This window comes from Micromys minutus (genome assembly GCF_963924665.1).
Source record: "Micromys minutus genome assembly, chromosome: 33".
NCBI lineage: Eukaryota > Metazoa > Chordata > Mammalia > Rodentia > Muridae > Micromys > Micromys minutus.
Window position 1 is genome coordinate 4,939,376 of NC_137968.1, and position 144,179 is coordinate 5,083,554.

The 144,179-nt window shown below is 45.7% G+C and overlaps 1 protein-coding gene and 2 pseudogenes across 3 annotated transcripts; 1 reads left to right on the top strand and 2 right to left on the bottom strand.

Moving 5' to 3' along the window:
• Positions 1 to 8,699: 8,699 nt before the first annotated feature.
• Positions 8,700 to 9,270, bottom strand: LOC308414128 (small ribosomal subunit protein eS7-like; annotated as a pseudogene). Its single transcript has one exon. The product of its transcript is annotated as a small ribosomal subunit protein eS7-like (transcript).
• Positions 9,271 to 28,376: 19,106 nt separating this feature from the next.
• On the top strand, positions 28,377 to 93,876 carry BAALC (BAALC binder of MAP3K1 and KLF4; the record flags this gene model as incomplete). Its single annotated transcript, XM_080909494.1, has 3 exons — positions 28,377 to 28,536; positions 81,752 to 81,918; positions 93,744 to 93,876. The coding sequence occupies 3 exons, from the start codon at positions 28,377 to 28,379 to the stop codon at positions 93,852 to 93,854; spliced, it is 438 nt and encodes a 145-aa protein (XP_080765620.1). The 3' UTR covers positions 93,855 to 93,876.
• LOC308414188 (ADP/ATP translocase 1-like) lies at positions 37,794 to 38,646 on the bottom strand (annotated as a pseudogene). The gene has a single exon. The product of its transcript is annotated as an ADP/ATP translocase 1-like (transcript).
• Positions 93,877 to 144,179: the final 50,303 nt, after the last annotated feature.

Genomic DNA, 144,179 nt, shown 5'->3' on the forward strand with positions numbered 1-144,179 from the left:
TATATATATATGTATATATATATTCGTTCAAGAGGTTCTGGCTTCAGACCCAGCCCCCTGCCTCCCGTTCCAGGCCAACCACTGCCAGCTGCGAGGCTGGGAGGTAGTTATCACAAATTCACAGTAGTAGCTCTGGTTTGGTGTCACCCTAAACCGAGTGCTTTAGTCATCAGCTCATTTAATTCTTAGAACAGCCTTGCGGTGACCGTCTCAGCCCTTCCTCCCTGCCACCCCTGCACTGCCCCTCCCTCTCCCCTCTTCCCCGGTCACATCAGTCCTTTAGTCTGCCTGGCTCCAAAGTTGAGACCCACCGACCGGGTCCTACCACCTCACCATGTGGCAAATTACTTTTCCTTCTGGACTCTCAGTGTTGGTCTGGAAAGCAGCCAAGTGTTTGTAGGAAAAGCTCTTGTTCTGAACTTGGAGGAGTCAGGAGTGATTATTACTCGTGATCTGAAGAGAGAGGAAAAAGATTCTGTGGGCACTCTGGTTTGTTCTGAGGTCCCCGTTTGTAGGAAGGCAACCCAGTAATCTCAGCAGACGGCTTTGTTACCACTGATGGTATTTAGGGGAGACATTCTTATTTTCAGACTCAAGGTCTTTATCCCTCTCTTACAAGTTCAGGGCAAGGCCGGGAGGGAGGAAACTTGGATTCTAGCCCTGGCTTCTTTACTTAGATGGGAGCATCTTCAGCCTCCTAGAATCTTCTTGGAAAATTCAGGTTATTTGGTTGGCCTCCCTCAGAACTCATATTGGGCAGGTCCAGTGTTGCACTGGTGGGCAGGGAGGGCCTCTGTGGGGGGCACCAGCGTGTTCCTGAGGGAAGCAGCCGGCATGGCCCCCCAGAGAAGAGAGCTCTGCAGAGGGATATTTTTGAGACTGATGCAGAATCCTAAGCAGTGACGTCTCCGTGACTCAGCTGGTGGGTGGAAGTGATTTTAAATAATGACAGTATCACTATGTCCCTCCTCCTACAGCATCGCACATCACCAGAGACGTGAGCACTCGCCCTGAACCCACTGACTCAGCTCCCCGAGCACTACAGGAACGGAATGAAGGCAGGTCACAGGCTGCCCTTCTGAAGTGTGCAAGTCATTTTGCATGTGGAGAGGAACGCCAAATTTTTCTCCTTCCTCTTCCTCAGAAACAAACACAGAAAAAAAAAAAAAAAAAACCCCAAAAAACAAGGGCGGAAGGGGGTCACCTTGTCTGTCTGTCCTCCAATTGTACAACAGTCCTCTAGGAGTTAAGTAGAGCATAATTACAGGCGATTACCAGGAAGAGGCCACTTGAGTTAATTAGAAAGGGAAGCCACCCAATTGCAGTTAAAAACATGTAGAGCTTGGTAGCGTTTCTTTGAGAGAAAGAAACTGCAGTGCTTCAGTGGGGCCATTTACAGATGCCTTTTCAGACAGAACAACAGGAAAATCAGCTTAGCTAAGAAGTTCAGGTCACGCCCGTGCTTGGAGCTAATGAGTGACCAAAACAGTGACTGTCACCAAGGCAGTCTCTTGTGTCCTCCCTGACCCTGGGTGCCCCCAGAGGTAAGGGGCCAGTTAAGGACGTTTCTGGGGCTTGTGAAGGATTGCAGTGACCCCAGCAACAGCAGTGGGAGGAAGGGAAGGGTGGTTTCCTAGGAGCCGCCTCATGAATAAACATGAGTTTGACTTAGAGAGGGTTGTGTTGAAACAGGTCTGCCAAGTATGGCCATAGTTCACCGCTTGAGCCAAAGGCTGCAATGGTTAGAGGCTCCAGCCTCACCCCTCACATATGCCGAAGTCTGAGGCTCCCATTGGAGACCTGGGACCTGGAGGCTTCTTTAATGGGCATTGTACTGAGAAGCATTTGCAGTGGGCTGGGGAAAGCTCATTGTACTCCACGCTCTGCGTTCTAGTCCCACAACCACTAACTACCCAACAAACCAACCAGCCAACCACTGACGACTGTAAGGACGCATACAGATTAAAAAGGTTAGGTTCTTGCTGAAAAGAAGAGTTGGGTGGGTGTGGTGGTGAATATCTGTAGCAGCTGCTGCAGGCTGAGCAGGGCGCCTCAAAGTGCACACCGCGAAAAGCCTTCTCTCCCCTCTTTTCCTTTCCTTTCTGTTTCTTTGAGCATTTCCATTAGAACTCAAAACTGTAAATCCTTTCCTTCTTAGAAATGTACATAAATCCTTGGAGAACCTACTACTATTTAGTCAGCTCTGTGACCTGGAAATGTCTCTCAAGCTGGTAGAGGCCAGGAAAGGGTGTCAGATTCCCCCAGAGCTGGAGTTACAGACAATAGCCTGACGCCGGGAATCGAACTCTGCTCCTCTACAAGAATAGACAACTCAGCTCCTCTACAAGAATTCTCTTAACTGTGGAGACATCTCTCCTGGCCTACATTCTTTTAGTTAATATGAAAAAAAATCTGTCTCTCTGCCTGCCTGCCTGCCTGCCTGCCTGCCTGTCTGTCTGTTTGTCTGTCTGTCTTCCAGGATGGTTTTAAGCTCACTTAGCAGCCCAGACTGGTCTTGCTTTCCAGTTCCTCCCACCTCCCCTTCTGTTTTACAGCTGTGTGTCACCATGCCTACCTTAATTTTTTTCTCTCTCTCTAGACCATGTCACTGGCTGGAACTCTGTAGATCAGGCTGGCCTCAAACTCACAGAAATTCTCCTGCCTCTCCCTTCTGAGTGCTGGGATTAAAGGTGCACCACCATACTTCCCACTAGCTATATTCTTAAAAATTCGGTCTTCTCCACTCCTTGGTGTATACACCAGGAGGTCGTGTACATGTGCCCACAGAAAGGCTTTTACATCGTGTTCACAACAAACTGGAAACAACCCAAGCACACTTATCAAGAGGAGAAAGGATAAATGAATTGTACATCTATATAACAGAATACCATTCTGTCATTAAAATCAATTAGCAGCATGTAAAATCACATTAGTGACTCTCAAAAACAATATGTTGCTCCAAAGAAGCCAGACAGAAAGACTACACATGGTGCTTTCCAATGGCAAATTAATCTACCATAGAAGAAGTGCCTGAAAGGCCTGCTGCCTGAATCAGAAACAGGAGGATCTGAGTGCAGTGGGCAAGAGGGACCTTTAAAAATGATGGTGTGACCTATATCTTTGTGTGCACGTGTATGTGCAGGTGTACAAGACCAGAGGCCAACCAGGGATGTTCCTCAGTTGATGCCTACCTTGGTATGTTTAATTTTGTTGTTGTTTCTTTCTTTCTTCTTCCCTCCCCCACTCCCTCCCTCTCTCTCTTTCTTTTTTCTTTCTTTGAGACAAAACTATGGCCTGAAGTTCATTGACTAAGCTAGGCTCGATTGCGGCCGGTCTCTGCCTCTCTGGTGCTGGGATTTTACTAACCACCCTCACCCCCTTTAATGTTGGCTCTGGGGATCAAACTCCAGGTTTGCAAGGCAAGCACTTTCTATTGACAAAGGTACTCTTCCCCCATCCTCATGTTCTATCCTTCTTGTTAGAGTGGAGAGTGAATTAAGTATATGTTGAGTGGTTACAATGTATCAGTATTGTAGAGAGCACTAAGTATATGGAGAGTGGTTACAATGTATCAGTATTGTAGAGAGTACTAAGTATATGGAGAGTGGTTACAATGTATCAGTGGTGTAGAGAGCATTAAGTATATGTTGAGTGGTTACAGTGTATCAGTGGTGTAGAGAGCATATCAAGTATATGGAGAGTGGTTACTATATATCAGTACTGTCCAGTGAGCTTACACTTGAACTGTGCATAGAAGTGGCCATCTTTACCCATTCACTGAAATACCTTGGACCAGGTACCTTATCAACACTGGAGATTTAGTTCTTAGAGTTCTGGAGTCTGGAATCCAACTCCATGCTCCCATGGCACGGTCCCGGGAAGACTACTTTGACATCTTTTCTCTGTATCCTCACTGAGGTAGGGGGCCATTGAGTTTTCTGGATCTCTTTTTATCAAGGTATGAATATTGTTCATGAGGACTCTGTCTTATGACCTAATCACTCCCAACAATCCCACTTTCTGATGCCATCATCTTGGGGCTTAGGTTTCAATAAGAAATGTTGATGGGAAACACTTATACTCAGCCTCCAGCAGTGGGCATATCTGACTGAATGTAGAGTATATACGTAAAGTTTATTCTAAGAGGTAACAATACATTTTTCTTTGACAGATTTTGGAGTTAAAAAAACAAAAGCAATTTCTTTCTTAACCGAGGGGAGGTCAGGTTCACACAGTGGCCTCAGGGTGGATGTCCCAGTGTGGAGTCTTGTTTTGTTACATAGTTGCTAAGCTTGCCCCAGGTTTACTCCTAGTTTATTCCTGGGCTTTGTAAAGATGCAGAAGGTCAGTTCACAGCCAATGGCCTCACAACTCCCCAGGGAAGGTCTTTGCTGTCAGGATTACATGAAGCCCACAGTCATGGGTCTGTGATGAGTCATGATTATCTACCTACAGGGATGAAAAAGCTCGTGCATGTCAAGGTTAATGGGAATTTTAAAGGGTTTCTTCCTCGGGGGAAAATAGAAGAGTCTGTCTTTAAATATTTCACTTCCTTTGAAAGATGTCAGATCAGCTTCTGTTGAAGCATTGATTATTCATTCATGTTCATCAGTATTTGGTTAAGGACCAAAAAAAAATTTTTTTTTTTTCTTCTTGGAAAGATAGTGAAGGGCTTAGGAAAAGAAGCAGATTCTTGTCAGTGCTTATGAAATGCAGAGAGAAGTCTGCTGCCTTTCTGTCATAATAGCACTGGTTCTGGCTTCCAAAGTTGGCGACATGGTTGTACCTACCACCCAATGGGCAGGTAAATGGTTTACCTGAATTAATAGCTCATTGCCACTAAGGACTCATTGCAAAGTTGGCGAATATCAGAATGGAATCTCAGCAAGGTTTTGGAAGCCTGTTTTGTACAATGGCCAGATATCCATTCCCTTAAGGCTAGAGGAGAGAAAGGACAACAGCCGTGATTGCTAGTCCAAAGATCCTGCTGGCCCGATGGCTTAGTCAGTCTGCCAGTCAGTCCCAGAGTGAGGAAGGGGAGGAGTGGAGAGAAACTAAGGTGGAAGACGGGATGGAGAAGGGGAGGAAGAGAAGGAGAGGGAGGTTAAAAGTGTGGGGCTTTCCTGCAGCCTCCTTTGCCTTTAAATAATAGCAGGGTCCTGGTATATTTATTAAAAGGCTTCTTGCACTATAGCTGGACAGGGTTTTCATCTGTTCTACCACAACTGCACTGGCCTGGCCCACCTCCCAGTCACTTTCCAGCCATGTGGTATTACCATCTCAGTCTTGCCTTGGCTTCCTTCTTCATCCTGTCTCATCCTCAATCTTGACTCTCCTAGGTCCCACATGGTGACCTTCCTTCTTTCTTCTTTTCACCTTGGGCCCCAACACTGGGATGGGAAATTCTGCTTCCAATCCTCCTGCCCAGCTATTGGCTGATCAACTCCTTACTTATCAACCAGAGGTAGTAGAAAACAATATTTTTACAATAAGAGTTATTTGACAATGACAACATTTGGACTGCAACCGGCTCTCTGGGCACAGTAATCAGCATTTGAATTTTTGGTGCACAAAACCATCCCCCAACATGTGTGTATGTGAAAGTTTGTAGGTATGGCTAACACCAGCCTGGTTAGTATATAAAGCTGCTTCTGGGACAACTCAGAGCCCACCAAGCTCACCCTCCCATGTTAGACTATGAGTCTATGAAGTCAGTGACACCTTCAAATGTTTTCAGAAGAGTTGAGCTTATATCAGTAGGCACACATCCACCTCAGAGGCCAGAGTAACTGAGGAAGGAATAGGAGACATGATAAAAACCAGCTCTAAAGATTCCACTTTCCTGGGCTTAATGGCAACCCCAAATTCTCATCTGTATTAACTAGGTAATTTAAAAGAGAAGGAAAATCAATTTGTTATTGTCTTAGGATGACTGCTGCTGTGATAAAGCATCATGACCAAAGCAACTTCGAGAGGAAAGGGTTTAGACAGGGCAGGAACCTGGAGGTAAGAGCTGATGAAGAGACCACAGAAGAGTGCTGCTTACTGGATTGCTCCCCATGGCTTGCTCAGCCTGCTTTCCTATAGAATCAGGACCACCAGCCTAGGGATGGCTCCACCCACAATGGGCTGGTCCAGGGATGGCTCCACCCACAATGGGCTGGTCCAGGGATGGCTCCACCCACAATGGGCTGGTCCCACCCACCATGGGCTGGGTCTTGCCCCATCAATCACCAATTAAGAAAATGCCCTCTAGGCTTCACTACAGCCTGATGTCATGGAGTCATTTTCTCAGTTGAGGCTCCCTCCATTCAGATGACTCTAGCTTCTATCAAGTCGACACAAAACTAGCTAGTACAGTTATGAAGTGATTAAATAATTAAAAAGACAAGGTAAGCCAATTTGTTATAAAATAAATTTTATTAGACACGAGAAAGCCAAGACTCATCCCCTCCTGCACAAATAGGCCCACCACAGAGCATTTTAGATACACTAACATTGGTAACAAACTGGTGAATGGTGGCTGAGATATATAAAAGAAATGGGAATAACATCTCTAGTCCAAACATGCTGATGCCAACAGTGAGAGTAGTTACATTTCTGAATGGCAATGGGGTTGGTCTTCAAAGGTCTCTCTGTAAGGGAAGTGGTGTCATCATCCATTCTGAGAAAGACACTAGAGGGTCTGAGTGTGTGTGTGTGTGTGTGTGTGTGTATGTCACAGACTTCTCTGTCTGGTAGCCCTGGCATCAGAAGTATCCCCTAATGAGAAGCTGTTCTTGTTTTTCAAGGAACAGTATGGCTGGCACCACAGCACTTCAAACTGTCCTCCGACATAACACACACATACAAGCACACATACACACACACAGACACACAAAGACACAGACATATACACAAAGACACACACACACACACACACATGAGCACATGTGTGCACACACACAAACGTATGTATCATTAAATATTAGAAAACGTAAAAAGCCCCATGCCATGCTAGTGCCGGATTAGGCATTGGTGGGCTGTTTCCATCTTGGCAGACTCTCTGGCCTGGTGCTCCCAAACATCCCACCATACTTGTTAAATTCCCGTGGTGGGTCTCTGCCATTCTAGCTCCATGCAGCGGCCCACCTATCTTGTGGCTCTGTTGCTGCAGTCTCTGCTCAGTCACAATTCCTAGCAACCCAGTACATTCAAAACTCTTGAGGCTTGTGATTTACCAATCAGATTTATATCAGTAAATTCTCACCCCGCAAAACATCCATACAATGAACTCAGGGCCAGTTGATATTGATATAAACTGCCCACCTAGAAAAGACAAATTGTCCTGTAATAATCCATCTCTTATAAGATATTCATAGCTACCTGTGGCTATTTAAAGCCACACAGATCTGAGTCGTCCTTCTTCTCCATCTTCTTCTCTTCCACTTCTTAAGAACTCTGTGCCCACCTCCTTTTTTTACTGTCCAATCACAGGTCTTGCCTTATCTTGTGCCCGCCCTCACCTGCATATAGACATCAGTCTACAGACATACACAGAGTGAGAGAAAGGGTGGATCGAAGGAAGAGGGATCATTCTGTAGAGTTGCAAAGATGGAACCTACTTGCAGTGTGGACTGCAGACTGTTAGCAATGGCAGGACCATGGGGCAGTACCCCAAGGAAGGGTGTGGGTGTGAAGAAGAACCAGCTCTGGAGAGAGGCCATGTGTGCCCAAGCCTTTGGTGCACAGGCATTTCGTCGTGATCTCTAGCTGCTGGACATGGAGCTGAGGAATTCGATGTCTACCCTATTGGGTTGTGATGTTGCTCGAGTCTGATCTTCCCTTTTTATGCCCCCATGTCTCCCTCTTTGGTGTTATTAGAAATACAGCAAATCAGTTTTAGCGGTTGTAGAAATTGGCTTAATCTTCTTAGGATGTCAGTTCAAGTAAGCCTTGCTAAACTCTGCTGTGAGTAGTTAAGTGTGATCAATATGTGTTAAGGGTTATGCATATTTGATGATTGACAAGTATCCGCTGGTCCCCTTTCTGTGGGGCAGGATCTTATTTTCTTTAACCGTTTCTCCAGTATTTTGTGTATTGCTATGCTCCAAAATACCCCGCTAACCCTACAATTTTCTCAACTATGTGGTGCTTTGGGACAGTTTAAGAAAATACATGTTAACCTGAGTCATATGGTCCACTAAATGGCAACTGTAAGAATATTGTGTCTTGTTATATTTTCCTAAATATGCCTATAACAGTCTTTCCCTCCAAACATGTTCTTTTAAAACCATGCTATTCCTTCATCAAGAAGCTGAGAGCCTCCATTCCTGAGCCTTTGATTCTTCTTCTTCTTCTTCTTCCTCCTCTTCTTCTTCTTCTTCTTCTTCTTCTTCTTCTTCTTCTTCTTCTTCTTCTTCTTCTTCTTCTTCTTCTTCTTCTTCTCCTTCTCCTTCTCCTTCTCCTTCTCCTTCTCCTTCTCCTTCTCCTTCTCCTTCTCCTTCTTCTTCTTCTTCTTCTTCTTCTTCTTCTTCTTCTTCCTCTTCTTCTTCCTCTTCCTCCTCCTCCTCCTCTTCCTCTCCCTCCTCTTCCTCCTCCTCCTCCTCTTCTTCTTCTTCTTCTCCTTCTCCTCCTCCTCCTTTTCCTCCTTCTCCTCCTCCTCCTCCTCCTATGATTGACATTTTATTTAGTCTTCTTCTTTTTTTTTTTTTTAACAACTAAAACTCTGGGAATTCAAAATTAACATCCTTGCCTGTGAGCTTCTTGTACACACCAGAAAAAGTTCCAACCTTGTGCTCCACATAGTTCTGCTGTGCTTTGTCTAAATGAACTTTTATGAGCCGGCTGCCATTCACACGGATCCTCTTACCCCACAATTCACTTGGGAAGACCAAGTCCTCAAGGATGGCGTCGTATACCATCAGGGTGAGGCTTCTGGGGGCGCTTTTGCTTATCTTTCCTACGGCTTTTCCGGGTTGGCCTGGGCAGAATCCTCCTCTGAGCAATGAAGGCCACATACTTCCCACTGAACTTTCTCTCTAATTCATGAACCAGCCGGACTTGGATTTTCTGGAAAGATTTCAGCCGAGGAACTGGTACAAAAATTATGATAGCCTTCCTAGCACCCCCGACCTCGATTTCCTTGGCCGCGGTGATGTTGAGTTCCCACAGCTGCGCCTTGAGCTCTGAGTTCATCTCCAGCTCGAGCAGCGCCTGAGAGATGCCAGACTCGAACTAGTCGGGCTTCTCGCCATTGAGCTGCACAATCTTGGCGCTCGAACTGAACATGGCTTCGTCCTTACGGAGTGCCGGCTTCGAGCCTTAGCTCCTTATGCAGGCAGTCGTGAACAATGGCAGTCTTTTTGCCTGTCACCCCTCTTACAGTGGAGCTCTGAGCCTTTGTAAGAAAGCTGGCCACTCAAAGCTCACTGTGTTGTACGCCTGAAGAGAGAATTTTGGTTTCCGTAAAAACCCATTATGTTCTATGAATATGTTTTTGTTTTAACTCCAGGGGTGGGAAATGGAGGTGCTTCAGATAGCCCACAGCAGCAAACTAGGGTTTGTCACAAGCTCTGGAAGCGGTGTGATTCTGTCAGCTGAAGATAGTTTGCATTTGGAGTTCCAGGGATTCTTAAGAGTGTATGTAAACGCCAGAGGGGATGGTGGCTACTGATCTCCCTGCCGCTGCTGGTTCCTGCTGTCGTGTTTGCTGTTTTTCTGCTTTTGCTGGTTGGAGATATCCTGATGATGAAGATTGGACTTGTCCCTAGGAATTCAATGCCGCTAATGGGCCGGAAATTGTCTAAAGAGATCTATGTCCCTTTCCCCTCTAACCTTTCTTGCCTACCTAGCATCTCGGGGGTTGGAAGGAATTAGGGTGAAGAAGGGTAATAGAGATAAGAACCCAACAAAATAGCCAAAACGTGTGTTTACATATTCCTTATGGCAAAGTGACAGGGACGGAGGTCTGGAGAAAGGAGGGTGGGGAGGGGGGTAGGGAGAGAGAGAGAGAGAGAGAGAGAGAGAGAGAGAGAGAGAGAGATCATTGCTGTTTATAATTTAGACCCTGTTTCAAACTAATTCTGTTATGCAATCATGTTGAGGACAAGTATATTGGATGCTAGGTGCACTGTGGAGATTAGCCTATTTAATTCTGATTACTGCATAAGCATTTATAATCATTATAAGAGACATGGTCTCTCCAAGGTCACATAGCTGTGACCTGAGACCAAAGACTCAATCACTGAGCACAGCACCTAAGGTATCCCTGTCTTCTGCTGGGTTACAACATGTTCTCCGAGTCAGTTTTTTATTGCCCTGTCTCCCAGCAGCCAGGAAGCCGGGAAACTATAGAGTGGGCAGAAGGATTCAGCAAACTTCATGCCTCTAACCGATGCCTGAACTCCAATATTACAGTCTCATTCTTCAGGTTTAACACCATGAGTTGCTCATAAAAGTTCCCCGTGGTGGTGGGATGTGTGTGGGTGAAGAAGTCTCTCAGGTTAGTCATATGTAACTTGCGTCTGAGCTTATAGGAAGTTTTCCTCTTGCAACCCTTTGGTTTTGTTGTTGTTATCAAATAAAGAAATGGGTTTCACTGTGAGGTTCACATGCCTACGCATCTTTATACTTCCTTCTTGCTCATCCCGACGACTGGCTTCTGTCCACCTCTCCCTTTTGCTGGAAGCTTTTAATGACGGCTGAGGTAGGAAAGAGCAAGCAGACATGGGGTAGGAGGAAGGAAAGAGAAACAGTGAGAGCAGGAGTGTGATGAGGAGTGAGGCACAGCTGCACTGGAGAAGGGGTCAGGTTGGGCTGCCCAGTAGGAACGATGCTTGCTGACAACATTTAATTGGGGCTGGCTTGTAGATTCTGAGGGTCAGTCCATTATCATCATGGTGGGAAACACCGCAGCATCCAGGCAGGCCTGGTGCTGGAGGAGCTGAGAGTTCTACATTTTGTTCTGAAGGCAAACAGGAGAAGACTTGCTTCCAGGAATCGAAGAGGAGGGTCTCAAAGCCATGCCCAAAGTGACACACCTGCTCCAACAAGGCCGCACCTCCTAAGAGTGCACTCCTTGGGCCAAGTGTATTCAAACCACCACACTGTCTACCACCTGCAGCAGCCTGACGCTGTTCTTGCAGAGACCTCTACTCAGGCAAAGCTGGGACCCTGGGCTCTGCCACAGTGTAGCAGTGAGTTTGGGCTATAGTACTTTGGTTCCCAGAAGATTGCATGTGCTCACCAGCCCAGGAGCTTTCTCTCTCTCCCTATCCTCTCCTCCTCCACACCAGTTAATTTTAAAATGCCTTGGCTACCTCAAAGGTTGGGCACTCCTAAACCTTCCCTTGCTACCCCAGGCCCAATCGGGGAAGTGGCCAGTGGCCACTTAGCCTAATTCTTACATGGCTGGTTGGCTCTCTCTCCTGCAGGTCTTACATCCCTCTGTCTCCCAGTGTTCCATGGCCATCTCTCCTTCTCCCCACTGTGGCCTATTCCATACAACTCTAAGGGTCTTGTCCCACCTCCCTTTTCCTGTCATTGGCTGCTGGCATCTTTATTGATCGAGCAAAAATCAGCTGGGGAGAAGGACCATTATTGTTTGGACACACAGATTCCAGATTGAATCAAAACATTAGAACCAATCTCCAACATGCAGGAAAAGAATTCAGCCTGAGTCAGTAGGAAGCAAAATTGGACTTTATTATGAATTTTACTATAGATTAAAATAGGCTTAGGGAAAGGACAATATTAAACTTATAGTTTGAAGAGTTTCTAAGGAATTTCTCTCTCTCTTTTTCTTTTAGTGAATTAGATCGTAAGGTAGTCATTATTATTTTTAATCTTATTTTATGTGTGTGTTTTGTCTGTGCTCTATGTGCGCGCAGTGCCTGCAGCGGCCAGAAGAGGGCACCAGGTCCTCTGTAACAGAGTATAGAGGAATGTGAGCTGCCGTATGGGTGCTGGGAACTGAACCTAGGTCCTTTGGAGTAGTAGCCAGTGCTCTTAACCACTGAGCTGTCTCTCCTGCTTTCATGGGGTTGGTTTTGAGACAAGATTACAGCCAATAAGGCAAACTATAGATTACAGAGGTTGAGAGAATACATGTTTTATAAACACACACACACACACACACACACACTTGGTATACAAAAACATGATTTTGTGTGTGTGTTGTGTCTGTCTGTATATATGTGTATATGGACATGCATATACGTGTGCATCTGTATATAGACAGCAACACTGAGTGTCTTTTCCTGTTTCCACAACTCCTTTATGGTATAAGGTCTCTCACTGAACCTAGACTTTACCATTCTGACTGGACAGGCCTACCACCACGCTCTAGGGATCCTCTTTGCTTCCCGGGCCATGCCTAGGTTTTGCCACGGATACTAGGGATCTGAGCTTAGGTATATAGTGCTTGTGTGGTGTAGACCATCTCTAAGATGCATGTTTTGGCTATAAATAAATTTTATAATATATTTTTTTCTCTTTTTGAGATAAGTTCTCATCATTTAGCCCTGGCTAGCCTGGAACTTGCAATACAGGCCTGCGGCCTGGAAACCACACCTGCCTACGTGCCTATGTCTCTTGAGTGTTGGGATTGAAAGGCTTGTGACGTCACGCCCAGCCTAACTTCACACTCTCGTGTGGCAGAGTCTCAGAAAGATTTTCAGCTTTTAGGAAAGGAGTAAAGTTAAACTCAGAGGTAACGTGCACTTTGACCATAAACGTGGCTCTTTGCTGTTTCTCTTCTCACTGTTGTTATTTTTATTTACGCATGTATGTGTATGTGTATGTGTAGGTGTCTATGTGTACACATATGTATGTGTGAGTGCTCCCAAAAGCTAGAAGGGGACATGAGAGCCCCTGGAGCCGGGCTTACAGATGAGTGTGAGCCTCCTGACATGGAGGACAGAATTGGGTTCTGAGCAGTGAGTGCTTCTAACCTCTGAGCAGTGAGTGCTCCTAACCCCCCAGGAGTGAGTGCTCCTAACCCCCCAGGAGTGAGTGCTCCTAACCCCCAGGAGTGAGTGCTCCTAACCCCTGAGCAGTGAGTGCTCCTAACCCCCCAGGAGTGAGTGCTCCTAACCCCCCAGGAGTGAGTGCTCCTAACCCCCAGGAGTGAGTGCTCCTAACCCCCCAGGAGTGAGTGCTCCTAACCCCCTGAGCAGTGAGTGCTCCTAAGCCCCCAGGAGTGAGTGCTCCTAACCTCTGAGCAGCAAGTGCTCCTAATTGCTGGGCTCTGCCTTTATCCTCTTGTTAATAATTCTCATTTGCAATACTACTACTACTACTACTACTACTACTACTACTACTACTACTACTACGAAGTAAAAAAGTGATTGTTTCTATGTAGGGAATCATCACAGCAAATTTCATTAAATGTGCTAAAATTCTTGACTCTCAGGGGTGAAAGATTTCAGCCAGACTTGGGGGCAGGATGCTCCTTTCTCTCACCTTAGTTTCCCCTGATGCTCCATTCTGCCTTTCTTCTGGGAGAGGATGTGTCTCTGTGTGTGTCTTTCTGTGTATCTCTGTGTATCTCTGTGTGTGTTGTAAGCATCCATGTGTGTGTGTCTGTGTTTGTGTCTCTGTGTGTGTCCGTTTTGTATGTACATGGGTTTACGCTTGTGTTTGTCTTTGTGAGCATCTATGTTGTGTGTCTCTATGTTTGCGTGTCTGTCTCTCTCTGTGTGTCTGTGTTTGTTGTGAGTGTGTCTCTGTGTGTAGGGCACATAGCTGAGCTCAATCTTGAAAGCCCGGCATGAGCGGGAACAAGATGTCTCTGACAGATTCTGAAGGTAGGTCTGCTCCTGCCTTCTACCAGGAGTAGGCGAACTACAGAGACCTCCAGGGCCTCTGCACCTAAACTCTTGAGGAAAACTGTTTCAGAAGGTGTTATGAGACATGTTCATAAGGAAAACTGGCTCCAGAGAGCACACTCAGGTTCTGGGACTCTTTCATATGTTAATTTTCAGTCAACAGCAGACGCCTTTGTCTGCAGAGCCCGAATTCTGTGCTCTGTGGAAGATGCTGTGGACTTGCAGGTAGTTCCATCCTAATCCAGACATTGTCCTTGCTGCCCATGAATAGCTTCTGGTATGTTCTATCCCCTGGGGTGCAATGGATACCCAGTTCAGTGCAAAGAGGCTGAACATTCATCGCCCTGGTTACTGATGTTAATCAGCATGCTGAGGCAGGACTGGAAGACAGGAAAATTAAGTACCGTGGGAAGGAGAAAGGAATCCAGCGGGAGCCTCTCACCAGTGGAGAGTCAAGAATTCTACCCGGATACCTTCTGCTGTGAAGGCTGCCAAAGACAAGCACATGAAATAATGAACACTTAGAAAACCAGGTCTGTGTGACTGTTGAGTGTGGCCTTCTTCCTTTCCCAGATATCTTCTGGGAGTCTCAGAGAGAAGACTAAACCTTTGCTTATAGTAAACACGTCTTAACAAGTCTGTGGCCTTTACTTCATCAGCATGAGCCAACACCAAACGCTTCAGGGACACTCTATGATTAAAAGAAGAAAGAGAAAAAAAAAAAAAAGAGAGAAAAGAAAGAAAAAAAAATCTTTGGCAACCTTGTGAGTTCAAATGTCAGAAATCACCAAACCCTATGGCTGCTGTAGACACTTAATTTATACTTCCCTTGGAGAAAGAAGCCCACATCCATGACCTAGGGTGTGTCTTGCCCTTTTCTGATTGCCTGTCTTTCTAGCAACGTCCATATTCAAAACCTATGTTCAAAATGTCTGTTATGGTTCAGTGACATGGCTCAGTAGGTAATAGTTCACTGCACAAGCTGGGTGACCTGAGTTTGACCCCTAGAACACACAGAGGAAAACACAACTGACTTGACTCATTTTCTGATCACGTCTACCAGCATATAAACTCACAAGTGTGAGTGCACTCTTTCTCTCTCACACTCACACACACACTCACACACACACACACACACACACACACACACACACACACACACACACACGTATGTGTACACACCATGCATACACAGAAACATTATTTTAAGATGCAGGGTTGGAGAAATGACTCAGAAGTTAAGAGAACACTGGCTGCTTTGTCATGAGACCTGAGGTTTAGTATTAGCACCCGTGTGCTGGCTCAAAAGCCTCAGTAACTCCAACCCCAGGGGAATGCAGCACTGTCTTCTGGCCTTCCTGAGCACCAGGCATGCACAGACATATATGCAGGCAAAATATCCACACACACAAAATAATTCAATACACTTTAAAAGAAGGTCTAAAATGTCTTGAAATTCTCTGTGGTGAAGTTTTGTATTCAGCTTTACCCAAGAGGATGACTGTGTGTAGGCTTAGATTTTTCAAAACTTTTGTTATGGTTCTTTAATGATTCAACTTCCCTTCTAGGTCACTACTCACCAGAGAAAGGGGAAAAGAAAGGTTGTCAGGAAATAGGTGTTGTGTATCTATTTACAAATAGTTCTTTAGGACAATTCCAAACTTTGTTGTCAGCAGTTCAGTCCGCTAGCAAAACACCAATCATCAATCAGCAGCAGCAGCTAGATCCAGAAGAAATCTCGACGCTCCACCCATCTGCCCGAGTCCAAGTCCACAGAAGTGGCAAGAAGCAGCCAGGACACCATGACAAGTTCTTTGGTGTGTTTATCTCTATGAAGTCACAGCGAGCAGAGATCAGCGAGGAAAGCTAGGCAAACCAACGCCAGAGCATCACCCGCAAAGCCCAACGATTACCAGCAAGAAGTTGCAAGGTGAACCAATGCAAGAGCGTCATGCACTGTCTGTTGGGTTACTCTTACACTTTTTCCAAAGTCACAGGCCTCTCAAAGCATCTGCTCCAGCAAAACATCACACACCCTTTCACGAAGCAACCTCCAGAAAACACCACCTGTCTGTTCTCAGCAAAACATCCTCTCATAAGAGAGTTTATAAAAAATAAAAGCTTCACCCGACACAACTGAGATTCCAATGATGCCAGAAATTCACACTTCAGTTCTGACTTTGTCTCTGCCCACCTCTGGCCTCGTGGGTGTAACAGGAGAAGATGTGTCAGCAGGAGAGCTCTATGCTATAGAACAAGCCAGAGACGGTACAAACTAGAATCTCAAGACGTAAGTTTTGTTCTCCAGCTACTGCTGATGTGATGCTGGACAGTTCAGGTAACCTCAGTTTTCTCACCTGTAAAATGGGAAAGCTGCTGATATTGCTTACTTCAGGAGGAGACCAGTGACCCAAGAGATGTGAAGTTGTTTTTGAAGCTACGAGTCCTTAGACCTGGTTCTTTATCACCATCTCCCTCCAAAATGAATCAGCCTGGATCTAAGAATAAGATCACTTTAACAGGGTCTCTGTAATACCAGCCATACTTGCTCAGCAGGGATCCTGCCCACTCAAGTGCCTCCAGTTCCTGAGCAGGAAGCAATCACGTCGGCGTACAGGTCCTCGTAGCTCCCTAACCTGTCCCCTACCACACTAGCTACACTTGGTAGATGAAGACTACGGGGATTCATGGCTGCTGGCTGTGTACTGGGAACCCCGCTCCTTTCCAGTTCAGCTTTCTGGCCTCGGGTGTAGTCAGATTGAGGCCAGCACGGTTGGAGTGGGTGATGCTGGGTACCTCAGGGAGGGAATTTTCCTCACAGGCTTGGTGCCTGGATCACAGATGGAGTTGCACTACCTCCTGCCCTTCCCAAGGTCTTGCTTGTCTGACTTGTGTTTCTTAAATATCTGATGCTCCAGTGACCCAAGGGTGTGGCCGTTTCTCATAGTAAAAGGATTCTGACTCACAGGAGACTCTTAAGACACAAGGACAGAGTAGGGTTTGTTCTAAGAGTGGGATTGCAGTCAATGTCTAGGGCCTGGCCTAGCAAAGCAGAGTTACAGCACCTCACACAACAGTGGGGTCCTGCAGCCAGGGGACTAAGAGGGGGAGCTCTTCGTGTCGGTAGAGTGAACTGTAAAACGTCCCTAACTGATAACATTTGGGATGGTCTGTATCAGCGCTTCTCAGCGTTCCTCGTGCTGTGGTGACCCCTCAGACAAGGATAATTTCAGTTGCTATTTCATAACTGTAATCTTGCTACTACTTTAAATCATAGTGTAAATATCTGTTTTCTGATGGCCTTAGACAGTCCTGGGAAACTGTTGGTCATTCATGAACCCCAAAGGTGATACAACCCACAGGGTGAGATCCACTGGTCTATACAATCAGCCATCAGTTGGGTTGTAGTGAGAACTCAATACCATATCCCTGGACTCACACATACTCTAATAACTCTCAGGAGGAGGGGGACAAAGCCCCACACTCCCCCAGTAGCCCTAGGAGTTCTATCCTCTAGGGACCTCCACTCCAGTAAAACTAGATATTTGACAAGCTTTGGAAAAGAATTTGGAAAAAGTGTAAGAGTAACCCAACAGACAGTGCATGACGCTCTTGCATTGGTTCACCTTGCAACTTCTTGCTGGTAATCGTTGGGCTTTGCGGGTGATGTTCTGGCGTTGGTTTGGAAAAGAATTCAGGACAAGTCAGAAGTGAAAGCAAAACTGGTGGGTTCATTACATAAAGGTAAACATCCACATACTTCGGATCCAAGAACAGTCTGCAGAGGGGCCTGCAAGACACCCAGGAAAAAGACAACGCACAGCTACAAGATATGGTGCTGACTTCTATAGGGAGAGTCAGTCACCCACAGGTATCTTTGTGATGGTTCTATATGCAGTTCTGTGTGTCTAAATCACGTGCTCACAACTACAACAAGGCTTAAAGATAAACTTAAAAACTTAAAGTAAAAAAAAAAAAAAGCTAAAAACAAACAACCCCACCACAGGAACCCCAAACAAAACGAAACAAAACAGAACTGTCTTACTTATTTTTTTCATCCTAAAGAATTTCCATTTGTAAAGGAAGACACAAATTTCATGAGGTACATTACGTGGGCTTAGGCTACAAACATTCTGTCCTAAGTAAGCACATGTTTTTGAGGTTAATTTTTATTAGTTTTAAATTATGTTTAGGTGTTTGTGTGTGTATGTTGTGTGTGTATGTATGTGTGCTGTGTATATGTGTGTGTGTGATGTGTATGTTTGGTGTGTGTGTTGTATGTGTGTGTGGTGTGTGTGTATGTGTGGTGCATGTATATATGTGGTGTGTATGTGTTGTGTGTATGTGTGGTGCACTGACTGGTTTTGTGTCACCTTGATACAAGCTGGAGTGATCACAGAGAAAGGAGCCTCAGTTGAGGAAATGCCTCCATGAGATCCAGCTGTAAGGCATTTTCTCAACTAGTGATCAAGGGGGGAGGGCCAGCCCATTGTGGGTGGAGCCATCCCTGGCCCAGCCCATGGTGGGTGGAGCCATCCCTGGCCCAGCCCATTGTGGGTGGAGCCATCCCTGGCCCAACCCATTGTGGGTGGAGCCATCCCTGGGCTGGTAGACCTGGGTTCTATAAGAAAGCAGGCTGAGCAAGCCAGGGGAAGCAAGCCAGTAAGTGACATCCCTCCATGGCCTCTGCATCAGCTCCTGCTTCCTGACCTGCTTGGGTTCCAGTCCTGACTTCCTTTGGTGATGAACAGTGATGTGGAAGTGTAAGGTGAATAAACCCTTTCCTCCCCAACTTGCTTCTTGGTCCTGATGTTTGTGCAGGAATAGAAACCCTGACTAGGACATGTGGTGTGTATGTGTGGTATGTGTGTATGTGTGTGGTGTGTGTATATGTCGTGTGTGTGTGTGTGTGTGTGCCCATGAGTGAAGGTGTTATCAGAGGAGGAATTCGATCCCCTGGAGCTGGAGTTGTGGTTGGCTGTGGGCCGCCTGACTTGTGTCCAGCGAAGTTTTGTTTTTGTACATCCTTGTCTGAGATCCTTTTAGAGAGTAAACTCCATGTAATTTCTACTTTTGTGTATTCATGGTGTGTGCGTGTGTGGGTGTGTAGGCACTCGAGTGTGTGTATGTGGAGGCTAGAAATCCACACTGGCGTCTTTCTCTATTGTCTCTGCCCTATTTATTTATTTATTTATTTATTCACAAGACACAGTCCCCAACCTACCACTTTATTTTAATCAGTTTTTTCCAAGTCAGGGTTTCTCTGCTTTGGCTGTTCAGGAACTTACTTTGTAGCTCAGGCTGGCCTTGAACTTGTAGAGATCTGCTTGCCTTTGCCTCCTAAATGTTGGGATTAAAGGTGTGCACCACCACTGCATGGCTATTTTTTAAATTCATATAGTTGTACACACACAGTCTCACCTACACATACACACAGTCTCACATACACACACACACTCACACGCATACACACATACACACACTTATACATATGCATATACACACATACACACCCACACACACTCATACACACACAGTCACACCCGCTTATACACACACTGATACACAATCACACACACATAAACACATACACTCATATACACACACACTCTCACACAACACTCACACACACATACACATACACACACACTGACACACACATACACTCATATACACACACTCACACACATTTACACATACTTGAACACACACACTCACGAACACACACTGACACACACACTCCACACACACACACACACACACACACACACACAGAGTCAGAAGACGACTTGCAGGAGTATATATTTTCTCTCTCTACCACATGGGTACCCTAACCTTTTGAACCATGGCTTAGACCTCCACCTTTTTGTAAGTACAGGCTCTCACCGCGTGGTCCTGGCTAGCCTGGAACCTGTTGTAAAGATCTTTGAACTCACAGGGATCCGCCTGCCCCGCCTCCTGCGTGCTAGAATTAAAGGTGCGCTCCATGCTCAACTTTTCCACCATATTTCTCGAGGCAGGGGCTCCCACTGAATCTACAACTTGCCATTTCAGCTCCACTGGAAGAGCAGTCAGTGCTCTTAACCACTGGGCCATCTTTCCAGCCCTTTAACCCGATTTCTAGTAAGTCTTCTGATTTCCTCAATTCCAGATTGGACCACTCACAGCACACAGTGCCTAGAGAGCCCTTTGCCATCTTAGCTGCCCCATCCCTAACCTCTGACTTACAGGAAGCCGAGTAGGTTTCCCACAGTGGGACTGTCGAGGGCTCCTGGAATATTCTCCGCTGGGCGCTGGGACTAGCAGCTCCTGGGTTGTGTATGGTGCCTCCAAGAGAACAGCTTTAAATTAAGAAACTGACATTGGGGGGCTGGAGAGATGGCTCAGTGGTTAAGAGCACTGACTGTTCTTCCAGAGGTCCTGAGTTCAAATCCCAGCAACCACATGGTGGCTCACAACCATCTGTAATGGGATCTGCTGCCCTCTTCTGATGTGTCTGGAGACAACTTCAGTATACTCATATATCATAAATAAATAAAATTATTAAAAAAAAAAAGAAACTGACATTGGAGACCCGGGTTTAAATGCCGCCCTGGAGTTGACATTGGGCAACTCACCTGACCTCACCTCGGTTGTGATAACGGGTCTCCTCCTAGTCTTCCTCTGAGGGCCGAGTGCGATAATCCATCTTGGAAGTGTTTATTACACAGGGAACAGAAAACATACATGGCGCATAGATGTGAGAGATTATCGGTCACAGGAGCTGTGGGAGACCAAGTGTGCCTTGCTGGAGTATCCCTTTCCCAGCCTGGAGCGTGACACGCGCATCCTCTGCTTCCCAGCCCAGTGTTCACCAAACAGGACACCCTCTTAGGAAGGGGCCACTCCAGTGCTTTTCCTGTCAATAAAACGCGACTGAATCTGCGGGCGCCAGATTCTCCCTTTGAGTTTGGCCTCTATAGCCAGAGCGAGGCATAAAGAGTGACAGAATTTAGTGTTTCCAGAATGGCACCGGGGTTCTCATCGTTTCTCCCACTGTTTGCCTTCTTCAGAGAATGACAGGACTTTAAAAACATTCTCTCTCTCTCTCTCTCTCTCTCTCTCTCTCTCTCTCTCTCACACACACACACACACACACACACACACACACAGAGCGGGGAAGGGAGCGAGGGAGGAAGGGGAAGGGAGGGAGGGAGAGAGGGAGGGAGAGGGAGGGAAGGAGGGGGAGAGAGAGAGAAGGATATGTGTGCTGTACTATGTTGACAAACACAAAGGTGATTCACCTGCCTTCGCTGGTCAAGAAAGAGAGGTAGAAGAGCAAAGCCCACGATAATCTTTGATTTCGATATTTCCACACTCTGGCAGAGTCAGGTCAGACCACCTCTCAGCTAACACTCAAACCAACTACCTCAGGAGCTAACGCACACGCACACGCAGACCACGTTCACTTTTGAGATGCCCCCACAGTCCATCCCAGTGTGGTGCCAGAGTCGGCTCTGGCTTTCTGGGGAGGCCCCCCTTCCCTGGATAATCACAACGAAGGGCCTGGTGTCTGTCTACCTTGCTCCTTTTTCCTGTCCCCTTACTTTACTTTCTTTAATCAGGAAGTCACTCCCCCTTCCCCCATTTAGGATAAGTCAATTACTCTTCAAGTGACTGAAGACCTTAAAAAAAAAAAAAAAAAAAAAAAAAAGAAAGAAAGAAAAAAAAAAGAAATAAAAAGTTTTGGTTATCAGGCAGGTGGGGCAGGAAAGAGGATGGTGTTACATTGTAACAGGGGTGGGGACAGATGGACGGGTGGCTTTACACTGTTACAAGGGTGGGGGCAGAGAGGGAGAGGTGGCTGTCCTCTTCCGTCTCTCTCCTTCTCTTCTGCATGAATCATAACAGTGACCCGCAAATGGCATTGTTGGGAAAGATGACCAACCATGTGCTTGTCCAGGCTTTGCTCTGGGGTGGTCTGACGTGAGTCACGGAGTTAGCATCCCACCCATTCTGAAAAGCAACGGAATGCACTTTATTTTGTACAGGGGCATAATCTCAATTATCTGACCTACTTCTCCATACATGGACATTTCTGAGTGCCTTCAAGGAAACAGTTTGTCTTCACGTGCAGGCTGTGTCTAGAGGTGAAGAGAACACTCAGATCACTCTTTGACACGTAACCCTGGAACTGTAGGGCAGTGTGGAGACTGGAGGAGTTCTACAGTTTCTGCCTGACAGCCTGGCTCCTGAGAAACCCTGCCTTAAAGGAATAAAGAGAATGTTAGAGCAGGATGGCTAGCATCTTCCTCTGGCTTCCTCCAGGGCATACACTCAGCAATCCATGTGCATATGCACACACACACACACACACATACTCACACACACACCCCCCCCACACCCACACACACATATACCCACACACACATACACACACACACCCATACACATACCCACACCCACCTACACACATACACACACACAATACTCACACACACACACACCCCCACACACCCACACACACATACACCCACACACACATACATACACCCACACACACCCACACACACACACATACACACACACATACACACACATACACACATACACACACACACACATACACCCACACACACATACACACATACCCACACACCCACACACACACCCACACCCCCACACACACACATACACACACACATACACCCACACACACATACACACACACACCCATACACACACCCACACCCCCCTACACACATACACACACACAATACTCACACACACACACCCCCACACACTCACACACACATACACCCACACACACATACACACACCCACACACACCCACACACACCCACACACACACATACACACACACATACATACACACATACACACACACACACACACATACACCCACACACACATACACACATACCCACACACCCACACACACACCCACACCCCCCCACACACACATACACACACACATACACACACACATACATACACACATACACCCCCACACACACCCACACACACATACACCCACATACACACACACACACACACACACCCACATACACACCCACACCCACCCACACACACACACCCACACACACACCCACACCCACACCCACACACACACATCCCCACACACACATACACACACACATATACACACACACATACATACACCCACACACACACCCACACATCCCCACACACCACACACATACACACACACACACACACACACACACACACACACACACACCTTTACCCGGTGCTCTCAGAATCCACTTCAGAACAACTTATGTGGGAATGTGTCCTTCTGAATCTACCTTCACTGTTCTCAACCTTTCCTTCCCTCCTGCCATCAACCTGTAAACTGAAGTTTCTCATAAAGATGACCATCGTTTCGCCCTGAATTCTTTTGTGTATATGTAGCCCACATTCTTTTCTTCAAGAGCAGCTTGGCTTTCCTTTGCAGCTCACCCATGTGCTAGCGTAACTCCCACCGAAAGGAGAGACGATAAATCCGGACACTTGGAAACATGGGGATAGCTTCTCCCTGCTCTAATTTGGGGTGCATGATCAAGTGCTGCCCGATATTAATCCGGGCACCAAGAAGACCTTTGCAGTCTCTTTGAGAGAACCCGTCGAATTGCTCTAGAACCAATTTAAAGGAGCTAGCCATTCTTCTCATGAGAATTGTTCGGTTTAAAGATTACCAGGTGGAGGAAAAATTAACCACTCAGTACTAGATTTAATACTCAAATTTCAGTTATATCGATAAATGCTCTGTGACAACCTCAGATCCCTCCCCCACTCCCTCCCCCCTTTCCTCCCTCTCTCTTTCCTCCATTTTCCATCTTTTCTAGGCTTTTATACCAAGTAACAATCTTGCATTTTTTAATCAGTTAATTTATTTTATAATATATTATTACAGCTCACAAAATTTGTTATATAATAATATATGATGGACACACATTTTCCCCTTTTCCTTTTTCTTTTCTTTCTAAGAATGACTGAGGTTTCCACGTTTTGGCCTTCCTTCTTTTTGAGCTTCATACGGTCTGTGAGTTGTTTCTTGGGTGTTCAGAGCTTTCTGGGGGCTAGTATCCAATTATCAGCGAGTGCATACCATGTGTGTTCTTTTGTGACTCAGTTGCCTCACTCAGGATGATATTCTCTAGTTCCATCCATTTGCCTAGGAATTTCATAAAACCATTGTTTCTAATGGCTGATCTTGTAATTTTTTAAAATTTTAGTTTCCTTTCTTCAGATCCCATGTCTGTCACAGAATCTACCCCTTCCACTACCTGCATCCCGGGCGTACCGTTCACTTCCTGGGAGGTACAATTAAAGGCCAGACATGCAGGAGGGGCTCCTGTCAACCAACACTGAGTCCTTTGAATCGGCTTTATGCTTTGAGATGCTAATTTTGGCTTCCCTTTCTTCATAACCAAATTATACTTTGTAGATCAACAAGGCGCCATCTGCTATCCAAGTCTGAGGACCTGGAAGGCTGTTCAGTGGAAAGTTATTTCAGCCCGTGGCGTGAGGGCCTAGGGCTGCGGTTCCTGTATGCTCCCTGAATCTGGAGCGGGGAGGCAGGTGGTGGTGGCAGCGGCGGTGGTGGCGGTGGTGGTGTTGGCAGCGGAGATCAGAAGTATCAGAGGCTGGGGCTCCCTGCTTGGGCCACCTCTTCCACATAGGGCAGGTCCTGAAGGCAGGCTAGGTTCCTGCTGAGCCCTGTCTGCTGTTCAGATTGTCTGCCACGCCAAAGGTCTCCTTGTTTGTGACAGTTGAACAGGGGCCGGTTGTGCAGGGCCAGAAGCATGAGAAGTTGGTGGGGGGAGGGCTTTATGCCCTAAAGGTTCATCTGGGTTCCCATGGAAACAAGCCCTGGTGGTACTCACCAGCTGGGGTCTTAAAGCCATAGATACCTTATTTAGAGATTCCCATCACATAACAAGTACCCTTCAAGAAATATATATATATATATATATGCCTGCATGTATATCTATACACCATTTGTGCCTGGTTCTCAGAGAGGTCGGATCCTCAGGACAAAAGGTTGTGAGCTGCCATCATGTGGGTACCGAGTGTTGAACCTGGGTCCTCCGGAAGAGCAGCTGCGTTCTTGACCACTGAGCCATCCCTCCAGTCTCTTCAGCAATAATTCTGAACACAGAATTTACTCCACTGCTCTGAGGACTTTTGATGAAGTTTTAAAAGTTCCCAGTTGCAGCCCTTCCCACTTTACAATTTTTCCTCCTCCTCCTCTTTTTCCGCTCTTGAAGTAGTGTCTCAATGCACGGCGGGCTGGCCTCCGTTTTACCATGTAGCTGAGAATGCAGAGAGGAAACCTTGGATGCTGAGTACTTGCTCGCACCTCCTGAGGGCTGGGATTGCAGGAATGAGCCACCAGCCCCAGTGCTGGGAATCGAACCCAGGGCTTCATGCTAAGCAAGTGCCAACTGAGCTAATAATCTACGGGAACCTTCTCCCTCCACTCTTCCCATCCCTCTCCCCTTCCTTTGTTCCTCCTTTCCATTCCTTCCTTCCTTCCTTCCTTCCTTCCTTCCTTCCTTCCTTCCTTCCTTCCTTCTTACTTCCAGATTTTATGGAAAATGATGGCTAATTCATGGTAGTCAGGTAAAAGATTCTGAACAGGATCCGGAACGGTAGCCCACCCCTTTAATCGCACCACTCAAGAGGCAGAAGCAGGCAGATCTCTGGTCTACAGACCTAATTCCAAGGCAGCCAGAGGTACACAGAGAAACCCTGTTTCGAAAAAACCAAAAAAAAAAAAAAAAAGAGTCCGAACATGTATTTTATGATAATTTATGACATTTACTAGGTTTTACACAGTTACACTTAACTTATTAAAATGTATTACTAAAGGCTTGGGAGAAAATTGAGTCTCAGCTAGAGAGAGGTCTGGTTGAAATGTCACCTCTGCAAAGATAGCATGTACCTCCTCTTCCTGTTCCTCTCTCTGTCTCTCTCTGTCTCTCTCTGTCTCTCTCTGTCTCTTCCTTCCTTCCTTCCTTCCTTCCTCCTTCCCTCCCTCCCTCTTCCTTCCTTCCTTCCTTCCTTCCTTTCTTTCTTTCTTCCTTCCTTCCTTCCTCCCCCCTCTCAACGGGGTTTCACATGGCCCACGACGCTGACCTTGAACTCCCCTTGAACCTGAGGATTACCTTGAACTGGTACCATCCTATCTCCATCTCCCAAGATCTTTGATTACCTGCACGGACCGGACCGCCATACCTGGCTTCCGGTGTTGTTAGAGATTGACCAGGAGCTTTGTGCTAGGCAAGGGCTTTAGCAGCCAAGTTACAACCTCAGGCATCCTTACTTGTCTTATCTGAGACAAGTGCTCACTGTATAGTGTGGGCTAGCCTGGGGTGCTCTTCCTTTAGCATTCTATAAGCCAGGCTTATAGAAATGCAGTGCTGTGTCTGACTCCACAAGTCTTTCAGTTTGTTGGTGGACACAAGGACAGATTGTCTGTTCTCTAAGTTTCATGGGACAGACACTCTCTCGGTCTTTGGTATGAAACATCAACAAGAAGAGAATCCTTGGAAAAAACACAACTTTGCCCAGTAGAGGATTATGTAGTAATGTCAGGAAATGTTATTTGTAGGAAGCTCATCAGTAATACTAGAAGGGAAGGAAAAGGAAAGTTGGAAAAGTAAACACTACCTCTACCAAACTTTAGCTCCGTGCCAGCCAAATCCACAAGCATTATCTTGTGAGAACAAGAATTTCTGGGGTTCTCTTCTCCAGAGAGATGCTGCTGTTGTGTGTCTTGTTCTGCAAGGGCAGGGACAGTAACACAGAGTGCTTTCCACACGCCGGGCGTTCCTCTAAGCCCTTTGCAGATACTCACACAACTGTCTTCTGGATTTGCAGTCACTGATTTTAATGGTGAAAGATTTCGTCTTTCTTAGAATGGTACATGACTGTAACATGAACTGTTCATTGCACACGGCTGTTTCGGACTTTGACTGCAGCCAGCTAAACAGTGAAAAGAGCAACAGCTACCTCTCCACACATCTGTCGTCTCTGGAACTTTGCACCTACTGGGCCCCTCTAGTCCTCTCCTTGGGGGTAACTGGTCATCCCCTCATATCCAGACTACACTGGCCTCTCAGTTCATTTATTCTCCACCTACTTTCTGAGCGGCAGTTTCCTGGAGCCAATCTGATAATGCCGGTGAGATGTGGTTTAAAGCTTTCCTTTGTTCCCTGCCCTGAACTTTTACAATGAAGTCGACGTCTTTTCCTTTGGTCTTTCCTCCTTGCCTGGCTCCAGCCACAGTTTCTTTTGTTTTCTCCCACCCCATTCCCCTCAGCCCACCCCTCCCCACTCTGTCTCAGTTCCAAGGCCTTCTTTTGATTTTCTCAAACCTTACAACTCAAGCACTTCTGTTCTGGCCGATTATCAGGGGTTGTCCGTCATTGCTGTGGAAGGAACACAGGCTTTGTTAGAGTCCGAGGGGCTCTCTCTCTCTCTCTCTCTCTCTCTCTCTCTCTCTCTCTCTTTCTCTGAGAGGAGGTTTTTCTTTTTACATCATCATCAATTTGATGTCGCAAACTGAGCACAGGACCTTATGAAGACTCAATTCTTTTTATACCAAATTATTGAAGAGGCTGCAGAGTCCTGTTAGGGCAACCCCGGCTTTGTCTGGGGTCTCCAAGCCTACTTTCTGCCTGTGGCAGTGCCTGCCCCTGGGACCTGCATTGGAGGCAGGACTTTTTGGCCCGAACCGTGGTCAATACAGAACGGTGTATTCTTTACTCCTATTTAGTAGGTGTTCCCTGGATTCCTCGCTGATGCGTGGTCCTGCTGGTCTTTTGCTTTTTATGAGAACAGAGTTCGGAATATGATGGAGTTACAGACCTGTCAGGGGAGTTAGCGGCAAGTGTCTAAATGCACAGCCTGAAATCACAGGGCCCTGCTTTCTCCTCGTAAACAGGCACTGACTCTAACTTAACTTTCGGCGACAACTCCGCTCCCTGTTTGCTAGTGTTCGTCCATTGCTTTTAGAACAAGTGGCCAGAAAACTTGGGGAGGGGGCTTCCAGTGAGCTTCAGAGCTACTCAGAATGGAAAGAAAAGGTGGTTTTGGAGAAGGATGGATGGGTAGAGGGATGACAGGTCCGGTGGGTGGATGCATGGGTGGACAGACGATGGATGGGTGGGAACCAAGGAGGTCGACTGAAGACTGAAGAGGGACCCCCCTTTTCTTCCCACCACCTGTCTGCTACTCTGTAGCACGGCTTCTGCCAGAACGCTGAAGGAGGAACTGGCTGTTGGGTGGTGGGAGAGGCAAGGTTGTGGGGAGCCGGGGAAGGAGGGTGCAGAGGAGGAGGGCCTTGGAGGCAGAGAGGAGGGGCGGCGGGCTCCCGGGGAGCCTGGTGCTGGCAGCTGCTCCGGCGGGTAGGGGACCGATGTCGCTGCCGCCGCCTCCTCCTCCTCCTCGCGGGCCCGAGCTGCGTCGCCCGGGCTGAGCCGCCGCAGCCGCAGCCGCGAGCCGAGCGGCCGCCGGGCGAGCCCGCGACACGGGAGGATGGGCTGCGGCGGGAGCCGAGCCGATGCCATCGAGCCCCGCTACTACGAGAGCTGGACCCGGGAGACCGAGTCCACCTGGCTCACCTACACCGACTCGGACGCGCTGCCCAGCGCCGCAGCCACGGACAGCGGCCCCGAGGCGGGCGGCCTGCACGCGGGTGAGTGAGCCGGAGCTGCGGGGGACCCCGGGGGAGCCAGGAACCCTATGGCGAGCTTGTGGGTGGGGTGACAGAGACAGAGGGACAGCTGGCATCCTCCAGCCCAGGAAGCCAGGTCAAGGAGAGCAGCTGCCCAGAGGACTGGGCTAACCCTTTGCATCCCTGCCAACACAACACTTCTTGGCCTTTGCTACCAGCGCATATGCGTCAGCTCCGGGGTACGGATGGTGGCTGGGAGGACAGTCCGGCTTCACCCACAAACCTCAGCTGGCTCCACGTTTCCCACCTGACCCAGCTCGGGTCCAACTTCCCCTCTGACCACCTGTGTACTCAGCCGGGTGATTCTCCGTGTACTGGGTGGGCCGCTGGTCCTCACACCTTCGGGGCGTGAGCAAGAATCTTGGGCAGGATCGCCTGCGAGGAATCCTGTCTCCTCCCCAGCCCTCCTGTTGGGAAATGAGCTCCATTGTTGGCCTTCAAAATCCTGAGCTAGTTCGGCCCGGAGCTCACTTTCCAAGCAGTTATATCGTAGGAGAGGACTTACCTCCTTATTCCAACATGCTTGGATGCTTTATATGAAGCCGGGCGTAAAAGATCTCGACTATAAATACTCTTACCTAGGTCATTCCTAGGCAGAAATCTGACAAGGATACGCACAGAACTTCTGGTTTAGTCGCGAGTCAGGACTTGATTTTAAACCAGGCACAAAAACATTGCAGATACTGTTGAATCAGACTGACCTTTGACCCTATATGTGTTGCTGGCATCGAGAGGAAAAACAATAAAATCTCATCGCTTCTTACACAGACCAATGCTTAGGTTTTTTTTTAAAGTTCTAACTATTGCTTGATCCTATTGTGTTGGCATATATATATATATATATATATATATATATATATATATATATATACACACACACACACACACACACACACACACACACACACACATATATATATATATATATACATATATTAGGACACCAGATATGGCTATATTGTCCAGATTGGTCTTGAGCTCCTGGGCTCAAGTATTCTTCCTTCTCAAGTCCCTCCTACACCCATCCCAAGTAATAATGATAGGCATTAGCCTCCCCTGCCTGCCTGGAAAACTGTGGTAACACTGGATTTATTTTAAGCTTGTTTGACTCTCAGTGACCCCCATGGTTAATTTGGTGCTGCTGGGCTGGTATCCTGGTACCCAGCAGGTTCCCAAATGATGTACTGGCTGAATTCAGTGTCAGAGGAGGATAAGACAGGAGCCTCTGAAGGCTTTGGAAATGTTAGCTGTTACAGCATTTCCAAGAACGTGTCATACTTCTCTGCGGGGTCCAAGGCCAGACAGTAAGTACCGCAAGGAAAAGACTCAGCATGAGAAAGGACAAGTGCTGCTTCTTGGAAGAGTTGTTTTGGTGGCACTTGGGGGTGTGTGTGTCAGCATGTGTGTGTGTGTGTGTGTGCACGTATGTACATGTGTGTGCTTATGTGTGTGTGTTTATGCACATGAGTGTGTATGCATGCATGTGCATACATGTACCTGTGTGTATGTGTGTATGTGTATGTGCGGGTGTCAGAGTTGTTTCGGATTGGCTGAATAAACACACACACGTGTTCCTCAAATCTTTCCCAACATTCATTATTCTCACTGTCTTTATATCATGAGGTTGGGTTCCTGCAACAGGTAAGGCATAGGACAGCCACACTCATTGATGGAACGTTTCCAAACATGGGAACAGCCTTACAAGGTGGGGGTTCAATTCTAGTCCAGGGAGAGTGGCTTAGATGGCCAACAATTTTTTTTTAATTTACATAGAAATTTCAGACAGTAGAGGAATATTTCTGAAGATCAGAAGTGAACAAAGTTTGCATGCACCTAAGTTCTATGGAGTGACTGTCATCAAGTGGGGACTGAAGAGGGGCTTGGTTGCTGGGGTTCTGCAGTCTGAAGATAATAAATGATCATTGTTAGTCAGCTTGGGTCATCTGAGAAGGTTACAAATCTGCTGATTTTCTGCCACCCCAGACCATAGGCAGGATTGCCCATCTTTTCCTTCTTCCAGTTTCCCTGCTTCATGTGTCCCCTGTGGCATCTCTGGTGGACCTAACCCCGTGTCCTATAATGGCTGTGCTGCGTAGGGAACTGGGATGTCAGTCTGTGTATAAGTTCTTTTCTGATGGAGACAGTCAAACGGAAGAGCCAAACTCAAGAGAGTGTAGTGGTAAATAACCAAAATGCCTTTGTCCTAGGATCTGGAGCTGTTGAGGACCTTAGTAGTCATTTGTCCAGGGCAAATGGACTCTTGGATGAATTGTCCCCATTTGGAAATTCCCACAACCACGTAACCTCTAGTTGTTCCCTCAGTAGTTAAGAATTCCTTCTTCTTGGGGTCCTGGTCCCTCTTGCTTAGTGTCAAATGGGAGGGACACTTCTCTTGGAGACCTTAGCCTTAGGACAGACAAACTTCTCTCTGTCTTATGTGAACAGGGCACCTGTGATACTAGGTTGGGGTTTCATGAAGGTTTTCTCCAGAAGGCTGAGAATCAGCTGTTGAAGGTTTTGCCCTAATGAGCAGGCGCTCCGTCTAACCTTGCCCTTTGGTTGCTTCAGCTATTCCTATATTCTCTTCCTCTCTTCCTCGAAGTCTTTGCCACTGCACACCCCTCAACCAGAGTCAGCTTTCTGGGGTTCTCCCAAGTGTCTTTCTGACTCTACAGCTTCCGTTTTAAAAAGTCTTTTCCCAACTTTACCCACCTCTACGGAAACTCTGGTCCAGCCTAAAGGATTCATAGGTTCGGCACGTGTCAATTCTACAAGCGTTATCTACTGAGAAGCTCCACTCAAGTACCATTGCCTGAGACGCTTTCTTCAGCTGTCTCTCACCTCCCAGACTGAGGGCGTGCCACATGACAAATGATCCATCATCATTTGATAAGAGTTCTGAATTTTACCGTGGGCGGTGGGTGGCTTATTTTTATACCAGTTCCACATCTGAGTCTCTTGCCCGCCTCCCATCCGTCTCACTTACAACCGACCCTGAGGCTCTGCTTCCTGGTTTTGGAGGTTGTTTCCAGTAGCGAGCAGAACGCAATTAAGATTTTAGATTCCGCTATTAGTAGGTTGGAACTGAAGATTACAGCAGCCGACATTTCTCACTTGCCTGTATTTCCAAACTCTATCGAAGTAGGAAATTGAATCAGTCTGGCAAGGGTGGATTCTCATAGAATCGATGTGCTGGATCGAGTCTTTTCTTTGACCTCTACTGTGGGAGAGGGGCTCCCCAGGGAGAGAGAGTCTGAGGTTTCCACACCTCACACCTAGTACAGCTGGTCCATACATCAATGGCCACTTAGTCCCTAACTCCACCGCACTACCAGTATTTAAAATGACAGATGTCTTCCATGATGTTTTCTTCTTAATCTATTTAGAGAATAAGACACCTCAAAATTTCCTCAGCTAGTTCTTTGCAGTTTTAAATAATTGTGTCAGTACGGTGATTTGGGATGTGTGGGCAGATGATTTATCCAAATAAGGTAGAAGGCAGAAATATTTAGTTACTGTCATTAGCTACCATTTATGGATGGCTTTTAAAGGCATTCTAGTTGACACCTCACTTAAGGTGCACAACAAAGATGAGTTAGGAACCATTTGCCCCCGTGGGCTCCTCCTGTGTTGATGAGCCAGGGAAAGAGCTTAGCGTGTCCTGAGCAATCTCCATTCCAAAACTTGGATCCAGCTTTCACTGCCTGACAAACCCCACACGCTTAAATACACTCCACCATCAACGGGGGCTGGTTTTAGAATGTTTGATTTTTTTCAATTGCTGGGCTGCAAAGCCCTATTCAAACTCTTGGTAATTCAGTCTGACATCAGGCAACAGCGGTCCTGAGTCTGATCCTCCTTTGGGTAGGAAGCTTTCTCCACCTGATGAAGTCTAACCTGGGCATCATGCATTGTATAAACAGCTCTCCCAATCCCAGAGATACTGCTGGCCTCCTGCTATTGATAGACCATGTTACATGCCACCCCGTAACCATCTTCTTCCATGTGTGGGCTCTAGTAGTTCTAAACACACTACTCACTTCGTCCAAGTCCTTTCTTGACACAAGGCATCTTGGGTTAGAGCTGGGCTCCTGACATTTGTCAATTGTGCATGTGTAGGGAAGTCCAAGGGACATTCTGAAGTGGCCCCACGAGTGCTTGTCAGGCAGAGGTAAAGTTGAGAAGGGATTGCTTATCTGCATGTTTCCTTGATGACCCACACTAATTTCACAGTTAAAACCCTTGGATCTTTCTTTTTAAGTGTCCAGTTGTTTCAGGAATATTGTGCTTGCTCTGCTACAGACTCAAAGCTTGAGACAGTAATCGGTATATAAATGACACTCGATAAATATTGAAAGATGACTCTAACCTAACCCTGAATCCTACATTAGCACCAGTGCTTCGAAATTCCCATTCCCGGATGTTTGCATTTATTGTTGTAAATGTTCAGCTTAGTGGTTTCCGGTTTGTTCACACCCATTCACATTGACAACCCTGAGGAGACAACCCCTCCCCCCCCAGGTCTTTGTTTCCGTGTGGTGGAAGTTGTTTGTTTGCTTTTCCGGTTTGTGCAGTAGACACTTAGCACAGAGATAAGTAAAGTGAGTTTCTTTGTTTCAAGGCATGCATGATAAATGAGGGACAAACAGAAATACCAGCCAGGTCAGCGAGGTCCACACTGCGGGAAGAATTCAAGGGCTGAGTATTTCGTTCTGTCCCGGGAATGACTGTCTACAGAGACAGTGCTACCAAGGCTCCTTCCAAGCGGGAAAGATGAAGAAAGGAAGCCTGGCTTCCCCGAGAGATGTCCTTCCCCTGAGAGGGACAGTCCTGGCAAGAACCTCCAACCTGGGTCTTCCTAAGCACAAAGCCTCCCACCCCAGACCCTTCTAGAGCCGTTATCTTTGGTGTTCCTGTCTTAATGATTGACTCGCATTTTCCATCTTCACGGTGATGGTTAGGTTAGGTAAGGAATGGCTGGCGGAGCTGAGCCCCAGGGGAGCCCTCTTCAATGAATAACCTAAGAAGTTTATGTGTTCCCCTTTTCCCGTAGACCCCAGACAAACAGTTATCACTTCTTATCAGTTCTGAGACGCATCCTTTTAGGTTCTTGCCCTACTCAATTATTGCGTAGTCAGGAAACGTTCCCGTTACTTTATTTTCCTAATCATTGTTGTGTGTGTGAGAGCGTGTGTGATGTGTGTGGCCCGCAGGATGTCAGAGGACAACTTTGTGCAGTTAGATCTCTTCTTCCCCTTTCCCGTGGGTTCCTAGGACTGATCTCAGGCTTGTATGGCAAATGCCCCTACCCACTAAACTGGCGTAAAACTTTGAGTTATAAGGGAACTGCTTCTTTGTTACTACAAACAAACAAACAAAACTGTTACTACAAAAGTGGGAGATAATAAACTCAAACAGTTTATACATTTCTAAGAAGTTCCAGGTTCTCATCGTCCTTCTTGCTCTAACAGTTTGGTGTCAGCATGGGTTACATGGCACCACCTTAATCTGAGGGTTAAGAGTTTATAGATTCCTCAACAGGGGCCGTGCCTAGACAATAAAGATGGCTAACTTTCAAGATGGCTGGCTTCTTCCTTACCCTCTTGAGACAAGATCCTGGTAGTTTAAAACAAAGACTTGGTGAGCCCTTTTCTCCCACTGTGGGTTACCATGTGGTAGGCTACAAGGGTTGTGTCATATGATGAAATGTCTGAGACCAGCTCCGTCAAACAACAGGTTCCCCAGGGCTGGAGCAAGGACTGAAAAAGAAAAAAGACACAGTTAGTAAAAATTGTAACATGACTTCGGCCAGACTTGAGGCTGAAAACCTCGAGGCTGAAGCGAGGCCTTGTTTATTAGTCCTCTTATAAACCACTTTAATTACATGCAGAAGGATTATATCAGTTCTGAAACAGGGAACAAGCAAGTTAACAATCAAAGATCCTATAAATACCTTTCTGGAAGCCAGGTGTGAAGATCAGGGACAAATGGTGAGCAAAGAGACTGCCCGGCCTACACTGCCCTGTCCTGAGCTACATTTCTAAGGGTTTCTGCCTTGAGCTTCAAATGCAAATGTACTTCCCTGGGCTTCAGTCCAAGTGTTCTGCCCTGAACTTCAGATGCAAATGTACTTAATTCTAGGCCTTTCAGGGTGTAGCACTGAAGCCAGGTTCCTGCCTTGGCCAACTTCAGGATGTCCTAGAAAAATAAGATTACCCCACCACCAACTGTCCAGAGGTGCCAAAATTGTTCTCCACAGTGAAAGTATTCCCAAGAACACTTTAAGTATTAAAATTATCTTGGATAAAACCTGTCTCTAGACCAGTCATAAATTGCTATACACTGTGACCCTGAGCTAAGGTTAACTAGCTGACCATTTAGCTGCTATCTCTCTGCTTCTGTACACAATGCTTGCTTGCTTCAGATGTCTAGCACTTCCTTTCTGTATGTATCACAATTGCAGTTTTTGCCCTTAAAAATCAACTAGAGGTTGAGTCTGCTTCCCATTATTGGGACAGTCCTGTCAGCAGCTAATAAAGACTCCATTTGATTTATTTAGGCCTCAAGAGTTTTTCTCTTTAGGTACCCCATAACTAAGTCTTTCTGGAATTTTTCTCTTCTGGTACTCCATAACACCACTGCTTGTGGAACTGTCCAAAAAGTTCAAGGCTAGACCAGAACACGTGTATCCCAAACTTGTATACCTTATCAGTCTCCCTGTTTTTGTTCAAACTGATCAATCCTAAATTGGGGAAGGAAGACCCCTCAAGGGCCTTTAAAAAACCCAGCCCTCAGGGAGACAGGTCTTCAGCTTTCTGAGTCCACCTTCTGAAAAGCAAGGGATTATTTTGTGCCTTATTATTTGTCTGTCTTCACCCTGATAAAAGCCTTTCTTTACAGGTTAATTCTGTTTGCTCTGTCTGAGGTTTCCCTTGTGCCACGCGCCTGTTAATTCTTTACCTGGTAGAGAAAAACAGAACTGATGAAGACTGCTTAGACAGTACCAGTTGGACACTCAGTAAGATAATTCTGACTCAAGCAGTTATCCATTTGAGGGGACTGACTCCATTGTTAGGTGCAACAGCATTCCAGATTCACCTCCTGACTTTGTAGGTCCTGGTGCAGATAGGCTGGTTCCCCATGACTGGACGCTTTCAGGATCCTGTTTCAGATGCCTTCATCCAGTATCTATGCATCTCATTAATAAACTTGAACCAGTTTTTCTTGGCTTAATCTGCCCGGCACCTTTCCGTGTCCGGCCCAGAGCATCTAGCTACCCCCAGCAGACATTTTGGTTTTAATGCAAACCCTACCCCTGGGAGCCTACAGAGCTACTCTAAAAGTCTGTTTTGACTGCCATCTCTGTCTGCAGACTCTGAGCTACTCTGCACCCTTAGCTCAAGTTGGAATCTATTGGAGAAATGTCTCATCCCTTGTGATTCACACGTTGGAATCCTAACCTCAGTGCACAGGTATCTTGGGGACAAGATCTTAAAGTTAATCAAGTTAAAATTAGGTCATGAGGGTGGGGCCTCATCCAGGGCGACTGAAGTCCTTATAGAAAGGAGACATTTGGAGATAAGCACATGGGGAGAATTCTGTGTGAAGCTGGAAGCAGAGGTGGGTGATGCTTCTTCAAGACAAGGTTTTAGCATTGCTCTGAGTACCAGGGGATGCGGCAGAAAACCAGAGGCTAGGATGGAGACCCAGGACACAGCCTCCCTTACAGCTCTAATGAGGAGGCAGCATTGCACACCCTGACTTCGGGCTTCTTGTCTTCAGAGCCGAGACAATGGATTTCTGATGTTTGGGTTGGGCGCTTTGTGGCACTTTTGTGGCAATAGCATTAGCCAACTAATAGTAATGTGCTGTGAACACAGAAACTGGACTCTGGACCAACATCAGGCTGTAACTCCAGCTCCGTGGTGATACATCTCTGATCTCAAAAGGTGCCTGCACTCATGTACACACACACACACACACACACACACACATACACACACACACACACACACACGTATGCACCCACACACAATTTAAACTGTGTGTAAGTGTTTGATAGGAGGAAGATCAAGGGGTTAATGAAAGGACTTTTCTTCCCTATTTCAATATTTTTCTTTCAGTATTAAGCAAAAATGCCAGGAAAGTGTGTGCAGGGAAAATATGCCTCGTGATAAAGATATCCCTGCATGTGACCTCTCCATGGTCTGCAGAAAGAGCTGTGCTGTCTTACATTTTTACCCGGCTGCTTTCTGGGAAGTACAGTCCATGATATGGAAACATAGTGGCTCCTTTCTATTGACTAAATACTGACCAACCAACTTAAGGCAGAAAGGGTTTGTATAGCCTACACTTCCACAGTACTGTTCATCATCGAAGGAAGTCAGGACAAGAACTCACACAGGGCCAGAGGCAGGAGGCAGCAGCTGATGCAGAGGCCATGGAGGGATGCTGCTCACTGGCTTGCTCATCATGGCTTGCTCACACTGCTTCCTTATGGAACCCAGTACCTCATGCCAGGGATGACACCGCCCACAATGTGGGCTCTCCCACATAAATCACCAATTAAAATGACCTACAGGCTTGCCTATGGCTTGATCTTATTAATGCATTAAAAAAGACTTATTTATTTTATTTATATGAGTACACTGTCACTATTTCCAGACACACCAGAAGAGGGCGTCGGATCCCATTACAGATGGTTGTGAGCCACCATGTGGTTGCTGAGAATTGAACTCAGGACCTCTGGAAGAGCAGTCATTGCTCTAACCACCGAGCCATCTCTCTAGCCTGTGGATGCATTTTGTTCAGTTGAGGTTCTCTCCTTTTAGACAACTTTAGCTTGTCAAGTTGACATTAGACTAGCCAGCGCAGCCTCTGTGCAGGAGCATGATGTAGTTGTAGGCCCATTCTCTATTCTGTCTGACACAAGTCCATCTATTCCAGGCTCTGGGTCTCTGGGTCACTCAGGGCAGGCGTGGAACGCCATGTTTGGCCATGAGACTTTTGTCTAAGGAAACAAAGCTGGAAGGCCCATCTGCTTTACAAATGGTACAAATTCCCACAGACTCTGGGTTGCATTAACTTCTCTTCATGCTGATGCTTGTGAGTCTTGACTTTCCTGATATCTGCATTGGAAATATGTCTCTTTTTTTTTCTCGTTTTATCTAAGATCTGTCTTTTTTTATTTCCTTAAGAATAGTCTGCTAGACCACAATGGGATCTGTGAACCTGTGAACTTGAGTATTACACATATTTTCTGATCTCATCATACAATAAAAATACAAAAGCACCACCCATGCCTCTCAATACGTTGGACCAAGAACCTTTGAAGAAAGCGTTGGCTCCTTTATTGTAATCTTCCTCCAGCAGTCAAGTGTCCCCGTGTACACAATACCAGCCCCTTTCCAGACTGCACCATCATCCTACGAGGAATGGTGTCAAATGGATAGGACACCAGCCCTGCCACCATTCAGCTCACGCTAACGTGCACGTTCTTGGGGTCTGGCAGCATCCCCTTGGCAGTGTCACAGACTCCGAAGTAGGCAGCTCTGTAGATGACGATGCCCTGGACAGAGACACCGAAACCCTGGTAGAGAGCCTTCAGGCCATCAGACTTGAAGGTCTTGGTGAGTCGGTCGCCCAGCCCATTGAACTCACGCTGAGATGACCCCTTGCCCACGTCGGCAGCCAGCCTGGTCCTAGCAAAGTCCAGCGGGTAGACTAAGCAGAGGGAGGTGGCCCCAGCTGCCCCACCGGAAGCCAGGTTACCAGCGAAGTAGCGCCAGAACTGCTTATGACGATCCACGCCTCCCAGAAAGATCTGCTTGTGCCTGTCCTTGAAGGCAGAGTTGAGAGCTTGGGTTGGGAGAGCTACCGGGTCACATTGGCCAGGTTACCCCTGCAGAAGGAGAGGAAGCCCTGCTCCTTGGGGATTCTCATGACACAATCAGCGATGCCTTTGTACTGTTTCTCTGCGCTGATGTGTTTGCTGGCATGCTGGGCCTGAAGCAGCAGTTTGACCCTCTCGATCGGGGCGTCCTTAAGGAAGCTCAAAGCCTGGTCTCCCATGCTGAAAGCCGGGCTCGCACAGCCTGCAAGGAGCCGCTCTTTTGTTCTTACCTACTCCCGGCCAGCTACCGCCACCCAGTCTCCGTCCGTGCACGACGCGAAGGGGGAAATATGTCTTATTGTCCATTTTAGTGGTCAGTTAGCTAAGCTGAGCCAGTGAGTGCTGTTAGCCATCTTTTCCAATCCACTGCCCTGTGCTGTGATATAACCACATTCCTGGGACCACACAGACAGACAGTCAAGGTCTTTCTCTTTAAGCACCCTATACTTCCTCCCTCTGCTGCTAATATCCTGTGACCCCGAACCCCCAAACCTCTCCTTCTTCACTCCGCATCTTCCTTGCTGCTTTGCCCAAAGACAGCATAGTTGCATAGTTAAGGAATCTGACTTGAACTGCAGGTAATAGTTGTGTGACCTTGAGCCATACACAGAAGTCCCAGCAGCTATTCTTGGCTTCGGTTCCTCTCCGAAGAATTAACCAGTCGTAGGGATACTCAGAATCTTGGCTTTGGCTGCATAGCCAATCACCCAAGATTTCTTTGTTTCCTCTTCTCAGCCTTGTCCAAGCTTATCGTGCCAAGTCTTGGGTCACCATGGTCCTTGGCTTCCTGTCTTCCTATGTCTGAACTGTTGGGCATCGCTGGAGAGGAGTTGAGTAACTCTTTGTGACTCACAGTTGGTGCTCTAAACCTGAGAGGCACGACTCACCATGCCCAGGAAGTCTATTAGTTCTCTATTGGGACCATCCCCATATTACAGCTTCAGTGTTGGGTACCCTTTTCTCTGAATACCAAAAGAAATCAAATCCTCTGGTACTGCCTCCTGTCACACATGTAAGAAAGACATCATTATGGTCTATCTTCCGTATGAGGTGCATTTAGAGCTCTCCAGTGAATACGACAAACAGACGCACGGGGCCCGTTTTCCCTGGCGAAGCAGCTGTGCCTGCTTTTTTTTTATGTTGAAAAGTTACAGACAGGCAGCAGGCAGTGGTGGTGTGTGCTTTTAATCCCAGCACTTTAGAGGCAGAGACAGGCATATCTCTAAATCCAAGGCCAGCCTGGTTTACAGATCGAGTTCCCGGACAGCCAGGGCTACACAGAGAAACCCTGTCTAGAGAAGAAAAGAAAGTTATAGACAGTTCCCTTGTGTCAGGAAGAAGGGGGATCTCAAGCCCCCAGAAGGTGGGAATTGTGCTAGGCTAGTGGGAAAGAAAGGGCAGGGATATCTTGTGGTCAGGAATGGTAGATCTCTGTTTTGTGCCGAAGTCCTGTGCCAGACATTTTTGCCATTGGTCCAGGCAGGTCATTCCCCTTCCCCCTCCTTTTCCCCTCCCCCTCTCGACCTTACCCCCACCTCTGCTTCTGTGGAACTGAAAACAAATGTCTCATTTTTACTATTCTGAGTCTCCAGTCTTATTACAAAGAGAGGGTCCTTGTTTGCTAGAGTTTAAAAGCATCTTAACCTTCTCTGCCAGTCCGAGTGGAGGAGGGGAGCCAAGTTCACAGGCGAGCTCATGGAAGACCACAGGCCTCCTCACCATCATGGTCCATGTGAACCTCTGCTATAATCTCCTCCCATTGGGACCCTTGGCATTTATTTTCTTGTCCCAGGGAGAGCAATGCCCACCCCCTGCCCATCTCTAGGAGACAGGGTCCCACTGTGTAGACCAGATTCCACATTATCCTTGAACTCACCCTATGCTTTTTAAGTAAGTACTGGAATCGCAGGAATTACCAGTATGCAACAGCCAAGACTTGGAGAGAGAGAGAGTGTGATCTTTTAGATGCAGGTCAAGTCCTGTTAACGCTCGGTCGGTTTTTTCTGATTCCTCTTCTTTTGTTTTCTTTCCTTTTTTCTTCCTTCCTTCCCTCCTTCCTTCCCTTCCTCCCTTTCGTTTTTTTAAATTTGTATATATCAGTGTTTTACCTGAATGTGTCTATACCACAAGCATGCAATGCCTGTGGAGGTCAGAAGAGGGTGTTCGGATCCCCTAGAACTGAAGTCACAGATCAATTGTGTGCCTCCACAGGGATGCTGGGAATTGAACCCATGTCCTCTGGAAGAGCAGCCATGTCTCCTCTCTGTAGAACAAGAGTCCCCGCCTCCTTCTTTGTCCCCGGGGGCCTCTGGCCAGACTTGTCTTTCACTGCATCTCCAGCAGTGTCTGTCCTGTTCTCTCCCTCAGGGTGGCCTGGCCATACGGGTTCTTTGTTCTCTGACTACACTGAGCCTTTCCCATTCCCAGGCCTTGGCACTTGCTAGAATGAGCTCTGAACACATCACATGCTCAACTCCACCCCTTTCTTCGGCTTAGTTCAAATGTCACTTCCTTGGGGGGTGACAGGCTTTTTTCAGTGACTGTCTCATTGTTGCATAATCCCAGGAGGCCAAGGACCTCACTGGCTCTGTCCTTAGAACCCAAGCACTAAGCACGGAGCTCAGCAGAGTGGGTATTGGCTGAAGGAAACCCTTGTCTCTCCTTTGTGACATTAGGAATTGTGTCTGGTTATACAAACAGAAGGCAGTTTCACAAGCAGCGGGTCTGCAGCAGATGTCTGGAGATGGGCACTTGCAAATGTCCCGGGAAGCTCTCAAAGACCTGGGCTCCTTTGCACTCCCTGTTCTGTCACCTCTGTCACCCTTAGTCCTTCATGGCTACAAGAGGCTGCTTGGTCATATTCTATTATTTATTTATTTTCAAAAGCAGCCAGAGGCAAAGGTTCAAGGTGGAGCTAGAGTTAGGCTGCTGTGAGCCACTGACATGGGAGCTGGGCACCAATTTCCTGTCCTTCCCTAACCACTGAGCAACCCACATTATCTTACTTTCAGCAGGAGAAGCACAGGCAACCACCGCTCCCTTCTTAGAACATCCCATCTGCAAAGGCTCACGGCGTTTCTGGCAAAGGAGAAAGGGAGAAGGTGGCCGGCAAGATGGCTGCACCTCTCATGCTAAGGCGGTGGTCAGAGAGAAGGGACAACAAGCAAGGGCAAGGGAGGAAAGGGAGACAGACCTCCCCAGAGACGAAGGTGACATTGCTGTAACACTATTTAAAAATGTTTTCATGTGTTAAGTGAAGACATAAGGTGAACATTGGTTAAAATAGCAAATGTGTCAGGCCTGGAGATATAGCTTGGTAGAGTGCTTTTCTAGTGTGGGTACAGTCCTGAGTTTGAACCCAAGCACCTCATAAAACCAGGTGAGGAGACATACCGTCATCCTGACATGCTGGGGGCAAAGACAGGACAGGTGGAAGTTCAAGGTCACCCTCTGCTCTAAAGCAAGTGTGAGTCTGAGATACGTGTGTCGGGGCTGAAATGTGTAACTCTATGAGGTTTTAGGGTTTAAATCCAGGACCTTATACAATCCAGTTACGATGTCTACCTCTGGAAATAATTTAAATGGAATGCAATGCTATTGTAACCTGAAATCTTGGAGAATGATCCTCTGAAACTTGAATTCTGTGTTTCTTTCCGCTTCACTTCCCTGCAAGATTAATATGGTGCAGAGACTGAGGTACCAGCTACGTGGACAGTTTCTCCTGAAAGGGAGCATTTGTGGGGTGTGCGCTCCCCCTGCCCTCTCCCCCTCTTTCTCTCTCTCCCTCTCTTTCTCTTCCCTTCCTTTCTTCTCCCCTTCCTCCCTCTCTTGACCTGTCTTCCTTCCTTCCTTCCTTCCTTCCTTCCTTCTTTCCTCCCTCCCTCCCTCCCTCCTTCCCTTCCTTCTTTTCTTCCTTCCTCTCTCCCTTCCTCCCTTCCTTTCTTCCTTTTTCCTTCCTTCCTCCCTCCCTCCTTCCTTCCCTTCCTTCCTTTCTTCCTCCCTCCCTCCCTCCTTCCCTTCCTTCTTTTCTTCCTTCCTCTCTCCCTTCCTCCCTTCCTTTCTTCCTTTTTCCTTCCTTCCTCCCTCCCTCCTTCCTTCCCTTTTTTCCTTTCTTCCTCCCTCCCTCCCTCCTTCCCTTCCTTCCTTTCTTCCTCCCTTCCTCCCTTCCTTCCTTCCTTTCTCTTTCCTTCCTCTCTCCCTCCCTCCTTCCCTTCCTTCCTTTCTTCCTCTCTTCCTCCCTCCCTCCCTCCCTCCCTTCCTTTCTTCCTTCCTTCCTCCCTCCCTCCCTCCCTTCCTCCCTCCCTCCCTCCTTCCCTCCCTCCCTCCCTTCCTCCTCCCATTTCTCTTTGGCTATTCAGAAACTCCCTCTATCAATCAGGCTACTCTTAAACTTAGAGATCCACCTGCCTCTGCCTCCCAAGCTCTGGTATTAAAAGTGAACACTACCATGCTGGGCTTGTGGAAGTTTCTTGTGCAGGGCCATGTTCCTGCTCAACCTGGAAGCTTCTGTCAGGGAAGCTTTAGACGGCCAGTTGGAACATTTTAAGAGCTGACTGCATTCCCTGTGGAAGTTACAAAATAAAAATTCCTTGCTTGTGGGCTTTGGTACATGAGGGAACTGGAAGGTTTGTAAAAAAAATATCAGGGCTGCCAGGCAAACTGGTTGCCATAACAACAGGGCATGGCATTGGTTACAAAGAAGCTGCAGTGGCCTATGCATCTTCTAGGAGGGCTGCAGGTTTAAGGACTTAAACCAAGGCCATGTTCAGTTATTTCCTCTGAGATCCCTGTCCAGACAGTCAGGGCATAGCCGGGGACAGACCTGCTGGTGGGGCTGATGAGGGACGAGTGTGCATGCACACGGGAGTGCAGCCACCGTCTCAGGAGCATCCTTGGGTGTCTCTCCAGTGCCAAGCATCCCATGGCTATTTTGTAACCAGTTATCCCCATCCTACAGACGGCAGAGGCGTGGCCTGTTTGTATGCCTGCAGGCTGGAGTGGTTGTGGGTTGGAGGTGGGAGTGGGTTGGAGCCCAGGCCAGCCTCACTGGAAACCGGTGGTCTTTCCTCTGTGGCTCTAGCTCTTCCTCCTCATCGCTGTTTACCTATGTCTCCGACAGCTTGTGGTTGGCCCCTTCACAGTTCCAATAGCCCCCTGCAGGGTATCCCCACTCAGCTGGACCAGAGAGCTCTTAGGCTGAGGCTTTTTGTACCATTGCCTGTGCTCAAACACGTTCCACTCCTGCCCCGCGTCTATGCAAGCTCGCTATCAGAGACTGCAGGCTGAGGTCAGTCAATGTCAGAAAGCCTAGAGAGTAAATATTCTACGTTGGAGGGGCCAGTGATTTCCTCCATAGTTTCTTAACTTCTCATTTTTCAGTGCCAGCTCAGTCACAGACAGCTCACGAACGAGCCTGCCTGTGTTCCAGTGACTGTGCTTGCCTTTCATTTTAAAACGTTCCCTATTCTTTATTTCCTTTCTCTCCTCTCTCCCTCTCTGCTCTGTGTGTGTATATGTGTGTCTGTATGAGTGTGTATGTATGTGTGTATATGTAGGTGTGTATGTATGTGTGATTATGTATGTGTGTATATGTAGGTGTGTATGTATGTATGTATATGCATGTGTGTATGTATGTATATGTATGTGTGTGTATGTATGTGTGTACATATATGTGTGCATGTGTGTATATGTATGTGTGTATGTGTGTATGTGTGTGTGATTATGTATGTGTGATTATGTATGTTTGTGTATGTGTGTATATGTATGTGTGTATATGTGTGTATGTGTGTGTATGTGTGTGATTATGTATGTGTGTGTATGTGTGTATGTGTGTGTATATGTATGTGTGTATATGTGTGTATGTGTGTGTATATATGTATGTGTGTTTGTGTGTGTATGTGTGTGATTATGTATGTGTGTGTATGTATGTGTGTATGTATGTGTGTGTATGTGTGTATATGTGTGTATGTGTGTATGTGTGTGATTATGTATGTGTGTGTATGTGTGTATATGTATGTGTGTATATGTGTGTATGTGTGTGTATGTGTGTATATGTGTGTATATATGTATGTGTGTATGTGTGTGTATGTGTGTATATGTATGTGTGTGTATGTGTGTGATTATGTATGTGTGTATATGTATGTGTGTATATATGTATGTGTGTATGTGTGTATATGTATGTGTGTGTATGTGTGTATGTGTATGTATATATGTATGTGTGTATGTGTGTATGTATGTATGTGAGACTATTATTCACTTTATGATCTTCACTTGCAAGGCATCACGTGACATCACCCACAGTGGGGCAGCGGGTCCCCAGTGATTTCATCACCTTTATTCTTCTCAATGGAGCTCTTCCTGTCTTGGGTTCCGGGGAACGGTGGACCTTTCTGCTCCTTCCGTTCAGGCCACTGTTGACCGTCAACCTCAACGGAGCTGCTGTGGTTTGGGATGTTCGTCTAGGTGGCCTTGATTCAGTCTCCTTTCTGAGTGTTGCTTCTTCCTGGCGAGAGGAAGCATCACCCCATGTCCCTGGGAGTTATTCTCACCTTTCCTTAACTGTCAGCGGTGGCCACAGGCTGGAATGCCAAGTGGGGGATGTTAGAAAGTCACTCCACGTCTGGTTGGTTCTGAGTCTGGGTGGTTGATGAATGGGGTTCTGTTTCAGTGTTTGGTTTTGTGAATTAGGTATTTCTTTGCAGAAAAGAGGGGCTGCCAACGATTATGTAAGGTTTCAGGAAACACCCAATGAATGTCCTAAAAAACTCATCATTTAAACAGAAGCTGTTGAACATTCTCCTCAACAGCGAGAACCTGAGGTCTCACAGATGTTCGGCTTTTCAGACCTACATGCTTTTGAATATGAGTTAAAAATTCAGACACTAACTATTCTTGGTGTCACAAATCCCAGGGTCCCAAATCTAAAGCCATATGCAAAGACCTAAAACATGTTAAGGAAAAGTTACTTGAAAAAAATAATAACACACACAGACACATGCACGCATGCACTCACGCATGTACGCACGCACGCACGCACGCACACCAGAGATGATGAATTCAAGTGAGTAGCTAGCATGTTATCCCAGTTGTTCACATCAGTCCTGGGCTGTCTCCATCACAGCCTAAGGCATTCTTTAAAGCATTTGGAGCTCGCACAGTCTCCTGTGATACCTATGCAGGAAACCAGGACGTTTAGCCTCAGCATCCTGACACACACAAACACACACATGCACACACACATACCACACATGCACACAAGCACTCACCTACCACACACACACACACAAAATTTAGATTGCAAAAATCTAAACCATACTCACATATTTCAAGAATATGTGAATTTGAAGACGAGACTGATGGATCTCTATGAGTTTATCACTCGGTGTGAACAGCAAACCCAGGACAAATCTGGCCCCATTTCTGTATATGTCCCTCTGCACCCCGTGGGCTTCTTTGGAGCAAATTCTAAAAATTTGGAGTCATGAAACTTTGTCATAAATACATGTAAAGAGATAAAAGCTTTCTTACATTTTAATTATCAGTCATAAATACATGTAAAATTTTAATTTAATTTATGTGTATATGTATGTGTTGGGATGTCAAGGGCCATAGGAGTGTAATTCCCACAGTACAGTGGAAGGAAGTGGAGGAGGAGTTTCTCTAGGGTGAAGCACATTTCTTTAGGGTTAGCTCATTTGCACCAGACACCTTTCTCAGGGTGTGTGTGTGTGTGTGTGTGTGTGTGTATACATGTGTGTGCAAGTATGTGTGTGATGTGTGTGGCATATGCATATGTGCAGTTGGATCTGTGTGGTGTGTGCGTGCGTGCGTGTGTGTGTGTGTGTGTGTGTGGTAGGTGAGTGCTTGTGTGCATGTGTGGTATGTGTGTGTGCATGTGTGTGTTTGTGTGTGTCAGGATGCTGAGGCTAAACGTCCTGGTTTCCTGCATAGGTATCACAGGAGACTGTGGTTCCTTCCTCTCTGCTGTTGTTCCTCACAGTTGTCTGTACCTGTGACCCCCGAGGAGAGTCTGGGCTCATGTCCATCAGCCCTTGGAAAGCTTGTAGCAACACCATCTGACCAAGTTCCTCTTCCCACTTCCTCTCCAGCTTCACTGCACCTCTGGCCGGTGCGTTTCTCCTTTAGTGCCCCTTCCTGCTCCTGCAGATCTCTCCCAGACTTCTGGGGTGCTTCAGGCCACCTCCCTATTCTCCTGACACTGCAGATCTACCCTCAGAGCACTCAACTACACTGGCCATCAGATGGTGGACCCCCGGCCTATTACCAATGTACCTCTGACTATTGTGAGGTGCCCGGCGCCTCAAGTCCAGTCGATTCCCTTTGCATCCTGGCCCTACACTTGGTTGATGGCATAGACAGTCTATATGGCACCCAATATACATTAATATTCTCAGCACAAAGCGCATCACTCGAATACGGCTCACCTGTCTCAAAAGCCAATTTTCCCCCCTTGCAGTTCTGTTGATCAAACCCCAGGGCTTATCCCAACCAGGCAAATTCTCGTTCACTGAACTATGTCACCTTGCTTCTTTGAGATGTGTAGCTCAGCGTCAAAATGTTCTCCTTACAGTTTAGTAGCCAGTCTCGGAGGTTAAACACGAGGCTTTGCCCACTCTTGACAAACGTAGCAAGCTACCACTGAGCTCTATCCCAGCCTCCCTTTTCTACCAGTTTCTGGAAGCCCTCCCCACTTGCTTTTTTGCCCTCTCTGTCCCTCCAGTTTCAAAGCGTCTCCACATGGGGTGTCTTTTACGGTATAGTTTTCCCCAGCCACCCTCTTTGCAAAGCTTCCCCAGGATTCCCGTGTGTGCTAATCTGTTCCCAAAGCCTGTTTCTTCCAGTCGTCACTTCTGTGTGGTTAGCCTTGTGTGCATGGCTTAGTTCTGCCTTTCCACAGCAAGAAGAGTTTCTTCAGGACAGAATTGTGTGGTATTTGTTGTCTGCCTCTTATGAAAGCTTGAAAGAAGCAGAGATCCTTTCATTTTTTTTCCCCAGGCCTGCACCCACGTTGTCACTCTTGTCATTCTTGAACATGATGGCTGGCTGCTTAGCAACTGAACTGTAGGATTTCAGGCATGTGTGTGTATGTGTGCATGGCTACAGACTTTGTAACTTTTGGACTGTGTGGTCACAGCCTGCATGGCTTCAGGGTGGGCGGCTGAGAGTTCTGACGAGAGGTCTTCCCTTTGTTGTGAAGTTTCCACGGCCTTCCTCAGCCTCTGAAGCAAATGGTGTTGTTCACAGGGGACCACAGCTGCTGGTGAGACTGGAGTACACGTGCTATCAGGATTAGGAATTCTTAACTATGCTGGTCTGTGGTAGGGCACGCCCTTAGTCCAGTACTATCAAGGCAGAGGCAGGTGGATCTCTGGGTTCGAGGCTAGCCTGGTCTACATAGTGAGTTCCAGGACAGCTTGGGCTCCATAGAGAAACCCTGTCTTGAAAGTCAACCGATTAACCAACCAACCAACCAACCAACCAACCAACCAACCAACCAACCAACCAATCAACCAATCAACCAAAAAAGAATTCTTAACTACTACCACACAGCAGGACTCCAAGGCAGCCAAGGACAAGCTCCTCTCTTTTGTACAAGATAAGTTGGTTACACACACACACACACACACACACACACACACACACACACACACACGCACGGAGAATAACGTAGCTCAGCAGGTAGACTGCAGAGAGCTCAGGGTGCTTATGCGTGGGGCTCTGGGTCTGATTCTTAGCACCAACTAAAACAGGCATGGTGGGGCAAGTTTTTCATCCTAGCACTTAGGAGGTAGAGGAAACAGGATGAGAAGTTCAAGATGGGGCCTGAAGAGATGGCTTGATCAGTCAAGTGTATGCCATACAAACATTCAAACCTTTGTTGGACTTTTTGGTAACCACATAGCAGTCTGATGTGTTTGCACTAGTGTCTGTAACCCTAGCCTAGGGAGAACAGAGGCAGGTGGACCCCTGGGGACTGGCTGGCTATCTGATCTAGCCAATCACTGACTTCTGGGTTCAGTGAGATCCTGTCTCATGGCCATTTATGCAAAAATGCGTGCACATACATTACACACACACACACACACACACACACACACACACACACACACACACACACTACACAGAGGTTCAAACTCATTCTTAGCTACCCAGCAAGTCTCAGGCCAGTCTGGGCAACCTGAGACCCTGTCTAAAAATAAATTAATGGGCAACAACAAAAATCTTAAAGGAGAAAGTAGACTAATTTTACTAGAAGCTTATTGCTGAAGAGATGCTAATGCCAGCCAAGGTTACCCTGGAGCTTTGAGGACTCAAGCAAGACCAAAGTGCATCACGGTCTTGTTTGCAGTCACATAGTTTGCTAGCTACGGAAGCAAATGTATTTTCTTACCTTTAAAAGAGGATTTTTTTTTTTTTTTTGATCAACAGTATTACATGCCCATTACATGATGTGGCATCCATGTGCAGCTAGGATGTTCCCATTCAACAGATTCCCTTGAGCCTTTTCTGTGATGGTTTTCTTACAATCAATGTCTCTGCTGGAATGTAGACTGAATGACATAATCATGTGAAGGACCTATCAAGTGCCAGTCTCTGTCATGACTGCACTTGCCCATGTTGCTGTAGTAACTTACCTCTTTCATCTGTCCTCTGTCCCCCAAAAGAAGTATCTATTGTTTATTTTGTCTGGTAAAGACTACACCTTCCCACTTCTGTCTTAGTTGGGGTTTGTTGCTGTTAAGAGACACCATGACCAAGGCAACTCCTATAGAGACAAACACTTCATTGGGACTGGCTGCCATTTTTAGAGGTTTCCATCATTATCATCATGGTGGGAAGCATGGCAGCATGCAGGCAGACTTGGTGCTGGAGGAGGTGAGAGTTCTACACCTTTATCCACAGACAGCAGAAGGGGACTGTCTCCCTCGGGTAGCCAGAAGGAGACTCTTTTCCGTACTGGGTGAAGCCTGAGCATAGGAAACCTCCAAGTCCACCTGTATGTCAACAACACACTTTCTCCAACAAGGCCACCCCTCTATGGGCCAAGAATCCAAGCACATGAATCTCTGGGGGGCAAAGCTGTTCAAGTCACCCCAATTCTCTCAGTAATGGATGAGGGCTGCCTTGAGGGTAGTGGTTCATCTTTGTTCCGTGTCTTTAAGGACTTAGACTGCAGCCCTGTGTCTTGCTGGATTCTCAGGGTGTACTTACAGCTGTGACCTTGGTTCTTCCTCTCCTCTCCTTTGCCTCAGAGCAGGCTGGTTTTTTTTTTTTTTTTTTTTTTTTTTTTTTTGTTACAGAACCCAAAAGAATAAGGGGGCAGGGTGCTGAAGTTAAATACTCACCTTTGGCAAAGAGTAGGAGTGAGCCTGGCTTCCCTTTTCAGTCCTAGATTTTTTTCCCCTTTCTCTAAAGGGTATATAGTGGACCCCTTGAGTCAGGGAATATAGTGGACCCCTTAAGTCAGGGTATATAGTGGACCCCTTGAGTCAGGGTATATAGTGGACCCCTTGAGTCAGGGTATATAGTGGACCCCTTGAGACAGGGTATATAGTGGACCCCTTGAGTGAGGGAATATGGTGGACCCCTTGAGTCAGGGAATATGGTGGACCCCTTGAGTCAGGGAATATGGTGGACCCCTTGAGTCAGGATATATAGTAGACCCCTTGAGTCAGGGAATATATTGGACCTCTTGAGTCAGGGTATATGTACCAGGAAGAATAGAATGTTCCAGATCTTAGGGTAGTCATTGCAACTGGACCATTTCAACAGCAGAGAGGGAGTGAACAGACATGGGAAGAAGGCAGAGCTGGATCACGTAGGATGCTGTGGGTGGTAATGAATCTTAGACTCATTCACTCCTAATAAGGACCTTGGTAGAAAGATACCCTGACCCAATTATAGTTGAAAACCTAAGAAAAAACACTTTTTGAGTTTATAAACATACAGAGTTTACAGTTCTACAAGGTTTGCTGTAAAAACCAAGAGACCCATTACAATGTTCAGCTTTCCAGCTTTGAGTGGTGAGTCCATTCGACAGTGTAACACTGGGAGTACTTCCTCCCGAGTCTCAGATACCATCGGCCTTCACTCTTTGCTGTTCAGTCCAACAGCTCCTCACTCACACAGTAGGGGAGGGTTTACTCCTTCACATACTCACGCTGCTCCCAGTAGGTCTGGAACAGAAATCCGGAACAGAGGAGTTATTTTAAGTTTGACTCTATTACCAATTCACAGCATCTTCTTTCTGGTTGTGTATGTTTTATTTTGAATGTTTCAACACATGGATGTTTCTTTTCAGTCATTACTTTTTATTTGATTAAAATATGACTACACCATTTGCCCCTTTGCTTTCTTTCCTCTAAGACCTCTCATGTCCCTACTCTTAAATTCACGATCTTTTAACTTAATATTAGTACATAAATAAACTCCCTCTCTCAGCAGCTGCCCATAGCTCTTCATCTCTGGGAGGGACCACATGAGATTTCCCCCACTGGCATGTCAGCTGGTGCTGTCACTGTTTAGGTCTTCTTTAGCCAGCCATATTGTTGAGATGTGTAATTTTCCTGCCACGCCTAGCAGACACAATTCTGCAGCTCTTCTGGCTCTTTCTGATCTCTTTTCCCCAAAGTTTCCAATCCTTATGTGTAGGGATTGTGTTGTAGATGTATCAATTGTGGTTGGGCACAGCACAGTCAGTTTCTCTGCGTTTTCACCACTTGTGGCTTTCTCTGATGGGCTTTATTTATTGCAAAAAGAAGTTTCTTTGATGGGGGTTGAGAGGCGCACATATCTAGATATAAGGGTAAGTATCTAGAGTGAAGTTAGGCATTGTTTAGGAAAGTGACAGTAATACATTCTCCTCTGTGACCCAGGAACAACCTCACCTACTATGTTGGTGTCGTTGGAGCCATCTGGAACCTCGTGTTTTTCCACTTGGCCTCTTTGTTCCCCGAAATAACGACTCTGAGACCAAGTTATGTGTGACATAGACACACAGCAGTGACAGATAACAGAAGGACATTTTAGAAGCCTTCTGAAACCTTCTAATGACTTCCTGTCGCGTGTGTTTCTTAACCCACCCACCGCAGCCTAAGCACTCAGCTAGCTGCCCCAAACCCCTGAAGATGGGGCTTTTTAGCACACTCATAAAGTCGTCCACAGAGACCTGTGGAGCTAATGCCAGTGGCTAAATGAGAGAAGGTCTGTCCCCCCCCGTTACGTCTGTGCACCCCTCCTGTTACATTGGAACCAAGATGAACTCTGGAGAACCAGGAAAGGTGAATTTTTCAGCTTTGACTATTGTTATTGGCTATCAAAAAAATCTAGATTTTCATGCCAGAAACAGACTTTGTTCAGTCAGAATGCTAATTCCTCAGAAATAAATTAGCAACTTAGTGAATGTGTTTGTATATCTAAAGATTTTCCCCAAAGTTTTCTTTCTGCCACAACTTACTACCACACATTCCTAAGAATTATTAGTTCATGATTTAAAAAGAATTATAAATTAGATGTCCATACGTTGTTGTCAGATATTCTAGATCTGATGGCCAAAGATGGATGCCCCAGTGATATAGAGGATCCTTGGGTAATCTTTGTCATTTCTATAGTTTGGGAAGCTGCTTGCTCTGCACGTCCTGTTTACTCACGTAGTATGTATCTTTCTCAGGTCTCTGATGGGGATAGTTGAAGACTAGATAGTTATAGTCTCACACATATCAGCTTAAGGATTTCTTAAGGATTTGAGAAAACATTTTAAGGTCTAGAAAGAGCTTTTTAGATTGGTAATGCAAGTTATAAACCTTAGAGGATATAAAAGCTGAAACAGTGATAGAAAGTGATTTTTGTACAGAACTATGGACTCACCAAGGTAGGATGGAAAGTGGGGTGCTTTCTCCAAGAATGCCAAATACAAATGGACTGGACATTATGAGTGTAATTCTTACCTGATAGTTCTTATAATTGTTTTTATTATATATGGTTTATTAATGTTAGAGGAAAAGACATCTGTTGGGGAAACATTTTTGTTTACTCTATGAAGAATGACTCTGTATATTCAATTGTTAATTCTGTATTGGCAGTGAGTGTTGCCCAGACTTTGGTATTGTTATTCTTATAGCTCATCAGCTAACTAGGTATTTTGTAAACAGGCTTCCTCATTCCCTGATTGGCTCAATAAAGATCTGGTGCTCAATAACTAGTCAGGAACCTGAAGGCAGGACTTCCGGTCTGAGAAAGGGTCTCTGGTAGAAGAATCTGAGGTTTAACTTTGCAAACAGGAGGCTAAATAAAGCTTTTTTCTGTAATTAACTAAATTCATACTTAACATAACCACAAGTTTAAACATTATAGGTGACAAACTACTAGTTTGCATTTCTTAATTATCCTAAACACTTTGTAATAGTAGTTTTCAAGGACTAGAAATTTACATCAAATATTAAAATGACTTGCATATGTACATTACTTTAAACAAGAGTTGAACCATATACACAGTATGTTATAATAATATATAACCTTAAATTTCTATCAATATACAAAAACCCATAACAGTATAAAAATATTTGAGACTTGAAGTTGCTTTCTAGTTTAAAAGTAGATTCAACAATCTACCTTTCTTTTCCATATATTCCCATATCCCTTTTTCTTATTTTCATTCCCTATTCCCCCTTTCTTCCTCACAGTGGATAGGAGAAAAAGATAGAGGAGAGAAAGAGAAAGAGGAGGAGAAGGAGAAGAAGAGGAAGGAGGAGAAGAAGGAGGAGAAGAAGAAGGAGGAGAAGGAGGAGGGGAAAGAGATCCCTGACTCTAACTTCCTTTATTTTGTTTCTTCCCTGAGCAAGTCTATTAACAACTTGTGACTAACTCCTCTAAACAAGGACAAACACCCATCACACACCAAGTGACCAAAACCCACCCAACCCACCTCTTGGAAATTGAGGCATCGTGTTCTTTAAATGGCTTGCTGCTGTCTGGGGGCAAAGGCATCTAAGCAAATTGGGATATTGGCCAAGTCCTGAGAGAGCTAGCTATATCATTTTCTGTCTAGTCTCGGAGGGATGGGAAAGGGGTGGTTTTAACCGAAGTCCTGGCTGGAACAGTCTGTGAGGCTAGACCATTTGAGTTAGCTGCTTTGAATTTGTTCTGGGTGCAGGAAATGAGGCAGTTTGTGAGGCTGGATAACCTGGGCTACTTTTCTTGTCTTCATTCTCTTCCCAAGCAAGGGGCTCAGTATTCATGTCACCTATTTTGTTGTTTTGGGTCTCTTCCTCTATGTCTGCAGCCAAGATTTTCAGGAGGTCCCCCCTCTCCTGTCAAATATATTAATTTTGAAGGAATTCCCAGCTTTTTGTTTCCCACTGAAACAAATACATAACCTCTCCCCCAGTGCACCACATTTCCTGACTTCTTTCTTTAGTTAAAATATCCTTATAATCTCTGGGGTGGTTTGAGTTAGCAGTTTTTTCTAAGATCCGGTGTGTTTCTGCAGCTGTGATATTAATTAATATCTCGTTGATATTAAAACTTGATAATAAAAATTAAGTTAATAAAGCATTATTTAATCCTTCTCTGGAAGAACTTATATCCCCCTTCTGTTTTTCTTTTTCTTTCTTTCTTTTTTTTTTTGTAAAAAAATTGTATTTACTTAGAAGCATTCAGAATGTCAACAAACAGCCACAATTTTTTTTTTTTTTTTGCAATTACAGAGTGGTATTCAGTTAATAGAAAACAATTATCTTCATATAAACTGCACCAGAGACAACTGAAGATAAAAAAACACACACACACACACACACACACACAAAATAAAACCAAAAGTGGGGAAAAAACAGAAAAAAAAAACTCAAAACAAAACAAAAAACCCCAGAAAAACAAAAAACCCAACCAAACTACTGTCCCCGTATAAAACTAATTTGTGCTGTGCACCAACAAGAACCTGCTTTAAATCTTCATGCCAATTTACAGCCCCCAGACTGTACCAGGCAAGGTTAGTGGCTATTGAAAATACCACCAGGATGAGGCTATCTAAAGACACATTCGGTAGTGTATTAACTATAAAAAAAAAGGCACTGTACAGTTTAAAAACAAATCTTACCCACACAACCCGCAGCCTTATATTTAATTTTTTTCTTTAAAAGGAGTGAGTTGTATACAAGGGAGTTAAATGCTTTATAGACAAGAAAAAAAAAACTGTGCTAGAACTAACTTATTCATCATCATCATCATCATCATCTTCTTCTTCTTCTTCTTCTTCTTCTTCTATATTTTTGTCTTCCTGTTCTTCCTCCTCTTCCTCATCCTCTTCATCCTCCTCATTATCTTTTTCTTCCTTCTTTTTCTTGCTCTTTTCAGCCTTGGTCACCCCTTTTTCTCTGCATCAGGGTTTTCTTTAGCGTTGTACGCAGCAATGTTCTTCTCGTACTTCTCCTTCAGCTTGGCGGCCTTCTTCTCACAGGACATCCGCGGCAGTATTGTTCCACATCTCCCCTAGTTTCCTTGCGACATCACCAATGGATAAGCCAGGATGCTCGCCTTTGATTTTTGGACGGTACTCAGAACAGAACAAGAAGAAGGCCGAAGGAGGCCTCTTGGGTGCATTGGGGTCCTTGAACTTCGTTTTGGTCTCCCCTTGAGGGGGATGTAGGTTTTCATTTCTCTTTCATAACGAGCCTTGTCAGCCTTTGCCATATCTTCAAATTTCCCCTTTTCTTTAGCACACATGGTCCTCCACCTTTCTGAGCACTTCTTGGAGATCTCTGAGAAGTTGCCAGAAGCATCCGGGTGCTTCTTGTGTTCTTCCTGGCGGGTTTGCACAAAGAATGCTTATGAGGACGTTTTGCCTCTCAGCTTCTGAGGATCTCCTTTGCCCATGTTTAGTTGATTTTCCTCCTTGAGGCACAAAGTCGCCCAGTGCCCGTCTGGAACTCGCTTGCCCCAGTGCTGTCTCTATGGAGCTCAATGTACTGCCCCCCGTTCTGTTTTATAATAATTTTTTTAAAAGTGCAGTTAGATCTCTCTACAATTGCTTGGTCTATAGGATGGTAAGGTATATCAGTAACATGTTTTATGTTAGAATGTTTAAAGAATTGTTGCATTTTATTGGATACATAAGCCAGAACATTATTAGGTATCTCTAACATAGCTATCATTTCTAATAAATGTGTAAGTACAGAATCAGACTTTTCAGAATGTATGGCAGAGCCCTACTGGAATCCTGAATATGTATCAAATCAATTGTATGATGTATATACTTTAGTTTTCCACAGTCTGCAGAATGAAAAATATCTATTTGCTGAATTCTATTTCTTTGGTTACCTTTAAGTTACTTCCAGTGAGCCATGGGGCTTGATTATACAAAAATACTAGGATACATTTTAATAATTTCCTTGGCTTGTCACAATATTATAGAAAAGTTTGTCTTTAAACTTCTACTATTTATATGATGTCTTCCATGAAAATTTGAATTCTCTAATATGTTTTCTATTAATAATTTTTCTATCTCCTCATTTCCTGATGCCAATGGTCCTAGCAAACCTGTATGAGATTGAATATTATACATATAAAAATGATCTCTGTTTTGAATTTCTTGTTGCAGTTGTATAAATAAGAGAGTTAGTTATGAATCATCTGGAACAAATTCAGCAGCTTCTATGAGGAAAACAAGTCTCTCTGCATATTAAGGGTCAGCAATTATATTTAGCTATTCTGAAAAACCTAATAGAACCATGAGAATAATGGGTAATCCTGACTTCTGAAGTGACACATATGAGCTTTAAATTATTTTACTTATATTTTCTGACTTATGACCTGCCGTTCCTGATTTATGGTATCTGTATAAAAGGTAGGGGCTTTAGAAATTGGTGTTCTTATCATTATGTGAGGAAGAATCTAATTAGTTCTTTTTATAAACTGAAGTCCCTTGCTTTTGAGGTGTTTGTTATTAGTTTCTCCCCCACCCTTATTAAATTACTCTAAGCTCTTTGCCAACCCTCACTGTTACCCACAATGAGATAATTAATGAGTATTAGTATAAGGCACTGCAATCTCTGCTGAGTCTATTCCTGTTAATGGGTGGTCTTATTTGCTTTTTCATAATCAACTTGGAAACATTTCTTATATTAGTCTTAAACTTTTTACTCTGTATATGTGCTAAAAACTTCATTCTAAGACATTACTTTCTCCCTGTAAGAATTCCTGTGGGAGAATGAATGATAAACAAAATCACTAAATTACAATCCAGTTTTTGTTTCAAGTCTTCCATGTGTATCTCTTTCTATCAGAGCCAATTCTTTTTTAGCGTCAGCTGGTAATTTCCTTGGAGTATTTAAGTCCAGATCACCTTGCAAGGTTTGAAATAAATTACTTAGCTCTTGAGTAGTTAATCCAATTATGGGTCTTAGCCAATTAATACCTCCCAGCAACTTTTGAAAATCATTAAGAGTTTGTAATTGACCTCTTCTAACCTGTACCCTTCTGTGGCTGGGTTTTTCAGAGACCTATTTTATACACTAGATAATAATAGTATCTTCTCTTTGTGTTTTCCAGGAGTAATTTGTAATCCCCAACAAGACAAAATTTTCTTTACTTTATCAACTATTGTTTTGTAAGGTATCTATATCTGAAACGTCCAGCAAGATATTATTCATAAAATGATAAATTATAGACTGAAAAACTATAAATAATTTCTAATGGCTGTTGGAAAAAAATATTGATACAAGGTGGAACTGTTTAACATTCCTTGTGTCAAGACCTTCCACTGATATGTCCTAATTGGCATGGCATAATTAAATGTGGGCACAGTGAAAGCAAATCTTTATCTTTTTCTCAAAGGGTATTTTGAAAAAGCAATTCTTTAAGTCACTCACTATAATGAGTGAGAAACAAAGAAGTTAAAGGGATTCTAGGTTGTAAAGAACCCATAGGCTGAATGACTTCATTGATTAATCTCAGATCTGTCAACATCTTCCATTTTCCAAATTTCTCTTTAATGACAAATATAGAAGAATTCCTAGGGCTGATTGAGTCTTCTATATCCTGAGCTTCCAGCTGCTCTTAGACCAGCTGTTCTAGTGCCTGCAACTTCTTCTTTTTTTTTAAATTTAAGGATCAACCCAAATATGTTTGTCAGTTAACTATTTTGATTGCAGGGAAGATAGTACTCTGTCAGCAGTGGCCCTCCTATAATTTCGGATAGCTAACCTCTGCTGCTTTCTGCTTATGGACAGCTTGGGCAATCTGTAACTATCTTTGGTAACATTTTGAAATATCTTTATCAGGAACATCTTTTTATAGCTGGCCTCTGAAGTTTAAGAAATGCTCATTTGTGCTTCTCACTGTTGTAATTGATCTCTTCCCCCATAAATGCATGGCTATATTTGCCACATATGGCTTTAATTTTTCTACCTGACCTTCTGGCCCTATGCGTTTAATCCATTTTAGACTTTGTTTTACTTGAGACAGTGTCCCAGTTCCTAGGAGCTGCGTAGCTACCCTTTGAAGTGGTCAGCTGTATTCTAAGAATCTTGTGAAATTATTGTTCTAGTCACGCCTGTATTCACTAGGCCTTCAATTTCAACTCTATCTAATTGTAATTTCAATCTTGGTCTCTTATCATTTATAGCAGTTGTCAAAATACCTGTTTTTTTTATCTTTAACATCTCTTGTTCTATCTATAGGAACTGCTCTATTTCTCATAAATGATTTGTCCCAAGCAGCGCTGTTTGTTCTGTCAGTCTTTAATTGTTTTTTTTTTTTTGTTTGTTTGTTTTTTTTGATTTTTTGTTTTTGTTTTTGTTTTTGGCCAGGCCCTGAGCAAGGTCCTTAAGTCTATTTTTCTGACAGTAAGGAACTGCCATGAATATCTCTGGATGATCTACATTCATAGTCCCTATGTCTGTTCCTTTCACGTGTCACATATCCCAGAAAATTTTCTCCCTGGCTTATCACTGGAGATAAATTATCCTTTGGAGCTACTTGTCTACAGTCCTTTAGGGAATGACTTAATGATTCACAGCCACAATAATAGACGTTTGAGTTTTTATTTGTTTTGTAATTGTGTGTCCAATCCCAACTGAATTGTGAGCATTAGATTCAATATCCACAGTAGCTTTAATGCACTCATAAATAGGTACAGATCAGGCCTCTAGGGGCTAATAGCCTTTTTATATCCAGTATTAGCACTCTCAAAAGCTAAAGATTCAATTAAAAATTCTCTAGCATTTGGATCTGATATTTCTCTATTTGGAGCTGACATTAATCTTTGTAAGAAGTCAGTGAAAGATTCATTTGCATCCTGGGTTATCTTTGTAGAGGATTCAGTCCATCCCTGTTGTTTAACCTTGTCCTAAGCATTTAAGCTATTGGATGACATTGTTATAGGATGGCATCATCAAGGGTAATCTGTACTCTTATTTCGGAATATTGATCATCACCTAGCAATCAATGCTTGACAATATCAATGCCTCTAGTCCAATTTCATTGCTCCATGATTGAAACCTCATCTTCCCACCACATTAGCCACTATAGCTGAGGATGAGGTTCTAAGATGGCTGATATCAAATCTCTCCAATCTTTTAGAATTACATGATTTTGTGTGGCCCAATTGTTAAGTATCTGTCTTACACAGGGTGAATGTAAGCCATACTCGGTTACTGTTTCTTTAAATTTCTTTAAGTCTCTAGTACGTCCATGGGGTACCATCCAAATTCTTGATAATCTTGTGATTATGCATTTCTCTTATCTGGGGCTAATTCTTTCACTGTAGCTGGAAAAATCATTGCAGGTTTTCTTGTGGACTTTGACTGCCATTTTGCAGTCTTATCACAAAGTAGTAATGTAGGCTTCAGATTGTATTCGTGTGAAGGACAGGCTGGTGTGAAATCCCGTGGTTGCCTGTGATCTCCACTCATGCCAGGCCTGCAGTAGCTGCTGACTCCCACATCCCCCAACAGCAGGGTCCGGAATGGGTGGGCACTTCAGTAAGCCTCAAATGCTTGCAGCAGTCTGCTCCAGCCATCTACTCAGCCAGATGGTCACAGGTTTTGTGCAGTGCTCAGCTGACCTTGCTGCACAGCAGAGCCTCTTCAAGTATCTGCACTTTCCACCCAAGTAGTGCTCCACGTAGTGCTATGGCAGTGTGAGGTTGCTAAGAAACGTTTCTCTCACCTTCCCCCTGGGAATTGTTGCCTCATACTCAAATCTAGTGCCCTACAATTGGATGTCTAGCTACCATTTTGGATACCAAATATTTCTGGGCTTTCTGAGATCAGACAGCTGCCAAATAAGGACTTGGAGATTTATTATTTAAAAAGCTTAGGCACAATAGCAAAGCTACTTCCCAGCTAAGTCTAACTTAATTAACCTGTTTATTCTAGTCCACACCCGCTGTGTGACCCTCTACCTCTCTTTCACTCTGGGATGCCCAACCTCCTCTGTGTCATGCTGGTGAAATCAGCACCCCACCCCCATACACACAGCATAATCTTCTTCCAGAAACAAACTTTATGCAGTGCACAAAAATGTTACCCCAACATAACCCAGAAAAGGAAAAGTATTGTCTCCAGGGTACAGGGAATCTTTGGGAACATTCAAACCCCAAATGCTGAAAAGCCAATTAGAATCTGGAAAGGGGTTGGATGCTGAATCTCTTCCTTGAGCCTCCTTCATTAGTGTCTTAGCTAAGGTCTTATTACTGTGAACAGATACCATGACCAAGGCAACTCTTATAAAGGCAACATTTGATTGGGACTGTCTTATAGTTTCAGAGGTTTAGTCCATTATCATCATGGTGGGAAGCACTGCAGTATGCAGTAAAGTGGAAACTTAAGGGTTCTTTGGAAAGTTGGTTTGGATGGTATTTTGTTGGGGCAAACATGTGAAGGAACATTTAGCTGAAGCAGACACAGATGAAAGGATGTCCTGCTAAAGTAAGTACGTGAAAGGACACGTGATGAAAGATTCCTCACTAATGACGCATGTGTTAGTCTACCTCACATTGGGTAGTTGAACTGCATATGTCGGGACTCCATAGAGAGAAATGTATCAAAAAATCTTCTGATGGTGAGCAGCAGTTTCTTACTGCTTCTACAGCCTCGGGCTGGTTGGCAGTGATGTCAGCTGAGATAGTCAGTCACACATGCTGAGGCAAGACGAGAAATGTGCTGAGGATATGTGACATTTGGAGTGTATGACTAGGACCCATCAGACAGTGACAGGGACTGTGGGTCTCCAGTCTTTGCTCATCTTCACTTCACTGAGGGAGAGGCAGAGCCAGGAGGGGATTGAATTTCCACACTGTGGGAAGCTTGAGCTTAGAGAAGTCAAACCCTGTCCCTACAAAGCCTGTCGCTTCCTTTGAAAAGGCCACACCTACTCTGAAAAGGCCACACCCACCCCAACAAGGCCACACCCACATCAACAAGGCCACACCCACATCAACAAGGCCACATCCACTCTGACAAGGCCACACCCACTCCAACAAGGCCACACCCACTCCAACAAGGCCACACCCACTCCAACAAGGCCACACCCACTCTAACAAGGCCACACCTCCTAATAGTGCTTCTCCCTATGGCCAAGCATTCAAACACATGAATTTATGGGAGCCAATCTATTTAAGCACCACAATTAGAATGAAAAACTTATAGCAAAGGAAACCCCTCTAGGATGCCCCCAAACAATTGTATGAATATTTTAGTATTTCCCGGTGCAGGGTTTCTTTCCACCTTAGACCATTCATGCTTCTGGATGAAACACACACACACACACACACACACACACACACACACACACACACACGGCCTTTATATTTTAATATGCCTGAAGCACACAATAGCTGGGCAGCTGCCTAACCTCCGCGCTGTTAGAATCCACCTCCCACCGATAACTCCAAGTTAATACTTACTAATTTCTATGATCCATCTTGGCTGTCCTCTGGGCTGTATTCTCTTGGCCCTTTTAGATGGCAGCTCGGGTTCTTTCTACCGCACGTTCTTTTCCCCCCATGGCTGCTCTCCTCTCTGCTTGCACACTCTCCTAAGGCTTGGCAACTCTCTCTTTCTCTCCTCCCTTGCTAACCTGGGAAACCTAAACCACGCCTCTCCCTCGTCTCTCCAGCTATTGGCTGCTGGCAACTTTATCTACCAATCAGAATTAACTTGAGGGCAGGTTCTCAGAAGCTACAGGAAGACTCCAGATCTTGGGGGCCCAGTACTTGGCATTACAATAACAACAAAAGACAGAACCTCCCCCAAGAGACGCAACACCACTGAAACCCATGTAAATCAATAGCAAACTGTGCCAGTGTGTTCTGGAAGTAAGAGTCTGGAAATAAGTTGCTGACGGCACACTGACGTGTCAGGACTTCTCATGTCTTGCCGCTGGGGGATCTGACTGTAGAGCAAAGTCCACGCCAGTGACATGGGGGCTCTTCTAGCCAAGACTCTGGGAATCTGCCTCAGGGCCGCCAGCTAGCTCCCTCTCTCGGCTCACCTTGTGAAATGCATGTATAGGCAGGGAGTGCAAGAAACCCCGGATGAATGCATTTGGAAATGCTTAATGGGAACATTTAAAATGCAAGGGCGATTCCGAAGATGGAGCCAACTACTTCTCCAGACTCACAAAGGAAGGCACCCAGACTAGAGAAGCCCAGACAGGAAGTACTCCATGGCTATGGACTCTTATGAGCGAGCACGGTGTGTGTAGTGTGTAAGAGGCTGTGAGCTGAATGGTTGAGATGTGTATCCACGTTTAGACCCTTGCAGCGGATTCCTCGGCCACTCATCTCTTCAAATACGGCAGCTAATCCTCAGATATGAAAGATAGTTGTAAAACAGAAAAAAAAAAATCTCATTACCTACTAGGGTAGTTGACAGAATGATCATGGAACTCATATCCCATGGGAAGATATTTCTGATGTGGCTTTTCTCGGTGGAACTAGCTGATGAGATAGCTTTCAGGGTGCATCCCACTGAGGGTAAGAGGAGCTCAGATCAAAAATAGAACTAAACACCAAGGAGATTTAGCCTCACATCCTGACAGTGATAGGCTGGGTGAGTCAGGACTCAGCTTATTTGTACCTGCCTACCCTCAGTCAACAGCAGGACCAACACAGCAAGTCCGGGCATCACCAAGCAACATACAGGGTGAGAGAAAAGCTTGTTTCTCACAGGCACTCTCTAGCAGACCAGCAGATCAGGAAGTACAGCATTCCTCCACATAGAGGCTCCAGTGGGCTTCTGAGGCCAAACTCTTTCTAAAGTAATTATTGTCAAGGGAGACAGGGATGGTGCCAGAGCCACTGGTGAAGAAGTTGAAGGTTAGTGGCACCCTGGGTGACAAAGTTTGAGCTTTACTCAAATCCTTACCCTGAGATCACTGAGCTCAAGACCTTTGGAATGCATCATCCAGTACAATTAAAGAAGAAAATATGTTTCACACACAGAGTCACACAGAGGAGACCATTTCTAATTTAACTTAGCAAGTGTTTATAGAGCTATGACATACCAAGGGCTGTTCTGGGCACCATGGAATAGTGACAAAATAAAAGTCCCTGTTTTCGTGCCGACTTCTCAGTGTAGGGCAACGGAAAAGTACATGGTTGGGGTAGAATCCAGTGCTATAGGGAAACTAAATACAGCCAAGGCCAAGGGAGACATGCATGGAGAGCAAGTCTTTCTGAACGAGTTGAGGAAGCCCAGGCACCCTGCACAAAAAGGAGATGGCCCACCCCTGCCCTCCCAACGTGCTAGACAGTCTTATTTTTCCCATGTGCCATTGGGGCAAATCATCCCTGCAACCTGCCATTTGGAAATGTTTCCCTGTATTTCTCTGGTTCCACCGATCAGACTGGGCCTGTTCCAACACCACAGATCTTAAGATGTTAAGGATGGAGGTTCGAATGAGAATGGCCTAGCAGAACTGTTTGGAAGGGATTAGGTGGTACAGTCTTATTGGGGTGTGTCACTGGGACTTTGAGGATCAAAGGACCATGAATTTCTTGCAGTGCTAAGCCTTCAAGTACAGTGAGCTGAACGGTGCAAATGCACGCCCATGTGTCCGTGAGTCTGTGTGTCCGTGAGTCCATGAGTCTGTGTGCCCATGTGTCCGTGAGTCTGTGTGTCCGAGAGTCCATGCTCGGATTTTTGTATCTCAGCAACTCATCCCTTCAAACACCGTGGTCTGCAAGGACTCATGTCTTAACACATTTTCATAGCCTTCCCCAATTCCATTCCAACCCCGCGTATTAATACCGGAAAGCCCAGAGGAGTGAGAAAGTAGATTCTCACGAAGGAGAAACAGCCCTGGGTCTCCAAACCAAGCACTTTAATCAGAAAACATTTTTACAAAATCAGTGTGCTAACACCGAAAGCTGGGAAAGGGCTCAACGGCCGTGGCCAGTCCTTGGATAGGGAAGATGGTAATATAAAGGAAAAATCCTCTCACCTAATGGCGGAGTCAACAGTGAATAGAAGCTCTCTGCTTCCTGTTGGTGAATCCAGCTGTGGATGCAGATGTGGATCCAGATGTAAGCTCTCGGTTGCTGCTCTGGCACCATACCTGCCAATATGCTCGCGTGATCATGGTGGTCCTGGACTCTAGCTGTCTGCAACCATGAGCTCCGAATTCAGTGTTCTATTTTATAAGTTGCCTTGGTCATGGTCATGGTATTTTGTCAGGGCAATAGACACCCAGGCTAATCAATATTTTTAATGAAGAACTTTGGGGAGTAAAGACAAGTGGAGCCCAAGGAAGAAGAAAATAATTAGAAAACCTGGGAACGGGCACAGACCTTGGCTGAGCCTTTCTGGCCAGGGAGGCCTGGAACTGGTGGACATTCAGGCTTCAAGTGTAGCCACCGTGGAAATGCTAACAGTGGGCAGTTACTCCAGCCTTCGTATTGAAAAAGAACTGACCACCGTTAGCAATACGAAGGCTGGAGCAACTGCCCATCCCACAGCCTTTATTCCATGTCTTCGCATTGACCAAAGCACAGAATGAGTGAAACCTGTCTGAGGCAGGGGAGTCATGGTTGTATCCCTGGGGAACTGAAGTTGCTGAGTACTGACAAGCGCTCAGTGAACTATTGTGTGTTCATCAAAGGCAGGATGGAAAGACTTCCATGTTGTAAGCTGTGGAAAATCCGTGCTGCTGTATTCACTGACCACAGCTTCTTATCTTCCTGGACTCAGTCTTAAGTCTGATGTGATCTCATTGGGTGAACCCAGTGCAAACAGCCACTGTATGGGTTTCTTTCTCCACTGGTTTTCTGGAGGCCTAACCTACCCCCCCCCCAGTTTCTTGTCTTCAACCTTAGATTTTCGGTCAGCACAAGGGTCCGTCTCTCACTAGGCCCGTTGTAACCACGCATGCCAAGATGGGCAGTGACCAAAACTCATCTCAAATTCCAGATGCTTCTTCAAGAACCATCAACCTACTGCTTGGTTGAGTATTTGACTTTTCCAACTGCTCCCTCTCTGCCTTCTAAATAATGAGAATCTATTTAACTGGACCCAGCCTCCAGAGAGCTCAGCCTCCAGGTTGTGACCAATCAGGATACTCGTGAGCCTGGCAGGGTGGTGGCAGTTCCCGTTGCTGGGAGAAGGATCAGCAGAAGGTCACCGCTCTGTCTCTTTTGTCATACGATCATAGCTGTGGTCAGAATATGAAGGGTCGTGGGAAAGAGCTCTAACATTCACAGAACCACGGTCAGGACTCTGTAGCTAGTTACCTTGTCTTATCCCCGACTAGCCACTCCTGACCTACAGCTACTGTGCTTTCAGCCTTTCTACCTCTGCTATCCAGGCCTGCAGGGCTCACAATGTTTGTTACTGTGTGAGGGAGCCAAGGGACAGACCCGTAAGAAGCCACCTTCTGGATTAGAAGCTCCGGCTTGGCTCATGCCCTGCACCATCTAGGGAGCTCTTGTCCTGTGAGCACGTGGCCTGGAGGTCCTGACTCCCTCCATGGAAGGCAAGAAGTGAAACAGGTGGTGTCAGCCCTGCCTCTCAGCCATTCTCACTACTGTCCTATGAGTGAGGACCAGGGCTGTCCAATTTATCAGATGGGGAAATTAAGACTTAGAGACATAACTTACAAAAAACTGAGCTTCATCCTAAGGCCAAAGAAATTCCTTTTACACTGTAGAGCACCTTAGCCCCCGGCATAATAGGTCAGTCATCTACATGCAGATAAATGAATCTGGCTTCTTCTGAAAATTCCCAAGGTTGGGTTGTCAAGATGGCTCAGCCACAAAGGAGCTTGCGGCCAAGGCTGATTGAAGACCAGAGTTCAAGCCCCAGGGCCTAGAAGGTGAAGTAGAGAACTGACTCCTGCAGGTTGTCCTCTGACGTCTACATGTGTGTTGTAGCATACATGTATCCCCACACACTCACAAACACACACACAAATAAATAATTGTAATTTTATTTTTTCCGAACCCCCCCCAATAATTGTAATTTTAAAACTTAAAAATTTCCCCCCCCCCAGGTCCTTACTTTTTATCAGCAAGCTCTACTCTGCCTCAAGGCTTCATCTTCAAGAGATAATCTCGCAGCCTCCTTAGAGATTCTTGATCCAATTTATCCAAACAACACCTTCTTGTTCTCTGTCAGCACAGGCCTCCCCACTCACACACGACACAGTCTCCACAGAGACACACTGAGTTGACAGTCATTTCTAGAATGTACTCTCTGAGACTGTAAGGAAACGTGCCTGCGGTTTCTGGCACATCAGCAGGCAAATCTTGGGCCAGGCTGTCTGCTTCTGTTTCAAGTTTATGGGACTTTCCAGGTTTAATTCTAACATCCTTTCGTGTGGCCGGTCTCTGGGTACAGATGTTATTTGAAAAACAGAGAGCATGTTTTGGCTGAGAGATGGCTCGGTGGTTAACGGACTCGCTGCCCAAGCATGAAGGTCAGAGTTCAGACCAGTGTTAGCAGGGGAAGAGTGGGTGCTGACTGGATGGCCTGCCGCCTTGAGAAGCAGAGACGGGAGATCCCCAGAGCAACCTGGCTGGGGAGACAAGCTATGTTAGCTAGTGCTGGATTTGACCCTGCCCAGTGAGATCAACCGAGGAAGGTTCCTAAGATCAACCTCTGGCTTTCGGGACCTGCACACATAAACAGCACAGGCATACACACACATGCAGATATGTATGTAGAACACACACACACACACACACACACACACACACACACACACACACACACACACACGGAAAAGAAAGGAAAAACAGAGTGCACCTCATTGCCCGCCCCCTCGCCCCCCAGCCCCGCCCCCTGTTGCATCCTCAGGACTCCCATCCTTTTGTGAAGACCTCTGGGTGTTTCTGAACTGGCAAGTGTCGGTCTGCTTACTCAGGGGTCCTGGCTTTACCTCTAAACAGAACCCTTTCTCCTCCCTTCACGGCTGCACCCCATTCTTCCCTAACACATCTATCCGCTGATGTCTCTTTGGAGTACGCTTACTTTTACTCCAGGTTTGATTGACACTTTCAGCGGAGAAAGAAGTCCCCTCCCACTTAATGCCATGCCACAAATGCCATTCCTCCGCAGCAGTTTTGGGGTACATGGTTTTGCCCGCAGGAGACATTTTGGGTGTGTGGGTGATGATGCCATTGCAAACGGTAGGTAGGCAGAGGCCTGGGTGATGCTAATAGCCCCTCACACACCTCCTTGTCCCCTGATACCAACAGTGAAGACCTTCAGATGCACACGGGGTGCTTGGGCACCCAGAGCGCCCAGCTAAGTCATGAAATGGCACAGGAGGTCTTGTCCCGCCCCCCCTTTCTTATGTGACAATCTAAAGCCAGCCCCTCGGTTTTATTGACATTCTCCTCTACTCCAGGGGTCAGGTTGATCACGGGAGGAAGATGGGACTTCCCTTTAAATTATGCTCCCCCCCCCCCACGCCTGGGGCTTCCTGGGTGAGGCTCCTCCCTAGCGGGCTCCTTTTTCTTTTTCGGGTGAGTTATTTAGGGCAGCTGCTTAGTCTGTGAGGCAGACACACTGCAGGCATCCACAAGTCCGTCCCGGCATTTGAGACTGTGGGGCAGATTCCAGCTTTTGTACTAGCAAGACAGAGACTCCTTTGAGGCGATGTCTGAGCGGTGGGGTGGAGTCTTGTGTAGGAATTTGCAGGGCCTCGCTTGTGATATATGATGAGCGACAGTTAGGACTCCTGGTGGCATACATAAACACCAGGACCCAGAAAACAGAATAAAACTACAAAATTGGGGACTTCCGGCCAGAGTTGGGGGAATACCCAGGGCACTCATCTGTGCAGAGAAGGGGGTGGGGGATGGGAGGATTGAGGGAGGGGTGACCGGGAAGAGGGCAGTGAGCTGGATGTAAAGTGAATAAGTTAAAAAAAAATTAAATTACAAAGCATGGGGACTGCATTAGCTCAAGGAAGAGAAGTCTGGAAATGGGGGCGGGATTTAGGTTCGCTTAGAAACAGGCTGGATCCAGGGTTCACAAGACAACACAAACCCCTGGTACCCTTTCCGTTTCTCCGGCCCCTTCTTCAGCATCCACTACACCCACCGTACAGTTTTTTTTCTCACCTCGCCCAGCCTCTTCCTGCGGCGATGACTCACTGTACTTCCCACGGAGAGGTGATTGGCTTTGCTCTTTGGTCACGTGCTCTACAGACAAGCCCACTGCGCATGCTTCAGAGTTGTGGGTTTCAAAGACTGTCGAGGTTGGAGTGGGTCCGGAAGGGAAGTAATCGAGCGTCCTTTTAGACTGAGAAAGGCTGAGTGTTGCTGGGATAGGCTGTAGCCAACAAGATGGTTCATCAAGTAAAGCTGCCTTTCTCCAAGCCTGATGACCTGAGTTCGATCCCCAGGACCCCGAGTTACGGTACAACAGGAAAGCTGACTCTCCAGTTGTTCTTTGCCGGCCACGTGACAAGCTTTGCTTATTTGGGGACCAGAAACTTCAGGCTAATGATCAGTAATATAGGACCTGAACGATCCAGGCCCAGCATGACCTTGGCTCCTGGGACCACGATAGAACTGCCTCCTTTCCTGATCTCTTGGAGGTCTGCCTGGCCGGTTATTGTAAATGTAGAACTTTAAGAACTATGCGCAGTCCGTCCGCGATACTGCTCCACAGGAAACCCGGGGCGGGGGCAGGCTGACATCCTCAGCCCTTACATCCCCGTGTTCTAGTTTGCCTTCTGTTGCTGTGATAAACGTCATGACCAAAAAGCAACTTGGAGAGGAAGGGACATGGTTCCGCTCACAGATTTCAGTCTGTCACCGACAGAAACCAGGACAGGTACTTACGGGCAGGAACTGAATCAGGAGGATGCTGTTTCCCGGACTGCTTTCAGGCGAGCATTCCATAATTTCCCTTGTACAGCCCAGGCTTATCTGTCTAGGTCTGTTACTGCCTACAGTGGGCTGACCCCGCCCACATCCATCAGCAATGGAGAAAATGACCCACAGACATGCGCACAAACCAACCTAAAAGAGGCATTTTCTCAACTGAGGTTCCCTCTTCCAGGTAACTGGGTTATGTCAAATTGACAGCTGAAACTGACAACCTGGCTCCATTATGACGCATAATTTTTTGTTTGTTTGCTTCCAAGATGCTACTTTGATTTGGAGTCTTATGAGAGAGATTTCCAATATACCAAGCCCAGAGTGGGAAGGTAATATCTTAGAAACACCTTGTGATGGTTAGAAAAAACTACAAAGAGGAAAGCAGCCATCTTGGATCCCAGCCTTCAGGCTTTCATTGGGGGCATCTTTGCTGGTTTGGGGTGCCCTGTTTTGGGGTGTCATTGCCCACAAGACAACACCCATACTTCTTAGCAAGGGGCAGTGGGCACCAAGAGTTTGGTGACTGTGTTTCCTTGGCTGGTCTATTACCAGTCTCCCTAAAATGCCTCTCTTTGCGCACACCTTGTAGCCCCAAGGTCTCCCAACCTCAGGCACCATGTTTTGCTTTGGGCTCTCTTCCCTGATCCTTAGAACAGAGCCTGAAATCCAGAGAGGCACAGAACCTTGTGATCTCCCTCTTATGTAGATTTTTCTCTGGCACCGTTTTTTTTTTTTTTTTTTTTTTTTTTTTTTTTTTTTTTTTTTTTTTTTTCCCCTTCAGTATGACAAAGATCCAGGAACTAGCCAAGCCTCAAATTATCTGTCCTACAGAAGCTGGGGGCTCTATTTCTATTCCTGCCACATGAGTCACATTGCTGCCTTCTGCTCACCAGGAGAGCTTGGGCCCTGTCAGAACAGCAATCTGTCTGCCAACTGCATCTCTCCCGTCTCCTGTTTAACCTCTAGCCTTTTGCTTGCATTGGTCCCTTGGGGCCTCTTAAGCTCTGAGTCTAAGTCCCTCTGGAGGTGGTCACTCCATTCCCCTCCCCCTCACCAGATGAAAGGTAGAGTTGTTTACTTGGCAAAGCTGATTGTTGGTGACATTCTTATGTGCTCCTATCTACTCTGCCTGTTCCCTTGGCTCTCAGGAAAAGATCTGAAATCAAACATTTGTAAGTCAGCGTTGTGCCTGGAGGTGGGAAGGTTTGGAGTTAATTCTGACTGTGTGCCAGCTCATCTGCTCTCTTTGATCACCAGCCTTTGATGTAGAGATCCTGAGTCTCCTTTTATATGTGAGGAAGTCGAGGCTTAGTGATGTTAAGCAGTCAGGTACTGACTAAGACGGTAGATGGAACAAGATGTCTTTGGAGCCATACTGATCTGGGTTTTGAGTCTTCACTGGCTAAATATCACTGGGCAAGATCTTGGGCCTTTCTAGTTGATAATGTGCACCAGTCAAACCCATTTTGGATTACTCAGTATCTCCAAAAATGCCTGCAGGGGTGCAGAGCTAGGGTTTGCTCTAAGGCAGTGAGTGCCTTCTCTACTGTAGCCTCCCAGCACCCAGTGAGTCTACAGTCAACAGCACTCACTGCAGGAACCCAAGCCACAAACTCGCAGATTCTTTGGGTCCCTAGAAGAACAAGACAGACATTCAGAGATATAGGCGAAGGGACTTAAATCCTGCTCTGATGCCCAAGAAAAATGTCACCAAGGTGTATATGCGTGTGAAGGTGTATGTACACGTTTACATGCATGAGTGTGAGAGAGTATGGAGGTCAGAGGTCAGCCCTGGGCATCCCTTTCAATCATTGTATACCTTAGTTTTTGAGACAGAATCTCTCCTTTAACTTTGAGCTTAATGACTTTACTAGACTGGCTGCCAGCAAGCCCCAGGGACTGTCCTCTTTTTCTTTTTTGCACTGTTACAGCTAGCTGCTACCCCCCCCCCCCACCCATGGGTACTGAGAATTGAACTCTCCATTTACATGACAAGCACTTTACCAATTCTGCCTTCTCCCAAGAGCAAAGGCTTTTCTTTGGTTGCACAACAAAATCTGGTTAAAATCCGGACGCTCGCTCGGGGATTTGTCAAGTCCTTGAGTCTCCCAATCTCCCACACTTTTCTGCTCTTTTCTACCGAAAACCGACTGAAGATGTTTTTTCATGTGTCTTTTCTTCTATTTCCTTTCCACGAGTCATCCAGGTTTTTTTCAACCCAGAAGTGAGTCCGTGTTCAGTCTATCCCTTTATAGGACAGGGGTGGGGGGAGGGGGAGATGAAGAGGGGCGGTTGCCCATATGTGTAAATATCTTTTTGTTTGATCTCTGGCACAGAAAAATGACTTGACAGGATCGTGTTTGTCACTTCCTTGAGCTCCAGAGCTAGCTTTGTGAGGGGCACAAGAGCCCTCTGTCTTTCAGAGACACAGAGAGGCAGAGAGGCCGAGTCACAGTTCTAGAGGCCAAATCTAGGACCAAGGCACTGCTTGTCTAGTGGAGGCCCTGCTCTGGATGCAGATTATCATGGGATGCAGCCCTCTCAGTGACCTCGCAGGGCAGAAGGGACAGAAAGGCACAGTGAGGCTGAACACCGTATCCTCACACGGTGGGAGAGGGAAACGGCCTTGTGTGGGCTGGACCCCTCATGACGCTCTCTCGATCCCCATATCTTAACACCACAGGGGAGATGATGTTTCAACCTGGCATTTGGACAATCACAGCATCTGCGCAAGCCACTTCTGTCTTTAGAGAAAAGGAGTGTTAAGGAGGTTTGGTCTCCCGAACTGGGAGAAATTCTGTTCTTTATAAACATCCCCGCCTCATGCCTTTTGTTATAAAAACACAAGCCAAGACCAGGGAAGGCCATCTTTCTTTCCCATTATCATTGTCACTAGGGACCAAAATGTCAGTGTCAGGTATGAGACTGTGCTAATATGAATCTGACTCTTCCTAGCTTCTCTTTGGTGGCACAATGTTGGCCCTTCTAGCCTTCCAACTGGACCAGATGCTTGAAGGTCAGGCTCTCTGTGTCTCACCTGAGGGCATCTCTGTCCAACATCCCTGTCCATCACAGACACAGGGAAGACGAGCTGACTCACCTGCTCTATTCCAAAGCCTTACTGTCAGTAGACTGAGGTTCCTGCCAGCCTCGTGGGAGGCAGGAATCAGCCGGGAAGAAAGAAAGATGAAATTCACGTCCTTACTTCTTCTGCAGGTGCTGGGTCAAAAACTTCCAGGGTTTGACTTTTCTGTACTTATCTTCCACATGTAAGCACAGTAAAACTTTGGGAAAACGTTTCCATGTATCTATTATGCAAAGTCTGTGGGACCTCTTTCATAAGAATGTGTTCTAGTCACTGAGAGACCAGGTTCAGGATTGTGGCCTAAACAACGCTCAGGATTTGGGGGGGAATCCAGGAAGGCTGGCTCCATAGAATAGCGAAAAACAAAAAATAAAAATCAAAAAACAAAAAACAAAAAACAAACAAAACACCCCCCAAAAAACCAAAACCAAAAAAAAAAAAAAAAAAACAAAACCAACAAAACAAAACAAAAAACCTTTAGGTTGTCAGACCTACTTTTCTAGTAAAAAAAGGGAACAGTGGTTTTCTTCCTTTGAAGAAAAAAGGCATTCATGTTTAACAATTCTGGATTTTCTAGAACTTTCTGTGAGCTGTGTCCTTCAAGTACGACTCGGGGTGTCTTTACTAAACTACAGGGAAGGCTTTTTGGAGACCTGCTGTAACTACCGAGCTCCGACTGTCATGAGATCATGTCCTGTGGTACAATCCACCAGGGGACACACAGCACAAGCTGGGGCTTCAGGAGGTAGAAATGTTGTAATTACCCCCTTAACAAATTCCGTGGTTCTGGTCCCATTTGCTATCCAAAAAGAAAGAAAGAGCAATCACCTCATTGGACAGGCTCCTGGTCCGTTTTCTGTGGACCGGAAGAATAAATCAATGGTAGGATGGTGTAGAGCTGACTCTTCCAACATGAAAGCTGTCAATCATGCGAACTTACATTCTGCCTTCTTTTCTACTTCTTGCTGTCTGACTTCTATCAGCATAATGCTTTAAAATCATCCTATAGATGGGTGGTGGTGGCACACACCTCTAATCCCAGCACTCTGGAGGCAGAGGCAGGCAGAGCTCTGTGAGTTCAAGGCCAGCCTGGTCTACAGAGTGAGTTCCATGACGGCCAGGGCTACACAGAGAAGCCCTGTCTCAAAACACAAAACAAAAGGAAGATGTATAGAATCCCACAGAACGGGCGAAGTAATTCGTCTAGTAATTTTCAAATGGCGGCTATGTTGATTGTATTTACCGTAGTAGCATAAAAAAATGTCCTCAGCAGGACTCTGAGGGCAGAAATTGCTCCTTAAGCTCCAATAGATTGTGTTATGGGCACCACAAAGGCATTCTAACCTGACTGCTGCTGTGAACATGCTAGAAACCTTCTTAACACACAGCCCTCGAGCAACGGGACTGACGGGTTTCTTAACCTTATCTGATTGGTAAGAAATGCTATGCTAGTTTTTCTTTTTAATCTCAAAACTTTGTTTTCTAGTAAGTGTTAGTGGTTCATAAATTCCCAATTAAATAACACAGCAGAGCATAAAACCGTGTCTGAAGAAAGACTCTAAAGAACAAGCTTTGAGGCTTTGGCCAGATACCAAGGGAATCACCTGTGGGGCATTTGAAAGTCCTTTACTGATTAGATCTAATAACTTTGTGGTAAGAGGACAGGGCATGAGCAGGACACCATGTCTGGACATGCTAAACTCCCTCATCCCAGCAGAATCAGGTACTTGGGACCTCAGCCAAGGAAAGATCAACTTGCCTTGAGTAAACCAGTCCAGAGATGGGAAGTGTGATTCTGAGAGCCACTGGGACTTTTCAGCCCCGGCACTTGTGAGTCACCCCGAGAATCCTGCTAAGAGAGTATTTGTGCTAAGAGTGGTGCTTGGAAATTGTTCAGCTAAATAATCCCCTTGGCTGTGGTGGTGGTGGAGCCCTGGAAAATGGGATCCAAAGTAAAGCTTCGCGGAGGAGGAAAAGACATATGCATGCAGGATACGTTTCCTTTTAAGAGCCTCGTCCCTTCTTAGAGATCATTTCGTATTGCTGGACTTTCTTGGACGCTCCAGCCGCCAAGTAAACACACAGCCTTATTTCTTTTATTATAGTTTAGCCTTAGCTTATGCTACCTACCAGGGAGCTCATCTAACTTAATTTACCCGATTACTCTAGTCCTTTGTCGGCCATGTGGTCATTTACCTGTCCACAACTGACCTCCTCCGTGACCAGTGGGAAATTTTTCTCTTGCCGAGTATTCTAGGCCAGGAAGTCCCGCCTTCCCTTTCCTGTCAATCAGCAGGTGAGGGAACTGATAACAAAATACGATGCAGATACAGACAATACCAAAGTCCAGCTAATTCTCAGCAGGTACAGAGTTAACAAATGATACTGAAAGAATATTCGCACAGTGCACCCCAACAATTATGTCAACACCCCCTCAGATCCTCCACTTTTCCAACGAAATTCAACCTTTGCTCTCCTCTTCCCTGTATCTTCCCTGCAACACAAGTAAAGCATAGCCCCAGACGTAAATGGCACCTTCATAGTACCTGGCACACAGAAGGCGCCAAATGAATGCTCTGCGAACCATTGGACGGGCAGCTGAAGGTTGAATACTAGAAGAAACGAGTTATGTCATCTGAGGGAGAAGTAAAGGTGGAGGGAAGGAGCAGAAATGTTGATGTCGTGCATTGAAAATAGGATAGAGGCAGAATGTCCACAAATAGTTATCCTGGTAGGTTGTAGGTAATTTTCACTTTCATATCACTGTAGTCCAGTTTCCTACACGAAGCACCTATTTTTAAGGAAAATTTAAAAATGTATTCTTCTCTCATACATTACATCCCAACTGTAGTCTCTCTCCGCAACCCCAGCCCCGCCCACCCAAGCCTCCTCCATTTTTCTTTCCATAAGGGCAGGGCGCCCAGGAATATCAAACTCGTACGGCATATCCAGTTGCAGTAAGAGCAGGCACCTCTCCTCATATCAAGGTCGGATGAAGCAACTCGGGAGGAGGAAAAGGGTTCCAAAGCAGGCAACAGAGTCAGAGACCACCACTGTTCCCACTGCTGGGAGTCACACAAGACCAGGCCACACAACTGTAACAGGCAGAGGGCCCAGGCCAGACACATGCAGGCTCTCTGTCGGTTCAGTCTCTGAGAGCTCCCAGGAGCCCTAAGTTAGTTGATTCTGTGAGTTTTCATGTAGCATCCTTGGCCACTCTGGCTCCTACAGAATTCTTCTTCCCCCTCACCCCCCTCCTCCCCTCTTCCCCCTCCTCCCCCTCTTCCTTCCTCTCCTCCCCCTCCTCTCCCTCCTCCCCCTCTTCCCCCTCTTCTCCCTCCTCCTCCTCTTCCTCCTCCTCCTCCCCCTCTTCCCCCTCCTCCCCCTCCTCTCCCTCTTCCCCTCCTCTCCCTCCTCTCCTTCTTCCCCCTCTTCCTCCCCCTCCTCCCCTCCTCTCCCTCCTCTCCTTCTTCCCCCTCTTCCTCCTCCTCCTCCCCTCCTCCCCCTCCTCCCTCTCTTCCTCCCCCTCCTCCCCCTCTTCCTCCTCCTCCTCCCCCTCCTCCCTCTCTTCCTCCCCCTCCTCCCCTCCTCCTCCTCCTTCTCCCCTCCTCCCCCTCTTCCCCCTCTTTCTCCCCCTCCTCCCCCTCTTCCTCCCCCTTTCTCCCCCTCCTCCCCCTTCTCCCCTCTCTTCTCCTTCCTCCCCCTCTTCCTCCTCCTTCTTCCCCCGCTTCCTCCCCCTCCTCCCCTCCTCCCCCTCCTCCCCCTCTTCCTCCCCCTCCTCCCCTCCTCCTCCCCCTCTTATGCAGAATTCCACAGCTCTGGGTCTCTGCATCTGCTCCTATCAGTTGCTGGATGAAGGCTCTCTGATGACGGTTATGACGAGTGTTGCAGAAAGTCACCGGGAATCATTTCAATGCCTCCCACCCCCCCTCCCCATTTCCCCACCCCACCCCCACCCCCGGTTATGTTTGGTTCTATCATCTGTCTAGGTCTCTGGGCTCTCCAGTCTCTGGTTCCTGGACTTCCAGGCAATGGGGTGGGCTCCCTCTTGTGGCGTGGCTCTTTCAAACTGGCTCAGTCTTTGGCTGGCCACTCCCACAATTTCCGGGCTACCCCAGCACACATTGCAAAAGAACAAACAGTAGGTCAAAGGTTGGGTGCCTGGGTTGGTTTCCCAATCCCTCCACCTTTGACAAGGGGGGGAGGGAGGGAGGAGGAGGAGGAGAAGAGGGAGGGAGAACTGCGATTGAGGGGCATTTTGGGAGCGAGGCAGAAACTTCGTGCAAAGAAAATACCCAGGAATCTACGAGGGTGAACCTAGCTAGGACTTCTAGTAATGGGAGATATGGAGCCTAAATCTCCTATAACTAGAAACATTTATTTATTTATTTATTTATTCATTCATTCATTCATTCATTCATTCATTCATTTAATGTATGTGAATACTCTGTCACTGTCTTCAGTCACACCAGAAGAGGGCGTCGGATCCCATTACAGATGGTTGTGAGCCACCATGTGGTTGCTGGGATTTGAACTGAGGACCTCTGGGAGAGCAGTCAGTGCTCTTAACTGCTGAGCCATCTCTCTGAAACATCTATTTTTTCTTAAAGTCAGATAAATAAACATTATTTTATAAAAGGGACTGCAAGATGCTGTGGTGTGAAGGGAGTCTTAAGAGTCATGAACTGTGGGCTTCTACTGTTGTGGCATTTCCAACAAAAGAGCACACATTTAGCCAAGATTTTTAAGAGAAATATTCAAGGCCAAGGAAAGGAGGCCAGAAAGTTTGGGGCAACCTAGGAAGAGTTCATGGTACCAGAGTGGTCACAATATTACTACCCTACTTAGAAACTGCAAGAGATGGTGGAGGGGGAACTGAATTTTTACTACAGCCCAAAGTGGTTACCATGGAGACCCGGTCAGCACAGCCTCAGATCTGCTGATGTGAAGCTTCCGATAGGGAACCGCCATTGAGGGCCAGAGAGGGAAGGAAGCAGGTGGAGAGAAGACACAGGTTCCAGGGAGGATCCTTTAGGGCTGCCTCTCGGTGTCCCTGTAGAGCACTGGTTCTCAGCCTTCCTACCATTGCAACCCTTCAGCACAGCTCTTTATGTTGTGGTGAGTCCCCCAACCATAAAATTATTTTTGTTGGTACTCCATAACTATAAGTTTGCTTCTGTGATGGACGGCAAACGTGTGTGTTTTCCGACGGAGCCCTATGACGGGGCCATTCAACCCCCAAGGGGGTCGCGACCCACACGTTGAGAACCGCTGCTGTCGGGGGTTCGCGTGCACACGTGCTTGCGAATGTTGTTGCTCTTAGTCCTCGCCTTACCTCTGCGGGTGTTCCCCTTGCCTGTGGCCGAGGGCTTTGGGAATCTGTTTCCCCCGTAACCTCAGTAACCCCAACTGTTGCCGTTCAAATCCCGGTCTACCCGTTTTCTTCAGTCAATAAAACATTCTGAAATGTGCCTCCAGTTCTTTTCCTTTTATCCCTTGCTTTCTTAGCTATAATCCACATAGCATGCTGCTAAAGACAAATGGTTCCACCTCACCGATGCATCGCCATCTGCATCTCCAGTTTTAGAGCATTTTCATTACCTGGAGGAGAAACGGCATGCCTGGCAAGAGCCTTTTTCGTCTCTCCCAACACCCACGCCCTGGGTGAGCACTCAGCTACCTTTCCACCTCTCGAATATGAGCATTTCATAAGATGGATTCATAAACTACCTTCTGTAAACTGGCTTTGCAGTTAGTTAGCACGGTGTCTTCAGGTTTAGTTGGTGTAGATGATTGGTCAGTACCTCATCGATGTTTATTAACACACCCACACCAGCTGGTGGATGGTTTGGTGTATTTCTGATTTTTAGTTGTAGGAGCAACGCTGCCACAGACACTGTGTAAGTTACTTGTCTCGTTGCCGAGGCCATTTACCGACTTCTCATTCCGGGTTTTCTACCCTGCTTTGACCGTTCAGTTCTCACATAAGAGACACACAATCTTTATATTTATATTAAGCCTTTACTGCACAAGAGATGGGCAGACATCTACCCTCTAAGCTATTAGAATCTACTTCCCCATCACTAACCCTGAACTGTAATTGGCTATGTTATCTGGGCTGCTCTTAAGTCCCATTGGCCAGCCCTCATGGCCATGTTTTCATGATCCACCTACCCCATGGCATCTTCTCTTCCCTCCCCCTTCTCCGTCTCCTCCTCATTGCTGTGGTCCTGATCCAGCCAGCCCCAAGCCCATGAACCAAAATTCTGCCTGTTTCTCTTCTACCCAGTTATTTCTCTTCTGTTAGCATCTTTATTCAAGCAGTGGTTTTAAATCAAGGCCTCATTCCTGGGGCCAACCAGGCCTTGTAGACCAGTATTGAGCATTATAATATATAGCAAAAGACTAAACCTCAAAAATTTTGGGATGCAGTCCAAAGAAGTAAGAGGCACAGAGGTAAGAACACAGAATAACTAGACACACGACGTCTGCGTTCAGGAGGCAGAGTCTTGAATGTGTTTGCTTGGCTCAAGGTTTTCTTTTTAATCAGTTTAAGATCCTAGTCCATGGATTGGTCCAACCCACATTATAGTGGGGTTTCCTTCTTTGTCTGAGCTAGGCTAGATAACATCTCGCCGTGCAAGCCCAGAGATTTGTTCTCACAGCGATTCTAAATCCCATTAAATTGGCGGTCAAGATTACCCTTTGCAAACGGTCATGTGCACGAGTTTGTCTTAGGTGTGTAGGTGGAAGTGTCTGTGTAGAGAGGAATCTCTACATTTTCAACAAGTTTTCCTTCTTAAAAACCGCGCTCACCTTGGTGACTTCTTGTGGTTTCTGATATTCTTGGCCATGTGCAAATCTTCCTTGTGTATATGTCTCTTCAGATCCATTGCTCTTATTTTCAGAGTCATTTATCTTTTTCATTAATCAGTTGCAAGAGTTCTTTTCAGCCGGGATATAATCTTCAAAAGTCCTCATTATCCTATAGATTACCTTCTCTGCATGGTTTCTACATTCGGTGATGCCCAACTATAGATTTTGTCATTTTGTTTGTGCTTTGGGGTCATTTCCAAGGAACTGTTGCCTAACTTAGGCGATAGTATCATTAATTTTTGCCGTGTATGTTTTAAGAAAATGTTTAACAGTTTTAGCTTTTACACTTAGATCTTTGGCTCCTTGTGATTTAACTTTTGTGTAGGTTGTGAGGTAGAAGATTCACTTCGTTCTTCTGCTTGTAGATCTCTAACACGCTTGTTGAGAAAGTATTTTTCTCTTTTAGAGTATTGGTATCCTTGTCCAAAATCAACTGTCCGTGAATGCAAGGGTTACTCAGTATGCTGTTAGTATATTTAATGGTGCAGATGACCACATATCACAATACACATCACATGCAATCTTCAGTTATTCATCAGACAAAAGAAATGGCAGTCAGACACCATCCTTTTCTGGTTCATTTTTGAAAATTAGAAAGCAAACTCTCAGTAAGTGGTTGAGTACTAATAACTTAATTTATACCTTAATTCAGAAAAAATTACCATTGGGCATGTGTTCTGGATCTGAGCCTAGACAGGGCTTGGCGAGCCAAGGTCCCCTCTGATGTAATATCAGAGGCTCTTCTCCAGCACCTTACCAACGTCTCACACTTTGGTTTTCTGCCATGGAGGGGAAATGCTGGCAGCCATTTCTTCGTGACTTTGTGCAGACTTTCCAATCACCTTCACCAGGAACAGCCAGGTGCTGGGGTTAAGGAGCAAACTTGTTCCGCATGTGGCTGCCAGCTACCGTTTCAAACTCCTCCTCGGCTTCATCTCTGAGATTGCCAGGAACTTTGGCAAGAAGCCACTGGTGGCAGTTTGTCAAGGAGTGGCACGTCTGTTTCCCGTCATTCAGCAAAGTCAGTAATTTGGATATCTCTGGGATGGAAACTTTGGGAAGGATGTTCAAAAGGAGGTACTCTAGGGGCACACAGATTTTAGGGATCTGGTGAATTTCTCTTAGTTTATTATGTTTCTCCAGAATTCACTGTGAGACAAACAGAGATGAGCTTTCTGCCTATAACCCTCAGAGTAAGCAAGAGCGTTAATCCGTTAGATGGACATCTATATGTAGCTACATCAAAGGTCATAATAGAATGAGCCTTTGAAGTCTCTAAAGTCCCCTGCCTCAGAACCTAGGGGGACTTTCAGAAATCCATGTTCCCGAGTCTCTACTGAATCAGAAATCTAGGCAAATGGATGGAAGGATTTACATTTTAAGACACCCTTAGTGGGTCTCCTATAGACCAGGACTGAGAGTTGCCTACTTGAGAGTTTTACTAGGACTTTCTGCACCCCAAGCATCGGGGAAAAGCACTAGAATTAGATTTCAATTTCTACTCCTTTAAAAGAAGGGCAAGTCTCCCAGCCCGAGGCTGGTGTGGGGAAAGAGTGATAAACAACAGGTAAGCAGATGGGAACCAGCATCTGGCATGATGCAGGAACCACTTCATTTACTGAGCACCAGTGATTCTTAGCTCACAGGGCTACTGTGAGGATATAGGGACCACACACACACAAAGGCTCTAACGAGACCTATCACAGTGTACATCTTATTTATGACCTAGCTCCAGCTGTCTCTTCCTTATGCTTCTCTCTTTAGCCACACTGGTTACATTCTTAACTTATGACTCACACAATCAGTTGCTTGCTGATCAGGCTACAGAGCCTGGCCCATGCTGAGTGGTTCCGATAGCAAGCTAAAAAAAAAATAAAAAATAAAAAAGAGGTCAGCCAGGGACCACTGCCAGATGTACTCTTTCCAAGGTGGTTAAGAGGTCGTGCCAAAAGGTCAGCACAAACCCAGTGCTTCTGCTGAATAAATCTAACTTACATTTTCTTGGTTCTAAAATCATAGCAAGATGTGTAAATTCAGAAAAGGACAAAGTAAAATGATTTCCCTCCATCACCCAGAGGTGTAGCCTCTGCAAAACTTAGCTGGTCACTTTGAGCAAAGCAGGTTCGAGTCAAGGTGCACAGGACCTGCTGGGCTCAGAGGGGCCTGGCTTGGAGTCACAGCTCAGTTCGTACCATCTTGACACTCTTAGTCATTTTTATCTTTGAATCTGAGTTATACAAGTGAAATTCAAGGCCCTTGAGTACAGCTTCCTGCTGGGAGTCATGCCCCTGATGGTCATCTAGTTCAGGTTGTTGGAGGAGGCCAGATGCCCTCTCTGCCTGTTCCTTCATCCCCACAACTCCTGTGGCATCTGGCTGGCTTCTCCCAGCTCACTTGGCAGATCCCTCCTTGCTCCCTGGGCCCTTTTCTCCTACAAATTGGGCACTTGTTGTATGTCCTGAATTCCTGTCTTGTCTTTCTTTTGCTCTTTATTGAGGTCATTTATTTAAAGTTCTGTGTTTCTTGGCGTTTGTTATGGGAGACGCACTTGCTCAGTGCAGTGGGTGGAGACTAGGGGAAAAAATCTTTGTGTAGCTTTCAAGTGAGTGACCTTCCTTCTAGGAGTTTATCTCAAGAGAACAACTAGGAATAAAAAGATTAATCAAGAGGAATATTATTCCAGAAACATTTAACATTAGAGCGTGGAAATAAATATGCACTTGGAGGGGACTGGTTATGTGACGACCCATTCGTACAACCAGCAGACATGTAAAAAAACAACGTAGTCAAATGCTTAGTGGTATGCACAAGTTGCCGTGAATGTGTTAAGTGAAAATTTTAAGCCTCAATGCTATTTTAAAACCTCCTTTTTTTTAACGTAAGAACGCACGCATCCTTACGGGAAAAGAGCTTTGGGATCGCTCCTTACAACTGCCATTTGCAAACATATGGTGCCATTCTCTCCTTGCCTCCCCAGGTGTGCTGGAAGATGGACTGTCCCCTAACGGTGTGCTCCGACCTGCAGCCCCGGGAGGAATAGCCAACCCAGAGAGGAAGATGAATTGTGGAACACAGTGTCCCAACTCACAGAGCCTCAGCTCAGGCCCTCTGACCCAGAAACAGAATGGCCTCTGGACCACAGAGGTAGGGTCAAAGCCGCAACGTCAACTGGGGATGGAGAACAGGGGTGGAGCTCACAAATTGGGGCCATGGAGACTGTGTCCTGGGAAGGAGGAATAGAGGTTTTCTATCTCTACATGTAAAAAAGTTACTGCAAGCCTCATTTCAATCCTTTCCCTGGGGGCTGCTGAGTTTTATTTAACTTATATACATGGGTCTTTACCTCTGGAGGAAGTGTGTGTTTGTTTAGGTACAGCTTTGTCCAAAGATCTCCTTCTCTTAGGCAGTGAATCGTGGTAGGGAAAAAAAAAAAAAACTTGGCGTTTTTCTGCACACCCTCCAATCAGATGGTCAGAACAAGGGTCTTCAAGGGTGATTCTTGTAAAATATCATGCTAGAGTCACTCAGAGTCTTGCTGTTGAGAAGGCTAGCTGTGGTTCCCTGGCACTGGCTGGCATCCTTCGATCCCTTACTTCCTAGAACTATTGTTTGGAGGTGCTCCTTCTGCTGTGCTTGGTTTCTCCATGGGGTAAAGATGGGGGGGGGTGGGGGGGGGAGTGGCAATGGGGGTGGGGGTGGGACAGCAGCCCAGAACAAAAACTCTGAGCAGGAGGAGAGTCTGTACCTTCTCATCCCCTTCTTTCTCTTCTTCCTTCTCCTTCTCTTTCTCCTACCCCTCCTCTTCTGTTCCTCCTCCCATTTCCTCATCTTCCCTGAATCCACCATTCACTCGAAGCTTCAAAACCTACTAGCCCCACCTATCCCAGCTCTGGCTTCTTGCTTCCTGAGGGCACAGCTTCCTTACTAGTGATGGATTTTTTTTTTTTTTTTTTTGATCAAATATTTACATGGTAGTTTATTTCCAAAAGCATTTTCTTTTAGTGAGTTGAGATATCACAAAAACATTGTTTTGAGGGACCCTAAGGGCTTTTGCATTCTCATACCCTCCTTACAGCTCCCCCTTCTACTGAGGGCTTTTGCTGTTCCATACCTTCCAGGAAGGAGTGTTTCAACCTTATCTGGGCAGCCCTTGGAATGTAGGGGAAGAGCCTTAATATATGACCCAGGCAGGTGCCAAGCAGTACTCCTTCCCGGGGAGCAGTGTCTTATCTGGGCAGCCCTGGAATGTAGGGCATAGGTCCTTAGATGCAACCCACGTTGGCAGCAGCCAATCAATTTAAAAATCAACTAAACCCACCAGTGCTTGCCTGCCTGGTCCCATCGCTGTAGCCCACCCATTACTAATTGTATAAAAGCTCTACCAACAGAGGGCTCGAGATTGTCTCTCCTCTGCATGTAGGCCACCCCAGTGCACTGAACTAATAAACCTCTTGCTTTTGTATTGATCCCCAATCTCTCGTCTCATTCATGTACATCTTACCTTAAACATCCTACAATGCCATGGGGAAGAATGAAAATTAGCTCGACAGGACCAACTATCTTCTACCTCACTGTATAACAAAGCTTATCATTTGCAAGAATTTTGTGTTAGAATTCCTGTTCACATTATTGAGTTGCTTTCGGTGGCTTCGATCAGCGGAACTGGTTGCAAATTTGTCTCCGAAATTCACTACTCAAGGAGACTTGTAGGGGGTCAATCTTTCAGAATCTCGGGTTTCTTAAACATATAATGGAAATAAAATAATATCCAAAGGAACAGACAGATAGAACAGACAGACAGATGGGCCTGCTCTTGTAGATTTGATACAAATAAGAATGGGCAAGAGGGACAAACAGGACAGTCGGGTCCCACAACACAACGACCTCATTAAGAGAATGCGGATGGGGCTAATGCGAGCTGGGGAAGGGAGATGGAGGGTCTTGTGTTGTCTTCTTTGTTCATCACTGACTTTCAGGAGAAACAGTCATCACTGACGGACTGCAAGGCAGTCTGGGCTCCACAGAACCATGTTCACAAGGTTGAGTATTCTAGAAGGTCCACATGTCCGTCCCCTAATCCTTCCCTCCAGACTTGAGACACAGAGAGACGGCAGGGTTACCTGGGAAACAGCTTGATCTACGAATTTGCTTTCCTTAGGCTAAATTCTGCCCTCATCACCCATCATTTCCTAGCCATTAGACCTTCTAGGTTTTTAAATCCTCCCAACAGCATCATGACCATTCTATAGACAAGGGAACGGAGGTGTGAATTGTATGGCACAGATAGAGATGAACACAGTGGATCAGGGCATCATAACGCAGGACGTGGGGCTGGACCTCAGTTGGTAGAATGTTTTCCTAGCAGCACACACCCTTGGACTCAATCCCCACTGGGCAATCGGAGAAGATGGAGGTAGGAGGGTCAAACTTCAAAGCTGCGTTTTTTTTACAATAAGGAGAAAACAACATGTGCACTTTGAATATCACAATTCTATTTCAAGTTGCAACCTCTTCCCGGGTGTGTGACCCGCAGTGCCGCTTTCTTTCATGTTGACCGGAAGTGACAGTAGATAGAATAGTGGCTTCCGGTCAGCCTCAAGATCCTCACAGTGAACTGCGGCACTGCTACAAACATCAGCTTGTGTTGGGCTAATTGGATATGAGCCACGACGCTAACATTTTCCAGTACTTTCCCTGTGAACCGGCTCCTGGATGATGGCTCTTCTCCAGGGGCACCTTTGGAAAAGCACACAGCCTCACCCACATGCGTCTTGCAGTTTTCCTGTTCAGATTTACCAGAAAAATTTGTGGGTTAAAGGCAATTCTTCCTGAGCCGTGAGACTCTCCTCCTTAATTCTTATGGGCACTCTTAAAATCCTCTGAGTGCTGCTCAGATGCCAGGCACTGCCTGAGTACCAAGGACCAGAGGTACTGTTTCCTCTGAGCCAGTGCAAGAGTCGGATGATGTCAGATGATGGAATAAACAACACTGTTGCAGACTTGACTCGTGCTTTCAGGTACCCGGGAAGTCATTAGTGGGAATAATAACTCAGCACAGGTGCCCCCTCCAAAGCTCAAATTCTTTTCTGAAGGGTAATGCGCGCACACTCCAATGATGGCGAGCAACAGTATTTTATAGTTTCAGTCCTCTGTGCCTCGTAGCCCATCAAACAAACCGTATCCCTGTTTCTTCCGTTCCTTCTGGTTTCTGCTTTCTGGCCAGCATCAATAAGGTGCTAATGGGCAAAATGATCACACCAACAATGATCTTGCAGAAATTGGAACCGACTGTCTCAGTAGGACGCTCTTTGTGTCCCCTGCTTTCCTTGATTGTTTGGGACCATACTGACCTCACAGAACGGAATACATCATTGGTTTGTTCTCCTTAGCCCAGCTCCCCGCCTGTTCCCTACAAACAACCCAAGGGAAGCCTCTGCTGCCTGGTTCATTACGGCAGCCTAGGAGCACTTTGATATGCTGTTTCTTCGGGCTTAGATCTCACCTCTTCCATTAAAAGTCAAAGCAGACAGAACTCTCTCAAGGGCAGCTCAGCAGGCGAGGGTGCTTACTGCCAGGCTCGAGTTTATTATCAGGAACCTATGCAGTAGAAAGAGAAAGCCGGGGTCTGAAAGTTAGCCTCTGATCCACACAGGTATTTAATAGCACATACACAAAGTAAAATAACATTTTTAACAGTGCCCGGAGAGATGACTCAGCAGTTAAAAGCAGTTCCCAGCATCCACCAGGCCCACCACTATGGGAGCCACGGAGGGTCTTGTGCTCATCAATAAACACGAGAGAACCAGGAACAGGGTTGTTTCTTCAAAGGAGAGATGTATAACCTGTCTTCTGTCCCCACGGTTGGGAGTGGACAGAGGTCACAGCCGGGTGACCTCTGTGCTATCGATGTGGCTGAGACCACACCGGACGCTCCCCCAGTCCCTTCACTCGAGCCTGTTTTCTTCTCAGTGAATCTATAGTGCCCAGCTTCATGGCGGATGCCATGTGTACTTCAGCGTTCTAAGGTTTGTTGTGCACATGGGATGGAATTAATTATCACCAGGAAACGTTTTGCCAAGTTGGGCTGTGCATATTTAACATGCCTACTTGAAGCTACTTGGAGTCGGACTCTCAGAGTTTGAACAAACACCAGCTACTGAGTTGTACTGAATGGAACTGCCTTCTTGCTTGGCTTGGAGTTCCTCGCCCCGCCCCCGCCCCGCCCCCGCCCCGCCCCACCCTCAAGCCCTTAACTCCAGTTCCAGAGAATCTACACTGTCTTCTGACCTCTGCAAGGGCATGCACCCAATGCATGGAGGCAAAACTCTCATACATGTGAGATAAAAATAAATAAACCCAAGCAAAACAAAACAAAACCCCCTCAAGTATCCGTCGGAGGTACAAAGAGCCATGTGAACGCAGCTCTTGGCAGACAGAGCTCTGAGCCGGTCGCTGGCTGCCTATTGGGGCTTTCATGTCTCCAAAGCTGAGGTTCTCCGGTTGCTTTATTGTTCTTGGCAAAGTGACCAGACGCTAAAGGAATTACCCATTGTCTGGGTTCATTCTCAGCTAAGGGACTTCCTCCAAAAGTTTCAGCCTGGGTGTCTAGCCAACAATGGTTGGCAATGTGTGACCCAGTGTAGGAAGGATGGGTGAAACCCCACGGAGTTCAAAGGATCAGCTCGGGAGTGGAATTTCTCTCTGACAGTGGTAATGTGTGGCACATCAAGATAGAGCCAGTGATGCAAAGGAGCCTCCTAGGAAAACAGAAGCAAGATGCTAAATGGAGGGAGGGGACAGATGGAACCACTGGGGGGAACCAGAGGGAAGGCTGTTGGTAGGACTCTTGGGAGCTCTCAGCAGCCCACGCCTGGAAACAGGAAGGGATCTATTATCGAGGCTGGACAGATTTCTATAGAGATTTGGCTTGCAGCAAAACCAGTTCAGTTAAAAGATGCTCCGGCCACATTTCTCCTTATATTCTTTCCTTGACATCCCAGTGTACCTCGGGTTTAATGTACCCATGAGGTGCAAATAACTAGGCGCTGCTTAGAAGGACGAGCCTAGCAGCTCACTAAGATCCAAAGGGGGCTCCCCTGCACCAGCCCTGTTCCAGCACCACCATCGCCTCTTGGCAGCTCTGGTACCGTCTCTTTGAGCATCTCTCCCTGAGGCTTATGGGGGAGGGGGAGCGGGGGGGGGGGATGCAACATGTCCTTGTGACACTTGAAGAAACCCAGTAGCTTTCTCTTTTTCAGAGCCTTTCTGATTCTGCTGTGGAAAGCTAACCTTTGGCCCGTCACGGTGGGGTTGCTGAGATAGAATGTTCCCTGGTTCACCCCAGATGATGCTCTAAAATTCATGGAATCTGGGAACTTAGAGGTTTCTTAGTGCCTGCTTTCCTTTAATGGAGAGAAAAGAAATCTAAGGCCTTCTGCTGCAGCCTGTAAATCTCTGTGCTTAATCCTTGATAAGGAGAGGAGTAAACAAAGATGCCTGCCATAATGTGTGCCGGACATCATACAGAGCTTCGTTTTTATCCCCCACAACTCTGGAAGGTTAAGTATCCTTCCCCATCTGGGAAAATAGAGGCCCATGAGCTGAATGTCGATCCAACAGGACACAGGGAGCTCTCTAATGGCTATGTTGGAATTCAAACTTCTATTTGTCTACGCCTCAAACCCATGATCTCTCCTTTCATTGGCTGAATCATAACGCTGGAGAAGTTAATACGAACTTCATCAGAGTTCATCCGGATGTGGGACCTGGGGCCATTGTCTTTACTTTGGCTGATAACCTGCAGGACATTGTCCTTGGCAAAGGGCATTGGTCCCAGTGACTGCAGACGCCTTATTGTGCAAACACACACAGCTAGAACAGAACGGTGGCGTGTTGATGTAAGCAACGATCAAAGCTTTACATAATTGAAAGCCAATGGGAAAGTTCTGGGCTTTTAGGCAGGGAAAACAAGTTTTGTGCCTGGGAGCTTTCTCTCCCTCTCCCTCCCCCTCCCCCTCTCTCCTCTCCCTTTTGTAGTCTCTTTTTGGGGGAGACAAAATCTTATGCAACCCAAAGTGGCCCTGAATTCCTTATGCAGTTGATAACTTTGAACTCCTGCCCCTCCTGCCTCCACCTCCCCAAGTGCTGGCATTTCAGGCATGTGTCACTGTGCCCTACTTTTCTTTTCTTTCTGAAAGGCTCTCTGCATCTGTCTGCTTTTCAAATCATTTACTGGACGTCTAGGATGTGACAGGCATGGAATTAGATCCTATAACCGAACAAAAATAGTCTAGGGCTCTATCTTCTTGAACTTAAAATCCGATTCAAAAGTAGAAAATAAATGGATGAGCGCACAGTTCAAGCTGCGGTTACAGGCTGCACAGGAAGTAAAAAGATCGGACAGGAAGTGAAGGTTAACCAAGCCATGATGGTATGTAATTAGAAACATCCCATGAACAATTGTTAAGTGTGACTACCTATGGGAAGGCATGAAAGGCAGAACATGTTATCATAGAACCTTCTCTGTGCTTTCTTTTGAGCCACATTTGAAGCGAGTTTTATTAAATATTGGCCAGGTCAATGGGTGCCGGCTAGGTCCATGCCTGGATTCCCTTTCTCTACTCTTCAGCTTTTGTTTTTGTCTTTACTACCTCACTATGGAGTTCATGCTTGTTCTGTAGCCGAGGCTGGATCTGAACTCCCAACTCTCCTCCTCAGCCTCTCAGGGACTAATAAGTGTACCTTAACCAAACTTGGCTTATTAGAAAATTTATATATTTATAAACATATCAATTTATAGGTATTATATTGTATTATAATATGTCATTACATATTTTAATTATATACAATTATATATTACATATAAATAATATGATATATTGTATTGTTTATAAATATATTTATTAAAACATACATATTTGTTGTTATTTGTTATTTTCGAGACAGAGTGTCACTATGTAAACCAGGCTGACCTCAAACTCATAGCAATCCACCTGCTTCTGCCTCCTAAGTGCTAGAGTTAACAGGAACGTGGTACATACCACACCCATTTTTAAAACTATAATCATGTATTGCTTTTTTTTTTTCCTTTTCTTTGTAGACAAGATCTCCTGTAGTCAAATTTGGCTTCAGACTTTCTATGAATTGGGAGTTGACCTTGAGTTTCTGATCCTCCCCCTTTAACCTCCCAAGTGCTGAGATCTGAATAAGTGGGTGCTATCACCCCTACCGCCTGCATTGCTTTCATAATGAAAAATACTAATACTACAAAAACAAACAAACAAACAAACAAACAAACAAACCGTATCTAACAAACCATGATTTAAGCCAGTTTTTCTTTTCTGTATCATCCAAGAAGAACCATGAAAAGGTTTGTATAGACCTGTGCTAGTTCCAGGCACATTTGTTGAGTCCAAGCTAAATCAAGAACATCTCTATTTTCATTTGGAGTGAAGGCGAGAAAAAGGGTGAGGAAGCTTTGCTGCAATCTGGAGTCCAGGTCTCTAGGAAGCCTCCAATCTGCCCCTGCCTCACAGGGAGCCAGCTGGATTGTTGTCTTCTGAGCCCCAAGAGAGACAAGTCCATCTGGGTTGGAGGCTGCCAGGAAGTTATCACAGTCTATCTGGCTACCCTTGAGACTGGCAGCCAGAAAATGACTCTTAATTAAAGAGGCCATATCAAGGGGACTCAAAGCTGTGACTAGCATTGTTCTAGACCTATAGAAATGAAAATGAGACAATTTTTTTTAAAGGTTGTCAGTATGGGTGAGAGACAGAATGTGGCTCCTTAAGAAGAGTCAATAGCAACAGAGCTCACAAAGCCAGATCATTAGAAGTGAAGGAAGGACTGAATTAACAGGTAGCTGCTGAAAAAAAGGTGCCAAATGGGTTTCTCTCACCATCAAACAGAACTGTGAGGTTTTTTTCAAGTAATTTTAATTCAGACACTTATATTTCTTTGTCATTAAAAAGGAGTAGAATATTAAATACAAAGGTTTGGCTGGCTAAAAATCACATCAGAGGGGAGTATCTCTGTTCCTACTATGCTCAGGACAAAGAGGTTAACTATTCTGTATCTCTCTGTAGCTGTATCAAAAGAAGAGAAAGGTGACTTGTATCTCTGAATCTCTGCATAATACATTTGACTTGGTAGCTTCCCCCTTTTTCTCTCATTTGGGCTTTGAACTTGTATCAATTGTTTTTCTCATTGATGCTACAAAATATCTAACAAAAACAACTTAGAAAAGGAATGGTTAGGGCTGGAGAGATGGCTCAGTGGTTAAGAGCACCAACTGCTCTTCCAGAGATTCTGAGTTCAATTCCCAGCAACCACATGGTGGCTCATAACCATCTGTAATGGGACCTGATGCCCTCTTCTGGTGTGTCTGAGGACAGCTACAGTGTACTCACATATATTAGATAAATAAATCTTTTAAAAAAAGAAAAGAAGAAAAGCGATGGTTAATTTGGGCTCATAGTTTGAAGAGATTATTTTAGTCTTAGGGATGTACTTCACAATGGTGATGAAGGTGGAGAGGCAGAAACATCCGCTGGAGGGCCATATTGTGGTGTGCAGTCTGTGAGTAGGGAACAGACAGGATATAGGCTTGAGTTGACTCTGGTCACACACACATACACACGCACACATACACACACACACAAAAACACACATATTCAGACACACACACACTCACACACACACATACATTATTGATACAGAAAAGGGCATTTACTTCCTGTGGATAATCTGTGGTCAACCTTTGTGAATTATCTCAATAAACTTCTCTAAAGGAAACCATTTTTGCCACTTGGGAAGCTGACATCTCATTGTTGAAAGTTCTCTTACCTCCCACAATCTGATGGAAATGCTTCTGTCTGGCTCATTTGAAATACAGCCTCCGTCTCCTTGTCCTCTGATGATTTTAAAAGCTTTTATGTAACAACAACCCTATGAAACCATCACCAGGCCTTTCTTTGGGACACATTCTCATTATTTTCTTTCCTGCACATGGGAGAAATTCAATGTCAAGTGGAGGATAGAGCAAACTAAGAATGATGTTTTGATAATAAATGGATAGATAGATGATAGATATATAAATAATAGATAAATTATAGGTATGTATGCATGTATGTATGCATGTATGTATATAGGTAGGTAGATGGTAGATATATAGATAGTAGGTAGATAGATAATAAGCAGACATATGCAAGAAACAGAGTTTTTTGTTTCTGGGGGAAAAGTAAGCCCATAAAAATCTGTGCTAGTTCTTGTGCTAGATCAGGGTTGACAGACCAGAACTAAGACAGAACTCTAAGCTGTATTCACTACTGTTGTCAAAGAAAGGGTACATAAGTGGGGCATTGTCCATCTACCTATCTGCCTACCCGTCCATCCATCCATCCATCCATCCATCCGTCCGTCCATCCATCCATCCATCCGTCCGTCCGTCCGTCCGTCCGTCCGTCCATCCATCCATCCATCCATCTATCCATCTGTTCATCCATCCATCCATCCATCCATCCGTCCGTCCGTCCATCCGTCCATCCGTCCATCCATCCATCCATCCATCCATCCATCTATCCATCTGTTCATCCATCCATCCATCCGTCCATCCATCCATCCATCTACCCATTGTCTATCTATCCATCTGTCTATCCATCTACCACCGTCCATCTGTCCATCCATCTATCCATCTGTCCATCCGTCCATCCATCCATTCATCTGTCCATCCATCCATCCATCCATCCATCCATCCGTCTGTCCGTCCATCCATCCATCCATCCATCTATCCATCCATGTGACTACCCATCTACCCATCATCCATCTATCCATCTACCCATTTAGCTCAGGGTGAGTGCCAGGAGGGCAGAGAGACCTCTGCAAGAGACTTGGGCACTGCCCCATGTGACCTTCCACAGTGATCTTTGCTGTAGAAGAAAGTTCTTGCTTGTCCAATCTGTTTATTCATGGCAGGAAGGATGCATATGTCTTACTCAGGGTGAACCAGAGATTAAATACCTTTTGCGGGAAGGGATGCCTGGGAAGGGAAGTTTATTGGCTGAACTGTCGGGGCCCATCTAGATTCTCTGGGTTTCTATGCTATGTGACCAGTTCTCATGGTCCTCTTAGTGGGTGCCGTGGTCAGGAGCTCCAGGACAGGAATCTGGTAGGGAGCTAGTGAACTCCTGCCGTTCTCAATGAAGAGTTCAGGGTCCTGAACGTTTGAGACTGCCTTACCAGTGGTGCTGTCCACTGCCCCACAGTGAGACACATGCCTTTTCTGAGAAGGGATACAGGAGTCAGCAGCAGTATCACAATACAGGCTCCATGCTTCCTGTTAAGAAGCCCACTTACCATTGACAGTCGAGCGCAAAGATCGGCTTGTTCTGTCTTCTGCTGCTGCAAGAGTCCACCCTTCCTTATGGGCACCTCATGGCTCGTGCTGATGAACCATGCAGTATGAGGAAATAGGTAACTAACCACATGGACTCATACCCAGCAGCGGGGAGGTCCTCAGGTTGTGACTCCGTTCCCGCAGGGTTTGGACTGTGTGTGTCAGGAAGTAGATGTGACCTGACATCACAGGGGATGTTCCTCAGGAAGTGCCCGTAGGATCAGTGATAGGTGAAGGGTGAGGTGGGAGCAGGGACCAGGGCAGGGACGATGAGTGTTAGATACTTGTTGGGAGCTTGGGGAGGGATGACTTGCCTGAGCTGGAACCTTGGGCTATGACAGTCTGGATGCTTGAATCTCTTTTCTCCCACACTGGGCAACCTCTAGAATGTCACGACCTTAGATATGGCGGCTCTGTGATTCTGACGTCACCCCTGCAAGGACAGCTAGAGGCTCTTTGCTGGCTGTCCCCAAGCTCCCCAACTGCTGCTGGCTAGTGTGTCCTCCCTGGGATGGGGATGGGTGACATAAGCTCGTGCAGGTGACTTGCAGGGTCACCTCATGCTCACTGTCATTTGCAGGAATCTGTTGCATTCATGAAAGCTGTCTTCACAAAGAAGTAGCGGGTCGAGATCATGCTGAAGACCCCACAGTTCAGGGGTTCAAGTTCATTCTGAGCTTTTAGAGCAGGTCTGTCTTCACCTAAAACTAGACAATTCTGCGTTTTGAGGTTTCTCCTTATTACATAACAGGCATTGAGCCAAGCATTTTTCTTTTAAGATTTATTTATTTATTACATATAAGCACACTGTAGCTGTCCTCAGGCACACCAGAAGAGGGCATCAGATCTCATTACAGATGGTTGTGAGCCACCATGTGGTTGCTGGGATTTGAACTCAGGACCTCTAGGAGAGCAGTCAGTGCTCTTAACCACTGAGCCATCTCTCCATCCCGAGCCAAGCATTTTTTATGTGTTATCTTATTTAGTGATTACAAAGGTCCTGAGATAGGTAATATTACTCCCCACTTCACAGACAAGGAAACTCTGTGATGATGAAGCTGCCTGCCCCGTGGAGATTTATTTGAACCAAAGTATGAAGCTAAAAAAACTTTTAACCACTCTGCTAAGGCCCCTGTACAAACAGTTTAACCCCAGTTAATGCACTCATTCACCCCTGATTTATGAGCACATCGTATACCAGGACCTGTGCTAGCTCAGAATTAAAGAGTCAATAGATAACCATCTGAGAAAAACCATGTATGTGTGTATCAGGACATCACGAGTTGTCTCTATTAACGTGCAATTTTTACGCCTTCACGGAGCACTGACACTTTTAATTAAGGCGAACCTCTGAAGATGGCCTCGTGTGCATGAGTCCTTGTAGGTCATCCCCTGCCTGTCTGTGTGTTTAGAATCATCAAGAAGTAAACACAAGGGGCTGGAGAGATGGCTCAGCGGTTAAGAGCACTGACTGTTCTTTCAGAGGTCCTGAGTTCAAATCCCAGCAACCACCTGGTGGCTCACAGCCATCTGTAATGGGATCCGACTTAATTCAGTGTTTTTAACTTTTTAACAGGCTAAACGGGATGCTAAGCGGATGTCTGCGAGAGAAGTCGCTATCAACGTCACAGAGAACATCCGGCAGGTAGACAGAAATAAAAGGGCCACAGAGAACTGCATCAATTAGCCGTGCCTGGGCGTGGAAGCGCGTGGACTTCTTTGTGGAGGCCGGTCAAGGAGTCTTGAAGAAGTGGGTGTCGCTCGCTGAAAGTGGATGCCTCTGAGCGAAGTGCGGCCACCCACGCTGTGACAACCGTCTTGGTTTCCTGTTTCTCGAACACAGAAAACGCATCGAAAAGACCTGAAATAAGTTCACAGATTGCCAAAATGTGCTTTTTTTTTTTTTTTTTTCCCTTCGCAGCTTCCTTAGCGTGGTCTGCTGTAGCCATGGTGACGCCTGCAGGTCTCTGAATGACACAGAGAGGCAGGAAATGGAATTCCCGGGTCAAGGAATTCATATCAGGGTAGAGTTTTCACAGTGCCTGGTTTCAGACAAGGTCCCTTTTTCCTCCTTTCTTTTTAAATACAGCCACCGCGAAATTTACTGTTTTCACCTAAGAGCTGGCTGTCAGCCAACTCTAAGCTCAGAAATACAAGAATCTTAGAGAGACTCAGAAAGCGATTGATCAGCCTGTGATAGGCGGTGTCTAGGCGGTGCTCCCGCCTACGTGCTCCAGGTGCCTAGGCGGTGTCTTTGAGAGGTGTATATGACACACACATACCTGTTCCTCCACTACCTGGAAAAGCCTTCTAGGCTGGCATCTAGGCATTGGCTTCCAAACAAGAATGTCACATGTCTGTGACCCTTGCCCCAACCCTTGGGGACCTCGCTTCACATTGCTTTTTTTCCATAGCTTTCCGGTTCCCTATTGCTCTCCTGGGCTTTGTACCCCTAGACAGGTCATTTGCAGTTGTAATCAAAGACGGGACACCACTCAGAGGGGGAAAGTGACCTAGGAACACATGGTGACACACGTGATGCCCCTTGGCCTTTCTGTACACAGCTACACAGCCCCAAGGACCATGTTATTTTTGGTATCTGTGAAGTAATTAGTTTGGAAAGCCAGAGCCCGGTTGATGTATATTCCTTTTGACAATAGACTCACAAGGCACTGAATTAGAAAACAGGCACCAGCACAGTAAAAAGATGGCTTTGATAGGAACCATTTCCTAGGATTCTTAAACACATCTTCCTGACAAGCACGACACCACGTGAGTCTGAAAGGACTGTTAACATCCTTGGGCTTATTAAAGGCATAGTCCAAGTTGTATCAAACTGTACCAACCAACTCCACATCTAGCAGCAATAGCGGTCTGGTGACATGTCCATATGACACAGTCCGGGAGAAGTGACCTAAACAGGCCAAGATGCAGATGCGCATTCCTGTCTCTGGACTTATTTCTGCAACACAGAGCTGTCAACCGTATGTCTATTAGTATTAAAATTCACTGCCAACCCTGTGCCCGCTACAGACACAGGGATTTGGAGCTGGGCAGTCACGGCTGCATCTGACTGTCCGGGGAGGCCTGATACTCAGGAGACTGGCGTGGATCCTACATCTCAGTTTTAGGTTAAAGGTAGCTTTCTGCCAACCACAAACGTATGTCTTCTTTCTCATTTGCCATATACTCCACAGTTTTCCCCGACCTCTCATCCTGACTCCTTGTCAAAGGGCTTTTAGGGAACTTCCTGTTCTGACAACTAATAAAACATAAGACGAGCCCAGTGACTCCTATGTCCCCAGTGGCATTGCTGGGAAGGAGACCTTCCACAGGGTTGGCAACGGGTCCAATCCTGCAAGCCCGAGGGCTTGCTCTCCAGGGCATGTGCGCTGTGTTTTGACACCCTGCTTTCTCAGTTGATGCTATCAGTCACGGGCTAAGGCCAGCTTCTCCTCCTAACTCTGTGTTTGCCTCACATCACAGGAATTTCCCATCTGGCGATTTTTAAATGCGCATTCAAAGCGGGAGGGGATCCTTCCTATCCTATGGGGATAACACGTTCCATCTCAAAGTTTGTGTCAATAAAGGCATTAATTTCAAACACATGTGGATGGCTACAGAGGCTCTTTACTGGAACCTTGAAACTGAATGCACAGCTGGTTAGAAGTTTTAAAACAAAGGCGTTTCACCTCCTGAATTAGGTGAGTTAGGAACAGGGACTGTGGTTAGCTCCAACTTACACCTATCAGAGCTTTCTCACCAGGAACTGATGACCTAGGACTCCAGACAGGAAGGTCAACCAAAGATCAATGCTTCCCCGCTGTTTCTCGTACCTGACTCAGAATAGTCCAGCATAGTTAGCTATCGGGACGGGGAACTGTCATGGACCCCCAAACTGAGCCAAACCCAAGCTGATGAGGACAAGGGGGTGATTGGAGAGAGCTGTGTGTATAGAGCTAGGGCCAGCCTGGGCTCACTTAGCCTTCTGGACTAAGGGTAAGCCTGACCTTGTATGAGCATGTTCTCTGGGTTAAGGTCAGGAAACAAGCTCATAATTCAGAGAAGACAGAAACTGTCCTCGTTATAATAAGCGTCTGGGCCTAAAGAGTAGGAAGTGAGGGCTACTTAGGTTGCGGCTGACGCCCCGCACATGTGAGATGTTCCTCTAGCTGCCCATCTCCCCAGTGCACTCAGACTTATTTGTCCTGTGTCAAAGACCTACCAACGTTCATTTGTTGCCACTCTCACAGAAACACACCCCCTCCATATCCGTTCCTCTAAGCAGGGTCTCCAAGGAGGGGCTCTTTGGCGGATATCAGATTAAAGGCATGGTTTAGGCAGCTGCCTTGTCATACGAACGTTGGACTCCCACATCCATAGCTCCAGCCGCACCCCTCACTGAGAACTCCATTTTCATTCTTCTCCACCAGTCCCGCACGGATTTAGAATAAACGCTGCTCTTTGCGAGTCTCCTTTTCTTCCTGCTGCTTGAAACGCGGAGGGAAAAGCTGCAGCAACATTGGTCCGCTGGGCTGTCATGTGGCCTTGGAAGTGGAAGCTATGCCAAAGCGAGCAACAAATCAGAAGAAGCCAGGGTTCCTGATACCTTACAGCCCCCCCCCCTGAGCCCAGAACTGTACATACTTAGGCCATCTGTGACCAAGAAATATACATTATTTAACCTACTCTTACGGGTCGTAATTCATCGGCAAACCTAATTCCTTTTGAAGAACTGCAAGGTCACTGTCCCTGAGTCCCTTGATACCAAGTGTGCTGGAGCTGATGTCTGCATGGTCTAGAACTGGTGCCTCCAGACCAGTGTGACTCACATACAGTCACTCTGCCTTTGTCACCTGCCTGAGGTGCATGACTGCAACCCCCACTCCAAACATCTGGTTTTCTTGTTCTTTTAAGGATTATTCAAATACATTTCCACGAATCAAGGAAGTAGCTCATCTTGGGAAATTTTTCTGAGGAGGTAAGCTGACCCAGCAGCTAAAAGTATGTTGTTTTCACTTTCATGTACTGTATTCCTTAAAAAGTTCCAATGAGCCAAAAATCAGAAATTATTGACATCTATCTATCTATAATCTATTTACCTATTTATCCTCTATCTGTTTATATCTATCTATCTATAATCTATTTTCTATCATCTATCTCTCTGCCTGTCTGTCTGTATCTATCTATCCATCTATCTATCTATCTATCTATCTATCTATCTATCTATCTATTGATCATCTATTTTTATCATCTATCTATCTATCTGTCTAGCTGTCTGTCTGTCTATCCTTTCAGCTGTTCTACTAGAATATTATCTCCACAAGGGACCATAGCTATTTTATTGCCAATTTTTACTCATTAAAGCTTTTCAAAAACTATGGACTACATTTTGCTCTTATTTACCCCCCCCCCCACTCTCTGACTCCGTCTGCAGCCCTGCTGACCTCTTCTCTACTACCCTCCCCCACCCGTTTCTTGTTGAAGCGGTTAAAGCGTCTACAGTGTGGCTGTTTGTACAGCACTCTCCAGTCCCTGTCTCTGGTGATAAGAATGTTTCGGTATCAGTATAGAGAAGACAGCTTTATTTCCTACTTGCAGGAGGAAAAACAGCCAGAGCTCTCCTCTTGGAAGTTTCTAAAGATCCCAAAGTGACATCTCTGTGGTTGCGTGTCCTATGACTCTTTGGTGACAATTTGGCTAATTTGTTAAAATAGGACGTGTATGGTTTCTTCCAACAATTCCATTTTGAGTGATACATGCTGTGGACTGAACTGTATATCCTTCGAACTCATGTGCTGAAGTCCTAAATCTGTTAGTTCAGAACTTGATTGCATCTGAAGATGGGTGTTCAAGGTGACAACTAAGACAAAACGAGGTGGCCCTAATCTGTCACAACCTTCGTACTTCTGCAAAGGAGTGACAGCAACACACAGACACACAGACACACAGACACAAAGAGAGGAAAGTCCCAGAGGAAGAAGCCCGAAGACAAACTGAGGAAAAATGACTCAGAAGTAAACTTCCTGCTGATCTCTTTGATCTCAAACTTTCAGTCTCTCCGTTTTGAGAAAATGTCTGTCAAATCACCAGAGCTTTGTGAAGGCACCCCTAGAAAACTGGTACAACACCCTAGAAAAATATTTGAATATTTTTATTAGCTGGATGCATGGTGGTCACTGTTCAGTCTTCTGGAACTTTGTTCCAAGGAAGAAGAACAGCAGGGAACAGGAGAACACAGTTTCTGTTTCTCCCCTAACGCGCTCCCCAGTGTAGGATCACAGCCTTCCTTGACTGGAGGACTTCCCGTTCCAGGGTATGTTTGCGAAGACATTGGTGCTTTCAATGCTTGTTTATCTCCTTCCCTCATCTCAGCATCCTTCTCTGAATGACTGCTTCCGGGAAGTTATAACCTGGGGTTGGTAATGCTAAGACATGCCTTTTCTATGAGTTCCTGGAATTTTTCTAGATGTATTAACTCTAACCACCCATCAAGTAGCTAGTTTAATAACATACGCCTCTACTGAATGCTTCTCAGACCAGTCTCCAGGTAGGTGTCGCTGCAATGGTGGGCTTCATTCTTTATTTCCCGTCTCTCTCTTTTAAAACCACCATACCTAAACACCATAGACCTCAAAGACTTGGTTTCTGCCCTCTCCTTCTCCCATGCGTGCTTGGAACACGAGAAAAGTTCTCAGTTGTCAGTGTGCAACTAACTCTTGGTTTCCATGCATCTCTAAACGGTCCGTTTGAATACGGCACCGCAACAAATCGATTTTGTGGTGAAAACCAAATAGGTAAATGTTCTGTTTTACTTCAGAGATATGAGAAATATTTTGGAGAGAAGTATTGACAGAGATACCCTGGCAGAAGCTACCTGAGTTCCTAAGACAGACAGGTAGTCTAAGTGAGTTTGTAGAACATTAACAGAGTAGGAGCTGAGAAGAAAAGTACACGCTGTGTTTAAGAGCACTTGATGCTAAAACAAGGCAAGACAGCAGCAGCAGCAGCAAACCACTCGCTAAGAGAGACAAGTGCACCAGGATTGCGATCCAAACCACAGATCAGAGTTGGATCAGATTCCATATGGAGATTCCACAGAAAGCACAGGCAAGGAACGGAGTGCAGCGAAAACACGCCATACTGTGTGACGATCAAGGGCAGCGAAAACACGCCATACTGTGTGTCGATCAAGGGCAAGCTTTGATCTCCCAGAGAAGGGTGGTGTCTGCACCAGTGAACCCAATTAAAACTCTTTAAGCAAATACTTCAGTGGCTGTGCTGCCCAGCATGTGACAGTTCTGTTAAAATTCTGGTTAGTAGCCGTCTGGAATATCAGCAGGGTTGACTTTGTCGTTGAGCAGTTGGGCACCCCCTAAGTCTATTTCATGGTCATTTCCTTCTCAACTGTCTAGTTCTGCTATTCAGACTGAAACTTACTTCTCCAGAGTCAGCAACACTTTATAATGGCCAGGCTCGGCTATACACATGACTCCTCATATCGCTTGGCCTGTGTTTTGTGTAGTTTTTCACTTTACCTTAACTCCAGGAGGTGACCAAGTTACCAGCCCCTCCCGGCTTCCCTTGAATCCTTGGATGAAGAACACAGACACAAAGTTTTTCAATTTCAACTTGCCTTTGGACTCAGTTGTTGGGCACTACTATCTCCTGCCTGGAAATGCGTACCCTTAATAGCATTTCTATCTCTGCTCTTCCCACCTGCCCTAAACTTCAGTGGCGAGTCCCACCTAGCCTCCACCAAACATCCCTGATCACCTGCCTGTAGCAGTGGCCACAGGCCCCAGCTCCTCCCAGTGCCTCACATGACTGCTGGCTTCTTTTTTTCCCCCAAAGAACGATAGAAAACTCCTCCTCTCCTTCCTTGCATCTGCCTTTTCTTCCTGGAACCCGGAAGTTCTGCCTATTCCTTCTGCTCAGCAACTGACCCATGGCTTTCTTTACTGACAGATCAAGAACCAACTGGGAAACAGGACCTTAGCATCAGAACCGCCCCCTACATCTCTGCTACAGTCTCTAACTCTTCATGAGCTCTCTCTGCCTCGGGCCACTCTAACCCTCCTAAATTCTGTCACTTGTCCCTCTCCATTTACCTTTTGTACCTGTTCCAGAAGTGCCCGTGGTCCTTGAGATTTACTCTTCAGCTTCCCCTCTTTAGATTCTACCCATTTAATTTATATTTATGTTGTTTAGTTTTTGCCTTTGAACAATTTTGTCTAATCCCATGGCCTGAGTGATTTACATCCCAGGTTCTCTGCAATCCAAGCTCCTGTGCCATGCATCTCTGGACATGTTTATTTGCATGGCTGGTGGGGCAGGGAAGCCATAGTCCTTAGCACCAAATAAGACTGTATCTTCTGGCCTCTCTCTCACTCAACTCCCGTACTATAAACATCTGAGTTTTAATTTACTTTGAGTTGTTTCCACAGCCATTGCTCTAGGGAGACTAGAAAAGACAGCACCAAAAGGAATTTATGCTTAATTATTTTTGTGTGTGTGTGTGTGTGTGCGTAAGTGTGCATGTGTGTGTATGTGTGTGTATATGTATGTGTGTGAGTGTGCATATATGTGTGTGTATATATGTGTGCGTATGTATATATGTGTGTATGTGTGTGGGTGAGTGTGTGTTATGTGTGTGTGTGTGTGTGTGTGTGTGTGTGTGTGTGTAGGATCTGATGTAGTTCCTCCACTAGATCGCTTGAGTTGAATTGGATATTTCTTGCCAGAATAAGCTTCATTATCACAGATCAACATTCTCTTGGTAGGATTCCACTTACTGTTGATGGGTAAGGATGTAGCTAAGAGGGGAGAGTTCTTGGGCATCATGTACAAAGCTCTGTTGTCCATCTCTAGCTCTACGTAAACCAAGCACTTGGGAATATCAGCAGTTCAAGGCCATCCTCAGCTGAATAGTAAACTCAAGGCCAGGTTTAGGATACTAAGACCCCATCTTTTAGAACCACAGCCACCACCAACACCTTGGGAGCTGGGAAGACTGATCACTTGGGAAAGTACCTGCTTGCAGTAAGAGCGTGAGTTCCATCCCCAGGACCCGTATTGAAACCCGGGCACGGTGGCCTGTGTTTGTAATCTCTGTGCTGAGAAGGCAAAACAGGCAGATCCCTAGGACTCACAGAGCACACAGCCTGATTGCTAAGCCCTGGGCCAGTGAGAGACTGCCTCAAAAAGCAAGGAAGGGATGGAAGAGATGGCTCAGCGGTTTGGAGCACGGCTATTCTTCCAGATGCACGCTTTCAGATGACCTGGGTTTAATTCCCATCACCAACACGGCAGCTCACTACTGACGGTAAACTCCCTTCCCAGCAGACCCAACATCTTCTGGCCTTCAAGGATACCAGGTAGGACAAACATCCATACACACAGCAGTGAATAAATTAATAAAATATTTTTAATAAGGAAGATGACGCCTAAGGAACAATCCCAAAGCTGACCTCTGCCGCTGCCCCTGCTTGGGGCCGGAGCCACGGGAAGCAGGCCTGGAGCAAGAGTGGGGTGGAGGTGTGTCCAGACCACCCCCAAACGTCATTCTGAGATCGGCAGGAGTAGAACCATCACTGCCTCCTGCTCTCTACCCGCTGTCCCCTGCCCTGAGCTTGCATGTCCCTGTGCACATAGCTTCACAACCCCCATCTCTGCCTCCCTTGAGGCAGCCAGGTTACAGGTTACACTTCCTCTTCTTCTAAGGTCATGGCCAGCAGCACCTGGAACTCCTCTTTATGCTAATGAGGAGTGAGTGCCCTGGATTCCCCAGTGCTCTGGCCTGGACCAATGATATATACTCACCCTCAAAGCCCCTACCCACTCCCCAAAGGTTTGAATAATTTTATTCACCTCCCCCCACTAAAAGAGCTGCTCAGTGAAACCTGCCTCACCAATGTCTGTTCCCTCAGGTCTCTGCTACCTTGGGTCACTCATTCCTGCTTTGCTTTCCCCTCAGGTCACTGGTCAGATCACAGAGTGATCATGCCATTAAGGGAGAGGGAGCAGAATGGGAACAGCACCCCTGCCATTCATACACATACACACACACGGAGACACACACATACACACAGAGACTCATACACACACATACACACAGAGACATACAGACACACACATACACACAGACACACACAGATACACACACAGAGAGACACACACACATCCACACAGAGACACATACGCACACACATACACACAGACACACACAGATACACACACAGAGACAGAGACACTCACACACACACTTACAGACACATACACACAGAGACACAGACACTCACACATACACACAGACACACACAGATACACACACACAGAGACACAGACACTCACACATACACACAGACACACACAGATACACACACACAGAGACACAGACACTCACACATACACACAGATACACACACATACACACACAGACACACACAGAGAGACACAGACACTCACACAGACACACATACACACAGACACACACACATACACACAGACACACACAGATACACACACACAGAGACACAGATACTCACACATACACACAGACACACACACATACATACAGAGACACACAGACACACACACACAGAGACACACTCACACAAGCACACACAAACACAGACACACACACATGCACACACACACAGACATACACACTTGCTCATATTCAAACCCTCTCATCTCTGCGTGTTCACAAAACAAGATTGGCCTTTCTGATTTAAGTATCCCATTGCCCTTTCAGCAACATTGTCTCCAGCTGAGGATATAGATGGACTTTTGTTTGCTTTTTACATTTTATTTAATTATTCAAAGGTTATGCTCAGAATAGACAAAGCAACTGTCGGATGGCCCGAGAAGCTAACAGTGGTAGCCAGAGGGTCTTGTGAAAACAGACACAACACGGGCTTCACCTGCAGAGGCGAATCTGAGCTTGAAGTCTTCCAGCTGTGTGTCCCGGGGCACATGACGGTTCCTTCAGTGAAATAACACCGTCTTTCAAGGGTATCTTGTGAGGATTACGTGAGATGACAGATGTAGATAAATGGCTTCTGCCACAGGTAATTATTGCTCTGCGTGTCAGGTACCATTCTAGGTGCCTAGCGCCCTCTGTCTCTGACTCTTCAAAGCCCTGCCTGGGTAAGCTCTGCCAACTCCATTTTATGGGTGAGAAAACTACGGTCTGACCACTGGGCTCAGTAAGGGTCGTTGCCTGTCTGCTTTGGGGAAAGGCAAGCGATTTCACATCTTCTATAGCCTCATTCTCTCTGCACTTCCAGCTTGCCAGAGCTAACAGGGGAGAAAGTGATGGGGGAGGGGACGGAGTGATGGGAAAGGGGGAGGCAGTAATGGAGAGAGGGAGGGGGTGATGGGGGAGGGGGAGCAAGTGATGGGAAAGGGGGAGGGCAGTAATGGGGAGGGGGAGGGGGTGGTAGGGGAGGGGGAGGGAGTGATGGGAGGGGGAGGGAGTGATGGGGAGGGGGAGGGAGTGATGGGGAGGGGAGGGAGTGATGGGGAGGGGAGGGAGTGATGGGGAGGGGGAGGGAGTGATGGGGAGGGGGAGGGAGTGATGGGGAGGAGGAGAGAGTGATGGGGAGGGGGAGGGAGTGATGGGGAGGGGGAGGGAGTGATGGGGAGGGGGAGGGAGTGATGGGAGGGGGAGGGAGTGGTGGGGAGGGGGAGGGAGTGATGGGGAGGGGGAGGGAGTGATGGGGAGGGGGAGGGAGTGATGGGGGAGGGGAGGGTAGAGCACAGTGCCTGTATCCATGCCTGCAGATTATTTCCTTTGTTTCTTTTGACTCTCCTCCACAACACAGTCCTCTGAGCTGTGCCGTGAAGTTAGTCCTCCGACCCTAATACTAGTAAAGTTAGGAGGATACCTAAGGTATGCTGTGAATCTAAGCTTTATGGAGCTGTCACGGTCCTCCCTCCATTGATCCAGAGTAAGGGGAAACCTGAGCTAGGTGGGTCCCCAAGGAGAAACAAAAGCTAGTTAGAAGGCTGAGGCAGGAGGATCACTTGACTTTAATTGTTCAAAACTAGTCTGGGCAACATGAGAATTTATTTTGAGTCAAACCACCATGAGGCCTCTTGAATCAAGGCTCTGGGGTTTGAAGGAGCGCCATCACCATTCTGGCCATGTGTCAGTTGTTTTGGGTCTCCGTATTCCTGTCTGCCTATGTCTACAGTGGGGCTCACGGTACCTCCGGGTTTGGGGATGACTTAGTAAGGCTATAGATAGTACTTAGCACTGTTTCTTAGCCCATGAGGACAAACACAAGACTCATTATGGTACTTGATTTAGTCACGAATGTTCCATTTCTCAAAGGAAAGCTGTCTTTCTGAATACCTTTTCCTCGAGGACCACACAACGCGCTGACTTTCCAAACAAGCACTGCCTCCTCAATACAGAACTACCTTGGGCATCCCTGGGGTGGGGAAACAAGCATCCTCCAGAAATTGTACCAAGGCACACGGACTCGGCTCTGGGCAGGAGCACGGGCTCGGGATGACCTAGAAGGAATCTTTCTAGTTGGTTTTGGACACCAGAGGATTCTTTCCCCAGTTAGTAACTAGCAAGTGAGACAATTTTGGACATAAAAGAAGCATACTAAGGCTTTTGCACTGGGGTTTCTGTAGTGTTCCTGTGCACCAACAAACGGTCCAGAGCTCAGCATCAAATACCAATGCTGTTCTCCAGAAGAAGCAGAAGAACCTGTCTCGGCAGTGTGACGTCAGCAATGCCCACCGTGGAGTCAAGACGGCTGGAAGAATGTGAATATAAGAAAATGCTTCTGTGGGCGTGGCCCATTAACTCTGTCTAAAGAAGAGAGCCTTCCACAGCAGCTTTGAGATTCCTTCACAGGGAAAAAAAAAAAGGAACAGGTCTCCTAATAGTTCATGAGCAAAATCAAGCTTTTTTTTTTTTTTTTTTTTTTTTTTTTTGTGTGTGTGTGTGTGTGTGTGTGTGTGTGTGTGTGTGTGTATGTGTGTGCCTGCTCTGGGGACCTTAGCCTTCCAAAGATACGGTACCACACTCTCCAGCCTCAGGCCAAGGGCCTGGGATTCACACAGATGCGGGCTCAGCTCCCTGCTTGGCTACTTTTATACCCAGCTGTCGTGAAGCCTTTTCTCTAACGGTCCCCTTGAGATGTTATCTAGAGCACTTCAGCAAGGATGACTTCCCCACAAGCCCTTGCTCCCTGCAAAGATCTTCCTTCATTCTTCAGCACCCACTTCCTGTGAGATGCCTAGGAGGCTGCAAAGGCCCATGGTCTTAGCCACACACAGATGGGCTCCTTGTGTGCTGGTTGATACACTCTCTGTCAGCCAGCTCTGCGTCTTTCCTTCGGTGCCCAAAACCACGGAGACAGCTAACTTCGTCTAGGTCATCCTGGGCCTGATGCTTCTGCCCAGACCTGAGTTCATGTGTCTTAGGATAGGCAGGATGTCCCTTCACTAAGACATCTACAATGGAAGTGAATAGGAAACCGTCCCAACATACACACTCGGGTTTTTAAGATGTACTCTAGAAGAGATGGTTTTCCTGATACCCCAGTGCCCCGGGACTTTCTGGACCTTCTTAGACAACAGAAAACCACATAGTCTCTGAAGGTTGCAAATGTCTTCATTCAGAAACATGATTAATTACTAAGGCGCACCATTCTCTGTGTGAAACTTTACCCAAAGGTTAGTTTACCCGTCTCTGTCATGGCGCATTACTCGGTGGCTTTCTGGTGGTAGGTGGCCACCCCCATGCCATTCTTTGATCAGTGACTCACTTTTTCTGTTCTTCTGAAGTTTGACCAAAGGTAATCAGAATGGGAATTCGGAGCTGTCACTCTTCGGAAGTTCACTGTCACCTCTCGGGATCATCTCATATTTTATACTTTTGTTTCTTTGGAGTTTTTTTTGACCTGGACATCTTTCTGTGGTTGCATAAACTTCTATACTAGGCTTCTCTGCCTACGCTCAATTCCTGTGGTGGGACAAGTACTCCCTGCTTCTTTGTGGCCTGGTGGGCCACTGCACGTGTGCTCATTGGAAGCTTGTGACTCTTCCCCAGTGGGTTGCTATAGCAGGGCTCTGCAGAAGGAACAGCAGAGCTCAAACTCCAGTGACCAAGAGTCAGCTCAAAGGCCTGTGGACAAAAGAATGCAGGCTTGGGTGAGGGACAAATGCAGACTCTGCACATGGATTTCATGATGAGAAAGAAGGGCTGTGTGGGGGGTGACATCAAAGGCTGGGTGGGGGGTGACATCAAGGGCTGGGTGGGGGGTGACATCAAGGGCTGGGTGGGGGATGGCATCAAGGGTTGGGTGGGGGGTGACATCAAGGGCTGGGTGGGGGATGACATCAGGGTTGGGTGGGGGATGACATCAAGGGCTGGGTGGGGGGTAACATCAAGGTCTGGGTGGGGGTGACATCAAGGGCTGTGTGGGGGTGACATCAAGGTCTGGGTGGGGGTGACATCAAGAACAAGGCAGCGGCCAGATCTGGAGTGTTTCATGTGCCATGGCCAAGAGGTAGGTTTTATGTTTGGAAGGTCCTTCTGGCTACCGTTGGAAGTGCTAGCAAATAGGTCTGAAACCTATTTTAGAGCCTACAGAACCTTTTGATCCGGGCCTGGAATTTGCACAGAGACAGACGAAGAAATCAAAGCTAGTTCCTAGGTTTTTGGTAAAGCAAAAAGCATTTTTGGATGATTACTAGTATCATCCACTGGGGAAAAGTAGACGTATAGGGAGGCCAACTTTGAGAAGGAAAACTCAAGAGCTGTGATTGTGATTTGATGTGCATTAAAGTATTCAATGCTTATCAGCTGTCTGAGTGAGGTTGGAAAGTTGGCCGGGAGGAATCCAAGTCTGCAAGTCAGGGATGGTCATGCCTAAGGACAGACATCTTGCAATGTGTGATATTAAAATTCGCGGGGCTGCTCGAGCTCATCTTAGTAGAGACTGTACAAGGAACTGCCTGTCCTTCCTCTTTCTTTGCTTGTTTGTTTCTTTCGTTTTGTTTGAGATACCGTGTAGCTCCGGCTGTCCTGGAAATCACTTCGTAGACCAGGCTGACTTCAAACTCACAGAGAGCCTGCCTGCCTCTGCCTTCTGAGTGCTGGGATTAAAGGCATGAGTCACCTCCCCTGCTCCATTCCTCCCTCCCTCTAGCTGAGAAACTCTGCTCAGAAAATCTGCGTCACACGGTTTCATGGTAAGTCAGTCACGGACTCAAGATCAGAACCCAAACCTAACTCTTGGAGAGACTGGGTGCTGAAGGATGTCAGGGAGCAGAGCTTCCAGTGCCGAAACCATGGGAGACCCAGGCAGCCAAGGAGACCTTGAATACCCCATTCTAGACCAACTAGCAGCGTCTCCTTTGCTGACAGCACACGGCGTAGAAATGATTACTCTAATCTTCAAAGGAAGACTTTTTTCCCCGAATCTGTTTATATTCCACATGTCTATGAAACATATTCATTCTGAAGATTTGGCTTTTTCTGAAAGAGCATTATAGAGTAGGAGTCACAGAAATAGCCAGGACAGGAAAAGTCTCTCTTATGGTTCCCCACTGGTAACCCTCAAAATGAAGTAATAATCCAAGTTGCTATGGAAGGAATGGGGTAGAAGAGGTGGAAAAAATAAGATACCCCAAACTGAGTTCAGCATCATTCCCTGGCTAGCATTGCCCTGGGTTTCTCTCCTCTCTTCCTGCACTTCTCCATGCTCACTGAATCATTCTCTCCCAGGACTGACTGTCAGCTGCACTGCATAGACTGTAGGCTGCACTGCATGGACTGTAGGATGCACTGCATAGACTGTAGGCTGCACTTCATGGACTGTAGGCTGCACTGCATGGACTGTAGGCTGCACTGTATAGACTGTAGGCTGCACTGCATAGACTGTAGGCTGCACTGCATAGACTGTAGGCTGCACTGCATGGACTGTAGGCTGCACTGCATAGACTGTAGGCTGCACTTCACAGACTGTAGGCTGCACTGCATGGACTGTAGGCTGCACTGCATGGACTGTAGGCTGCACTGCATAGACTGTAGGCTGCACTTTACACACTGTAGGCTGCACTGCATTGACTGTAGGGTGCACTGCATAGACTGTAGGCTGCACTTTACACACTGTAGGCTGTACTTCAGACTGTAGGCTGCACTGCATAGACTGTAGGCTGCACTGCATAGACTGTAGGCTGCATTTTACACACTGTAGGCTGCACTGCATTGACTGTAGGGTGCACTGCATAGACTGTAGGGTGCACTGCATGGACTGTAGGCTGCACTGCATAGACTGTAGGATGCACTGCATAGACTGTAGGCTGCACTGCACAGACTGTAGGCTGCACTGCACAGACTGTAGGCTGCACTGCACAGACTGTAGGCTGCACTTCACAGACTGTAGGCTGCACTGCATAGACTGTAGGCTGCACTGCATAGACTGTAGACTGCACTGCATAGACTGTAGGATGCACTGCATAGACTGTAGGCTGCACTTCATGGACTGTAGGCTGCACTGCATGGACTGTAGGCTGCACTGCATAGACTGTAGGGTGCACTGCATGGACTGTAGGGTGCACTGCATGGACTGTAGGCTGTACTTCATGGACTGTAGGCTGCACTGCATAGCCATTTTCTGGTCCCGTCCCCTTCCGCATCCTCATCAAGGCATATTGACAGGAGCTCACCTATCCTCCATCTTGTCCAAAGCCCTGTAAGCACCTGGGCTGCCTCTTGTTTTACATTGAATCTCATCTCATACAGGTACAAAAGACTCTTACGTCTGCTTTCACCAGCTAAGCTCAGGGGTAACTACAACAGTCTCCTCCCCTCTACCACTCACCCCTTTCCTAATTTGGGTGCCACATTGTTGACAAAGTTATCTTTGCATAAAGCAAATGTGACTATCGTACTGGCTGTTGTCAAGTTTTAGTGCTTTGGGCAGCTAGTTTAGTGTTTGCCTCAGAATCCGGCTCTTTCTCCCTTCTGTTCCTTCTGTGCCTAGAGTAGATCTTTCTAGGAGTCCTCCCGAGGAAGTGAGAGCTTACCACATGTCTGATGTTTGCTTTATGGAAGTGATCCTAAGGTTGGGACCCCAACCTGCAGCCAGGGCAGTTCAGCCTGCAGCACCTGGAGTCTGCTGAGGGAAAAGATGGGGTGTGGTGGAAGAGCTCCTCTGAGAACAAAGAGATAAGACTCTCCTCTCTGCCACCACCAACCTCTGAACTGCCTTTGTCTCACCTAGAACCTGGAGACCCCCAATGTACACTAATTCTCTAGTTAGCGTCTCTGTTGCTGTGTTAAAACACCATGACCAAAGGCGAGCTGGGGAGGAAAGGGTTTATTTCAACCTAGAGCTCTGAGGTCATCAAAATGAAGTCAGGGCAGGAATCTGGAGACAGAAGCAGGCGCCTTAGAGGAGCGCTGCCAATGGCTGGTTCTCCACAGCTTGCTCGGCCTGCTTTCTTAAACAACGTTGGTCTACCTCCCCAGAGGTTGCACCACACCTACAGGCTGGTCCTAACTACAATCATTAATCTTGAAAAATTCTACAGATCATCAGGAGGGAGGCACTGTCTTATCAAGGTTCCTCTTCCTAGATAACTCTAGCCCGTGTCAAGTTCACCAAAGCCAAACAACCAACCAAGATAAGACAAGACAAAAAGATGAGCAGCAAATGGACCCAACCTCAACGTTCGCTTCATTTTCAGTATTTCTCCCCCAGGTCTCTGTAGCTCTCACCAGTGGTACATCTTTGCAGCTACTCAGAGCCCTTTTCTGTCCAGCCGCTGCTTCCTCAGTGCCAACCACACTTTCTCTGTGTGGTACAATGATCCCTGGAACATCCTGGCCTCCACTGCTACTCAGTTTCGCTCAGCTCCAAAGCCACCTCAGTCCTCAGTAAAACCTTGTCTATTCTCTTAACCGGCTGTACTCCCTCCCCACCCCTCTATTGAATGGCCTGCCTCTCTCTCTCTCCCATGCTTGTAAAATCAAGGGATATGTGTTACAGAAGTGTTTGTAGTGATTAGCAGGCCCTACCTTATCCTAAATTGCTTAAGAAAGCTTAGTCCCACAGGAAACACCATGTTGAAAATTCTGTATGTTCAACAGATGCTTATTAAATTGAAGATACTTATGAGATTTGCAGCATTATTGGAACTTGTGGTCTAAGTGCTTACTTTGGACTGCAGTGTAGAGCGGATATTTTGTGTGCTGTATGAATGCATTACCGATCAATTAGAAAACGTATGGCCTATAGGAAAGTGTAGAATAAAACGTAAAACTTCCAGGAGGCAGAAAGAATTCTGGGATAGGGTGAGAAGCAGGAGGTTTACCCGGGGGAAGATGTAATGAAGCAAACACAGTGCCTGAGGACAGGTAACCAGCTATGGCAGAAAGTAGATCAGAGTAAGTGAGTTATATTACATTATCAGTCATCAGAGAAGGGCCTAGCTATTGGCTAAGGTATTTGTAAATAAAGCTTGAATCCGAGTCTTATTTCTGGGAGCATGGGACAGAAAGGAAGAATCAGACCTAACTTCTACACTCCCTCCTCACGTGTGTCCAACCGAGGTCTTGCTGGGTGTTTAGGGACTGGGGATATATGGAGGACTTGGACCTGTCATATTTGCTGAAGTATAACGTGGTAACGGCAATAGGGTACCAGCAGAAAACCACACAAGAGCACAGAACTTTATCGTTTCTGACTACAGTAACATGCCTGAAATGGATCAATTTAACTTTCTGGAACACCCCACTAAACCCAGCCACGGTAACTAATAAGGGGTCAAAGAGATATTACTTGCTGAGAGCATCCTAAGGGGCAAGCGATGGCTCTACATCACATCACAGCCGCAGACTTGGGAGATTATAAGACTCACATTATAACGGGCAACTTGAATGGTCGCACACCTTGCATGATGTCACACAAACAATGGCTGGGACAGCGACGGATCGCACTTGAGGGTCGCAGGGTTATCTGTCCTCGGCATACGCTCTCACTTAAGTGTCAAAGGCATCAGGGACGTTGGCCTGGAAGAGATAAGATGCAGGATCCTAGAAAGATGGAGTGAGATAGAGAGGTAAATAGGAGAGACTGCCCATGTTGGCGCCTGTAGAGTTCTCTCCGATGTCTTGCCCTTGAAAACAGGATCACCTCCCTCCAGGGGCTGGAGAAAGGAGTCATTCTTGGCCCCAAGGTGATTTTTGCTTTTGTTGTTTTCGTTGTTGTTGCTGTATGTCCGTGTGTCCACGCCAGTGTCCGTGTGGGTATGCCATATGAGTGCAAGTGCCCACCGACACCAGAAGAGGGCAGATCGGCGGGAGCTAGAGTTCTTGTGTTTGCAAGATGACTTTGTGAGTTCTGGGAACTTCTCTTGTAGAGAAGTGGCCGCTGCTGTTAATGGTTCACTAATTTGAGTTTTTGTTTGTTTGGTTTTTGTTTTGTTTTGTTTTGTTTTGTTTTATGGTTGTTGGGGGCAGGGTTTGAGAAAGGATCTATGTAGACCAGGCTGGTCCCAAACTCCCAGAGATACTCCTGCCTCAGTCTTCCGAGTGCTGGGACTAAAGGCCTGTGTTGTACCACTGTGCTGGCCTACGTTTCTCTCTGCTAACCTCGGCGTCCTCTCTGCCGTCTCGGTACAGCCAACGAACTCGGGGGAGACTGAAAGCACAAGGTGAGGAATTGGGAGCCGTGTCCAGAGATACCCCGTGCTAGCATTTCCAATAGTTTAGAAAGACAAGCAAGCTAAGCACTTCAGATTCCATGGAAGGGTTATAAAACAAGCCTCCCTCAATCAAAACAGAATTCCTGTCATAAAGCAGAATCATATTATATGATGTGAGGCTGTTTCCGAAGTTTTCACTGAGATGCTAAAGCACAGAACTTATCTCACAGTACCTCTCCCCCAGACGTCCAAATTCCACTAAACGTCAAAGAACGATAAGCAATGACTGGCCAGAGCTTGCTCTGAATCCAGATGGAAAAATGAGGAGGATGAAGCTAATTCTTATATTTTGGTTGTGAGCCTAGCCTTTAACGGCTGAGCCATCTCTCCAGCCCAGCTAATTCTTGGCTGCCATGGACGTGAGACAGGCTTACAGAGCTGTAGCGAAATTCTCCTGAGTTCTTCTAACTCCGGTTATTCCGAAGAAAGATGTGTTTAACCTCTCAGCAGTGGCCACAAGGCTGGAGTGGGGGCAGGGGGACACATCTGGAACCCTGGCCATGCCTACCCCTGTTGACCTCTGTGAGATTTGTCTCAGCCAGAGAGGTCTGCCGTTCTCTCTGAATCCGTAGTGGTTTCTTAGAGTCGTGCGGGAACAGGAAAGGTGGTGTGCTTTCGGAGCCATACAAGGAACGGAAAAACCTTGATGCTGCCAAGGTCTTTCTGCAAATTATACCTCTACAGCAAGGCATCTGTGACCTTTACAGTAAGTATGAGTTCATAGGGGCCGTGGTGGCACGTGCCTTTAACACCAGAACTCTGGTGGCAAATAAACAAAGCCTTTGAGAAATAGACATATTTAAAATGTCCACAGTCCAATTTATTTACCTCTCATGTATGCAAACACTTATTTTCCAGATGCTTGCTTTTTGTCTTTTTGGTTTATGTATCTACTGATTCTTTTTCCACACTTTTTGTTGCTTTCGTAAAGACCATAAATACACTTAATTCCTGGCTGGTTGAGTGTATGGATGCATACTACTTAGTGTAAAATCTTTGTAAAGCGCTAATATGAATTAATAAAGTAGAAATCACACAGAGGCTTCATTTTTTCAGAGATAGTTCTTTTCAATAGGTTTTACTCTAGAGGAATGACTGGTAACTTTCTAATTCTCTGGAAGAAAATGTTTCCAAAATACGTGATTATTACAGAGAACTCAGAGATGCTTTTTAACCACACTTCTCATCTTTTCAGAAGCCAATTGTATTGGCTTCAGGAACTGGCGTTATGGTTGCAGGTCACTTCAGAATCAAGCGATGGCAGTGACATCACCCATAGGCAACAGGGATCTACATATCTGTTACCATGGCAATTGCCTCCCTGGCCCTCCTCCCACCCTTACCTGCAAGTGGTTCCATCACTGCCCAAAATAAAAGACAGACCCTTCCTGACCTTCACCCCTTTAGTCCCTCTTCATCTTCCTTGCTTTCTTTTGTCCTTTCCCAACAAGTAAACCTCTCTTCTGTGGATACTGGCCTAGTGTGGTCTGTCTGGATGGGAGCCATGACTCTAACAGAACAAACTGTCACTGACATTTTGAAGGCAAGCACTTCATAGCAAACCATTGTGACTTTGAGCGAGTCCTTGTGATTTTCATGTGGGAATACAGACTTGGGACTATTTTCCTTGCTCTCTAACAGAAAATGTTAGGCATTTCCTGTCCTGGCTTGGGCAGCAGGCCCCCCACAGGAGTAGGACAGCCACAGAACTCACTAGGGAACAGTCTTGCTGTTCAAGGAAGGTCCACAAAGGCATTTCCCAGCACTCCCCTGCCTCAGATACTTTCTCCACAGCCTGCTGGGGGCCAGCTCTTCCTTCCTTTGGGGATTCATAGTATCAGGGCTCATGGGTTAAAAAACCCTGCCTCCCAAGTCCCACCCCTTTAATACTATACAGCATACTTAACATAGCATATGCTGGGAATTGATTTTCAACTTGCGTTTGGAAAGAAACAGCATCATTCAAGCCATAGCAGGCTCTAGCAGGCTCTAGCAGGCTCTAGCAGGCTCTAGCAGGCTCTAGCAGGCTCTAGCAGGCTCTAGCAGGTTCTAGCAGGCGCTAGCAGGCTCTAGCAGGCTCTAGCAGGCTCTAGCAGGCTCTAGCAGGCTCTAGCAGGTTCTAGCAGGCTCTAGCAGGCTCTAGCAGGCTCTAGCAGGTTCTAGCAGGCTCTAGCAGGCTCTAGCAGGTTCTAGCAGGCTCTAGCAGGCTCTAGCAGGCTCTAGCAGGCTCTAGCAGGCTCTAGCAGGCTCTAGCAGGTTGCTGGGCAGTCTTCTCATCTGTCTACAACTTCTCTGTTTGCAGCAGAGGCGACCTGGGGAAAAGCAGTTGAGCCTGTGCTCGGTTTCCTCCTCTAGATCCTTGTAGGAAAGACCAAGTGCTGATCACATTCCCAAAGGCAGCAGCAAACAAACTCAGAAAAGCACTGATGGGGAAGAGATAACACAGGTTTTGGAGCTGGTCAGGTGTCAGTTCAAGCCCTGGCCTGATGAAGTACTACTTATATGATTGGGAATGAATTACCTAATGGTTTCAAGTCTACATCCCAACCCCACCCCATGAAAAGGATGGGGTGGAGTTGAAGGGGTTTGGGTTAAAGACAGAACAAGGGAGCTAGGCTGTATAAAACATGAAACTGCCCAGCACAGGACCGATGTACTTCTAGTGTTCCCTCTCCTTTCCCTTTCGAGTCCTTGAGACTCAAATGATCTATACTCTGAAGAGAGGGGCAGGTTCTGCAGACCTCCCACTTAGAGCAGAATTGGAGGCAGGCTTGGTATTCACGGAAGTGGACTGAAAAGAACATGAGGCCACATTGCAAATTTTTGTCATGTTTAATCATAGAGAAGATTAAACACAGTTCCTAGGGCATTGTAGTATGGCTTGGAATTTGTTTTAATTTAAATTACCTGTGTGGGGATTCATGCACAGTGAGTGCAGGTGTCCAGAGAGGCCAGAAGAGGGCGTCAGATTCCCTAGAGGTGGAGTTACAGGCAGTTCTGAGCTGCCCAATATGGATGTTGGGAATCAAATTTGGGTCCTCTGGAGCTGGAGATGGCTCAGTGGTTAAGAGCACTGACTACTCTTCCAGGGGTCCTGAGTTCAATTCCCAGCAACCACATGTTGGCTCACAACCATCTGTGGTGAGATCCAATGCCCTCTTCTGGTGTGTCTGAAGACAGCTACAGTGTACTCATGTGCATTAAATAAGTAAATCTTAAAAAAAAAAAAGGGTCTTCTGCAAGAACAGAATATGCTCTTAACCTTGGAATCACCTCTCCTATAATATGGTTTAACTAAAGTTGTGGCATCATACTACAGAGTCTGTACACATTAAGTACTTATGACTTTTTCTAGGGTGTCTTTAGACATCATAATTTATTGACTGCTTTATTCCATATATTTATTTGCTGGTTCACCGGTGAACTATAAGAATTTTGCAACACTTATAGTTTTGATAGTGGTACTCACAAAGGTCTCGTTGAATAAGCAAACTTGAATTCTTTTGTTTTAGGAAACTATCCTTAATCCAAGATATTCCATCTCTTCTTCCTTGGCTGCAGAGGAAAAGGTAGATAGGCCCATTTAACTATCTGGAGACAGCCCTGGGCTGGTCCGTCAGCATCCCCAGATGAAAGCAGCTTAGGGGAGATGGTACCCAGGTCATCAATAAACATCAAACTCTGAGAACATGAATCACAGGTTGTGTTATAGCTCAGAGGGTTCACAGGGTGAGGATGGGAATAGGGGTGTCTCTGAAAATAAATCTGGTGCCAGAAAAGCCCCAGACCAGCTGAGATCAGTAGGAACAAAGGCTACAAGCAAGCAGAGGGCTAAGGTTCGCCTCTCTGGAGAAAAGAAAGGGAGAGCCACTGTGGAGATCAGTGAGGGACCGTGGACGGGTCACAGTGCGTCGCTTCGAAAGGATCTGAGAGAAACAGCTAGAAACCAGCTGAGCCCAGAGCCTGACGGTTTGTTGATTCTGGGTCAAGTCCTATTTTTCTCTTAGCTCTAAAGAATAAAGGACTAGCCTCACACAGCTAGTGACTCATGGCTACATTGCTTTCTTATGGTCTTCAAAGATGCAGATGTAAGCATTCTAATAAAAAGCGGGAGAAAAATCATACTGCTTGCAGGGAGCCTGGGTCACTTAACCTGACAGCAGGCTTCAGCTCACCAGGGCTCAGCTAACAAATCCCCAGCCCGTTCCTAGGGCATCATTCATGGGGAAAGCAAGTTAAAGCTTTCTTAGACAAGTCTTTTGATATAAGCACACAGTTTATGTTACACGGTGTGGTCTAAGAACTTGCATGTGGAGAGGGATTTGTCTATTCAAATCCAATTCCCCAGCTCTTGGCTGTATAGCAATCTTCTTGGGGTGTGTATAGCAATCTTCTAAGGATGCATTTCCCCTGATCATGAGATGAGGTAAGACGGAATCAGATGTCAGAGCCTTTGCAAGTCTGGTGGGCACATGAGGTGTTGCCGCTGGGCACCTAGGATCCTGCCAAATGAGCTGTTGATGCTTAAAATATGATGACCATGAATTGGGAGTTGACAGGATAGTCGACTTTGGACAGTGTTTGATTCTTACTAGGGCTGGTGAACCCTTAGCTGCTGTCAGTGAGCCTACCTTTCTCTCTCTCTCCCCGGGGTCACCTGTGATAACCTCTGATACAAGTTGCTCGAGAGATATTTTTCTCTTGCTATGGGAAGCCACTGCATTCGCCATTACAAGATGGCGCCCAACCTGAAGGGAGGGTGGCCAGTTTTGAGATAAACAACCTAAGTGTGCATGCACACATTCCTGTTTTGCTGACTCATGCTGACTTCGAGTATGCTAATTAGGGTGCACAGAATGCACCAATCAGGTAATGACACACTCCTCCTAAGCATATATAAGGAGGGCTGGTTTCTGGGCTCGGGGTCTTTCGCCACTGCAATCAAACCCGCAATAAACACCTGTAGAAGGATCCTATTGTGGCGCGTCTTCCTTGCTGGCGAGATAGGCGATCGCTACATCTTGCCAGTAAACTTCTCCTAAACAAGGGGATATTTGCCCTAGTAGTTCCTAAAACAATACCCAAGGACCAGCTCCATATGATTACAGTACTGCATCCGTGGCCATTCACAGTACACGATGGTTGATACTTCAAAATGTGATCTCTACGCCCACTGTACTTTATAAGGTCAAAGGCATATCAACCCATGGTCTCGGACAGAGCACTTAAAAGCGAGACTTCCTCTAGTTGTCTTCACTATATTCTATAATATAGAAATGGGCTCAACTGAGCCTTGTCGTCAAAATCCCTGGTTAAATTCTGTCCTGGGAAGCCCATAGCATGCCTCTATGTGTCCATAGGATGGATTTCTCCCTTGGTACGCTGCTTCTTGGTGCAAGGAGATGCCATCCTTCCTCCATCTTGTCTTTGGAGAAGCCATTCAGATTGTAAAGATCATGTGGCACCTTTACAAACCCAGAGCCTTCGAAAAGAGAGGGCAGGTCACACATTCTGATTTCCTCTTACCCATAATCACACTGAGAAAGAAAGAAAGATTTACTTATTTCTGGCCAAAGAATGTACAGCTTTTAACATTTATAGATACTCAAAATACTTGTCTGTATCATTCTGAATCCAAGGCTATATGTGCACATAAGCTATATATTTTCAGAGTTGATTCTCTGATACCAAAGGAATTCCCATGATGACAGAGGCCATGTGACTTCCACCCCTACTCCCTGCCCCAGCAATAGTCAATGCAATGCATCATGGGAGTTCCCATCAATTTAATTAACCCTCGGCTGAGGGAATCTCAAAGGTCAGTGTAGATTGACTACTCAAGTTTGTGGAATCTCTTCCAGGAAACCTGCCTGATGCTGGCCAATTCAGTGCCTCCCAACCTTATAAGAACACAGAGCACATGGCTAAGAATCATATTTCTATTAATATCTTTCAGGAAAAAAATGCCAATTTTAGAAACTGCTCTCTGAATTTTAAGTATTGTTTTCTCGGACTTGAATTAAAGTAAAAGTGACTCACAAGCAGTTTTAACTTGGGGACACTTTAAAGCTTCGTGTTCTATAATGTCTTTGAGAATTTGGTGCAAGGACAAAATGTATACCTCCCAGAGACAACGAGTGCTTAATTTGCTGGTTCTGTGACTAGCTGTGCCCCCTTTTTCTCTAGCTTTTGACTGGCAACACATGTACCTCTCTTTTATTCATTTGCTTTTTTAAACATATTGATCTTAATTTTCCTTGTTCTGGTTTTAATTTGTATGTAAGCTTTATTTGGAGTTGAAAATTCTTATTTTGAGTTACCCTTTACATTCTTGTGATTGGTGGTATATCATTGGTACACTTGAGTATAAATGAATTAAACAGATCAAACCTGACCTTGAAAGTGTAAGCCACGTGGCCTCTGTGTCATCATATGAATACCTTTGCTATCAGAGAGTCAGCAATGAAAAATTAATACTATAAAATATAAAATTATAGCTTGTGAGCATCAGAAGGAGGCAAGTGTCATCAGAGAGAAATGGATATTCTTGTAGACATGTGTAAATACGATATCAATGCCTTTGATGAGTGTCTATTGGCATCTACTTTCCTAGATTGAAATGCTAAATCCATGTCTATAGCAACAAAAGCAGCCATAAAATTACCCACACCCCTGTAGGAAACTTATGCCCTATGGTGGATACTTAGGTTGGAATTTTAATTCAGTTAACCATGTTTGAATAGTTCTCTCTTCCTTAAAAAGTTAAATACAATGCTATGTGTGTTGATACTCATGAGGAGTTGAGGATTCATGTGTGAGTTAAGGCTGGGCTATATAGTGAGACCCAGGAGGAAGAAGAGGCAGAGGAGGAAAGGAAAGAAAAAAAGAAGACATAACTTGGTTTAACTGTCAACCCAGAGGAGCAATAAGTTACTGTGAAGTTGGTGAGTTCTACCAGTCATTAAAAAGCTCGCTGAGACCACCTGACCAATCAGCAAGCGTTAACTAATGGAATTCAAAGAACCCATTGGAGGGTTATTTTAGCCATTGAGGCTCACTGTAGACCTGTGAAACTTACTAGGGCAAACAGTGAGGAGAAAGTAGTTATCAGAAGTAGTCTACCTACAAGAGACGTGAAACAACAGTGGATGAGTCCTGGAAGACAGGCTCTCGCTGGTTTGCCAGAGATTTCGGCCCCGTGTTTTTTTCAGTCTGGATTAAAACCTCAAGATTACCTCAGTTCCAACTGTTATATCCACATCCAAGGCATTAGAAACTAAAAAATAATAATAATAATAAATAAATAAAAAATAAATCTGACTTACCAGAATTTTACTTACCAGGCCATAGTCACGTGACCTCGTCTAACATGGAGATATCCAGGAACATGGAACCTTTTAATAGAGCATAGAGGCATAGAGGTGATCTGAATAGGATTCACACTTTGTTAGTGAAGTAGAGTGCATGTATAGAGGAAAACACCAGGCTCTGTTATGTCCTTAAAGAGTCCAGGTGTCTATGGGGATACCATAAATCTAAATTCACTGTGCAAAGCAATTCCTCACCCTGGTGAAACAAACACCCTTTGGACTAGGTTGGGAAAGGGGTGACATGAACAGAAAGTGAGGTGGGAATAGATCCTATGGGTTCGCAGGCAGATTGCTGTGCCCAAATTTATCAGCAGATATTCCAGAATGGAAGCCGAAACCTCAGACATACTGATGGAAGCCCTAAGCAGAGAAGTCCTGGGCCTTGTTCTCCTGTAACTACCCAGCCTTGTGTCACATCCTTAGATCTACCTGGTAAGGTCACAAAATAGACCCAGTAGCTTGCATGTCTAGGCAAAACCCAAGAAAACACACACTCCCCAAAATACTGGAAGAGTATCAGAATGGCCCAAGCTTCTCCTTATCCATCAGAAGGGCTCAAAAGTCACTGAGAGAGGCCATTGGGTGTGAAGGTTAAGATGAAGATTTGGTTTGACCTTTATGGACCAACTCCCGGGGACCAGATGGAGGACGCAGATGTCCTAATATATTCCTGCTGGGATGATGAACATCCCCACAGATGCCAGCAGGGACAGATTCTTCTACCTACCTGTGCTGTGTCAATATGACCATCAGGATTTAGGGCACAGGGGACAGAGGTGGAAACTTCGTATTGAAGAGAATTAAATGATGATTTGACAGAAAACTTAGACTTGATTGATCTTATTTTAAAAGGTCCAAGACTGGATGATGTTATCCGGTCTACTGGGAAATTTGAAACTTGACTCTGGCTATAGAGTACTTGTTGAGTAACGACTGTGACTTGTGACATCATCTGTAGTTGGTCAGATCATGCTTCTTCAGAGCCAATCAGCTCAGAGCTTTGTCTCCCTCTTTATTTGATGCTGTGTGCGGAGAGGTTTTCCCTGTCTCAACCCAAGTTATTCACAGTGAACAGAACTCCACCATCACCATCCTGAAATAATGTGGTACCTCTTAGCATGACTCATGCAGTCTCTGCAACCTCCAACAAGTCCCTACATAGATGGTAGGCTGTTTCCCAAACAGGTGACCAACTTTGTCCCAACCTGTTCACAGCTCTTCTGGTTCATAAAATAGGTCAATACCCCAGGAATCCTTCTCAACAGTTCTTGGCAAACCAGGATTGATGTTTGTGGCATGGTCTGGATATTGTTTAAGTGTCCTAAGGCCTCGTGTGTTGAAATTTAATCCCCATTGTAAGATGTTAAGAGGATGAAATAGAAACCAGCTGAGATGTTTGGGTGAGATAAAGTCATAAAGGTAAAGCGTGACTGGACTGTGGTAGAATCCTGGTTGGCTTCACAAGAATGACCCATGATACATCACATGGTTCAGTTAAAAGCATGACTACTCTTTCAGGGCACCTGGGTTCAATTCACACACATAGTGCCTAACAGCCATCTATAACTCCAGTCTCAGGATTTGACTCCTTCTCTGGACTCCAAGGGTACCAGGCACACAGGCACACACGCAGACAAAATGCAAACACACATAAAAACATAAGATAGGTCCACACGTGAGCATGCCTGTCTTTTCCCATGCTATGTCCTACACCACCTCAGGACTCTGCCAGCAAGATGACCATCATGAGAGAAGTCCCCTAAACATGACCCGTCCAGAACCACAATTCTTATGAGTGTGCTATGCCAGAAATGCAGATGAGCACATCTTTACATGTCTCTAACGACAGAACAACAACTTCACGAGATTCCGTGGTTTCAGTGTGCCGTTTGCACTGCGATCCCGCCTGCCTTGGGAACCTGGTAAGGCAGATTTGGGTTCTGTTATTCCAATCTTCACTCTTCACATTGATGCTCATATGACACAACACATGGTGTATGTATATATAGTCTGCTTTTTGTTACTATAAATCCTTCACAGAGGGTCCTTTATAAGGAAAGGGACTCGTTTTGGTTTGTGGTGCTGGGGGCTGTTTAGCTCAGGCTCTGCTCTTCTCTAAGCTACTCTATCTTGAGGGAGAGGGATGGATGAAGCCCCTGGGAGAGCCTACAAACCGCACCATCTGCCAGTCACCACCCATCCATTAAACCGATAGACAACTTCCCTAGGAGTAGAAAGGAGTCTGCCCTACACATTTACCTTGGTTCATTGAGGCTATAACGATACGTGAGTATATTTAAACCATGTCAGGGAAACCAGCCCCCTGCCCCGACACAGCAGACTGGACAGAGGGTGATCAGCTCCTACCACAATGGCTGCCACCACACCTGATGTCTGGTGTACGCACCAAAGACCGACAAGGAATGGATTCACCAACTGTCCATGGGGTTTCACCTTGGCTTGGCCCCTGGCCATCGAACATGCCTATGTTACTGCCTGGCCAGACACCTGTTCACCAATCTTGACCTAAATTTGCTGTTTGGCGCTTCAGACCTCACCGCTAAGCAAAGCTTGGCTCTCAATCCTGACTCCAGAAAATAGTTCTATAGATATCGTCACTGTGAGCTGTGCTATGTAAATAGTGATACTAGTCACTAATATTACAACAGAGGGACCTGCTTTAACTTGGACAGATGACCAAGGTAGGCAGGATTATCTGGCCAGTTTCTCCCACTGAAACAACTGAACCTTGTGGATTTATTGTTACTGAGTAAAAATCTAAGAAGAGGCCAGAAGAGTGTGTCCGATCCCCTGGAATTGGAGTTAGAGCTAACAACAGCCACTGTGTGAGTGCTGGGAATCGAACCTGGGTCCTCTGGAGGAGTGGGGAGTCTCTTCACTGCTGAACTGTCCAGCTCAAACAGTTTAAGTTTTCAAAATTTCACATATTATTAAATATCTTTTTGATAAAAGCAGGAAAGCCATGTTTTAAAGCTTTATCTAAAAAATCTGTTTATAGAGGAAACTGTGGCTCAGCTTTGTTTTTGTTTGTCTGTTTGTGTTTGTTCTTAGAGGTATGGGAAAGATGTCAGGGCACATTGAATAAGAGAAGGAAAAGAGAGGCTTCCAATGAGTGCCAGGCATGCCTGGGCAAAGATGCCCCTGTAGACAGTACACAGGTCAGGCCAAGCTGTAGAACAAGCTATCAATACATTCCTGAAGAATTATTATTGCAGGTGGCAGAGCCATGACATCACCCCTCTCTAATTAGAGCAATAAGCTTACTTAGCCCCAGCTCTAAACAAAAACACAATGTGCTCTTCCAACAGACAGACAAGCTTGAAGTGCATGTGGGCATCCTGTGTTCTAAGGAGCCTCCTCAGCACCAATGGCCTCACCTAACTTGAGCACACGTACGCACAGCTAGACACGGGGGAATCTCCTGAGTCACATGGAGACCGGAGCGAGACACAGATCTGGGCATGCTAAGACATTTAAACACACATCTATCAATTCTCTCACGGATCCAAAAGAATCAACTTCAAAGTCATTGCGTTTGATTTAAGACTTACATCCATTCATCATTAAGACAGCGTAGGAGATACTCCCCATTACAGGGTCACAGATTTGATAAATCAAACATGGAAGGAGATTAAAAAGAAGCCATGAAACTTCACCATCGACAGCTCTTGCTGAAACAATCAGTCTTTTGAAACTGGGTTCTGCCTGTGGAACCCATGCAGGTTAATCCTTATCACCCTAGCTCTGTTTTCTTAGCTTGCTAAAGACCGCTTATATCCTCTAACTTTTTAAGGTCTATTAACACGTGGAATTATTCGTTAACTACAGACAAAATTCAACTTAAATATTCTGTGCTGAATTGTAAGAATTGCATACAATTCATAATTGCAAGATTCCCGGTCTCGGGCTAGCTGGACAACTCAGTCGGCTAAGGCACATGCTGACAAACCTGGCGGTTGGAGTTCAGTTCCCAGAATCCACATAGGAGAAAAAAAAGACCCCCTCCCCCTCTTGTAAGTTAGCCTCTGATTGCCACATCTACACTGTGGTGTGCGCCGTGTGCTATGCTGTATGACCCTGCCAAAAGATCTCAGTCTTGTGAAAACCAAATCAACATACACCTTTTCACTGTGTTCTCAAAGCTTGAGTTCTTAACTCAACAGAACTTCTTACCCATAAGGCCACACACAAGGGATTAAAAAGTTACACTGTGGGGCAGGTGAGACATGCCACCAGACGGAAAAACTGGTGAGGTTGAGGAAGGTTCAAAAACCCTGGTAAATCTCATAACTGAGAACGGTAGGCATTAGAATCAGCTCCAGGCCAGACTCTCTTTGTCCAGAATCACATGACCATGACACACCCACTAAGAGGTCCATGACAACCAGTCACCATAGCATGAAAAACCTAGAGTTGTCCATGTTAAGAAAGGTCCTAAGTGTTTAGCCAGTGAGCTTCCCTTCCAGGGCATCCCTTCCTGCAAAAGGTATTTAATCCCTGGTTTTACCCTGAGTAAGACGTATGCATTTTCATCTACCATGAATAAAAGTTTGGACAATCAAGGACTGTCTCCTTCATGAAGGACCACTGCAGGGGGTGTGGTAGGGCCTTTGACATGTGTCTTTGTCATACAGAACCTGCCTACATTTCCCATAGAAGGCCTCTCTTCCAGCCTCTTTGTACTTTTGGCACTCACTCAGAGCCAAGCAGGATTTGGTTCCAGGGCTCAGCGTGGGCCCTGGGATCCCTGTTCTTAATTCCTTGAGATCCCTAGCAGCATCTGGGTACAAGGAGTTTGAGAACCACAGCATCTGTCCCAGCCCCCAGTTTCTCAGTCAAAGAAACATGGGCTGGGACCCCCTACCCTATTTAGACTGTGTTCTGCCTTCCATGAGTGACTTTCTGGCAGCACCCTGGTTCACATGCAGACTGATGTTACACTAGGCAGTCTTTACATTTTCACTTCTGATTGCCTCTTGCCTTACATACCACATAAAAAGAGCATGTGTTTATTAGAAGGATTTTTATACACAAGCCTTCATGTGTTAGCAGTAAGGGACAAGTGTGTCAGAGGACATGAGGGTTTAGCTCTGCACTCTTGTCCTTCCAATCTGTTTGACACAGTAGGACCTTTTCAGGGTTTAAAGAAATGCGCAGACGTGTGCTCATGGGTGTAACCCTGTCACATGAAAACAGTTTCACAAGGAAAAGTTGGGACAGGTCTGCATCTCTTTATGATGAGAAGTCTTGGTGAGCATCTCGGGAGATGCTGTCTTTAGCTACCATTTTGTCTGTACCTTAGTCTGGAATAGGACTCAGGGCTAGAAGGCTAAAAGCTTTAATGCAGTATATTGAGAAGAACTTGGTGTGGTCCCTCCAGTCGGGGTACAAGACTGTCTTTCTGAGCGGTCAGCGTCTAACACTTCTCCACACAAGGTATTTTGGTCTACTCCAGGATGAGTTGTCGAACTCACAGTGACGGAAACTTGACTGACTCGGGAGAGTCTTTCAAATAAAATAAACGTGGGGTTTCAGAAAATATCACCACAAGCATACTACCCAGTTTCATACACACGAGCTCATCTCTGACTTTACTTACATTATTAGAATTTGTTGTTCTAGCTCAGGTGTGTGGTGTTGTCCATCAAATTGTTCACCACAGGGCATTTGCTTAAATCAACCCCCAGGAGTGATTTAAACTCCACATGTCAACAGCCTGATCATAGTAATCTAGCATGGAACTGTATGAAAGTATCTCCTTGTTAGTCAATCGCTTCCTGTTTGCTTAGCTGGATTTATGCTGTCCAACAAACAGCATAGGAGTTCTGTGAATTCCTACCAAGCCCCAGTTTTTAACAAGCACCCTACAAACTAAGCCACGCCCCCAGCCCACAATTTTAATTTTACATTTCTTTACAGTTGGCAAGTCCCTTTTAAGTATCTGTCGCTTTAACTATCGTAGTTTTAAAGTCCCAGCTGCCTGGCTACCTATCACACATAGGTTCAGATTCCCAGTACAGCAAACACGAAACCACACCCAGCATATTGCTTTAGTGCATTGATCAACTCGAAGGCACCAAACCCAGCAAAATGGAAGGCTTTCCGGATGCCTCTAAGAGTTTGCAGTAGAACCTCCAGAGGGCCTGAGTGGCCGCCAGTCTTTTGAAGATGAGCTTTTTCTCAGGAGATTTCACCACATTCACCACATAAACTGTTTCCAACCATCCAGTCTTTTAAGGGCCAACTTATCTTCCTTGCAAACCATTTATTCTGAAGATATATATATTTTTTCATTTCTACTGATTTCTAAACAGGTAAAACCACAACCTCCCAGAGGACATATGTACCCCTCACAGAACTCAGTGATCCTCTTCACCACCCGCCGTGGCTATGTCCGGCTTCACCTAACCTCAACGTAGATTCCTTGTCTTCTAACAACCTGACTTACCCACTGAGTTCAGTTCAGCTTTTGTTCATGGTCTAAGCAAGTCAGGTGCCTGAGGTCTCCCTATAAGGCCCAGTTCTAGTCTTGAAACCCAACCAAATATTGCAAAACCCAATTCTAGATACTCAAGATTTTTTGACATGACTCAGTCCTGTCTGTCACAATGTCCAAATTCGGTCCGGACCAAGAATTTGTCCCAGAGTGTTGTTAAAGAGTTAGCTTTGAAGGCTAGAGAGATGGCTCAGTGGTTAAGAGCACCAGCTGCTCTGGGGGACCCAGGTTCAACTTCCAGCATCCTCATGCAGCAAACAAACATCTTAAACTGTAGCTCCTGGGGTTCTGGAGACCTTGTTCTGACCTCTAGAGCATGAAGCACTCCTATATGATGCACATATATGCACATGCTGGTGAAAAACCTATATACATAAAATTAAAGGGGGAAAAACTGAGGGGAAAATGGAGTAAGCCGGAGTCAACTGCTATGAGGAAAGGAGTGATAAAGCCAAGCAGCAGAGACTGGACTGGAGAGACAGAGAGGCAGCCACGTTCTCTTTATCCACGGCGTGATTATTGCTGCATTCCTATCATAAAATGGTTCCAGGATCAGAGGCTTCCGTGCCTCTGCAAGGCCTCTGAATCTGCAGTGCAGCCCGCAAACGGGAGGAACGAGAGAGAAAGAGTTAATAACACACTTCATACTCGCACTGTCTTCACATGTAGGGTCATGCCTAAACCATCCACCAAGAATCTGGCCTTTGTAAGACCGGTGTCATTACTAATAGAAAAAACCCAACATTGTTGTTAACATAAATTACACTGCTCCTGTGACTACATGACAGCGTGTCAACAGAGGTCCAAAGTGTGTGAAAGCTTCTTGAAGCTCAGAGTCTGAGGCAAAACTGAGGCAAGGATTTAAAAGCACTTTGTCAATGGAGAAGTGCCAAGTAAATGCCTGTCATTGTTAAGAGCTGAACTAAGGACGGTTTATTCAGTTTGACATTTAGGTCCATGTTGAAAAACACCAACCAGGTTCCAATTCAGTCCGAAGACAGTATTTATCAGTGCCACCTGCTGGAAGTTCCTGAAAACTTGATGAGGCTAAGATGAACCACATCACAAGCTGCGAGGTGCACTACGCTTCAAGTTTATGTATTCTCTGCATGGTCACATCAGGGTAGGAGGTGATGTTCCTGGCATATATTTCTTATATTAGACTTTGTGATATAAGACATTTGGTGCTAGTAAGTGAATGAGATTCATGAACCACAGTGTCTGTTCATTCATTCTTTCCCAGAGAGGTTTGGCTGCTCTCACGTCAACCCTGCCTCATGAAGCAGACATGTTGGAGCTATGACTGGCTTTGTGAGGGCTGTGGGTGAGGAGATCGACCTAAGTGGGGTGCATAACAAAAAACGTCCAGTGGGAACTCAGGAAGGAGTCTCTTAAACTCAGTGTGTGTGATCTTCTGCAAAAAGTATCCAAATCTACCAGTTATGTAGAATCAGAGAAAAGAGAGAGTTACAGAGTAGAAATCCACCCCAAGGGAATGCAGCCATCAGACAAGTAGAGGCAGGGCCAAAAATAACCCAAGCTCTCTCCAGTCCTGTGAAGCATTACTGTGTCACACAGTCATGATGAATCACTGGACTAGACTCAAATTAGTGTAGTATTCTGTCTATTAAATGGACCATGGATTTCAACATAAAATGTTTATACCCTGAAAACAAATATAATAATCATAAAACCTAGACATAATGTTCCTTGAAATGAATTCCGACCAGAGTCTGTGTGCTGAGCTGTCTCTCTACTTAGCAGATCCACGCGGCCAGCCCATTAATCCTGTAATGATGCAATCTGGCATTTTATGTGACTGAACTGTGTGGATCCACTCCATGGAGCATGGCTGAGATCTACAGGTATGTGAGAGTGATCGGTGGTTCTCAAACTTTAAGCATGCATCAAAATCGCCTGGGGGTTTCTTAAAACACAGGCCGCTGGGGCCACTCCAGCTTTCTGATTCAGAGAGTGCAGGGAGGGGCTGAGAACACACAGTCTAGCAAGTTCCCAGCTGCTGCTGCTGCTGCTGTTGCTGCTGCTGTTGCTGCTGCTGCTGTTACTGTTGCTGTTGCTGCTGCTGCTGCTGCTGCTGTTGCTGCTGCTGCTGTTACTGTTGCTGCTGTTGCTGTTACTGTTGCTGCTGCTGCTCCTGTTACTGTTGCTGTTGTTGCTGTTGCTGTTGTTGCTGTTGCTACTGTTGTTGTTGCTGCTGCTGCTGTTGCTGCTGCTGTTGCTGCTGCTGCTGTTGCTGTTGCTGCTGCTGTTGCTGTTGCTGCTGCTGCTGTTGCTGTTGCTGCTGTTGCTGTTGTTGCTGTTGCTGCTGCTGTTGTTGTTGCTGCTGCGGCTGTTGCTGTTGTTGTTGGTGTTGCTGCTGTTGCTGCTGTTGCTGCTGCTGTTGCTGTTGCTGCTGCAGCTGTTGCTGTTGCTGCTGTTGCACTGCTGCTGCCGAGGTCTATACCTGGTGCTACTGATTTAGACTGACAGCATAAATTTAAAGGCAGTAAAGGTAAAACAGTCATCAGACTTCCATACATGTTAAAATGTTTTCTTGTGGTTTTCAAAGGCAACACAAGGCTAGTGAGATGGGCCAGTGGGGAAAGGAAGGCACTTGCTTCCAAGCCTGAAAACCTGAGTTCAGTCCTGGACCATATGGGTAAAGGAGAGAAGTCACTGTTTTCCCCATTTGTCAGTAGTAGAGCTGTTTGCAGGACACGGGTTTTCCAGATTTGCCAGCTGCCCAGTGCTTGAGCCTGAAGAAATCTTCAGCAAGGCCTGGTGTTTCTGATAAGATGCTACTAGTGTACAAAAGAGTGATGGACAAGTACCGAGGACTTATGGGTAGAGACAAAAGCATCTACGTAGGCAGTAAATCACGAGGAAGGATGGAACCCTCTAAGGAGATGACTGAGGAACAGCTGCCTTAGTTACGGTTTCTACTGCTGCTGTGGAACACCATTGTTATTAATAGTTATTAATAAAGAAAATATTAAATAAAGAATTCTGTTATAAGGTTCCTCCCACCTTTGACCATTTATGTTCCTGGATAAAACACACACATACAGCCTTTTTATTTTTATTTTAGGCTGTCTTAGTCAGGGATTCTATTCCTGCATATACATCATGACCAAGCAGCAAGTTGGGGAGGAAAGGGTTTATTCAGCTCACACTTCCACACTGCTGTTCATCACCAAAGGAAGTCAGGACTGGAACCCAAGCAGGTCAGGAAGCAGGAGCTGATGCAGAGGCCATGGAGGGATGCCACTTACTGGCTTGCTTCCCCTGGCTTGCTCAGCCTGCTTTCTTATAGAACCCAGGTCTACCAGCCCAGGGATGGCTCCACCCTCTGTGGGCTGGGCCAGGGATGGCTCCACCCACAATGGGCTGGGTCAGGGATGGCTCCACCCACCGTGGGCTGGGCCAGGGATGACTCCACCCACAATGGGCTGGGCTCTTTTCTATGAATCACTAAGCAAGAAAATGATTTACATACAGGCTTGTGTGCAGCCTGATATTATAGAGACGTTTTCTAAATAAAGGTTTTCTTCTCTTCAGTGACTATTGTTTGTGTCAAGTTGACATAAATGTGGCCAGCAAACCCTCCAGAGAGTTCTTGTTACAGGCACCTGGGTATTGGCAACCGACCTGGGTCCTCTGCAGGAGCCGTTACGTGTTCTTCATTGCTGAGTCATCTTTCCATCACCAAATCACACGAGTGGACGTTTCTCCATTGACTTGGGTTCTTTACACAACGTGTTAGCTTTTCATCTCCGTTCCAGAGTACCTAGGATTGGAAAACTCAAAGGAGGAAAGACTTCCTTAGGCTAATGCTTTCAGAAGCTTCAGTCTACAGTCACTTGACTTCATTTTTCTGTGTCTGTGCTGGGGGTGGGGGACCATGTTGGCAGGATGCAGCTGCCCACCTAATGTCACCTAGGAAGCAGAGAGAGATGACACCAAAGATAAGGGACATCCTTAATGTTGCAAGAATAGTTTACTTCTTCCAGTTAGACCTCACAGTCAGCTACAAACCTGTCAGTGAATTCAGTGTCCTTGTAATCCGATGACCTCTCCACAGTTACACTGGAAACCAAGCCTTTACCATGTGAGCTGCTTTGTTATGGTGTAGGAGACGGTTTTCCTCACATCTATACCATAATCGTTGCAGAGACTTTAATTTTTAATGTTGCGGCCCAGAAGCCACTCCACAAACCAAGCGAACACTGATAGTTTATTGAGCATTCACCCCAGGACTGATCCAGCAGGGCCCACAGACCAAACTCAGGATCTGACAGCAACCCTGAGCCAGAATTCTAAAAGGCTTTTAACCCTGAAATCCACAAACATCTGTACCAGGTTCTTCCACCAATCAGGACTTAGAAGCATGTCATTCTTGTACATTTATCCTGACTCCATTGGCTGGGGTATTCATCTGTGGCGGGAGACTTGTCTCCTCTAACTTTCAGGGCTGAATTTGCCATCCAGGATGTCAGTTATCCACATACATGTCTCTTTCTTCCAAGTAGGATGCTAATTCCCAGAGAGCCACTGGGAACGTAAAACTTTACTCAAACCCTACTTAATATTGGTGCATATGTATCTCCTATGTTGGGGTCCATCCCTCGGGCAGCTTATAAAGGCAAAACCCATAAAAACCCATAATAAGGTGTAGGAAGTGCTGCCCTACAGTGCAGGTGGTTCCTGTCCATTGTGGCTAACTATTCAAAGCAGCGTGTACTGACCTCTGTTGTAATTGGTTTCTAACACCAAAACATAGAGCACAACAGAATAGGCAATCAACCCCAGCATGAGAAAGCTTCTTTGTAACAAACAGCACATGAGAAAGGTTCCTTGTAACATTAGTAACAGCTTAAAATGGCTGGCTAAACAGGCAGCACTAACATTGAAAACTATTTTCATTAATTTGGTTGCTTTTTTTAATTGGTGAAAGTATCACCTGGCTGGAGGGGTGGTTCAGTGGTTAAGAGTGCATGCTGGTATATAAGTAAAATAATAATAATAATAATAATAATAGTAATGGTAATAATAATAAAAACAAACAAAAAGAGAGCATGCTGGTGAATAAGTAAAATAATAATAATAATACTTTAAAAACAAAAAAGAGTGCATGCTATTCTTACGGAGAACCCAGGTTCAGTTCTCAGCACGCACAATAAGGTGGCTGACAATCACCTGTGTCTCCAGCTCCAGGGGACTCTGACATCTCTGACCTTCCCGCACCTGGTTAGCAGTGCGTGCATCCTCGTGCACCTGGTTAGCAGTGCGTGCATCCCCGTGCACCTGGTTAGCGGTGCGTGCATCCTCGTGCACCTGGTTAGCAGTGCGTGCATCCTCGTGCACCTGGTTAGCGGTGCGTGCATCCCCGTGCAGACAAGTGCATAGCCAATGAATAGAAGTAAATAAGAAAGGCTGCCGAGCTCCTCCCTCTCATCCGGAAGCCTTTCTTCCTTTCCCAGCTGGGCAGGTGGTAGACGATGTAAAGATAAGTAGGAAGCTGATGATCTAAGATCCCCCTTTGTGGACCGTCTCTCTTGAAGGAATAACAGAAAATAGCATTTCCGAGGGGCTTCCCATCCACCCCCTTAACCATTAGTGACTAGTATTAACTTGGAATGTACTAAGGAGAGTGGACTACGGTTGCAGTTTTTGTCAGGGCTAAGATTAGCTGATTGAGTGTGCACCCAGCTAATTAACGGTGCTAGCGTCGCTGGCGCAATTGCCTAAGAAATCTGACCCGGAAGTAAATCAATGCACTGCTTTGTATGGTTACTGCCGAGCTGATTGGATCTGAAATCACCTAGGAGACAAACCTCGGAGCCTATCAGTGAGAGAGTTTCCAGATTAGGCTAATTAGGGTGAGAAGACCCACTTTACATGTGGAAACAATATTGTAAGGGCTGGGGGGGGGGAATGGGGGTGGGGAGGGGGCGGGGAAGGGGAGGGGGAGGGGCGGGGAGGGGGAGGGGGAGGGGGCCGGGGGGCGGGGCCCAGACTTCAAGCTGACCATAGTGTCAGCCACCTCTGGGTTGTCAGTGTGGATGCAGTGTGGTGGGACATCTTGGGCTCATGCCTTCACCTTCCTCGCCATGTTGGACTGACCCCCCCCAAACTGTGAGCCAAAGAAACCCTTCCTCCTTGAGTTGAGTTTGTCATGTTTTTATCGTCCACAAGAAAGGTAACAACAGGTCACAAGTTATGGTGAGTGTAAAATGCAGGAGCAGATGTATGGCTTTGGACCTTTAAGCGTGGTTTTTGAATTCTGCACATAATAAATGTTTATTAAATAAAAGAGTCATATCTTGGCTTCCCAAAGTATTTTAGTTGTATAGGCAGTTACTGTAGCTCACGATAACCACCTTGTTTTGCTCGGATCTTTTGTTTCCACAATTTGTTAATTAAGAATTCAGGGTTGGAGTTAGTTAGAAATACTAGAGTTTCAAAGAGAGGATTCACAGGAAGAGTGTCTCTGATGGTTCTGGAAGGTCGAGAAGGCACAAAAGCAGGACTGTGGGAGAGGTGAGTGGTCGGTGACTGGGAATCTGTTCACCCCAGTACTAGAGAGAAAGGAAGAAAATGGTTCAAGGCCATCAAGATTCATCGATGTTTCTGCCTAGGCATATCATTGTGGCCACCCACAGCCCACTGGGAGCTGTGGCTCGGTGCCCTTGGTTCTCGGTCATCAAAGGGCACTGTAGCCTGTCGCTATCTAGAATGTAGGTCTTTGCAGTGGGACTGTCTATGACAATATAAATGAGTTTTAATCGATGTAACACAGTTACATGTCACACTGGGACAGTGGAGTGCTGGAAGGATACCTGTATGAGAGAGGGACTGAGTTTTCTTTTTTTTTTTTTTTTTTAAGTTAGTGTAGTCTGAGCAGCCTCTAGTGGGTATCTGGTTGGGCTACACAGAACCTGCGGCTGTGATATGGCCCAGATTATAGAAGGCTACACTTGAGCTAAGACAAGTGACTGGTGGACAGTAAGTGCTCAGGGAGCCTTGCCTCCTCTCCGAGTTTGTCACACACTAGCTGTGGAATCTTGGGCAGGATACTCTATTTCTGGAAGCCATCAATTAACACAGTAATGATAGAGCTGTGTGAACCATGTTGCTTTCCTGAAATCCCAGGACCTGAGAGGCTGAAGAAGTAAATTCCAGCCACAGGATGAGCCCCTGTACCAAACCCCCCCAAATGAGACAAACAGAAACTCAAGCCCGGCTTCTAGGACCATAGTCATGGTCAGAAATGAACAAAATCACGAAAGTATTCACCAAATGCCTGACTCGCTGAGCATGCCCAGGAGATGTTTGTCATCTTTATCATCAAAATAATTATTTCCAGAAGTCTGGTCACAGGGGAGGAGGCGTGGTAAGATGTGGGAAGTTTGCAGAAAGATGAAGGTCGGGTGTGTTTCCAAGTGCTTCTTTTAGCTTTGAACCTGTGGTGTTCTTTTTATCCGCTATTCCTCCTTCACGTTCTTCTTCGTCTTGTCTAGCCACCAACTCCAGTCTCTCTCATTGTTGTAATACAGATTGTATTTTTACTTCTCATGATTGGAGTGCTGCAGCCATAGGCCACACAGAATTGACTTAATAGTCATCGGCTGTGGAAGTTCATAAGGATGTCAAGTCTTAGTTGGCCCTTACAAAGAAATAGATGTTTTCCTCCTGTTTACTGTTTGGCTTCCCAGCCTGGTTTTGAGTTTTTTTTGGATGACACTATCATGACATAGCTTTAATCACAACACATTGCATTGTGTGTTTATGTTACTGCCTTATCAAGTTGTCAGATAAGAGACCTAGAGCTGTGTACAGATGTGTTTGTAGTGGTTCTAATATTTATGGAAACTTAACTTATTATGAAATGTAACATTTTGTGCCGAGTCTCCCACAGTCTCTTCTGTACTTGAAGGCTGTGCTTTGGAGACTTATCTCTTACATAAACAATGTTGATGAGGCCTATATGTTTGGCGGCTGCTTAAAGCAGAGTATCCCAGAGGAAAGCCCAGAAACTTCACAAGACACGTCTGTCTTTGTAGCTGTGTTGAAGGCTTGCTTGCAGTCAGGGAAACACACCTAGGGATGAAGTGGTTCACTCACAGGGTAAGAAGACTCTGCCAATTGCTCAATCATGTTATCAAATGTGTAACATTTTCAAGATAACGTGTAAGGGAGCCTTTGGAAAAAGGGTAAACACAAAAGGAATGTTGGTTCTAAACGTCATCCAAGAATAGACCAGCATCAGCTCCATGGGCTGCTGTTAGTAATGTTATGGGACAACCAGAGCACAGCGGGTCCTCTACCAAAGCCACACAAGAGTGTGTGTTTGTCCCATAGATGCTCAGTTAACACTCATGGGAGCTCTTTCTATTCAGCTACAAACAAAACAAACAAAAACAAACAAACAACCACAAGGCCCCCAGCTTTCTTCCTCCCCCATTGGACCTATTCATCATATCTGGGGAGTTAAGTTTACTGCAGTCATTTTCCAAGACTCTCCCTTTTTTTTAAAGACAGTATGACACGTTTAGAATGTGGAAGGGAATCATTTATAATTTTCTCCAATCTTTATTTTTTTTCTTTTAAGAAATTTAAGTTTTTAGTGAGATTTTCATTTACATGATTTCTTGTGTAGGGATGTTTTGTTTGTATGTATATCTCTGTGCCGTGTGCATGCCTACTGCCCGGGGAGATCAGAGGAGGGCATTACATCTGGACTTGAAGTTACAGATAGTTGTTAGCTCCCGTGGGCTCTGGGAACTAAACCCAGGTCCTCTGGAAGAAGCCAGTGCTTTTAGCCACCAAGCCATCAGTTCTCCAGCCCCAGTTTTCTCTAATTTTTTTTTCTACCTTTGAACATTATTTACACAAGCAAAAGGAGATTAGCTCACAGTAGCTACTGCTTTTCCAGACCATGGCATCTAGGTGTCTTCTCAGTGACTGCTCCTTTGAAGTCCTGGACTCTGCTTAGACCACCTGAAATTCTGGGATAACATCCAGACAAAGGACAACAATTTTTCCCAAACTCTACTTTCTAAACAGTCATATATGATTACCGGTGTTAGGGGCACTTGGCACACTCTTGGAGAACAGTTATAGGACAATCTGGAGAGGCTGGGGGCCTCTGATTTCATGGATATTTCCACAAGACAGCTATAATTCTAACTCTGATAGAGGAATGCTGGACCACAGAGGTAGAAGTGAACCATCTTGTTCAGTTATAATGTTAGCATACTTTAGGGAGCACCGACTTTGCCTCTTTCCTTGCACATTGTGGTAAAGACGAGGAGCTGTATCAGCTGAGCCAAGTTTCCTCCTGGATTGTTTTCAGGACAGCACGGAATGAAAGTGAGGTATACAAGGATCCAGTTTCCACCTGGTGAAAAGCTCAGGAGCTCTCTAAATGTTAGGCAGTGGGGAAAAGAGCTTACGTGCCTTCTCTCATATAGTTTTCGCACCAGAGTGTGAAGGATTATATTTTTTACTTTGTATGTTTATAATTGAGGCTTGGATTAGAATCAACAAATGGCTGAGCCGTGAATTAATCACAGACATGCTAAATCGCAAAGACCGCTGGTTGAAATTGTGGTACCATATGTGATAAAGCATCATAACCAAAACAACTTGTTAAATAAAACATTTAATTGGGCTTATATTTTCAGACAGGTAGAGTCCATGATGGTGGAGCAAAGGCATGGCGACAGAAACAGCTGAGACTCACCTCTTGCTCTGATATTTTGAGGTAAAGAGATATTAGAAATGGCAGGAGTCTTTTCAAACCTCAAACCCACCCCAGTGACATAGCTCCCCCAACAAGGCCACTCCTCCTAACCCTTCCCAAACAGTTCCATCACTAAGGACCAAGCATTAAAACACATGAGCTGATGGGAGTCATTCCCATCCAAGCCAAAGGCACAGAAATAAATAGAAGAAGTTATCCTTTCCCAAAAATATCAGTCCCTCCTGCCACATGAGTTTCCATCTTCCCCAGAAATGGAAATATCTGCAAATCAAGTTTAGGGAAAAAAAAGTGATGGGTTTTGCAAAATGCTTTTGCAGGGAATCAAATGCTGGGCAAACTGATCAAGGGAGAGCTAATAATCATGCATAAGATCCAAGGTAATTTTGGTTTCTCCCCTAAATACAGTTTGCCCAGAGCTGATGGCAGTCAGAAAATGTCTCAAATTGCTATTTTTGTTGCCAAGTATAGCTGCCAATACTTCAACTATAGTTAAAGCAGCCCAGGAGAAAAGCCAAGGAATGTGTCCTTTCATATTTTCTACCCAATACGGCAACACTGTATAGCTTTGTGCTATAAGATTTTTTAAAATGAGAACTCCATTTGACAATCTGGGTGAAACATGATCAAGACATATGCTGCCCCAGAAATGTCCTTGCCTGTCTAATAATAGGAAATTCCACTCCATTTTCCCGCCCATTGTGTTTCTGCAGTCACCTCTTAGGATTGAGACTCAGTGCCTTCCATATATATATTATATATATAATAACATATTAGGACTCAGTAATTAATTACTGATGAGGAACAGTGGGACTCCTCTCCATCACACCCAGTCACACTTGGAGGGTTCTTACCCACTGTCTAACATTTAGGGCATTCCTATAATATCAACTCCTGCCTGTAATTTTTAAAGGCCCCAACAGAGATCTCCCAATTCCCCCACCCCTATAAATGAACCCTATAAATTTGAAGTCAAAGTAAGATTCTAGGCTTATTCTGGGAAGTTCTCAGAATTCTTAAGATTCATTTAATTTTTTTAGATGCATGGGTCTTTTGCCTACTTGTGTGCATGTGTGACTACATGTGTGCACGTACATTACATGCCTGTTGATCTTGAAGTCAAGGAGAAGACATTGGATGCCTGACTAGGGTTAGAAACAGTATGAGCCACTATGTGTATACTGGGAAACAAACCAGGGTCCTTTGCAAGAGCAACCAGTCCTCTTAACCTCTCCATCCCTATTTACTCTGTTTTTCTTTTTCTTTCTTTCTTTCTTTCTTTCTTTCTTTCTTTCTTTCTTTCTTTCTTTCTTTCTTTCTTTCTTTCTCTCTCTCTCTCTCTTTCTTTCTCTCTCTCTTTCTTTCTTTCTTTCTTTCTCTCTCTCTCTCTTTCTTTCTCTCTCTCTTTCTTTCTTTCTTTCTTTTTTTTGCTTGCCTGCTTACCTTCTCCTCTTTCCTTCTCCCTCAGCAGACATTAGCTTTAGAGCAGTTTTAGGTTTACAGAAAAATTGAGTGGAAAGGCAGGCATCATTGAAAAGAAACAAAAGCTAAATTGAGCTTTAATGTTTTCATTAAATTTTCACCAGTTCTCCAATACCTGGAGGCCCTTTTCCCCCTAGAGTCACTCTATGTACCTTTGGCTGTCCTGGTACTCCATGTAGATCAGGCTGGCCTTGAACTCACAGATGTTCCTAGTGCTAAAATGAATGATGTGTGTGCTACTGCGTTTGGCACTGAACCCACCTTAAGAATAGCTAACTTCTTCTTACGAATTTTTGGTATGGGGCTGGGAGAGGAAATCCCATTCGTGGGAAAGGGGTTGAAGAAATCCCACGTATGGACAGACATTGCTCACAGCTAATCTTATTAATCTTTAATAAAGAGCCAGGATGATCAGTGTGGAGAAAAATGTCTAGGCACAAGAGCATCTAGCTTGGAAGAAGGGTAGAGGAACACACTGGCATTGTTTGTCCTGGCTTGAAGATCTTTGAGCTGAAGGACATGCATGCATATGCCTGCCCAGGGTTCTGTCTCTCAAATCTGTCAAAGTGATGAATAGGTGAGCTGGTTTATCCTATACCATGTGTTTCTAGCTTTATAAAGAAAAAAGGCAAGCATCTCTTACCATTACCCTTTGTCTAGGAAATGTCAGTACAACTGTTGTAAACGTTAATGGCCTCCAAACCCACCCAGATCATGTCTTTCCCCTGAACTCCACAGTCTGGTAGCTTAAAGTTCAAGCATCCTTTGATAAAAAAATAATAATAAACTTCTTCCATTTCATTTTCAAAGGTTCCCTCAGCTGTGAGGGGAGAGGTTTGTTGGGGGCATCCTCTAAGGTTCTCACCCTCTGTGTAAGGTCTGGCTGTGGGTCTCTGTTTGTTCCCATCTGCTGCAGGAGGAAGCTTCTCTGATGATGGCTGGGCACGCACTGATCTATGGGGCTAGCAGAATGTCATTAGGAGTCATGTTATCACTACATTTTTTTTTTTTTAAGACCGGTGTTACGTAGTTTTACCCTGTGTCCCTGGGCTACCTAGTCTCAGGCTCTTGGTTACCCATGCAGTGTTGGATATAGGTTCCATCTTGTAGAGTGGGCCTTAAGTCAAATCAGTTTTTGGTTGGTTACCCCCTTAAGCGTTGTGCCACCGTTACCCTAGCATATCTTGCAGGTAGTAGACCATTGTAGATAAAGGACTGTGGCTGGCTTAGTGCTCAAGTTTTTCTCTTGATAGTGTGAAGAGATGAAGGACACCAAGAAAACAAAACCTTCGAAATCAACGTGCGCAACGCTCACTGAACTCACAAACTGAAGCAGTAAGCGCAGGGCTTGCACAAGTCTGCACCAGGCCCTCTGCAGATACGCTATGGCTTCCAGGTTAGTGTGTTCTCGGGATTTCTGAGTGTGTGGGCAAGTGGGTCTCTGATTCTTGTGCCTTCCCTTGGGCTCTTTTTCTTCCTTTTGTAGCTTTGTCTTGTCCATTATTGACGTGGTAGTTTTTGTTTTATCTTATTATATTTTATTTTGTTATATTTGAACAAGTGAAAAATGGAAGAAAACCTAGTCAGTCTGATAGAGGTTAACAACTGAATTGTCTCTTGCCATTTATTCCTGCTGGGACAAAACAAATCAGTTTTCTCCAATACAGTGACACTGGGTATACCAACCACTCTAGGACATGCCTCACGTTTACAATTTGTAGAACAGAACAACATATTTCAGACTCTTGGTTTTGGTGCTATATTCAGCTCTGATTTGTCTTTTGAGAAAGAATTTAAAGTTGGGTGGATAGGGAGGAGGAGAGGATCTGGAAGAGCTCAGGGAGAGGAAAAGAATATGATCACAATATATTTAAATTTGAAATTTGTTTTAAAGAACAAAATATAACTTAAAAAAACATAAATAAGAATTCACCTGTTGAGTTAGAGCCCAGGAAATGTCCTTGAAACTTAAGTTTTGCTAGCTCATAGATGACCTGTCTCTGCCTTAAAGAGACTTTTATTCTTGAGGCAGGGTCTCCCCGATATAGTTGCTGTCCTGGAACGTGCTATGTAGACTATGTTGGCCTTGACCTCACAGAAATATGACTATGTCTCCTTCCCCAGTTTAAAGATGTGCCATCACACCTAGCCTCTGCCTTAAAGAGAAAATACCTAAGAAAAATACCTGCTGTGTCTAGTGCAAACCAGTCCACGTAATAGGCTGGGAACTCAAAAATCTCTCAATAATTTTATATGTGAGTATCTCCCCCAAACGTACCTTGTCTGGAAATGCTTTCTCTTGGCCTGCATGAGTTTAAATCCTGCCTTCTCTAAGGGTTCTGTCACTGACCCGCCAACACAGAGCCATCAGTCAGCATCCGTAGAGGAGCAGAGGTGACGGTAGATATGCAGAAGGGGATTTATGAACAGTGGCTTACGTGCTATGGACTGAGTAGTTTAACACTGGCTATCTGTATGGTGGAGACACTGAGAACCTAGTACCTGCTCAGTCCAGGAGGCTGGATGCCGCGGTGCTCCCAGTCTGATGCTGAAGGACTAGGGACTCCTGCAGAGCTTCTTAGCTTGACTCCATGTTGGATGCTCAAAGAAGCTGGTTTCTAGTATCAGTAATAGGGTGGATGGACTCAGAAGCAAGACATAAAGGAAACAGGCAAACCCCCAAGCCCTTTTCCCTTGGACTTTCTTTTATCTGGACTTCATCAGAAGGTGCCGCTCACCTTAAAGGTGATTTTCTTACATCAGTAAACCTGACCAAGAAATGTGACTAAGAACCTCTCAGATGTGCTCAGTGGCGGCCTCTTAGTTGACTGTACTTATCAGGTTGTAATTACCATCATGGCTGACTCAGTCTGTGTGTGGCCGGGGGGAGTTCTTTATGCCTTATTAACGTTTTATGTTTCCCCAAAAAGCTTTATAGGAACAGCATTGATAAATTAAAATTGTGCATACTCAAGGTATAAAATATGACTTGAAATTGTGTGTGTGTTATAACGTAATTAACACAATCAAGTTAAGGAACACATCTATTGCTCACAGAGTTTTCATTTTGTAGGGACGGTGGGTCCTCGTAAGATCTGCTCTCTTAGCAAATTTCAAATATACAATGAACAGTCATTAACTATAGCTAGTAACAGTATCATTAACATATCATGATACTGAATATTGACTCTTTAAGGTCTCATCTTACAATTTAAAAAAGCCGCACCCTTCAACTAACAACTCCATTTTCTAAGCCCTAACTTGACAACCACCTTCCTTACGAGTTTGTCATTTACAATCAGTCTTATATCTAAATTGGTCCTCTTGGCACAGTGCTCTTCTGGTTCCTGGAGAGGCGAAGGTCTTCAGTTCATGTTGAAGGTCAAAGAAGCTGGGTTCTTGTGTCATCTAAGGACAGCGACGTGGATGTCAGCCACAGGGTAGATGACCGCAACAACAGAGGGCAAAGGTGAACAGGCCAAAGCAGCTTTTCTGTCCCCTCAGACCTCTCCACCTGCGCTTCTACAAGAAGATGCTGCAGCTCAAGAAGGCCTTCCCCCTTCAAGTTGCCCTTTTTAGGAAACAGGCTCACAAATCTACCAAAGGAGCATCTACAATCTAACAAGGCTGACAATCAAGACTAACAACCGGAGTCAAGGATCCTCAAAGGCCGTTCATTGTATGCAGTTCTGAATGGGAAGCTGGGGGCTCCGAGGATGGGATGCTGGAGACGCAAGAACCACAAGACAAATGCCAGAGAAAACAGCAGGTGGACAACAGAGCCAGCCCTAGGGAGAATATGCCTGTTACAGACAACAGAGCCGGAGGGGAGGGGCCTTTTGGAGATGTGTTGATTCCACATGAGCTCCAGACATGGAGTTGTAGAGTTTCATTGCTGCCCCAGTGGGTTTCAATCTTGGTTTAGTCTAGTAATTCCTGGTCACGAGTCTGTCCTTCCCCTTTGGAACAGGAATATTTTCTCTGTGTCTTTATATGTTATAGTTTTAAAAAATTGGGAACTCCCAGTTAAGAGATTGCCTTGGATCTTAGATGAGACTTGGGTTTTTAAAGGGGGTTGGAATCGTTAAAGACTTTGGGGACTTTGACAGTTGGCTAAATGCATTTGTTGTTCTTTTAGAAGATGAGAGAAAGAGGTAGAATACTGAGTGCCAGACTGACTAGAAGCAGACATGTCTTGTCAACATGACTGGATCTGAAAACAACTAAGAAATAACCCTCTGGCACATCAGTTGAGGTCTTCTTTGATTAGATTAATCAAGGTGGGGAGACCTATCATGAATGTGGGCTGCACCATTCTAAGACTGTATGAAGAAGGAGGTAACGTGACACAAGTATTCATCTCTCTTTGCTTCTTGACTGTGTATATAATGTGACCAGCTGCTTTAAGCTCTTGATAATTTGACTTATCTGCCATGGTGGAATATATCCTTAAACTCTGAGCCAAATATCTTCTTTCTCCCTGATTTTCTTTTTCTGTAACAGCACCAAGTGTGAGGCCATATGAATTGTGTGGTGCCATAAAAAAATTTCCATTTCTGTAAGAAAGCTCATTCAATTTTTATATGAATAGCATTAAATCTATATTTCTCTGGGCAGTAAAACCGTTTAACAATATTAAGTCTTATAATCTCTGAATGCATCCCATCTGTGTTTAGGGCAATTAAAAAGAAAAAACCACACAGAGTCATTCACATGGTATACAATTAGTTATAAATTTAAGTTTTCACATCAAAGGAAAGTAACTTAATTATTACCTAAATTACTAAGCTTGTTTCAAGAAGCCCTTTTCTAGACATTAGCTGGCAGCTTGAGGGGAAATATTATTTCTACGATCTGACTTAATATGGCTGCTTTGCTAAATGAAAGTAAAAAGATAGATATTAAATATTAAAAATGAACAGGTGGCAAACATTAAAGCCACAGAAAATCCCAGCGAACTAAACTCACAGAAACAAAACCTGTGACTCAAACAAGGAATTAATGGGGCTGAGGCTGTTTTCCTTCGGCATCATAAATCTCTCTGTTTGCAAGTAATGATTCCAGAGCCCCATGAGGCAGGTTTATGCATCAAACTGTCATTAAACTATGTGGCTCTACCCACTGAAGTCTACTGTGTAGTCATCCTGGAGGTAGTCACTAGAAGGTATATCATGTCTGGCTAGCTACATGGACCCATCACAAAGGTTAATTACCACAGCACTTAGAGTTTAGAGCAGATGGTAGTAGGCAAAACACTTCATGTGAAAGTGAATTTGTATGTGAAGGCTAATGTCTCGGTACTGTTCACACAGACAGCCTTGAGTTGAGTCAATGCACGATTAAATTTGCAAACACCACTTGTAGAAACCTGAGCCATGGGAAGCACTTTCAAGGCTTAAGCAAAGACTGAACTGGGAAGGAATGTCAGAGGGAACCCATGCCAACACTCTGCTTTCCTAAACGAGTCTTGGTAAAAATATCAGAGGTGAAGAAATGTATTATTGCAGGAATCTGCAAAGTCCAGTGATTGGCTGCAGATGTCTGGATAGGTAATGCTATGAAAATGTCTACAGTTTTTAAGTTATCACCGGGCATAATAGGGCATGCCTTTAATCACAGCACTCGGAAGACAGTACAGGTGAATCTCTGTGAGTTCAAGGGCATCCTGGTCTACAAAGCAAGTTCCAGGTGAACCAGGGCTCTGCTGCACAAAGAAACCTTGTCTCAAACAAAACAAAACCAACCCCCCATATATAGGTATGTATATATATTTACTTCAAATTTTAATTATATTCTATATTAGTTATTATAGTCTATATATTTAATATATTCTATATTCTGTACCAGAATCTCAAGCTAGGTGTAGTGAGTCATAATCTTCTTTCCAGCTGCCTGCTGACCCAAATGTACAACTCTCAGCTCCTTTTCCAGCATCTCACCTGCCTGCACGCTGCCATTCTTCCCGCCATGATGATAACGGACCACATTCTGAAACTGTAATCCATCCCCAATTAAATGTCCTTTTTAAGAGTTGCCGTGGTCATGGTGTCTGTTCACAGCAATAGAAACCCTAGATAAAACAGTTACTTTTATCTTGCTGTGGTATGAAGGCAGAGTTTATTTGGGCCTACGGTTCCAAAGGTTTAGAATCCATACCGAAGAGGCAGCACGGCAGGAAGCAATACGCACAGTGGCTAGAGCAGGGAGCTGAGCGGTCACATCTCTATCTACAGGCAAAGGCAAAGAGAGCGAATCAGACACACACTGAGCGGGAATGGTCCCAGAGACGTTTTACCTCAAAGCCTGCCCCCATTGACTTCCAGCAAGACCTCATCAACCAAATCTCCTCAAATATAATCACCACTTGGGACACAAGGTTCAAATACCCACCACTACAGAGGACATTTCTCGCCTCATCCACTGACACATTCATTTCAGCGAAAATCATTTAATTATTGTGTTATAATAACTTTTTTTAAGACAGGGTCTCACTTTGTAGTCTACATTGGCCTAAAACTCATGGCAAGCCTACGTCCACCTCTGAGTGTTGGGATTATAGTCATGAACCACTAAGCCTATCTATGACAAAAGTTTTATAAAGTAGTGCTCTACCAACAATAATGTCAAATTATGTAACTTTCCTGAGTATAACTCAGGGCATTGTAATTTTAATTACATATTTCAGGGACTAAACCCAGGTCAATAGAAAGAATGTCAACCTACCAAAGCAGAGCCCATCATCAGAGTCCTCTGAATAGTCTGGTTCAGGGAAGGAACGCCAGAGAAGCCACTGCTGACTTGCTCATGCAGACCACCTGAGAGTCAAAGTCCCGGGGGGCTTCATCTTTGGGGTCACCCCCTATTTGAGTTTTACTTTCACAGACTCCCATTGGGAGTCAAATAAAATTTCCCCTCTACATGTAGGAGGGAAGGGAAGAGAAAGTAACTATTTTGAAATAGGACTACTATAATTTAGACCTCGAGTGCTCTTCAAAGGCTCATGTGTCTGTAGCGCCCTTGAGAGACAGTGAACCTCTCAGAGGCAGGGTGGCCACAAATGGCTTGGTGGGTACCAGGGCTTGAGTTTGATGGAAGGAGCGAGTCAACTCCTGAAAGTTGTCTTCTGACTTCCACGCG